Source organism: Pristiophorus japonicus, chromosome 17 (genome assembly GCF_044704955.1).
Source record: "Pristiophorus japonicus isolate sPriJap1 chromosome 17, sPriJap1.hap1, whole genome shotgun sequence".
Lineage (NCBI taxonomy): Eukaryota > Metazoa > Chordata > Chondrichthyes > Pristiophoridae > Pristiophorus > Pristiophorus japonicus.
This window is the reverse complement of record NC_091993.1, coordinates 76,087,325-76,231,503: the sequence shown is the minus strand read 5'-3', so window position 1 is coordinate 76,231,503 and position 144,179 is coordinate 76,087,325. Positions and strand designations below refer to the sequence as shown.

General features: G+C 46.4%; 1 protein-coding gene across 4 annotated transcripts; it reads left to right on the top strand.

Annotated features, from left to right (window-relative positions):
• The first annotated feature begins 33,615 nt into the window (after window positions 1–33,615).
• ap4b1 (adaptor related protein complex 4 subunit beta 1) lies at window positions 33,616–129,021 on the top strand. 4 transcript variants are annotated; one of them, XM_070858857.1, is made up of 10 exons: window positions 33,616–33,683; window positions 36,188–36,271; window positions 113,025–113,155; window positions 116,341–116,488; window positions 117,261–117,757; window positions 120,382–120,465; window positions 120,544–120,647; window positions 121,073–121,280; window positions 123,292–123,570; window positions 125,011–129,021. In XM_070858857.1, exons 2-10 carry the CDS (start codon window positions 36,204–36,206, stop codon window positions 125,424–125,426), a joined length of 1,935 nt encoding a protein of 644 aa, XP_070714958.1. In that variant the 5' UTR covers window positions 33,616–33,683; window positions 36,188–36,203; the 3' UTR covers window positions 125,427–129,021. The 4 variants fall into 4 exon arrangements, with proteins under 4 accessions (XP_070714958.1, XP_070714959.1, XP_070714957.1 ...); XM_070858856.1 differs by lacking the exon at window positions 33,616–33,683 and adding an exon at window positions 35,093–35,343; XM_070858858.1 differs by lacking the exon at window positions 36,188–36,271 and having other exon boundaries at window positions 33,662–33,683.
• The last annotated feature ends 15,158 nt before the right edge of the window (window positions 129,022–144,179 follow it).

The window sequence follows — 144,179 nt, the reverse complement described above, 5'->3', positions numbered from 1 at the left end:
AAACCCAAGGCAAAGAACAAAAAGGGCCACTGTACAGCAAAATTCTAAAAGGACAAAGGGTGTTAAAAAAACAAGCCTGAAGGCTTTGTGTCTTCATGCAAGGAGTATCCGCAATAAGGGGGATGAATTAACTGTGCAAATAGATGTTAACAAATATGATGTGATTGGGATTACGGAGACGTGGCTCCAGGATGATCAGGGCTGGGAACTCAACATCCAGGGGTATTCAACATTCAGGAAAGATAGAATAAAAGGAAAAGGAGGTGGGGTAGCATTGCTGGTTAAGGAGCAAATTAAGGCAATAGTTCGGAAGGACATTAGCTTGGATGATGTGGAATCTATATGGGTAGAGCTGCAGAATACCAAAGGGCAAAAAACGTTAGTGGGAGTTGTGTACAGACCTCCAAACAGTAGTAGTGATGTTGGGGAGGGCATCAAACATGAAATTAGGGGTGCGTGCAATAAAGGTGCAGCAGTTATAATGGGTGACTTTAATATGCACATAGATTGGGTTAACCAAACTGGAAGCAAAACGGTGGAGGAGGATTTCCTGGAGTGCATAAGGGATGGTTTTTTAGACCAATATGTCGAGGAACCAACTAGGGGGGAGGCCATCTTAGACTGGGTGTTGTGTAATGAGAGAGGATTAATTAGCAATCTCGTTGTGCGAGGCCCCTTGGGGAAGAGTGACCATAATATGGTGGAATTCTGCATTAGGATGGAGAATGAAACAGTTAATTCAGAGACCATGGTCCAGAACTTAAAGAAGGGTAACTTTGAAGGTATGAGGCATGAATTGGCTAAGATAGATTGGCTAATGATACTGAAGGGGTTGACTGTGGATGGGCAATGGCAGACATTTAGAGACCGCATGGATGAACTACAACAATTGTACATTCCTGTCTGGCGTAAAAATAAAAAAGGGAAGGTGGCTCAACCGTGGCTATCAAGGGAAATCAGGGATAGCATTAAAGCCAAGGAAGTGGCATACAAATTGGCCAGAAATAGCAGCGAACCCGGGGACTGGGAGAAATTTAGAACTCAGCAGAGGAGGACAAAGGGTTTGATTAGGGCAGTGAAAATGGAGTACGAGAAGAAGCTTGCAGGGAACATTAAGACGGATTGCAAAAGTTTCTATAGATATGTAAAGAGAAAAAGGTTAGTAAAGACAAACGTAGGTCCCCTGCAGTCAGAATCAGGGGAAGTCATAACGGGGAACAAAGAAATGGCGGACCAACTGAACAAGTACTTTGGTTCGGTATTCACTGAGGAGGACACAAACAACCTTCCGGATATAAAAGGGGTCAGAGGGTCTAGTAAGGAGGAGGAACTGAGGGAAATCCTTATTAGTCGGGAAATTGTGTTGGGGAAATTGATGGGATTGAAGGCCGATAAATCCCCAGGGCCTGATGGACTGCATCCCAGAGTACTTAAGGAGGTGGCCTTGGAAATAGTGGATGCATTGACAGTCATTTTCCAACATTCCATTGACTCTACATCAGTTCCTATGGAGTGGAGGGTAGCCAATGTAACCCCACTTTTTAAAAAAGGAGGGAGAGAGAAAACAGGGAATTATAGACCGGTCAGCCTGACATCAGTAGTGGGTAAAATGATGGAATCAATTATTAAGGATGTCACAGCAGTGCATTTGGAAAGAGGTAATATGATAGGTCCAAGTCAGCATGGATTTGTGAAAGGGAAATCATGCTTGACAAATCTTCTGGAATTTTTTGAGGATGTTTCCAGTAGAGTGGACAAGGGAGAACCAGTTGATGTGGTATATTTGGACTTTCAGAAGGCTTTCGACAAGGTCCCACACAAGAGATTAATGTGCAAAGTTAAAGCACATGGGATTGGGGGTAGTGTGCTGACATGGATTGAGAACTGCTTATCAGACAGGAAGCAAAGAGTAGGAGTAAATGGGGACTTTTCAGAATGGCAGGCAGTGACTAGTGGGGTACCGCAAGGTTCTGTGCTGGGGCCCCAGCTGTTTACACTGTACATTAATGATTTAGACGAGGGGATTAAATGTAGTATCTCCAAATTTGCGGATGACACTAAGTTGGGTGGCAGTGTGAGCTGCGAGGAGGATGCTATGAGACTGCAGAGCGACTTGGATAGGTTAGGTGAGTGGGCAAATGCATGGCAGATGAAGTATAATGTGGATAAATGTGAGGTTATCCACTTTGGTAGTAAAAACAGAGAGACAGACTATTATCTGAATGGTGACAGATTAGGAAAAGGGGAGGTGCAAAGAGACCTGGGTGTCATGGTACATCAGTCATTGAAGGTTGGCATGCAGGTACAGCAGGCGGTTAAGAAAGCAAATGGCATGTTGGCCTTCATAGCGAGGGGATTTGAGTACAGGGGCAGGGAGGTGTTGCTACAATTGTACAGGGCCTTGGTGAGGCCACACCTGGAGTATTGTGTACAGTTTAGGTCTCCTAACCTGAGAAAGGACATTCTTGCTATTGAGGGAGTGCAGCGAAGGTTCACCAGACTGATTCCCGGGATGGCGGGACTGACCTATCAAGAAAGACTGGATCAACTGGGCTGTATTCACTGGAGTTCAGAAGAATGAGAGGGGACCTCATGGAAACGTTTAAAATTCTGACGGGGTTAGACAGGTTAGATGCAGGAAGAATGTTCCCAATGTTGGGGAAGTCCAGAACCAGGGGACACAGTCTAAGGATAAGGGGTAAGCCATTTAGGACCGAGATGAGGAGGAATTTCTTCACCCAGAGAGTGGTGAACCTGTGGAATTCTCTACCACAGAAAGTTGTTGAGGCCAATTCACTAAATATATTCAAAAAGGAGTTAGATGAAGTCCTTACTACTAGGGGGATCAAGGGGTATGGTGAGAAAGCAGGAATGGGGTACTGAAGTTGCATGTTCAGCCATGTCCTCATTGAATGGCGGTGCAGGCTAGAAGGGCCGAATGGCCTACTCCTGCACCTATTTTCTATGTTTCTATGAGGAGAAACTTCACTCAGAATTGTGAACCTGTCGAATTCTCTACCACAAAGTTGTTGAGGCCAGTTCATTAGATATATTCAAAAGGGAGTTGAATGTGGCCCTTACGGCTAAAGTGATCAAAGGATATGAAGAGAAAGCAGGAATGGGGTCCTGAAGTTGCATGATCAGCCATGATCATATTGAATGGTGTTGCAGGCTCGAAGGGCTGAATGACCTACTCCTGCATCTATTTTCTATGGTTTCTATTCTGTCCCCTTCCATTTGGATCATACTGTATCTATTTGGCACCCCTTCTTCCTCATTTCCCTGGAGAGGACGAATCCAGCTCCCCATGTTCATAACCGTTTCTTCTTGTCTTGGTACCTGCTGCTGAATGGGGGGGAAAAAAACTTAATCTAGTTGATATAAAACCATTTAATTCTCCTAGGTAACCGGGCTGCATAAACCATGGGACTAGCTTTATCTACGATATTATACGGTCCCTTGTACCGGAGTTCAAAACTTCCACCCTCGCATAGTTTTGTTCCATTACCTGGCCCCCCCACCTCTCACTCCTGAGAATTATTTGGGGCCCGATGTAGTTAGTTACGGTGGTGTGCCCTCCTGATCCCTCGGGCACAATTCACTAACCCCTTTTTAAACAACATCACCTACTTCAAACAAAAGAAACTGAGAATCTCTGATGATTTGCTTCAAATTAAGAAAATGTCCAATATTCAAAATGCAGCGGCCACTGAATTAAACAGTTTTCAGCTGCCTGTGAAAGAGTTAACTTCCTTTGTTTCGAAAGTCGACAAACAGACACCATCAATCAATGTCGACTTCCGTCCCACAGCTTGCAGCCTTTTCAGTTTAACTCTCCAGTTAAAATTCTTTTACTTTTGTAAAGTCCCTGTTTATTTTAACGGTAAAAGCACATTCAGAAAAACAACTTTGCACAAAATAGCATTTTGTACTTTTCTCCCCAAAATCCCTCACCGCTTTTAAGAGATAGTTGAATGGGCACTTAAAGTGCCGTAACCTGCAGGGTTACAGACCTAGAGTTGGTAATTGAGATTAGACTGGATGACCTTTTGTTGGTCAGTGCAGATATAATGGCAAGTACTGCAGAGAATAGAATACGGCGAGGGTGATCTCCTGGACTAGTTTCGATTGAATCGATGAGTCGGAGAGGAATTTTCCCAGATTTTGTTCTCCCTAAATTGGCCTGGATTTTTTATCTGGTTTTTGCCTCTCCCAGGAAATCACATGGCTCCAGTTGGGGTGGAGTGTAAATCTTTAGTATAAGGGGTGTTGCAGTGGTGTGGGTGGGCTGGGTGCTCTTTGCCTTTCCCTTATTGTTCATGGGTTTGTATGTAACCTTTAGGGCTGTTGACGAAGGGCCATGTGGCTTTTTGTTGGCCGGCGCAGACACAATGGAATGGCCTCCTTCTGCGCTATAAATCTCTTTCTATTTCTATGTTTCTTACCAATTGGTCAGAATTTTTAAAAAACCATACAAATTATTGATGTGAAATGCCTTGTGTCTGGAAATAAAGGCTCGCCACACAATTTACACCAACCAGAATTTTATCATGGCCATAATAAAAGTCCGGGTTTTAATGGGTTAATTAACCTCCATAATTCCAATCTTAAACTTCCCAATGCCACTTGGGGAAAGTGGGAGGAGTCATAGCCACACAAAGGAATATGCTTTCCCAAAAACTTTAAACACCAAAGAAAAACACCAGTTCAGTAAGAAAGAAACATGATCTTCCCTTTTCTTTAATTGAGTCATAACTATCCATTATTCCTTAATCCAGTTTCAATTGCAGTTGTTTCTCAGAGGGGTGCGGTATGTCCCACCTGTGATCTTGGTTGTACTCAACTGCCTTTCTGCCCAAGACTACCACCCCCCGCCCCCCCCGCAGTCTATATCGTCGTCATGACGGATGCTATTGCCATCGCAACTACTGTTGTTTTAACGCTATTTTTCCGCTTTTCAGTCTAGTCTAGTCCATCTAATTAATTCATAATACATGCGAGTAACTAAAATGAGGGCTTTCTCTTTTTTATTCTCTTCCGACTCCTATCATTTTCTTTGTTCAGCGGGTGGGTCGTCTAGTTTCCAATTTTATTTAATCATTATTTCAGTTAGTTTTTGATTTGTGTCTGCTAGGTACCATGTCGGAGATAACTCTGGTCCCCACTCGAGTTTCTCATTTCCCATGGCTATTGGTTGTCAGCGGTGTGTTCTTTTACTTACTCTTCACGAGTGAGACCGTCACTTGCACCGCTATTGGTTGTCAGCGGTGCGTCCTTACTTACTCGCCCTGAGTGAGACGGATACTTGCAACCTATACCAATTATCAATCTCAACGTTACAGACACACTTCTATATAGCCAGCCACAATTATTTCACCTGGGATCTTCCGCTGACTATTTGAACTCTCAGCCAGATCTGCAGATTCGGATCTCTCGGGCAGCTGACACTTGATGGATTTCTGACATTGTCCTAACTCTGCGTGGTAATTAAAACGTACTCATGCCTGTGACAAGGCTTCCATCTGCCGTTGTCTGCCGCACGCTTGAGATCCTGCCGACTACGCCAATTGTACTGGTGTATTTAAAATAAACACTAGACACCAAGTCTGTGTTCGAAGATTCATGCAGTCTTTATTCACATCGGTGGGGAGGTGACCTGCTATGAGACTAGCCAAGTCACTGTCCGATGATATAGTTTCAAACAACCTTTTATACACTTAAACGTACATGCTCAACCTCATGCATGATCGTTTGGCATAATTTGATTAGTTTAAAGCCCGCATGCACAGTGACTGGTTAATTTCCTTCCTCGTCACATAATCACTCGCCTCTTTTCTGCCTAGCCTGCGTAACATTAAAGTACTGCCTTCACAACCGAAGAAGCACATGACTGATATGACCACAATCTATTGTTGTTAGCCTGACCTTGGCTCAGGCCAGGTGGTATCCTGTTAACAGTTCAATCCGGCCCCATTGTTCCACTTTCCTAACCTCCTAGGCCCCTTGTGGTTTCATTTTTAAGTCATGCAGCTTACCTCAGATAATTATTGCAAAGTTAACATGTTATTCTCAGCATTAGCTCCATTGCCTTTTAAGAGAACTAGAAGCTGACCACCGCAAAAGCCTTTTTACCTCGTATATTGAGTCCCGAGACCCATTCATAACGCTTTAATTATAGCAGAGCTCGAAAGCCCCACTTCAGGTGGGCAAACATGGCAGCCGATTGTGGAGAGCTTCGGTGTGGCGATGACTCGGTGCAGGGCCTGAGCCAAGTTAGGCGTTGGGCATGATTCGAATGCCGCAATGGGTGCCGCGCTGCTGCTCGCTGTTTGGGGAGGACGGGAAATCATTCGGCTCCTTTGCTGAGCTGGCTGCGGGAGGGATTGGGGTGGCGGTCATCCCGAGGGAAGCCGGAGGGTCTTTGTGGGGCCCAGGAGGAGAGCTCCTGGGTCCACAGAATGAGAAGCTAACAATATCTTGGGTGTTTTTTTTGTGAGGGGCCTCCAACGATTCCTTTTAAGGATCACTGGTAAGGCCTCTCGAGGCCTGGTGCAATTGGGCAGAGCTTGCACAGCAGATGATCGACTGACACTTGTACCTGAATTGTGCACTTGGGGGTCCTACAACTGGTGTGGGATCTTGCTGTACTCACATTGGCTGCCACATTTCTCTACATTCTGACAGTGACTGCACTTCAAGTGAGTCGTTCATTGGCTGTAAAGCTCTTTGGTCGTCCTGAGGATGTGATAGGCACCATATAAATGCAGGTCGTTCCTTCTATTTTCTTTGAGAAGCTGCAAAGTGAAGGTTTATTGAATGTTTCATTTACTGGTTTGTGATATTCACGCATGTATTGCATATGTATCATCTCATTTTGCAGGACATATGCTGAATGTGGTGTTGTACAAAGTCCACCTCCGCCCACTATACAGAAGGAAAAGAAAGGAACTTGTGTGTTCATCAAGACCCCATTCTCGCTCTACGGGTCTGTTGGGGTCCTCAGCTACAACTTTGGCAGTCAGCAGATCTCCCTTCTGTTTTCCAACCCGCTTGACTGCATCAAATACGACACCGAGTTTGCTCTGCACATTCCTGAGGCAAAAACAATGACTGATCAAAATTTGTATAATAAGATGTACTCACAGCTCCATGAATCTGATTGCTTCACCAAAACTGCTATCGGCAGAGGAAATGCAGCCCTGGAACTCAGCAAAGAGGGAATGAATGTTTCAGCTACAATGTCAAATGTGCACCACAAAGCTGTAATCAAACTGGAGGTTCGAGATCATTCCTCTTCTCCATACAGGCCTAATAATTAAAAATATCTCCAGTGGAAAAATATCTCAATTCAGTCATTTAGTTCAGTTGAACATCTTTTCATATTTTCTAGCACTATGAAATTCATACCGAGACGAATCAGTTGTTGAAACACGTGCACCGTAACTTGTTCTTTCTCTATACAGCAAAAACATGGTACTCTGATCTCCCTCTGTCCACCCTCCCTTCCTTCTGCAATCTAAAGGCTTCTAAAAGGCTAGCATTGTATTACTTGAACTTGCCTGTGGGGTAATTGTGACTTTGGGCAGTTGTGTAAAATGCACAATATCAAATCAGCTGCTTGTTGTACAGCTCTCCCAAATGGAAATCGGGAGATTGATCTGATATTGTCTATTTTACTCTCTTGCCCAATACCCCCTCCTTGTCTCTTCTCTTGCAACAGTGGGAGTGTCCTACACCCCGGCTCTTGGCCACTCACCTTGTTTCATTATTTCATTTCTTTTACATGCTGCAAAATTCTAACTTCAGAACTCTTCAGCTATGTAGCAAAGTTGGGAGAGTGTTTAAAAAAAAACTGACTGCTCATAGCTCAGTGAATGGGTCTCAGGATCAGATGTGAGTAGTATCTAAGAAGGCTTTACCCCCTGATTCCTTCATTATTACCTAAAAATATTGTTCTAGCTGATTTACTAAGAGACATTGGGGAGTGAATTCACGATGGTAGTCTTAACCTGCAGTTTATAAGGTCACTTGTGTGTTGATGGGGCAGTTTTGGGGGTGCACATGTGAAAGCAACAATGTGACTCACCAGTTAGGTTTTGATCGGACTCCTGGCTGCACTAAAGGCAGGTGATGAGAGTCCCTCTGGCAGCCTCACAGCTTTGAGTGCATTGGATGCAAAGTAACTCCGACTGGGGGTGAAAACACATTTCTGTCTGTTCTTCTGGGGCCATCCATAAATGTACTTTTCTCTGTTTGGAAAAAGTGGACACTTCACCTGCACTGGACTAACATTGAAAACAAGAAGTGCCTGTGGGGCAGGCTCCGAGAAACTGACAGGCGGTAACTCCATTCTACCCGCTGCACCGTCTGTGACACGGAGCTGCCATATTAACTGTAAGCATAATGGAGAAGTTCAAATTACACCATGGACCACAGGAGTCAAACTAGAGTAATACTCCAACCCAAAGAATGAAACAGCTGCCTGCCAAGGCTGAGAGTCAGATATACTCCAGGGGTCATTTTCTGCTGTTGTGGTTCTGAGAGGAAGTGCTGCCCAGCGGGAGCATGTATCGGGAATGTAGATGTGTGCTGAGCCCCGCTTCCTGACCAGAATGGCTGGAATATCGTGCACAGAGGACTCAGTTTCCCATATACACTCCGTGCAGGCAAAGCTCCCCGCTCTGAGAGCGCACTTGTGTGGGTATTGTAGTGAGGGTCCAGGTTTACATACTGAGACCAACCTGTGAGGGACCATTTCCTACAGAGAGCCTCGTCAGATGGGAGAACAGGTTGTAGAATCGGGGTTCAGTGCTGCCACCCATCTTCTGACCTGTCTCACAACACGCTGGCAATGGAGCCTGGCACCTTCAGCACAACATCATTGTTTTAAACTTACAGCAACTAAAGAAATGAGTAGAATGCTTTGATGCAGAGCCTGGTGAATGTGAATTAGGCGAACAACGAAAAGAGATCAATCAATATGGAATTAAAAGCGATGTTGCTGGAGGATTTCACTTGGTTAGGCACCAAGCTCTGGATTTCCCTCCCTAAATCTCTCCGCCTCTCTACCTCTCTTTCCTCCTTTAAGATGCTGCTTAAAACCTACCTCTTTGACCAAGCTTTTGGTGATCTGCCATAATTTCTTATCTGCCTCTGTCAAATTTATTTGTTTTGTCTTATAACACTCCTGTGAAGCACCTTGGGATGTTTTACTACATTAACATAGACAGGCTAAATGAGTGTACTCCATCTGCCAAATTTTTGCCCAATGTTGGAAAGTGTGAGGCAGAAAAAAACAAAGAGCAAGTTATTATTTAAATGGAGAAAAATTGCAAAGTGCTGCAGTACAGTGGGACCTGGGGGTACTTATGCATGAAACACAAAAGGATAATGTAATGTCTGTAAACTTGTAATGTTTGTAGTTCCACACTGTGGATGTGGACGTATTGTGTACTTCAAGTGCAGGGTTAATAATAAACAGAACCAGGCAGATTTCCGGAGGCTTCCGAGAGAGCTGCCTGCCATGTTGGAAGCTGTGTGCTTGTGCTCTGTGAAGATATCACATTTGGCGGCGAGATGGGATTTTTCGGATGATTTAAAGCTTAAATTTTGTTGAAGGATTCAGCCAGCTGACAGAGAGACTTTGGAAATTTCTGTCTTTGGAAAAAGCTACAAAATCTGAGGTAAAATACAGCACACGGTGTGAACTGCTTGAGATTAAAATGGCAGGTGTAATCGGACATTTGGGGGAATATAGACACGACCGGGAATGTTTTAAAGCATATCTGGATCGGCTATAAATGTATTTCACTGCAAATAACATAATTGAAGTTCTAGACAATGCAGTCCAGAACCGGGCAGTGTTGGAACGTAAGAAAGCGATTTTCTTATCGGTGACTGGTCTGACATTGTACGAAACTCTTGTAAATCTGCTTGTGCCTGACGAGCCAAAGGACACAACACTTAGAGATTTTAACGAAGCTGGAGCAGCACTATAACCCCAAACCGTTGGAAATTGCTGAAAGCTATCATTTTGAGATTCGGAATCAAAAGGCTGATGAATGTATCAGCGATTACATCGTAGCATTAAAAAAGCTATCGATGCACTAATTTTGGAAACTTTCAAAACCGAGCATTATGGGATCGTTTTGTTTGTGGGGTGAAAAATGATGCGATCAGAAGGAAGTTATTGACGACGGATGACTTGACTTTTGAGATTGCTTGTCAGACAGCGAGGTCGATGGGCATGGCCAAACAATATTCCCGAGAATTAAATAATAATTACAGTCATCAGTCAACCGAGGCAAATCACCTGCAGGTTCAAAGTAAAAGATAGTGGGGCCCAAAGTCTCAGAAACTGGAAATTCTAACAGAGCGTCGAAGTCGTGCTTTTGGTGCCTGGGACAACATATTGCTCAAATTGTCCATACGTGAAGGCAGAGTGTTTCTTCTGCAGGAAGACTGGGCATCTTGCGAAGGCTTGCTGACTGAAGGGTAAACCAGCATTCAAAGCTATGAGTAGAAATCTCAAGAGATTACATAGCATGGAAGAACAACAAGAGGAGGAGGAGATGTTAGAGTTACACGTCATCAGGACCACGAGGTTAACGGACAGTGATTCAGAAAGCATCAAAATCCACATAGATGTCGTGGGATTCAAGATACCAATGGAAATTGACACGGGTGCATCCGTGAGTGTAGTATACTGCGACAAGTGTAGTACACTATACTGCAACAAATTGCGTGATTTCCAACTGGAGAAATCCAAGATAGAGCTGCGAGGCTACTCGGGAGAGAAAATTCCTGTGGTAGGTCGTATCACCGTACCGGTGAAATATAAAGATCAATTTCAGAACTTGCCTCTAATAGTAGTGAAAGGAGACAAGCTTGCCTTACTAGGAAGAAATTGAGTTGAGCTCACTGAAGCTGGATTGGAGTAAGATTTTCTGTGTGGAAGCGAGATTTACATCAACGGATGAGGCTATCAAGAAGCATCCGAAGGTGTTCTGCGAATTGGGCAGTCTGATTCAAGGCGAGTGTCAGGGTAGAGAAGGACGCTAGATCGGTTTACTACAAGCCACGTTCTGTACCATATGCACTCAAGGAGAAAGTTGAGCAAGAACTCAAAAGATTAGAGACTGAGATCATTATTTGTAAGATAGATTGATGTAATTGGGCTACATCCATTGTTGTTGTACCATTGCCGTCGGCGAGAGGTGCGTGGAGAGGCGTCGGGAGTTCGTTGGTGAGGCCTATAAAAGGCACAGCAGGGAGTCCGAGACCCAGCGTCGGCGAGAGGTGCGTGGAGAGGTGTCGGGAGTTCGTTGGTGAGGCCTATAAAAGGCGCACTTGTGCAGCTACAGGGAGAAGGCAAAAATGAAGTAGAAGGAAACAGAGGTGACGTCACAGCCAAGGGGGTAAGTGATTGGTGAGTAGTTTTTCTTTGTTCTCTTCTATAACAGTGAGTAAACTTTAGCATTGCTGCCTATCTCAGGGTTAAATCATGGCAGGACAGCTCGGTCACGTGTTATGCTCCTCCTGTACCATGTGGGAACTCAGGGACGACTCCAGTGTCCCTGACGACTACGTGTGCGGGAAGTGTATCCGCCTCCAGCTCCTGACGGACTGCGTTGCGGAGTTGGAGCTGAGGGTGGATTCACTCTGGAGCATCCATGATGCTGAGAATGACGTGAGTAGCACGTGTAGCGAGTTGGTCATACCGCAGGTGAAGGGTCCACAGCCAGCTAGGGAATGGAAGACCAGCAGGAAGAGCAGTGCAAGGAAGGTAGTGCAGGGGTCCCCTGTGGTCATCCCCCAACAAAACAAAACAGATATACTTTGAGTACTGTTGAGGGGGATGACTCATCAGGGGAGGGCAGCAGCAGCCAAGTTCATGGCACGGTGGCTGGCTCTGTTGCACAGGAGGGCAGGAAAAAGAGTGGGAGAGCGATAGTGATAGGGGATTCAATTGTAAGGGGAATAGATAGGCGTTTCTGTGGCCGCAACCGAGACTCCAGGATGATATGTTGCCTCCCTGGTGCAAGGGTCAAGGATGTCTCGGAGCGGGTGCAGGACATTCTAAAAAGGGAGGGAGAACAGCCAGTTGTCGTGGTGCACATTGGTACCAACGACATACCGTATATACTCGCGTATCCTGCGATCTCGCGTATCATGCGACCCCTAAATTTTCGTCCCCAAAACATGATTTGACCATATATCTCATGTATCATGCGAGTCACTTTTTTGAGATCGAATACAGACCTTAACATGAAACATCGAGTAGATTCTGCTCTCTCTCCGTGCTCTCTCTCCGTGCTCTCTCTCCGTACTCTCCCCCGCCGACCTCCGCGACTCTCTCCCCCCCCCGACCTCCGCGACTCTCTCCCCCCCCCGACCTCCGCGACTCTCTCTCCCCCCCCGACCTCCGCGACTCTCTCTCCCCCCCCTGACCTCTGCGACTCTCTCCACCCCGACCTCCGCGACTCTCTCTGCCCCCCCGACCTCCGCGACTCTCTCCCCCCCCGACCTCCGCGACTCTCTCTCCCCCCCCGACCTCCGCGACTGTCTCTCCCCCCCCGACCTCCGCGACTCTCTCTCCCCCCCCGACCTCCGCGACTCTCTCTCCCCCTGAAGAGAAGAATTTCAGCAGGAGTCAAATGGATTTTTTTTGCATAGGGAGGATGTAGTTAGTGGTGTGCTGCAGGAACTTGACTTGTTTTCCACATAAACTAATGATTTGGTCATGAGTATCGAGGAACTAATATCAACCAGGGATATTCGATTTACAACCATCATGGAGAGTGAGAGGAGAAACCAAGAGAAATGTCTTTACATGGAGGATTGTTGGAGCATGCCGAGATTCAGCAAATTTTGTATCTCGCGTATCATGCGACCCCCCCAAATTTAGGTTACAATTTAGGTCTTCAAAAGTCGCATGATACGCGAGTATATACGGTAGGTTAAAAAAGGGGATGAGGTCCTACGAAATGAATTTAAGGAGCTAGGAGCTAAATTTAAAAAGTAGGACCTCAAAAGTAGTAATCTCGGGATTGCTACCAGTGCCACGTGCTAGTCAGAGTAGGAATCGCAGGATAGTGCAGATGAATACGTGGCTTCAGCAGTGGTGCAGCAGGGAAGGATTCAAATTCCTGGGGCATTGGGACCAGTTCTGGGGGAGGTGGGACCAGTACAAACCGGACGGTCTGCACCTGGGCAGGACCGGAACCAATGTCCTAGGGGGAGTGTTTGCTAGTGCTGTTGGGGAGGAGTTAAACTAATATGGCAGGGGGATGGGAATCAATGCAGGGAGACAGAGGGAAACAAAAAAGAGACAAAAGCAAACGACAGAAAGGAGATGAGGAAAACTGGAGGGCAGAGAAGCCCAAGGCAAAGAACAACAAGGGCCACTCAACAGCAAAATTCTAAAAGGACAAAGGGTGTTAAAAAAACAAGCCTGAAGGCTTTGTGTCTTAATGCAAGGAGTATCCGTAATAAGGTGGATGAATTAACTGTGCAAATAGATGTTAACAAATATGATGTGATTGGGTTTACAGAGACGTGGCTCCAGGATGATCAGGGCTGGGAACTCAACATCCAGGGGTATTCAACATTCAGGAAGGATAGAATAAAAGGAAAAGGAGGTGGGGTAGCATTGATGGTTAAGGAGGAGATTTATGCAATAGTTAGGAAGGACATTAGCTTGGATGATGTGGAATCTATATGGGTAGAGCTGCAGAACACCAAAGGGCAAAAAACGTTAGTGGGAGTTGTGTACAGACCTCCAAACAGTAGTAGTGATGTTGGGGAGGGTATCAAACAGGAAATTAGGGGTGCATGCAATAAGGGTGCAGCAGTTATAATGGGTGACTTTAAAATGCACATAGATTTGGCTAACCAACCTGGAAGCAATACGGTGGAGGAGGATTTCCTGGAGTGCATAAGGGATGGTTTTCTAGACAAATATGTCGAGGAACCAACCAGGGGGGAGGCCATCTTAGACTGGGTGTTGTGTAATGAGAGAGGATTAATTAGCAATCTCGTTGTGCGAGGCCCCTTGGGGAAGAGTGACCATAATATGGTGGAATTCTGCATTAGGCTGGAGAATGAAACAGTTAATTCAGAGACCATGGTCCAGAACGTAAAGAAGGGTAACTTTGAAGGTATGAGGTGTGAATTGGCTAGTATAGATTGGCAAATGATACTTAAGGGGTTGACTGTGGATGGGCAATGGCAGACATTTAGAGACCGCATGGATGAACTACAACAATTGTACATTCCTGTCTGGCGTAAAAATAGAAAAGGGAAGGTGGCTCAACCGTGGCTATCAAGGGAAATCAGGGATAGTATTAAAGCCAAGGAAGTGGCATACAAATTGGCCAGAAATAGCAGCGAACCCGGAGACTGGGAGAAATTTAGAACTCAGCAGAGGAGGACAAAGGGTTTGATTAGGGCAGTGAAAATGGAGTACGAGAAGAAGCTTGCAGGGAACATTAAGACGGATTGCAAAAGTTTCTATAGATATGTAAAGAGAAAAAGGTTAGTAAAGACAAACGTAGGTCCCCTGCAGTCAGAATCAGGGGAAGTCATAACGGGGAACAAAGAAATGGCGGACCAATTGAACAAGTACTTTGGTTCGGTATTCACTAAGGAGGACACTAACAACCTTCCGGATATAAAAGGGCTCAGAGGGTCTAGTAAGGAGGAGGAACTGAGGGAAATCCTTATTAGTCAGGAAATTGTGTTGGGGAAATTGATGGGATTGAAGGCCGATAAATTCCCAGGGCCTGATGGACTGCATCCCAGAGTACTTAAGGAGGTGGCCTTGGAAATAGCGGATGCATTGACAGTCATTTTCCAACATTCCATTGACTCTGGATTAGTTCCTATCGAGTGGAGGATAGCTAATGTAACCCCATTTTTTAAAAAAGGAGGGAGAGAGAAAACAGGGAATTATAGACCGGTCAGCCTGACCTCAGTCGTGGGTAAAATGATGGAATCAATTATTAAGGATGTCATAGCAGCGCATTTGGAAAGGGGTGATATGATAGGTCCAAGTCAGCATGGATTTGTGAAAGGGAAATCATGCTTGACAAATCTTCTGAAATTTTTTGAGGATGTTTCCAGCAGAGTGGACAAGGGAGAATCAGTTGATGTGGTATATTTGGACTTTCAGAAGGCTTTCGACAAGATCCCATACAAGAGATTAATGTGCAAAGTTAAAGCACATGGAATTGGGGGTAGTGTGCTGACATGGATTGAAAACTGGTTGTCAGACAGGAGGCAAAGAGTAGGAGTAAATGGGTACTTTTCAGAATGGCAGGCGGTGACTCGTGGGGTATCGCAAGGTTCTGTGCTGGGGCCCCAGCTGTTTACACTGTACATTAATGATTTAGACGAGGGGATTAAATGTAGTATCTCCAAATTTGCGGATGACACTAAGTTGGGTGGCAGTGTGAGCTGCGAGGAGGATGCTATGAGGCTGCAGAGCGACTTGGATAGGTTAGGTGAGTGGGCAAATGCATGGCAGATGAAGTATAATGTGGATAAATGTGAGGTTATCCACTTTGGTGGTAAAAACAGAGAGACAGACTATTATCTGAATGGTGACAGATTAGGAAAAGGGGAGGTGCAACGAGACCTGGGTGTCATGGTACATCAGTCATTGAAGGTTGGCATGCAGGTACAGCAGGCGGTTAAGAAAGCAAATGGCATGTTGGCCTTCATAGCGAGGGGATTTGAGTACAGGGGCAGGGAGGTGTTGCTACAGTTGTACAGGGCCTTGGTGAAGCCACACCTGGAGTATTGTGTACAGTTTTGGTCTCCTAACCTGAGGAAGGACAGTCTTGCTATTGAGGGAGTGCAGCGAAGGTTCACCAGACTGATTCCCGGGATGGCGGGACTGACCTATCAAGAAAGACTGGATCAACTGGGCTTGTATTCACTGGAGTTCAGAAGAATGAGAGGGGACCTCATAGAAACGTTTAAAATTCTGATGGGTTTAGACAGGTTAGATGCAGGAAGAATGTTCCCAATGTTGGGGAAGTCCAGAACCAGGGGTCACAGTCTAAGGATAAGGGGTAAGCCATTTAGGACCGAGATGAGGAGAAACTTCTTCACCCAGAGAGTGGTGAACCTGTGGAATTTTCTACCACAGAAAGTTGTTGAGGCCAATTCACTAAATATATTCAAAAAGGAGTTAGATGTAGTCCTTACTACTAGGGGGAATCAAGGGGTATGGCGAGAAAGCAGGAATGGGGTACTGAAGTTGCATGTTCAGCCATGAACTCATTGAATGGCGGTGCAGGCTAGAAGGGCCGAATGGCCTACTCCTGCACCTATTTTCTATGTTTCTATGTTTCTAAGTCCGATGGTAAGGTAAGATTGTGTGGTGATTATAAAGTAACTGTAAACCAGGTTCTAGAGGGTAATGTCCCCAATACATTGCCGAATATAGAAGATTTGTTCACAACACTGACAGATGGTCAGATCTTCTCAAAACTGGATCTTACGAATGCCTACTTACAGCTTGAACTGGATGAGGAGTCCAAGTCATGTTTGACTATAAATACTCATCTCGGCCTATATCAATTTAATAGGCTATCGTTTGGAGTGTCTTCCGCCCCTGCCATATTCCAAGGGGTGATTAACCAGATTTTGCAAGGTATTGAAGGGGTAGTATGTTATTTGGATGACATACTAATTTCCGCACCAAATAGGCGATCCATAATCACATTTTGAATGAAGTCCTCAAATGGCTCGAGAAGCACAGAATACGAGTGTCTGCTCATAAGTGTGAGTTATTTAAAAACTCAGTGGAGTATTTATAGTACAGAGTAGACAAAAATGGTTTACATCCAACCATGGAAAAATTGGATGCGATCAGAAATGCACCCACTCCCAGGAATGTCATTGAACTTCATTCATTCTTGGGTCTTTTGAACTATTATGGGAAGTTCCCACCAAATTTGGCTACAGTATTACAACCATTGAATGAACTTTTGAAAAAACAAGTCCATTGGAAGTGGTCAAAAGAATGCGATACAGCATTCAAGGAGTGTAAAAGCAAATTGGTAGAGAGCATCATGTTAGTTCACTGACGTATCTAAGGAGATTAAGCTAGCATGTGATGCCTCTCTGTATGGAGTTGGGGCAGTAATCTCATGTATTAAGTAGTGGGGAGGAGAGACCAATTGCTTTTGCTTAACGCACTCTCAGTTCCAGTGAGAGTAATTATGTGCAAATTGAAAGGGAAGCTTTGGCATTAATTTTTGGGGTCAAGAATTTTCACAAATACTTGTATGGTCGTAAGTTTACCATCGTTAGGGGCTTATGGTCCATAACAGCAATCCCCCATCCAAAGTCCCCAGTTCCAACATTAGCTGCAGCCCGAATGCAGAGATGGGCTTTGATTTTGTCAGCATATACATATGATATTGAATACAGATGATCAGCTGATCACAGTAATGCTGATGTAATGTCTAGATTGCCTTCCCTATCACAAGTTACACCCAATAGGGAAGAAGTGTTTTATTTTTCATACATTGTTGAACTGCCAGTCACAGCTGAAGAGATTGGTAGAGCAACCAAACGTGACCCAGTGATGTCAAAGGTGTATGAGTATATTGCAAATGGATGGCCAAACCAGGGAACAGACAAAGATACACATCCATTCTTCATTCATAGGAATGAATTATCAGTACATAAAGATTGTATCATGTGGGGTGCAAGAGTGGTTATACCAAATAAATTCCGGTCCAAATTATTGGGAGACCTCCATGACCAGCACCTGGGAATGTGCTTGACCAGGAGTTTTGCACGCAGTTATTTATGGTGGCCAGGTCTTGAGTACATCATGAGTCAGTGTACGACATATCAATCGGTAAGCAAGCAAGCAACCACCACCAGTACCATTACAGCTATGGAAATGGCCTCCCAGGGTGTGGCAAAGGCTATATATTGATTTTGCTGATTTAGAAGGACAACAATTGTTCATTGTGATTGATAGCCATTTGAAGTGGATTGAGGTGTTTCCAAAGTGGAAAATAACAACATAAAACATTGGACATTTTATGAAAATTATTTTCTTCATTTGGCCTCCCTGAAGAAATTGTTTCAGATAATGGACCACAATTTCGTTCAGAAGAATTTGCACAATTCACGAGCAAAAATGGCGTGAAACATACCAAGGTTCCACCATACCATCTTGCTTCGAATGGTGCAGCAGAGCGCAATGTTCAAATTGTAAAACGTGCCCTCATAAAACAAATGTTAGATCCAAATCCAAGGAAACGACAGTTGTCATTGGATCACAAGTTGGCTAATTTTTTGATTACATATCGAAATACTGCTCATACAACTACTGGTAGAACACCAGCAGAGTTGTTTCTCAAATGACAGCCACGAACCAGATTCTTGTTGTTAAAGCCAAATTTGGCATAGTCCGTAGAAGAGACACAATTAAGACAGAAAGAGAATCATGATAGAGGTAGAGTAAAAGAGAGAAGTGTGAAATTAAACCAAAAAGTGAGTGAAGAACCATCACCATAAATGGTTAAAGTGGTTACCAGGAAGAGTGGTGAAGATATGTGGTCCTCGCACATATTTGGTCAAGATGTTTGATAATGGACAGGTTATGTTTGTTCATATTGATCATATTTTACCTACAGACATGGAAGGAGTTGAAGGTGGGAATGATTCAATTATTTCTGACTCATCAGATAGTTTCGATATACCAGTAGCAAATCCTAAATCCAATGTACTGGAAACAAATCCAGGAGAGAATCAGGAATGAAGGCCTGAGTCTGAGTCAGGAAAACAAAGAGCCTGAAGTTAGTGAGTTCAAATGAAAATCAAGGAAATTTCGTGGAGGAAAATGTTCCTCAGGGTGAGCCTCGAATGAGTTTAGATTCGACACCATGTTTGGAAGGTTCTGTTCGAGAGCGAAGGTATCCTCTTCGAAACAGAAAACAAGTGGTGAAGTTAAATTTTTAAATATGGAGAAAAAAAAGTAAGTTTATATCCTGTTATGTATAAACAGGAAAGTTATGTATGATGTTTGTTATGATGGCTTCTTCATTAATGACGGAGAAGTGTAATGTCTGTAAGCTTGTAATGTTTGTAGCTCCACACTGTGGATGTGGACGTATTGTGTACCGCAAGTGCAGGGTTAATAATAAACAGAACCAGGCAGATTTTCGGAGGCTTCTGAGAGGGCTGCCTGCCATGTTGGAAGCTGTGTGTGCTTGTGCTCTTTGAATATATCACCGATAGTATGCAGGTACAGCAGGTGATCAGGAAGGCCAATGGAATCTTGGCCTTTATTACAAAGGGGATGGAGTATAAAAACAGGGAAGTCTTGCTAGAGCTATACAGGGTATATTGCATGCAGTTTTTGTCTCCATATTTATGAAAGGATATACTTGCTTTGGAGGCAGTTCAGGGAAGGTTCACGAGGTTGATTCTGGAGATGAGGGCGTTGACTTTTGAGGATAGGTTGAGTAGGTTGGGCCTCTACTCATTGGAATTCAGAAGAATGAGAGGTGATCTTATCGAAACATATAAGATTATGAGGGGGCTTGACAAGGTGGATGCAGAGAGGATGTTTCCACTGATGGGGAGACTATAACTAGAGGGCATGGTCTTACAATAAGGGGCCACCCCTTTTAAAACAGAGATGAGGAGAAATTTCTTCTCTTGAGGGTTGTAAATCTGTGGAATTCGCTGCCTCAGAGAGCTGTGGAAGCTGGGACATTGAATAAATTTAAGAGAGAAATAGACAGTTTCTTAAACGATAAGGGGTTATGGGGAGCGGGCGGGGAAGTGGAGCTGAGTCCATAATCAGATCAGCCATGATCTTATTGAATGGCGGAGCAGGCTCGAGGGGCCCTGTGGCCTACTCCTGCTCCTATTTCTTATGTTAAAGGCACTAAATAAATGCAAGCAGTTGTAGCAATCTAACGACTAGTTTGATTATAGATACCATTTAAAGGTGATTAAACTCTTTTTAGATAAAGTTCTCTACTTTTCCTCTGCCTGTTCCTGTTCCTTTCAGCTGAAGAGACAAAATAAATTCAAATCATGTCCTCTTTGAGTTCCCTGACATTGGTGCCTGATTTTTACAGATGATTCTGTTGAATTCCTGCAATCATTTATTAGGAACTTGGCTACAAAATTTAGCTTATGTAACTCAATCATCGACTATGTCTGCAACACTGCTGCGTCACTTTTTGTAAAAGAAGAAATGCTGGAAATCGGGAATAAAATCAGCCGTTGATTGGTGTAAGGAAAGAAGATGATATAGGGGAACATTTCGAGATGTGCCTTTTAATTAGCGTTCTGTACTCTTCAGCTGGGGTACAGTCTCAACCTGAAACAGTTTAATATGGCCTGCTATGTACTTCCAACAATTTTGTTTTAATATTTTAGCAATACAAGCATTTATAGTGAAGATGGTATGTTTTTATTGTCTATAATAGAACCGTCCAGGCTGGTTATTATTAAGCGCTCACACTGTCATTTTTGTGACTCGTTATCTTGTATGTACAGCGAGTAAAATGATTCGTGTTGGTTCAGGACTGACTACGTGGACCAATTAAGAGCTCTTCAAAACCTAAAACCAACAATTGTAATGTATGCACCTGTGAGTATGCTCATAGGTTTGTGGGACTGTTGAGTTCAGCCCGACTGCCTGCCTCTCTTCCGTGGTTATGTTCGAGCCTGGGTGTCCCTGGAGATGGAGCATGCGGTATCCATCGGTACGCTCGTGGACTTCCGCGAGAGGTGGGCGCCGGAGGAACAGGGTGCATCATCACCCCCAGCAACCAAAGTTTAATTTGATTTTATATGTTTTAAAGTTTAATTTGTTTCTATTTCTGGTTTTAGTGCCCCCCCCCCCCAAGTCAGGGGGCACTTGTATAATTTGCCTCTCTGTGCCCAAAAAAACCCATAACCCCCCCCCAAAAAAAGGCTCCTGAAAAGTGTTTGTTGGAGTGCCCTCCCACCCCAACACCGCCCCCCCCCCTTTAATAAGGGGGCATTTGATTTAACATTTATTTTGTTTTGCAACAAAAGAGTTGTGGGGCTGTTGAGTTCAGCCCGACTGCCTGTCTCTCTTCCGTGGTTATGTTTGAGCCAGGGTGTCCCTGGAGATGGAAGCATGCGTTGTCCACTGGTACGCTCGTCCCCTTCCACGCGAGGTGGGCGCCGGAGGGACTGGAGTGCATCATTACCCCCGGTAACCAAATTTTAATTTGATCCAATAATGTAAAATGTTTAATTGGTTTAATTTGACGGTTTTAGTGTCCCTTTTTAAGGGGGGGCACTTGATTTATAGTTTTCACTCAAATCGTGTAGAGCTGTTGAGTTGTGAGTGGCTTAGCCAGTCACGTGATGTTCACAAATCTCAATAAAACTCCAGTTAGTTGGGTTTAGGAGATCCACAACGAGACATGTGGTTGTGAGCCTGCTGGATGAACTGGTAATGTGTAGTGTGCTTGTTAAACTTTTGCTAATAAATCAACTAGTTCTTAATAGCAATGTGTTGCTATGAATTCTGAAGCAAGGAGCCCATGAAAATCACGATGAGTTTGGGACTTTCTTCATGAAGACATTTTTGGTGGAATTTCCTTTTTATGAGAAGGCAAATGCAAGTGGAGCACGGCAGGTAGATATACCGGCAGCGTGATTCCCGAATGAGGATAGGAGGACCACTTTTTTTTTGAGAGTACTGAACAGTGATGAACTGACTAAATGGCTTCCCACAAGCTCTCTTTGTCATTGAAAAGCAATTTGAAATTATTAAGTGTGATTAACGGCTATTAAGCTAAGAAGGCAATATGGATGTGACAACGATTTATGTCAGTACTTTGGGAGCCTTTGACAAGAATAAGGAATTGTTTAGATCCTACTGTGAAAGATTACAAATGTTTTTTTTAGAGCTAATGATGTCAATGAAGTCCCAGCAGGTGTGCAAAGTCACACATAAGGAATCAAGCAGTGCACGAGAAGATGAAAACTATTCTGTTAGTCATGATTGGTGCAGAGAATTATAGTTTCTTAGTGAAATTGTTAACCCCGAGAAAAGTTAAGGATGCTACATTCCCAGATATACTACAGAGATTGGAAAATCATTTTGGTCCACCAGGTTAGAAATAGCGGAGAGCTATATGTTCGCAATGAGAAACCAAAGACCTGATGAAACCATCAGTGAATACATTGTTACCATTAGAAAATTATCTCTAAACTGCAATTTTGGAGGATTCCTAGATAGGGCTCTGAGATAAATTTGTCTTTGAACTAACGGATGAATGCATCCAATTAAAATTGTGAGGTATGAATGATTTCTCTTTTGAGAAAGCTTGCAAGATAATCACCTCCATGGAGATGGCAGAGAAAAATATTAAGGAATTTCACCCATTACCGACTGTAGTAGCAGTTCAGTCATCGGGCTATAGAAACACACAACAGGGTGAGCCCTAGTCAGAGGGAGAGTTATGAAACCATAACAATAGATGTCATAGGTGTAATGGCAACCATACTGCACAACAGTGTCAGTACAAGTGGGCAAGATGCTACTGGTGCCAAGTAAGGGGATACATTGCAACCATATGTAAATCCAAGGACGGGCCCAATGATAATCAAAGACTTCATTGGGTGGAAACTGATCAGAACTGTGTTTTGGTGTATATGCAGTGAAGGGCAATGCAGTACATTTCTTATGTCAGCATTTCAGAACAGTAGTACTGATAATTGATGGATTAATATGACAATAGGTACAGTAGCTGATTGCTCAATAATGAGTCAGGATGTATAGTGCAAGAATTTCAGGGGCATACCACTAAAGTCGAGCTCAGCATAGCTGAAAACATATTCCGGGGAAAAACTGCAGATGCTTGGACAAATGAAGTGTATAGTACAATACCAGGGCCAACAAGCAAGATTACCTATTATTATAGTGAAATACATCAATCAGCGGACACTTATGGGCAAAGATTGGTAAGAGTGCTTTGTTTGGATTGGTACTGCATCTGTAGGACAGAAATGGTTACGTCTTAGCATATTTCTCCAGAATATCTAGCTAGCATATTTCTCCAGCAGAATATCTAGCCAACATGTTTGAGGACTCGTAAGAGGGCATCAAGGGATACAATGCACATATTCGGATTAGGTCGGATGTCAAAGCTATTTTTTGTAGACCAAGGCTGGTGCCATATGCATTAAAATCGCAGGTTAAGTTGGAGAAAAACGGAGTTTTATTAAAGAATGACAGAAGTGACTGGGCCACCCTGTTAGTTGTAGTTCCAAAGGCAGACAACATGGTATGGCTCTGTGGGGATTATAAAATTACCCTGAATCAAGCAGTTGATGATTAACAGTATCCTTTACCCACATCACAGGACCTGTATGCAGAACTGGCGGGAGCCAAGGTCTTCAAAAACTGGATCTTTCCCACTTCTATGCTCAACTCAACGTTGATAAGGATAGCCAACACAATCTGACAGTCAACACACACAAAGGTTTATATTCATTCACTAAGTTGCCCTATTGTATCAAGTCCTCACCAAAGATATTTTAAAGGGAATGAATTACTGTTTGTGCAATCGAGATGATGTGTTGGCAGCCACTGACATAGAGAAAGAAAACCTGGAAATCTTAGAAGTATTCAGATGATTCAATGACCATAATCTGAAGCTGCATTCATACAGTATGAGCTGGTTTATCCAGGATTGCGGTTTGATGAAAATGGTCCCCGACCAGTTAAGGAGAAATTGCAAGCCATCATGATTGCTCTGGAACCGAAAAACGTTACTCAATTACGATCCTGTTTAGGCATGGGCTAATATTATGCTCGTTTTCTTCCTGGACTAGCAATGGTGCTCGCACCACTCCATTATTTATTTAAAAAAGGTGTGCGTTGGATATGGGACAAAGAGCAACAGGATGCATATGACACATGCAAGCGACGCTTGAGCTGTAGTGCTCTTCTTGTCCATTATACTCTGACTCGTGAACTAAGACTAGCATGTGATGCCTCTGGGTATGGTGTGGGAGCAATGATCAACCATGTTATGAATGATGGGCAGGAGAAATCAGCTGCCTTTGCATCACGTATGCTCAACAAAAGCGAGCAAAATTATGCCTAGATTGAGAAAGAGTATTTAGAAACGTAGAAAATAGGTGCAGGAGTGAGCCATTCGGCCCTTCGAGCCTGCACCACTATTCAATAAGATCATGGCTGATCATTGCCTCCATACCCCTTTCCTGCTTACTCTCCATACCCCTTGATCCCCTTAGCTATAAGGGCCATATCTAACTCCCTCTTGAATATATCCAATGAACTGGCATCAACAACTCTCTGCGGCAGAGAATTCCACAGGTTAACAACTCTGAGTGAAGAAGTTTCTCCTCATCTCAGTCCTAAATGGCCTACCCCTTATCCTAAGCCTGTGTCCCCTGGTTCTGGACTTCCCCAACATCGGGAACATTATACCCACATCTAACCTGTCCCGTCCCATCAGAATTTTATATGTTTCTATGGGATCCCCTCTCATCCTTCTAAACTCCAATGTATAAAGGCCCAGTTGATCCACTCTCTCCTCATATGTCAGTCCTGCCATCCCGGGAATCAGTCTGGTGAACCTTCGCTGCACTTTCTCAATAGCAAGAACGTCCTTCCTCAGATTAGGAGACCAAAACTGAACACAATATTCCAGGTGAGGCCTCACCAAGGCCCTGTACAACTGCAGCAAGACCTCCCTGCTCCTATACTCAAATGCCCTAGCTATGAAGGCCAACATACCATTTGTCTTCTTCAACGCCTGCTGTACTTGTGTGCCAACTTTCAATGACTGATGAACCATAACACCAAGGTCTCGTTGCACCTCCCCTTTTACTAATCTGCCGCCATTCAGATAACATTCTGTCTTCGCGTTTTTGTCCCCAAAATGGATAACCTCACATTTATCCACATTATACTGCATCTGCCATGCATTTGCCCACTCACCTAACCTGTCCAAATCACTCTGCAGCCTCTGAGCATCCCCCTCACAGCTCACACCGCCACCCAGTTTAGTGTCATCTGCAAATTTGGAGATATTGTACTCAATTCCTTCATCCAAATCATTGATGTATATTGTAAAGAGCTGGGGTCCCAACACTGAGCCCTGCGGCACTCCACTAGTCACTGCCTGTCATTCTGAAAAGGACCCGTTTTCCCGACTCTCTGCCTCCTGTCTGCCAACCAGTTCTCTATCCATGTCAGTATATTACCCCCAATACCATGTGCTTTGATTTTGCACACCAATCTGTTGTGTGGGACCTTGTCAAAAGCCTTTTGAAAGTCCAAATACACCACATCCACTGGTTCTCCCTTATCCACTCTGCTAGTTACATCCTCAAAAAATTCCAGAAGATTTGTAAAGCATGTTTCCCCCTTCATAAATCCATGCTGACTTGGACTGATCCTGTCACTGCTTTCCAAATGCGCTGCTATTTCATCCTTAATAATTGATTCCAACATTTTCCCCACTACTGATGTTAGGCTAACCGGTCTATAATTACCCACTTTCTCTCTCCCTCCCTTTTTAAAAAGTGATGTTACATTAGCTACCCTCCAGTCCATAGGAACTGATCCAGAGTCAATAGACTGTTGGAAAATGATCCCCAATGCATCCACTATTACTAGGGCCATTTCCTTAAGTACTCTGGGATGCAGACTATCAGGCCCCGGGGATTTATCGGCCTTCAATCCCATCAATTTCCCTAACACAATTTCCCACCTAATAAGGATATCCTTCAGTTCCTGCTTCTCACTAGACCCTCGGTCGCCTAGTACTTCCGGAAGGTTATTTGTGTCTTCCTTCGTGAAGACAGAACCAAAGTACCTGTTCAATTGTTCCGCCATTTCTTTGTTCCCCATTATAAATTCACCTGAATCCGACTGCAAGGGACCTACGTTTGTCTTCACTAATCTTTTTCTCTTCAGATATCTATAGAAGCTTTTGCAGTCAGTTTTTATGTTCCCGGCAAGCTTCTTCTCGTACACTATTTTCCCCCTCTTAATTCAACCCTTTTTCCTCCTTTGCTGAATTCTAAATTTCTCCCAGTCCTCAGGTTTGCTGCTTTTTCTGGCCAATTTATATACCTCTTCCTTGGATTTAACTCTATCCTTAATTTTCCTTGTTAACCACGGTTGAGCCACCTTCCCCGTTTTATTTCTACTCCAGATAGGGACGTACAATTGTTGAAGTTCATCCATGTGATCTTTAAATGTTTGCCATTGCCTATCCACCGTCAACCCTTTAAGTGTCATTTGTCAGTCTATTCTAGCCAATTCACGCTTCAAATCATCGAAGTTACCTTTCCTTAAGTTCAGGACCCTAGTTTCTGAATTAACTGTGTCACTCTCCATCTTAATAAAGAATTCTACCATGTTATGGTCATTGTTCCCCAAGGGGCCTCGCACAACAAGATTGCTAATTAGTCCTTTCTCATTACACATCACCCAGTCTAGGATGGCCAGCTCCCTAGTTGGTTCCTCGACATATTGGTCTAGAAAACCATCCCGAATACACTCCAGGAAATCTTCCTCCACCACATTGCTACCAGTTTGGTTAGCCCAATCAATATGTAGATTAAAGTCACCCATGATAACTGCTGTACCTTTATTGCATGCATCCGTAATTTCTTGTTTGATTCTGTCCCCAACCTCACTACTACTGTTTGGTGGTCTGTACACAACTCCCACTAGCGTTTTCTGCCCCTTGGCTCCACCCATACCAGATCCACATCATCCAAGCTAATGTCCTTTCTTACTATTGCATCAATTTCCTCTTTAACCAGCCATTTTATTTAAGAACATAACATAAGAAATAGGAGCAGGAGTCGGCCATTTGGCCCCTCGTGCCTGCTCCGCCATTTAATAAGACCATGGCTGATTTGATCTTAGGCTCAGCTCCACTTCCCTGTTCATCCCCATAACCCTTGACTCTCCTATCATTCAAAATTCTGTCTATCTCCACATTAACTATATTCAGTGACCTATCCTCTACAGCTCTCTGAGGCAGGGGATTCCACCCATTTATGACCCTCTGAGAGAAATTCTTCCTCATCTCAGTTATTCCCCTTATTCTGAAACTATGCCTCCTAGTTCTAGATTCGCCCACGAGTGGAAACATCCTCTCTGCATCTACCCTGTCAAGCCCCCTCAGTATCTTATATGCTTCAATAAGATCACCTCCTATTCTTCTAAACTTCAACAAAAATAGGTCCAACCTGCTTAATCTTTCTTCATAAGTCAACCCCTTCATCTCAGGAATCAAACTAGTGAACCTTCTCTGAACTGCCTCTAATGCAAGTTTATCCCTCCTTAAATAAAGAGACCAAAACTGTATGCAGTACTCTAGGTGTGGCCTTACCAATAACCTGTACAGTTGTAGCAGGAATTCTCTGCTTTTATACTCTATCCCCCTTGGAATAAAGGCCAACATTCCATTTGTCTTCCTGATTACTTGCTGTACCTGCATACTAATTTTTATTGTTTCATGCATAAGAACCCCCAGTTCCCTCTGTACTGCAGCATTTTGTTATCTGTCTCCATTTAAATAATAATTAGCTTTTTTATTTTTCCTGCCAAAGTGGATAACCTCACACTTTCTCACATCTGCGAAATGTTTGCCCACTCATTTAGCCGGTCTATATTCCTTTGCAGATTCTTTATGTCCTCCTCACAATTGCTTTCCCACCCATCTTTGTATCATCAGCAAACTTGGTTACATTACACTCAGTCCCTTCATCCAAGTCATTAATATGGATTGTAAATAGTTGAAGCCCCAGCACCGATCCCTGTGGCACCCTTTTGCCAACCGGCAAATGATCCATTTATCCCGTCTCTCTGTTTGCTTTTAGTTAGCCAATCCTCTATCCATGCTAATATATTACCTCCAATCCCGTGAGCTCTTAGCTTATGCAGTAACCTTTTATGTGGCACCTTATCGAATACCTTCTGGAAATCCAGATACACCACACTCACTGGTTCCCCCTTATCCACCCTGCTCATTACATCCTCAAAGAACTCCAGCAAATTTGTCAAACATGATTTCCCTTTCATAAAACCATGCTGATTCTGCTTGATTGAATTATGCTTTTCCAAATGTACTGCTACTGCTTCCTTAATAATGGACTCCAGCATTTTCCCAACGACAGATGTTAGGCTAACTGGTCTATAGTTTCCTGCTTTCTGTCTGCTTCCTTTTTTTAAATAGGGGCATTACATTTGCGGTTTTCCAATCAGACAGACATATTAGCAGAATAGGCAGACGGGTGGCAGATTGAATTTAATGTGTGAGGTAATAATACATCATGGGAGAGAAACAATCAAAGAATGGGAGTGAACACTCAATGGAAAGGCACTGTAGGCTGTGGATGAGGAGAGAGACCTAGGTGTTCAAATCGTAACTTCCTCAAAATGCAAGTGCAGGTGAATAAAGCCATAAAAAGATCTAATAGAATTTGCGGTTTTACAATTGGAGGCATAATGTACAAGGGTAAATAGTCAATGATACATTTGTACAAGGAGTCATCAATTAAAGATTGCTGAGCATGAGCAGAGAGTTTAGGAGAAATCCATTTATACAGAGTTGTTAGAGGATAGAATGCATTTTTGCAGAGAATAGTTGGGTCAGAGACCATTGCATTTTTTAAGAGAAAAGTAAATACATATTTGAAGCAGATGAAGATACAGGACTGTGAGGCGAGAGTAGGACTGTGCAATTTGTTCTGAATTGGTCCAGCACAGACACGATGTGAACTTCTATAGTTCTGTGAAATGAGGGGAGTCTGACCAGGGTATATCCACCTTGTGGCCAAATCTAGAAACTGCACCATCGACTCGAAAACTATCTCACTGTCTACTTAAACGTAATGTATCAACAATATTGAATTCTCCTTCCTGAGCCTTATGCCACCGCTTGCGAACAAGGCCCTTGCCATCCATGAGCTTATCGTAGATAATTGCATCGACATCATGGCCCTGACCGAAACTTGGCTGAGGGGTGATGACATCTTACCCTTAAATGAAGCTTCCCTGCCTGGCTATACCTTCCACCACTTGCCCTGCCCAGACCCCCGTGGTGGCAGTGTGGCTCTCATCGTCAAATCACACCTACGTCTGTCCCCCTACTCCTCCAGCACTTCCTCCTCCTTTGAACATCTCACCATATTCCACCCCCTCACCTCTCATTTAAAATTCTTCTTCTCTGCCGCCCATCCATGTACGACAACATTTTTATCACCAAGATATCTTCACTGCTTTCCTCCCTCAGCCTCTGTACCGAGCGACTTCTCATCCTCGGTGATTTCAACCTCCATCTCAATTCATCGTGCTCTCTCTCTTCTGAGTTCGCTACCCTCCTACTCTCCTTAATCTCATCCTCCATGCGAATTCCTTAACCCATATTCACAGCTTCCCCCTTGACCTTGTCATCTCTCATGGCCTCACTATTCCCACCATGTCAATTGCAGATAAGGCCATCTCTGACTAATTCCTTGTATCGCTTTCCACCCACATCCCCTTCCCCAATTCAACCCTACTTCCTTCCGTGTCCACCCCTAGAAAAAAACTCTCTCCAAACTCTCTCACAACTGCACTTATCTACTTCAAACTGTCCAGCCTTTGGCCCTCCATTGACCAACATTTTCTGCAACCACCGATCTGCTCAACCACCATCTTTGATGCCCTAGTCCCTATTTAAAACCATTGCTCTCTCTCACCCTGGCCGTTCCCCCAGGTACGCCCCTCATCTTCACTCCCACAAGTCCAAAAGGCACAGACTTGAACAGATGTGGTGGACAGCTGGTTTAGCCAATCACTGCCAGATCTGGCTGGCCCACATAAAGCATTTTCAGTTGCTACACTTGTCTGCCAAAACTGCTCACTATTCCAGGATCATTCTGGAATGCAAAGATAATCCCCAACTACTATTCTCTACTGCTAACCGTCTTCTTAAACTCCTCTTCCCTGTCTCCACCACACTCTCCTCCAACAACAAGTGTGAGGACCTCATGGACTTCTTTGTCTCTAAGATTGAGACCATCTGATCAGCTGCCTCTGCCACTTCCCTTCCTTCCCCTAGCCCACTGGGCCAAACTTCCTCTGAGCTTCTCCGCTGCCCTGGTCCTGAACTCGCATCCTTCTCCAGTTTCTCTCCGATCTCGCCTCTTGAACTTTTCACCCTCATCTTGTCCATGAGACCCACTTCCTGCTCCCTTGAATCTATTCCCACTAAACTGCTGACCACCCAACTTCCTTTTTTGGCTCCCATGTTAGCTGACATTGTTAACGGTTCTCTCTCTCCTCAGGTACTGTCCCCCTCTCCTTCCAATCTGTCATCATCACCACTCTCCTCAAAATCACAACCCTTGACCCCACTGTGCTTGCAAGCTACCACCCCATCTCCAGCCTCCCTTTCCTCTCCAAAGTCCTTGAATGTGTTGTCGCCTCCCAAATCCATGTACATGTTTCCCGGAACTCCATGTTTGAATCCCTCCAATCCGGTTTCCGCCCCTGCCACAGTACCGAAACGGTTCTCATCAAAGTCACAAATGATATCCTTTGTGACTGTGACAAAGGTAAACTATCCATCCTCATCCTCCTTGACATGTCTGCAGCCTTTGACATGATTGACCACTCCATCCTCCTCCAACACCTCTCCACCATTGTCGAGCTGGGTGGGACTGCACTCGCCTGGTTCCATTCTTATCTATCTAATCGTAGCCAGAGAATCACCTGCAATGGCTTCTCTTCTCGCCGCCGCATCGTTACCTCTGGTGTCCCCCAAGGATCTATCCTTGGCCCCCTCCTATTTCTCATCTACATGGTGCCCCTTGGTGACATCATCCGAAAACACAGCGTCAGTTTCCACATGTACGCTGATGACACCCAGCTCTACCTCACCATCACTTCTCTCGACCCCTCCATGGTATCTAAATTGTCAGACTGCTTGTCCGACATCCACTGGATGAGCAGAAATTTTCTCCAATTAAATATTGGGAAGACCAAAGTCATTGTCTTGTTCCCTGCCACAAACTCCGTTCTCTACTGACTCCATCCCTCTCCTTAGCATCTGTCTGAGGCTGTTCGCAACCTTGGGGGTCCCTGAAATAAGCTTCTGACCACATATCCGTGGTATAACTAAAACCGTCTATTTCCACCTCTGTAACATCACCTGTCTCAGCTCATCTGCTGCTGAAACCCTCATCCATACCTTTGTTACCTCTAGACTCGGCTACTCCAACACACTCCTGGCTGGCCTCCCACATTCTACTCTACATAAACTTGAGGTCATCCAAAACTCGGCAGCCTGTATCCTAACTCGCACCAAGTCCCACTCACCTATCGCCCCTGTTCTCGCTGACCTACATTGGCTCCCGATTAAGCAACGCCTCGATTTCAAAATTCTCATCCTTGTTTACAAATCCCTTCATGGCCTTGCCCCTCCCCACCTCTGTAATCTCCTTCAGCCTCACATCCCCCCGATGCTCCTCTAATTCTGCCCTCTTGAGCATCCCTGATTATAATCGCTCAACCAAGCTCTGGAACTCCCTAAACCTTTCCGCCTCTCTAACTCTCTTTCCTCCTTTATGACACTCCTTAAAACCTACCTCTTCGACTGATCCTTCTTATGTGGCTCAGTTTCAAATGTTTGTCTTATAATCATCCTGTGAAGCGCCTTGGGATGTTTTTTTACATTAAAGGTGCTATATAAATACAAGTTGTTTTTGTAATAAGCACACAGTCTCTACAATAATATCACTGCACAATTCTGTATAAAGGCAGCTTACTGCTGGAAGTGTGCATGAGTGCAAATTGATGAGGATAGAATGATTTCATGGTGATCCAACCAAGCTCCCCCTTGATGATGTAGAATTCACATTCTGGGCTTATTTCATGAAGAAGGAAGCCATTTTCTGAATTACTAGAGGATGGATAGCTCTGTTAAACCACACCTAGCGTTAGCACACAGAGGAATAAAATAAAATCGCTCACTCATTAGCCTGATCTAACACTAGGTTATTTGGGATTTGTTGGTTTTCCTGATTCACAGGTTCTTAATGTGATGCCTGTTTTATCGCAGAAAATGAAGGTAATATTGTGGGTAGAAATAAACTCAGCAAATATACATTACGATAACCTTCAGTAAAATCAAGCAATAGAACTGATTATAACACAGAGCGTTGGAGCTGAACTTCTAAAGAGAATTGACTGGGGAGTGAAACTTAAACCAGTCCTCAAACTTCACACAGTTTGGCTTCAAGATATGGGTGTTGCTGGCAAGGCCATCATTTATTGCCCATCCCTAGTTGCCCGTGAGAAGATTGTTTTGACGTTTTGTCTTGAACCACTGCAGTCCGTGTGGTGAAGGTGCTCCCACAGTGCTGTTAGGGAGGGAGTTCCAGGATTTTGACTCAGCGACCATGAAGAAACGGCGAGTTATGTTCGAGTCGAGATGGTGTGTGACTTTGAGGGTAAATTGGAGGCGATGGCATCCCCATGCACCTCCTGCCCTTGTCCTTCTAGGTGATGGGGGTCACAGGTTTGGGAGAAACCTTGGCGAGTTGATGCAGTGCATCCTGTCGATAGTACACACTGCAGCCACGGTGTGCTGGTGGTGGATGGGGTGGATGCTTAAGCCAACGGTTGGGGTGCCAATCAAGCGGGCTGCTTTGTCCTAGATGGTGTCGAGCTTCTTGAGTGTTGTTGGAGCTGCACCCAGCCAGGCAAGTGGCGTGTATTCCATCACACTCCTGTGAAGTGCCTTGTAGATGGTGGAAAGCTTTGAAGAGTCAGGAAATGAGCCATCCAATGCAATAGTGATAAAGTGTCTGCTGTCTTGCATTGGTAACAAGCCGCAGAAGAAGAAAAAAATCATGCACCTTTTCAAAGAAAAACAGCATTGATGCAACACTGGGGGTGGTGGAATGGGGAAGGAGGAGAGAGGGTGCCTAATCTTTTTGCCCCTACTCTAAATAGTTGAATTGCCCCTGTTGACTCCTGCAGCCCTTTTTCGCTGATTGAAACGTCATAAGTTTTACAGATGATATAAATCCAACATTAGTTTAGAGTGGACTTGTCTTGCTTTATACTTCCAGTGGCTACTCTCACTAACATTAGCAGAGGAAAATATACCCTACAAGTTGTTTTAATAAAAAAATACGAGAGAGTACCATATTTGAATGAGCATAACCCCTAGCCTATCTCTGAAACACTACAGGTGAGTGTAGTCCACATACACATGGAGTGCTGTTCTACTGCAGAAGCAGCACATGGTCTGGCAGTCTGTGTACCTGTAGACCACTACTGTGCCAATGACACAGAGCAGACACACAGGATTCCTTGCTGAACTGGAAAGGGCCTCAAAAATAGGAATGACATTGGAAAGTCAGAACCAATAGTGTGTGGCTTCTCAGGCCTCTTTAGTAGCAATAGACCACAAGCTTTTTTTTGGGGGGGTGACAGAAAATAGCAAATCGCCACTGCACAATGAACCAATCATAACTGCTGTGGCTACCAGTAAAGCAGGAGGGGCGTTAGGACCTGGGGAATCCTTCACTGCAAAGCAGGAGTCGAGCCTGGGCCTTCCCTCCACAAGACATCCTGCTTTGAGTGTCTGAGATAGCCGGCTCTGCAGGTAATGTGAGGGAGGCAGGGAGAGAACATCAACGTGAATTAAATGGGAGGATGATTGCAAACAACTGTGTGACTGGGGAGGGCTCACACTGCTGTCTGACCTCACCATGGCCCGTAATACATATATAGTGAGGGAGGGAGGGAGGGAGAGAGAGAGAGAGAGAGAGAGAGGGAGGGGAGTGAGAGAGAGAGAGAGAAGGGAGAGAGGGGGAGTGTGAGAGAGAGAGAGAGAGAGGTGGGGGGGGGGAGTGAGAGAGAGAGGTGGGAGTGAGAGAGAGAGAGAGAGAGGGGAGGGGGGGGAAGTAGGAGAGGAGAGGGGCGGGGGGAAGTGGAGGAGAGAGAGAGGGGGGAGAGAGAGAGGGGGGAGTGGGGGAGAGGGAGTGGAGGAGAGAGAGAGAGAGAGAGAGAGAGAGGTAGGAAGGAAGGAAGGAGAGAGAGGGGTGGTAGTAGTGGGAGAGAGTAGGGAGGGGGAGAGAGAGGAGAGAGAGGGGAGTGGGAATGGGAGAGAGAGGTGGGAATGGGAGAGAGAGAGAGAGAGAGAGAGAGGGGGGGGAGTGGGAGAGAAGGGGGATCGAGAGCAGGAGGGGGGGAGCGAGGGCGAGAGAGCGAGAGGGAGGGGGTAGCGAGAGGGAGTGGGGGAGCGAGGGCGAGAGGGAGCGAGAGTGGGAGGGTGGAGCGGGGGCGAGAGATGGAGAGGGGAGTGGGGGAGAGAGAGAGGGGAGAGAGAGAGAGAGGGGAATGGGAATGGGAGAGAGAGGTGGGAATGGGAGAGAGGTGGGAATGGGAGAGAGGTGGGAATGGGAGAGAGAGGTGGGAATGGGAGAGAGAGAGAGAGAGAGAGGGGGGAGTGGGAGAGAAGGGGGATCGAGAGCAGGAGGGGGGAGCGAGAGCGAGAGGGAGGGGGTAGCGAGAGGGAGTGGGGGAGCGAGAGTGGGAGGGGGGAGCGGGGGCGAGAGAGGGAGTGGGGGAGCGAGAGTGGGAGGGGGGAGCGGGGGCGAGGGAGCAAGCGAGAGGGAGGGGAGGGCGAGGGAGGAACGTGGGTGTGAGAGGGAGAGGGAGGGGGAGCGTGAGGGAGAGGAGGGTGAAGAGGGGGAGGGTGAGTGAGAGCGTGGGAGGAGCGGGGAGTGGGAGCAGGAGGTGGGTGGAGAGGGCAGGAGAGAATGAGTGGAGGGGAAAGTGAGAGATGGAGAGGGGAGGGGGCGAGAGAGGAGAAGGGGGGAGAGAGAGAAAGAGAGAGGGTATTGTTCAGTGGAGATTCCCCGAGAGATATCGGGGAAAGAGCAGAGGGGTAGAAGCAGGACAAAGAGCATTTGGTGGGGCTAGGAGCGGGGAGAGAGCGGCTCGGGTCGGGAATAGGTGCAGGGGATGTGAATGGAGTAGAGGATGGGGATGGGGCAAAGGAAGGGGAACAAAGGGTTACGTAGGTTATTCCATTCACAGTCAAGAAACTTGGGTATTTTTTGAGAAAAAATCTACTAGGCATGTGCCAGAAACACTGAAAATATTGCTTTAGCAAACAAAAGATATGTCCCAGCAGCAATCGAAACGTTCACTGTGAAACCTTGAATACCGAGGTGGGGAGCGAGTGAGTCAAAGTTCTGTTCGCCTGAAGTTTTGGCGGCTGTAAGACACGAGTCTAGACTTGTTTGGATGAGAATAAGGTGAACAGCTGATGATTTGTGAAATAAAAGTTTAATTGTTGTGTATGAAAGCATAGAAAATGCGTTCTACTCTTTTATATGATTTGCTGAATTCCTGCTCCATTTTCTCCCTCCCTTCTGACTGGACACGCTTGCTGGAGTACAGCTTGCAGCCATCTTCATGGCTGTTCTTCATGTTAGAGCCGAGAGAGTGAACGCTGGCGGGCTTTTCGACCATGGTGAGATCACAGCCGGTGCAATCCTGGTGTTTGTACACAGGGAGATTCCAGCAGGAGTCACTGGATAACATTGCACCGAATCTCAACGTCCTGATGTACTGTGCTGACAGGATGTGGGATTCTGACTCTTATCTGGGGGCGGTACCGAGCACGGCTTGTGTGCAGATGAGATAAGGTAGAGTTTGAAAAGATAGAAACTCAAAGTTGTGGAAACATAGGAAAATGGTGACGGTAAAAGACCATATCATCATGGTGCGACTGAGCATCATGACCACCTGCATCCCTCGCCCATTAGCTGCTACATTTTCTACTGGGAGTGGCAAAGAAACAGGGGGAAAAATAATTTCTCTGTCGTTCCCCCTGAGCTGTGAATACACTATGCTATGAGCTCTTCTGCATCCTCTGTGTTGAAATCCAGACTCACTCATTTATGCCCAGGAACCCAAAAGTACAGAACTCTTCAACTGCCTCAGTTACCCTCGCCTCCGACAGTCCATACACTTTTGAAGCTTGGTGTTTCCTAAACAGCGCTTGTTTTTTTTTAACCTTCTTTCCAACCTTGCTGTTGTCCTACATTCTTGTGTAGATCAGGAACTGAGTGAAATGTGTCTGCTTGTTTTATTCAGAGTTTGGAATTTCAGGATGCCTGTCAGACTCCTGACACTGACCTTGAGCAATCGATCAGAAGTATTTGATCTGAAATATTGCGAGTAAGTACAACAAATTGAAGAAAGAACTTGCATTTATATAGTACCTTTTACATCCTCCGGACATCCCAAAGCGCTTTACAGTCAATAAAGGAGTTGTGAAGTGATATATTTTGGTAGAAAGAATGAGGAGAGGAAATATAAACAAAGAGTACAATCCTTAAGGAAGTGCATGATCAGAGAGACCTGGGGGTATGTGTGCGCAAATCATTGAAGGTGGCAGGTTGAGAAAGTAGTTAAAAAAGCTTACGGGATCCTGAGCTTCATGTACAGAGTACAAAAATGTGGAAATTATGATGAACCTGTATAAAACACTGGTTCGGCCTCAACTGAGATTGTGTCCAATTCTGGACACCGTACTTTAGGAGGGATGTGAAGGCCTTAAAGAGAGTGCAGAAAAGATTTAGGAGAATGATTCCAGGGATGGACTTCAGTACGTGGATAAACTGGAGAAGCTGGGGTTGTTCTCCTTAGAGCTGAGAAGATTGAGAGATTTGATAGAGGTGTTCAAAACCATGACAGAGTAGATAGGGATGAACTGTTCCCATTGGCAGAAGGGTCAAGAACCAGAGGACTCAGATTTGAGATGATTGGCAAAAAATCAAAGGCGACATAAGGAACAACTTTTTTACACAGCGAGTGGTTAGGATCTGGAATACACGGCCTGAAAGGGTGGTGGAGGCAGACTCAATCACGGCTTTCAAAAGACAGTTGGATAAGTACCTGAAAGGAAAATAAATTGCAGGGCTGCGGGGAAAGGGCGGGGGAGTGCGACTAGCTGGGGTGCTCTTGCAGAAAGCCGGCACAGGCTCGACGGGCCGAATGGCCGCCTTCCGTGCTGTAACCATTCTATGATTCTGTGAAGTACTTTTTGAAGTGTAGTCACTGTTGTAAGGTAGGAAACGCGGCAAGCAGTTTGTGTGCAGCAAGATCCCAGAAACAGAAATGAGATAATGACCCCAGATAATCTGTTTTTCAGTTGTGTTCATTTAAGGATAAATGTTGTCTTTCTTCTGCTGTGGCATCTTTTATGCCCACTTGAGCGGGCAGACACATTATTTTTGACAGTTAACAAAATGTGCCAGTTCCAAGACATAAGAAATAGGAGCAGGAGTAGGCCATTTGGCCCCTCGAGCCTGCTCCGCCATTTAATAAGATCATGGCTGATCTGATCCTGAACTCGGCTTCACTTCCCTGCCCGCTCCCCATAACCCTTTACTCCCTTATCGCTCAAAAATCTGTCTTTCTCCGCCTCTCCACAGCTCTCAGGGGCAGAGAATTCCATAGATTTACAATCCTCAGAGAAGAAATTTCTCATCTCAGTTTTAAAGGGCGACACCTTATTCTGAAACTGTGCCCTCTAGTTTTAGTTTCCCCTATCACTGGAAATATCCTCTCTGCATCCCTTGTTGAGCCCCCTCATTATCTTATATGTTTCAATAAGATCACCTCTCATTCTTCTGAATTCCAATGTGTTTAGGCTCAACCTATCCTCATAAGACATTCAGTACTCAAAAGGGTCACTCTGCGCCGTTTCATTTCAGTGATGTGTGCCAATGGCAAAACACTTACTTTGGTTTAACAGCTCATCTAAAAGATGGAACCTCTGACACTGCAGCACTCCATCAGTACTGCACTGAAGTGTCAGCCTAGATTATGGGCTCAAGTCTCTGGAGTGGGTTTGAACTCATGACCTTCTGACGACTCCGAGATGATATCTTTGAGCCAAGGCTAACACCTGATAGTCACTGGTGAGATATTCAACTGGGGAAAGCATCTCACCCATGCCGGATCTGTTGGAATTCTTAAGGATTTGGACTTGATACCTATTGGTTACAGTGAGTCTTTTACTGACCGCAGAGATCAATACATTTCCCTGTATGATGGCAGTAATTTACAGTTCTGAGTGGTTATTACCCATTCAGTCGCTGGACAGAGTAGTGTGTGTCAGCTTCTTTAGCTCGGTAAGCATCATGTCCACCTACACACGCTCAACATCCCTCGTGGATCTTTTGTCTCCGTGCTTGAATGTTTGCAAACCTTCTCTTATCCCCAAAAGTTCTGATCACATGATTGTGTTTGTCCACTTAATGTTTAATCTGTTTTTAAATTGCTTATTAAGCAGTTTCTGCACACCTTGAGTTGTGTTGGAGCAGACCTCCCTAACTGTCCATCATCTTTGTGCAGATATTAGTTTCAGTCAACGACAGGATGCATTCAAGGCCGAAGCTCATCCTTGCACACACGTACTGCTGGTTCAACAAATAGCTATCAACTCTTTAAATTCTTACAGATCCCAATCCTGTCTGTACCCAACTATCAGTGGATCGCTCAATTGTCCCCGATCGCCATCCGAAACGTACTGAAGCCAAAGTAGCATCAGAATTGTTCACAACTGAGATAAGCTAACTCAGCAGAGACCAGGGATTGAACCTGGTGCCTTCATAGTTAGATAGCTCAGTAACATACTGGATGGTGTATTTATCCTCAGAGCCACGGGAAGGATGACCTGACAACTTTTATCAAACTATTTTAGGGTCAGTAACACTCTGCCAATTCTTGAGCAGTATGTTTATTTTCTTTGCAGTTTATATATGAAGGAGGGTGCACCCGGAAATCCATTCATAAAGCCACAGGACTTGCCTCATGGAAAAGATGCAACGCTGGAGTTTTCCAATTCCCCAAACCCTAACCTCGGCATCACTGGGATCTTGACTTACCGTTACGGGGAAACAGATGCTGGCTTTGCCGTTTCTTTCCTAGTTCCCGTCTATAATCAGGACATTCCTGAAATCTCAGTCTTCTGTTACGGTTCCTGTCCACACTCCGGAAGCCAGATTTTCATTCGGATTCTTTCAAGCATCCGGATGCCGACCTTTACTCGGATATGATCAAGCATCCGACCCATTCCGCTGGTGGGAACGGTCTCCGTGTTACTGGCGGTTCAATGACACCCATTCCGGACAGCAGACTTACAGTAACCATCACCGATGTCTAGTCGCTAGGCCGCCCCCCCCCCCATAAAGTTCCACTGCCCTGTGGTCCAATGCCAAATAGCAAAACCTAATGCCTTACAGTTACTCCAGCTATGCATGGATTGGACTGCTACTTGTTGCCAAGTCCAACACCAGGCAGGATGGAGGTGGTGGTGGGGGGGCAGAATCAAGCCTTGAGTTTGTTGTGCTCCTGATGGGAATGATTGAAAACATTAATTAATTCACGTTACCAGGCACAGATTAACTGGGTGAAAGTGGATTTCTATATTTCTTTTAAAACACAGACTTTTGGTGTCCAGTTTACATTTAAACAGTGGCCCAAAAAGCAGACTGTTGGAGACAAGCCACCTACAGGGAGAAGCTCTAAGCGTGACCTGGGTCTTCCATGCAGCGCTTCATTGATTGGCTTCTGTGTAGTGTGAGATTTTACTGCAGGCGTCAGCTTCAGGTGCATGTGGTTTATGAACTTTCACCACTAACTCCTGGGTCATTTACCCTCCCACTCCTGCACCGCTCCCCAGTGGTACTTCAAAACCGCCGGCGGACTCAGCCGGGCAATCTCTCGCCGACCTGGTTATTGCCCAAAATGGCAAATACCGCCGAGAAACCGGGCAGTGAAGTACTGGAAATTGTAGCCCAAAATCTTTTTAATTTTCAAGGCTTGCTTTACCTAATGACTTTGGGCGGGGCGGGGGGGGGGGATGACTAATCGAGTTACATTGTTGACAAATCACATCCACTAAAACTGATAAATGTTTTTGCTCGGTTTACGACAATTGAATTCTTTCAAAAGAAGAGTTAGCAAACGGTAATGTTCTTTAATTGATTTAAATCACACGGGCACAGGTTTATGTTGAGGGAAGATGTGACCTTTGACTTGTGGGAAATGGATGTCACCCTTTTGGGTCATCTTCCTTTATCGCCTTCCTTGGCATGAGACGGGAGCCTGTGTGCCTTCATTGAAGCTAATTGGTTAAAGGCCTGATTCCCCCACTCTATGGTGCCAATCTGACACATCTGAACGCTTTAGAGATGTGGCTGCAGCTAAAACTGGAACCCATTTCCAAAACGGGGCCTACCAGAGTGGATGTGACTTGCTGTACTCATCTGAATCGGGTACTCTGAAAATTCTGGGCACTGTAATCTTCCGATACAAGATGGTTCTGACACAAAGAGGAATGATCACACACGTCCTCAGTGAGCTGTTGAAAATATTGTATTGTACAAGGTAGAATTTTAATTAACGTTCCAGTGTGCAGATGTGTGGGCTGGGTTTTCCAAGTCCAGTACTGGACAAGGCCACCCGTGAGGAGGTGGTGAGGTGGCTTGTGCTCCGAGAGGTTTGGTTTGGTTTGCTGTTGAGGAAAATTAATTGCACACTTTTAATAACATCCATAATTAATACAACTGTAGCATGAGATAAGGAAAATTATTTTTTATTTAAAAAAAAAAGAATATTTGTATCTGGTTCACATTGGAGATATTTCTGGACAACCTGCTGCAAAACTGGACTGTCCAGGAGATGGTAACCTGGTGTGCACTGTGACTGTGAGGAGATGGTTACCCTGGTGTGCACTGTGACTGTGAGGAGATGGTAACCTGGTGTGGACCGTGACTGTGAGGAGATGGTTACCCTGGTGTGCACTGTGACTGAGGTGATGGTAACCTGGTGTGCATTGTGACTGTGAGGAGATGGTAACCTGGTGTGCACTGTGACTGTGAGGAGATGGTAACCTGGTGTGCACTGTGACTGTGAGGAGATGGTTACCCTGGTGTGCACTGTGACTGTGAGGAGATGGTTACCCTGGTGTGCACTGTGACTGTGAGGAGATGGTTACCCTGGTGTGCACTGTGACTGTGAGGAGATGGTTACCCTGGTGTGCACTGTGACTGTGAGGAGATGGTAACCTGGTGTGGACCGTGACTGTGAGGAGGAGATGGTAACCTGGTGTGCACTGTGACTGTGAGGAGATGGTTACCTGGTGTGCATTGTGATTGTGAGGAGATGGTAACCTGGTGTGGATCGTGACTGTGAGGAGATGGTACCCTGGTGTGGATCGTGACTGTGAGGAGATGGTAACTTGGTGTGCTTTGTGACTATCTAGGAAATAGTAACCTAGTGTGGACTGTGATTTATTGACAACATGGATTCCATTGAACAGAGGAAAGTTGAGATTGGTCTTGGCGCCTTTGCACTAAATTATTTAAAATTCCATAGTCCTTCTGCTGTGCTGCTTTTTTATATTCCTAATTGAATTAATATGGAATTTGTCTGAAATTACAGCTGCTTGGGAGTGCGCCATAAACTGTCATTTATTCCAGTGATTCATGCATCTTAAGGTCCAAGAGTAAAGCTCGAGTGGTTTCCAAATATCGTCTCAATGTTGACAGCGTAAGAGAGTGCTTTCGTGGCATGTGAAATTTTCATGGCTGCATTGGCGTGAACTGTGAAAACTCCCAATAGCACATTTCCAATCTAGCTGTGTCTGGAGAGCTGTACAACACTCGAGTGAAGTAATGGTGGACACAGATCTGATATTACCAGTTGTGATCATTGAGGAGCCTTTAAAGGTGAAGTGGATGGTACAGTGTTAAAGAGTTGGTTTTCGTGTGATGTATTTTTTCCCCGATAGTGTGTTGGTACCAGTGCACTAAACAGGCTGCCTGACAGCACTGCCTGGCATTAAGTGGCAGACTTACACTGAAGTTTTGTCAGGTACGTGAGGGCTACCAGCACCTGCAAAGTCAGACCCCTGTGTCTTAAGGAGAGAGGAGAAGGGGAGATTGTATAAGGGAGTGAATGAAATAACAGGTTTGAATTCTGTACTTGGATTCCGTGTGTGCTTATGTAATGTGGAAATGGACGTAATGTGGAAATGGACTCAAATCAGACGTTGAGAAATACAGAAATCAGGGTTTTTTGATTTGTGATTGGGAACTGATTTGTGCAGACTGGATGCATTAATTGAATAAAGAAAAGCTTTATGATTTATTTTTTCCCCTGCCTAACAAACCTGGAAGCAATGAGAAAAATTGTTTTAAAACCAATCACAAATTCTAAAGCATGACATTGTTTGTTTTGGGCCTATTCCCAAATTTAACCAACTTGGATGCAGAAGTTAAAGCAGAGGAACTGGATCATGCGTTTTCCTCAGCGTTAGATGTCTGTCTCCTTGGGTCAGACAGTTTGTAAGTTCTCAGTTCCGACACGAACAGTGAAACACTAACAATACAGGAAAACCTTTATTACTGGAATATTAACTCGACTGCAAAATAACATCCAATGCATAAATTTTAATTAAAGGTAGGGCTTCTCAAATCCTCCTGCTCACCCAGTCTTTCTTATCCTTTCCTCCTGCTCACCCTGTCCTCCTAGTTGCTCTTTCCCTCTTTCTTATTTTTATTTATTTGACATTTTATTATTTGTGTTTAATCTCTTCTGGCTTTTTTTAACCTTTAACTTTCTTGCCCTTGGCTTGCCCTGTCCATTTTGGCAGGAGTGCTGCACTGCCGGAGGTGCCATCTTTCTGTTGAGACATTAAACCGAGGCCCTCAGATGGGTTAAATAAGATCCAATGGCATTATTTTGAAGAAGCGCAGGGGATTTCTCACCGGTGGCCTGGCCAATATTTATCCCTCATCCAACACCTAAGAACAGATTATCTGGTCATGTATTTCATTGCTCTTTGTGGGACCTTGCTGTGTGCAATATTGGCATTTCCTACACTTCTAAAAATACTTCATTGGCTGTAAAGCACTTTGCGATGTCCTGAGGTTGTGATGTATAAATACAAGTTTTTTTTTTTGCTTTTGCATTCAATAATCTGTGGGCTAGCATCAGAAAATAACCACGAATGCTGCCGGATTGTCATAAAATACCAACTGGATCACTCCTGTCAGAAACGCTGAGCAGGACAGGCAGCATCCGCGGGGAGAGAAAAACAGTTAACGTTTCAGGTCGATGACTAGGTCATTGGATCTTTCCTCTGATGAAAGGTGCCCGACCTCTGACCTGCTGAGTGTTTTCAGCATATTCTGTTTTTATTTCAGATTTCCAGCATCGGCAGTATTTTGTTTTTGGGTCACTATTGTCCCAGGTCTGGCCTCCACCTCCCTCCACCCCACACGAGGTGGTTGACTCTCAATACTCTGAGGGATGGACAATAAGAGCATCACCCACATCCCAAGATTTTTAGCTTGTGTTGAACTGAGCGCATCCAAGGTTTACCTGGAACGCTGCAAAACCTGAAACCCTGAGCTGCCTATTACTGGAGTGAGAGCCTGCAGCAAGCTACCTTAAATACACAGGGGCCGAAATTCAGGGTCCGGATCAGGCCCGTTACCATCATTTTGTGGCGGCCATGCGGCGGAATCGAGTGGCCGCCACATTGCAGTCGATTGGCCGTCACGATCCAAATTTAGCGTGGGGATTTATTGGGCGGGCCCCACTTCCACCCCAAGCGCATCATTAAAGTGTGCACCGCTGATCTCCCGCACCTCCATCCCACTCCGCGCAAAGTTTACCTGAAATAAAACGACGATTTTTTTTGCCAGCCGACTTCCCGCTTGGCCGGAGAATTATGGCCCCGGGTTCGACCGGGCCTCCAACAGGCAGCCTCCTGGGTGCCAGGCCACTGGCCTGGCCGAAACCTTCCCTGCTGGCCCAGTGGCTGAACCTAAAAATTTGCTGCTTCTCTCCCCTTCAAATGAGGGGAGCGACGTGGTGACGCACTGACATCACCACCGCTTGGCGGAGACTCGGTCCTGCCCCAACTTCCGCCCCTCACCAGCACTTACCGCCGCACTTCGGCCCCCATTATGACCAACTTCCGGTCTGCTCGAAAAGACAAAGACCTGAATATCAGTCAAGAGTCGGCCTCTTCCGAGATGGTGGGAAAAACACTAAAAAAAATCAGAAGTGCGGCAGTTTTCTGGTGGGCCTGAATTTCAGCCTCACTGATTCTTATCGTTCAATGGGTACCTACTGAGCCTAACCAAAGGGGCCATTCTTCATGCATAAGCACAGACACAGCCAATAGGCTATCTGGGAGCATCACAGGAAAGCACAATCGAGTCATCTCCCGATGTCTGCAGTCTCACCGAGCAACAGAGCTTACTGGATGGATAGACATCAGAAGCAGGAAGCCTGGCTGATTGCCTGGTCTCTGTCTATTCAATGAGGTAGTTGTGGCACTTCTACCAACAACAGCTTGCATTTATACATCATGTTTTTCACAGAGGCATAATCAAAGCACTCGAGCAAAAAAAAGGGAGGTTTTCAGAGGGGTGGTCAAAAGCTTGTCAATGAGATGGATATTGAGGGTCTTGAAGGAGGTGGCTCAGAGGGTTTTAGGGAATAATTCCTGGGCACGTGGCCTAGATGGCCAATGGTGGGGCAACGGGACAGGGGGGAGTTCATAGAATCATGGAAATTTACAGCACGGGAGGAGGCCATGCAGCCTATCATGTCCATGCTGACCGACAAAAAGCCATCCAACCTAATCCCATTTTCCCTGCAGGTTACGGCACTTCACGTGTATGTCCAAGTACTTTTTGAATGTGGTGTTGGTTTCTGCCTCTACCACCCTGTCAGGCAGTGAGTTCCAGACCCCCACCACCCTCTGCGTGAATAAATAATTCTTCTACTTTAAATCTATGCCCCTGGTTATTGTCCCCTCTGCTAAGGGAAACAGGTCCTTCCTATCCACTCTACCTCATAATTTTATTGATGTAACTATTTGTACTGCACTTTTTTTGACAGACAAGCGCCTGTCAAACCCCGCCCCTCCCATGCCCGTGCTGCACTTTTTTTGGCAGACAGGCGACAAGCCCCGCCCCGGTCAAGCTCCCCCCCCCCCCCCCCCCCCCCCCGGCCAGAATCATTCCATCCACATGGTGCCAAGAAGCAGGACACGAGGCTCTGACTCTCTCTCTCTTTCCACCTCCGCCCCCCCCCCCCTCTCCTTGCCTGGCGTGGGCCCGAGAGCGAGGCTGGGGGGGGAGGAAGAGAGGCTGGTTGGTGAGCAGAAGGAGCATGCGGCAAACCAGGCTCCCCACGCACCCGTTCCTTCAACCACTGTCTGCCCCACCTGTGACGGAGACTATAATTCCCGTATTGGACTGTACAGTCATCTGAGAACTCACTTAGAGTGGAAGCAAGTCTTCCTCGATTTTGTGGGACTGCCTATGATGATGATGGTTGGTGAGAGAGAGAGGCTGCCGGGTTGGATTGGGGGGAAAAGAGTGAGAGGCTGGGGGGAGAGAGAGACATGGGGGGGGGGGGGGAGGGGAGGAGATACGGGTGGGGGGAAGACTGATCATATTCTTCCAACCCCCTACAAGGGACATCATTGGAGTGGATGATATCCAGAAGTCACGACACTGTCACTATTCACTTCATACGCAATAAACCTTTTAACAATCCATACACAATGCCTGCCACAGCTATGGTGGGGTTGGGGGAAGGATGCACGGACTGGGGTAAGGCACTTCGGCTGGGAGAGGCATGCACTTAGACTGGGGTAAGGCACTTTGGCTGGCCCTTGCTGTCTGCTGGGGAGCTCTGTCCTCTGTCGCTTTAGAAAGTCACAGTGGATCGAGTTACAATTTACAGTGAGACCTTGGGATGGGCGGTTCCAGTTGCACATTCCTGTGAAACTTCAGGGTGTGGCTTATCTTCCAAGGGGACCAATCAGAAACAAAGGGTGGAGCATGGTGGCCATTTTTGCAGTACAAATAAGCACATCCCAATTTTATACACCTAAATTAGGTCTCCCCTCAGCTTCCTGTGTCCCCCAAAAAAACCCAGGCAAGTTGGATCCAAAATTGACTTGGAGATAGGAAGCAAAGGGTAATGGTTGATGGATGTTTTTGTGACTGGAAGGATGTTTCCAGTGGGGTTCCGCAGAGCTCAGTACTGGGTCCCTTGCTTTTTGTGGTATATATCAACCATTTAGATTTGAATATAGGGAGTATGATTAAGAAGTTTGCAGATGATACTAAAATTGGCTGTGTGGTTGATAATGAAGAAGAAAGTCATGGGCTGCAGGAGGATATCAATCTACTGGTCAGGTGGGCAGAGCAGTGGCAAATGGAATTTAATTCAGAGAAGTGTGAGGTGATGTACTTTAGGAGGGTTAATAAGGAAAGGGTATACACATTAAGCGGCAGGCCACTTAATAGTGTAGATGAACAAAGGGACCTTGGAATGCTTGTCCACAGATTCCTGAAAGTAGCAGGCCAGGTGATAAAGGTGGTTCAGAAGACATACGGAATGCTTGCCTTTATTGGCCGAGGCATGGATATAAGAGCAGGGAAGTTATGCTTAAATTGTATAATTCTTTGGTTAGGCCACAGCTGGAGTACTGTGTGCAGTTCTGGTCGGCATCTTATAGAAATTATGTGATTGCACTGGAGAGGGTGCAGAGGAGATTGACTAGGATGCTGCCTGGAATGGAGAATCTTAGTTATGAGGACAGATTGGATAGGCTGGGTTGGTTCTCATTGGAACAGGAGGTTGAGAGGAGACCTCATTGAGGTGTACAAAATATTGAGGGGCCTGGACATAGTGGATAGTAAGGGCCTATTTCCATTGGTGGAGGGGTCCATTACGAGGGAGCATAGTTTTAAGGTGTGTGGTGGAAGGTTTAGAGGGGATTTGAGGGGAGGCTTCTTTACGCAGATGGTTGTGGGGATCTGGAACTCGCTGCCTGGAAGAGTGGTGGATGCAGAAACTCTCACCCAGTGATGGTTGGATGGGCACTTAAAGTGCAGCAACCTGCAGGGTTACGGACCTAGAGCTAGTAATTGGGATTAGACTGGATGACCTTTTGTTGGCCGGCGCAGATATAATGGTAAGTACTGCAGGGAATCGAATACGGCCAGGATGATCTCCTGGACTAGTTTCGATTGCCTGGATGGGTTGGAGAGGAATTTTCCCAGATTTTTTTCTCCCTAAATTGGCCTGGGTTTTTATCTGGTTTTTGCCTCTCCCAGGAGATCACATGGCTCTGGTTGGGGTGATGTGTAGACTGTTTCAGTATAAGGGGTGTCGCAGTTGTGTGAGGCGGATTGGTTGGGCTGGGTACTCTTTGCCTTTCCGTCATTGTTCATAGGTTTATATGTAACCTTCAGGGCTGCTGACCAAGGGCCGTGCGGCTCTTTATCGGCTGGCGTAGACACGATAGGCTGAAATGGCCTCCTTCTGCGCTGTAAATTTCTATGTTTCGATCCAATCTTTCCTCATTGCTAAAATTCTTCAATCCAGGCAACATCCTCGTAAATCTCTGTACCCTCTCTCGTGCAATCACATCTTTCCTTTAATGTGGTGACCAAAACTGCACGCAATACTCTAGCTGTGGCCTAACTAGTGTTTCATACAATTCAAGCATAACCTCCCTGCTATTATAGTCTATGTCTCGGCTAATAAAGGCAAGTATCCCGTATGCCTTCTTAACCACCTTATCTACCTGGCCTGCTACCTTCAGAGATCTGTGGACCTGCACTCCAAGGTCCCTCTGTTCCTCTACACTTCTCAGTGTCCCACCATTTATTGTGTATTCCTTTGGCTTCTTAGCTCTCCCCAAATGCATTACCTCACATTTCTCCGGTTTGAATTCCATTTGCCACTGTTCTGCCCACCTGACCAATCCATTGATAACTTCTTGCAGTCTAGCTTTTTTCTTCATTACCAACCACACCGCCAATTTTTATATCATCTGCAAACTTCTTAGTGTAGCATTCTTGCCTCTGAATCTTTATCATACTCCCTATATTCAAATCTTAATCATTGATATATACCACAAAAAGCAAGGGTCCTAGTACTGAGACCTGCAGAACCCCAGTGGAAACAGCTTTCCAGTCACAAAAGCACCCATTAACCATTACCCTTTGATTCCTGCCTCTGAGTCAATTTTGGATCCAACTTGCCGCTTTGGATTGGATCCCATGGGCTTTTACTTTTGTGACCTGTCTACCATGTGGGATCTTCTCAAAAGCCTTGCAAAAGTCCATATACACTACATCGTACACACTGCCCTCATCGACCCTCTTTTGGTTATTTTTGCTCTCGTTGCTCTCAGACCCTCGCTGCTCCTTATACGCTCGCTGCTCTTGTGCCCCCGCTGCTCTGCAAAAGAGGCCAGAGTCGGAGGAACAGATAGGTTGGTGGAGGGACTTTGTAGGGCTGTTGGAGACTACAGAGATAGGGAGGGGTCAGGCCATGAAATAATTTAAACTGGTGGAGGAGAATTCTTAAGTGGTGATAATTAAGTGTTAACCATGGCTCAGCGCGTCGCACTCCCGCCTCTGAATCAGAAGGTTGTGGGTTCAAGTCCTACTCCAGAGATTTGAACACAGAAATCTGGGCTGCCACTCCAGAGCTGTACTGAGGGAGTGCTGCACTGACGGAGGTGCCATCTTTCAGATGAGACATTACAACAAGTCCCCATTTCCTCTCTCAGGTAGACGTAAAAGATCGCATGGCACTATTTCGAAGAAAAGCAGGGGAGTTCTCCTGGTGTCCTGGCCAATATTTATCCCTCGATCAACTTAATAAAAACAGGTTATCTGGTCATTATCACATTGCTGTTTATGGGAGCATGCTATGCACAATTTGTTGCTGCGTTACCTACAGTATAACAGTGACTTCACTTCAAAAAGGACTTCATTGGCTGTAAAGCAGTTTAGGACGCCTGAGGTCGTGAAAGGCGCTATATAAATGCAAGTCTTTCTTTTGGTATTGGGGGACTGGGTGCTAATGTAGGGGTGATTAGTGAGCATAGTTTGATGTGGGACAGGATATAGGCAGCAGAATTTTGAATGCGTTGAAATTTGCAGAGTGGGAGGAATGGAGGCTGGCTGGGAGAGTATTATAACAGTTGAGTCTGGAGCTGACAACTGTCTGGATGTGGGTATCAGGAGCAAATGGGATAAGACAGGTGCAGGAATGGGTGATGTTATGCAGGTGGAAGTATATGGTATTTGTGATAGAGCGGATATGGGATTGGAAGCTTACCTCAGGGTTGAATAGGATACTGACGTTGCAAGCAGTCTGCTTCAACTTGAGTCAGTGGCTGGGGAGTGGGCCGAAATCGGTGGCAAAGATATGCAGTTTGTGGCAATGGCATCAGTCTTCCAAGACTGAATGTTGGACAAGCCATCTGACAACACGAAGGCAGTGGAGGGATCGAGAGAGGAGGGAGAGCTGGGCATTGTCAGTGTACATGTGGAAACTGACCCCATGTTTTCAGACGATGTTGCCAATGACAGCATGTAGATGAGGAAAAGTAGAGGGCCAGGTATAGATCCTTGGGGGACTGCAGAAGTTACGATGGGAAGAGAACAACCCATTTCTGGAGATGCTCTGAGTATAATTGGATTGATGAGTGGGTCTGGACAACGGAGGAGAGATGTTGGACGAGGAGGATGATGTGGTTAACCGTGTCAAAGGCAGCCGAGAGGAATGATGTACCACAGTACCAGTCACAAGAATGTCATTTATGATTTGACTAGGGCAGTCTCAGTGCTGTGGCAGAAGTGGAAACCTGATTGGAGGGGTTCAAACATGGATTGCGGGAAAGTTGGGCATGCATTTGGAAGCCACAACACGTTCAACGACTTTGGAGAGGAAAGGCAGGTTGGAGAGGGGGCGGTAGTTTGCAAGGACAGAGGGGTCAAGGGTGGGTTTTTTGAGGAGTGAGTGATGGCAGTGGATTTGAAAGGGATGGGGGTAGTTCCTAAGGAGAGGGAACGATCTACAATGTCAGCAAGCATGGGGGAGAGAGGGGGGGTGCAGCAGGATCTTCTGTCGTTCTGCCTCTTGTAAATAAATCTGGTCAAGTAGTTTCACCCTGTACAAATCAGAGTTATTTTTCTACTTTTGAAGGTAATGGGAGAATGTTGTGGACGATGCAGGTTTTCTCCAGAAAGCGGTTTACCGTGATTAGGATAGGGAGAGACGGATCAGTGAAGCGGGCTACCTTTTAATCACCAACTACTGACCCCTGCTGGGAAACACATGGATGTGGCTTCACCGGTGAAATAGTCTGTCGGCACTCGCTGTATAAACTCACACATGGAGAGTGGCCCCTTCGGCCAGGTTGTACTATCCTCAGCAAACGTACCTTCAGGATAGAGGTGGGAAAACCGGAAAAAATTACAGGATGAGCTCAACCATTTTCAGAATTTACTTTCAATAATAGTACTTGTTTTAGTTTCTAGAAGTTCTAATTTCCAAGAATAAATTCATGAATAATTATTTTGGTTGGGTAACTTTGAAGGCTCCAGGAGGTGGCGCTCTTGTGTAAGATTTCTGCCTAGCAACCATCCCATTATCACAGAGTTCCTAAGGCAGTACCATGAGGCCCCAGGAGGTGATGCTATTGTTTTATTCTCCACACATACAGTTTAATTGTCGAATTACAGGTCCTGAAATTACAGGAGGGGCAGGGTACGGGGGCATTCTACCAATAATATGGAACAATCTTCTACCTGTCAGCCGTGGCTCGGTGGGTAGCACTCTCACTTCTGAGTCAGAAGATTGTGGGTTCAAGTCCCACTCCAGATGCTTGAGCACAAAATCTAAGCTGACACTTCAGTACAGCACTGAGGGAGCGCTGCACTGTCAGAGGTGCCGCCTTTGAGGCGAGATGCTATACCGAGGCCCCGTCTGCTCTCTCAGGTGGATGTAAAAGATCCCATGGCACTATTTCGAAGAAGAGCAGGGGAATTCTTCCTGGTGCTCTGGCTAATATTTACCCCTCAACCAACTAAAGCAGATTGTTTGGTCATGACCAGATTGCTATTTATGGGCCATGGCTCAGAGCTGAACACAGGTGCTTACTGCTCGAGTTCTGTCCAGCGCTGCTCACATAGTCTGGTGCTGTCAAACTATATCAATGAGGTGACATTGTGGTGGAAAACAGTGGTAATCGCAGCACCAAAGTGCTCAGTGGAACCGGTGGAAGTTGTCAGGATTGATGTAAATGGGATCTGAGCACTGTTGGGTCAATGTTATAATTGGGCGCTCCTGATGCAGAACTTTATGCACCGACAGTGCTCATCAGGGATTGGTGTCAGAGGTCAGCGTGCTCGAGCAATGAAGAATTGTACGGGTTGTGAATTGGGAATGCTGACCTTTGTATCTGAATTCCTGATTCTGCGAAGCTCTGCAGGTGCAATAAATTAAAAAGATATCCCTTTATTTGCCTGATCCATTGTATTGCTAATCCTGTCAGATTTCTCATCTATACATCAGGATACAAACATCTGCTGCTTTCCTTTTCCCGTCTGTAACCAATTCCATCGATCATACCAGGTCAATGTCGGTCAAATGACAGGGGTCCCTAAATTGGGCAAAAAGGCTCATTCTTCACAGACCTCCCCCTCCCCCTCCCCTCCCTTCCCCTCAGACCGAGAGAGGATGGCAGTGACTGTTCGGGCTTCAGTCAGCCCGGTACATCCCAGGCCTTTCCTTTGCCCTCCTTCTCACCCTTACCCTAGCCCTCTCCATTGCCCCCACCCTTACCCTAGCCCTCTCCATCTCCCCCACCCTTACCCTAGCCCTCTCCATCTCCCCCACCCTTACCCTAGCCTTCTCCATTGCTCCCACCCTTACCCTAGCCCTCTCCATCTCCCCCACCCTTACCCTAGCCCTCTCCATTGCCCCCACCCTTTCCCAGCAACACTGAAGCGTTGTGCTGAAAGATGTGTTTTGAATAATTCTGAATTTCAGGTCAGAGAAAGTTGACTTATTTTCACTCCACCCTCCCCTTTTTATGTCTAGTTAGTTCTATTAATTGAACGGACGCAGGTCTAGAAATAGAGCAGCTCAGTTCTATCATTAACTACTACAATAAAATACACCCCTCGGTATCAGTGATGACGGGACCTGTTGTTCACCAGAACCCCAACATTTGATGGCTGAAGAACAGTAAGTAGCAGAGAATAGCACCCATTTATCAACTGCACATTCCACTCAACAGGTTCATGGAAACAATACCATTTGATGCAAGGCAATAAAGTGTGGCACAGATTCAGTTGCCTTCTAAAAATGTAAAAGAAAACAAAGGTTAGTATTTATGTCTTTTAATTAGGCCATGTCAGTCACATATTAAAGTAAGCTTCCTGAATGATAATCCTGCTGGATAATCTGCCTCTTTTAAATACCACTACCATTTCATCCCCTTTCCTATCTGTTGTCTTCATCTTTTCCCACTTAGCAATTCTAAGACCAAGCATAAAGTTCCCTCTTTATCGCGAGAGTGCAGTGCACAGGCCGTGGCAGACCAAGGTTTGTGACAGCTGCCGCCATCTATTGGATCAAATCGTTGACTGACATTACAAAGATAAACGCACTTCAGGAGCAGATGTGCCGACAGCAGGGGCCACAGATACCCGACCTCTGTACTGTCAGAGCCCCTTCCCCCATCTCTTTCATTCATCGCTCCAGAAAGATGAACGGCATAATTAAATGGTCCAAAAAGCAAAAGTGCTGGGAAATTGCTTTCTGACTTTTCTAGAGGAAGATTTCCCCACGTTGTCAGTCTAGCATTGAAAGCTAAAAGGTACAGACCCATCAGGTTGCATTCCAGACGCAAAAGAACTGGAACTAGACCGTTTCCTGAGGCGCCCTTCATCATTAGCTTGTTAATTTGGGTAACTAAACTGCAAGCCTAGATTTTACGATGCTAACTAATGTAAAATAAATGGGTTAACTCTGGTGTTAAAATAACACTGATTGGATGATCCAGGCTACGTTGGCCGTACCATTCGGCATGTCAAAGGCCGAGGTCTTCTTGAATATTGAAGACTCTGAGTAGCCAAGAAATTCCTTGGGGATCCCATTGCAGGAACCTCCACAGTTAGGTTGGGTTTCCGCACTACACACAAAGAGACTTGCATTTATATAGCACCTTTCACGACCACCGGACGTCTCAATCGCCAATTAAGTACTTTTGAATTTTAGTCACTGTTGTAATGTAAGAAACGCAGCAGCCAACCTGCACACAGCAAGTTCCCACAAACAGCAACGTGATAATGACCAGATAATCTGTTTTTGTTTTGTTGATTGAGGGATAAATATTGGCTAGGAAACCAAGGATAACTCCCCTGCTCTTCTTCGAAATAGTGCCATGGGATCTTTTACATCCACCTGAGAGAGCAGACAGAGCCTCGATTTAACATCTCATCTAAAAGACAGCACCTCTGACAGTGCAGCACTCCCTCAGCACTGCACTGGCATGTCAGCCTAGATTTACGTGCTCAAGTTCCTGGAGTGGGACTTCAACCCACAACCTTCCAACGCAAAGGTGAGTGCGCTACCCACTGAGCCACAGCTAACTAGGCAAACACTGGGCTGGGATCAGTGATTGCCTAAGCCAGAAATTCCTGCTCCTGAACCTCAGTTGGGAGCCAACAGTGGCTGCCAGTCTGCCCAGTAAGGTGAGGTGGCACAGCGATAGAAAGTCTGAGGGAATTCACAACCACGGGCTTACCAATGACTAACACTGGGTTAACAAAAAACTTGTTTTGATTTATAATCAAATGTCCTTGAGGTACATCCCAGAATTTAATTAGCCCTGTCGATAACAGCTTCAGATTGACCCTATACCTTAGTGGGATTCATGTTATTCGGGAGACGCATTGTATCATGCCTCACAAATTTAATAAGATGCTTTGAGGGGATAACTATATTAGTGGACCGGGGCGGAGTGGTGGTGGGGGGTTGCTAGCCTGTGGATGTAACATACTTGGATTAATTGAAGGTATTTGATAATGTTTCACACCTGAGGCTTTTATGAAAGATTAAAGCTCATGAAATTAATTGCCAATTAGATTTCAGATTGAATTGGCAATAGAAAGCAGAGGGTGATGGTAAATGGACTGTGTCCTGCCGGGGTTGGGGGCACTGGCCAGTGACGATCATCAGGGAAGTTGCAGAGTTTGTCTATATTAACAAATTTACCGATAAGGCCAACCTATGTGGCTGGTTGGCTGGTGCTGGGGTGACATGGGCAAATTAAGTCGGTAGCCTAAGAAGCAATCGATTAAATGGAATGTGGGAAATATAAGGTAAAACACATTGGTCCGGAAACCTGAAATGTGGGTGCAATGGAAAAGGATTTGGCTGCTATGAGCAATCATTGACTGAAGTGTAATTCCACGGCCCCTTGTTCCATGGGCTTTGAAGGTGAAAGGAAAGTTTTGTAGTTCATAGTAATTGAGAGCAAGTGAGTTTTGGATTTGGCAAAGTGGAATGTTGTTCTGGCAATTCTTTTTCTGAAGGAGGACAACATATTGTGTAGAGAGAACAGACAGCTTTTTGTAAATGTCACAATATCTTGCTTGAGGGCTGCTTTCAGGAATACTACAGTATGCTGCACCCTGCAGTGATGGAATGTCAAACAGTACTTGTAACATCCAAACCTTATTATGATATGAGATCCCTGTCAAAGTGTTAGTCTCCGCTAATCAAGTCCTTCCTATGTACAGGATGATCATTGTGTCTTTGAACCTGATCGGTTGGGAACCCTTTATTAAGAGGCCCATATATCTGGAATTATATACTGCAGACTTCCCTCTTTATCTCCCAGTTTAACTTCAGTTGTATTTCAGGAATTTACATTGTAGGCTCTTTGCAGTGAATAGGAAATCACCGTACACAAGTAAAACCGTCGTATTGTGTAGTATGCGAAAACTGATTTCTCCAAAAGTCTTGCACTTTTTCGGACTTTGTGAGAAATATGTTTTGAAGAAGATACTTTAACTTCTTGTGATTGATTCAATCTTAATTGTTTTCTATATATTTTTAACATTGGTATCTTGCTGTACATTTTTAGTTCTTTGCAATTAGCTTGCTTGTAAGCAAATCTACAAACTAATCAGTTTCAGCTTGGATGCGACCATCTGGTATTTACAGTCTTCAGGAGCAGACAGCAGAGTGTAGGCATTCCATGTGGTCTCCTCCAGTGATGCATCGTAACTAAAATGGCGTGTTATCTTATTCACAGCACACCAAGGGGACAGGTTTGGCTTCCTGGGAGGCTGGTTATGGAAACTTGCCTTTTTGCCGAGAACACAAGTAAATCATCATCATCATCATAGGCGGTCCCTCGAACGAGGATGACTTGCTTCCACGAGTTCGCAGATGTTTCAATGCAGGACCCGATATTCCAGTCCTGAACTCCAGGGGTGGAAGATGCCTGTGCATGGATTTTTTTCATGTGTGGTGACCGTTGCACACCAGCCACCACATGGGTTCGACAGAGCAAGGTCTTTATCCAGTGGCAAGGGTTAGCCAGGATGACTGGAGACCTGCTCTGCTGCACAGACCTAGAGTGCACACATATCGCAGTGTGGTCTGGCCCGTGCTGCCCCTGGGCCCTCAGCTCTTCTAGGCCCTGTACCCTCATTTGCCGCACCTCCGCCACAAACTCTCGCTGCTCCTCCGCCACAAAACACTCGCCACATCTGTTATATATGTCAACTTGTATTTACTCTGTACAGCCACCAGAGGGCTCATTCCGTGGAGTCCAAAGGGATCCCATAATCCCTTGGGAGCACAGGTATTTAAGAAGGCTTCACAGGTTGGAGAGGCACTCTGGAGACCCAATAAAAGACTGAGGTCACGCTTTATTTTGAGCTCACAGTGTTCAGTCTGACTCTTTCTCCATACACAACAACTGGCGACGAGATACAGATAGCGAACCCAAAGATGCAGAGAACAGTGGGCATCCTGGAGAAATTTTCGGAGGGAGACGATTGGGAAACTTGTGGAGCAACTCGACCAATATTTCGTGGCCAACGAGCTAGATGGGGAAGAAAGCGCTGCCAAACATACAGCGATCCTCCTCACCGTCTATGGGGCACCAACGTATGGCCTCATGAAGAATCTGCTCACTCCAGTGAAACCCACGGTGAAATCGTACGATGATTTGTGCACACCGGTCCGAGAGCATTTGAATCCGAAGGAAAGCGTTCTGATGGCGAGGTATCAGTTCTACACCTACAAAAGGTCTGAAGGCCAGGAAGTGGCGAGATATGTCGCCAAGCTGAGACATCTTGCAGGACATTGCGAATTTGAAGGATATTTAGAGCACATGCTCAGAGACTTTTTCGTACTTGGCATTGGCCACGAAACCATACTTCGCAAGCTTTTGACTGTAGAGACCCCAACCTTGAGTAAGGCCATAGCGATAGCCCAGGCGTTCATTGCCACCAGTGACGATATGAAGCAAATCTCTCAGCACACAAGTGCTGCTACAAGTACTGTGAACAAAGTGATGTTGTTTTCGAATTGTAACTTACAGGGCAGGTCACACATACCTGCAGCTACACGTCCACAGATGTCTCAGAGTCCACCATCAAGGGTGATGAATGCAAGGCCATTAACACCTTGATCATCGTTTCCATTCATGCCGATTCAAAGGATACATTTGCAAGGACTGTGGAACAATGGGACACCTCCAAGGAGTGTGCAGGCGAGCTGCTAAACCTGTTAAACCTGCAAACTACCACGTTGCAGAGGAGGACATTCCACGGAGGATCACTACGAACCAGAGCCTCAGATAGAGGAGGCAGAGACACATGGGGTGCACACATTAACCATGAATTGTCCCCCGATAATGCTGAATGTTGAACTAAATGGACTCCCGGTGTCAATGGAGCTGGACACTGGCGCGAGCCAGTCCATCATGGGCAAAAAGACTTTTGAAAGGTTGTGGCGCAACAAGGCCTCAAGGTCAGTCTTAACTCCAGTTCGCACGACACTAAGATAGAGAGCAGGCGGCTTCAACAAAGTGCTTACCATGATAGCGCAAATGTGTCACGCGAGATTGAAATCAATGATCTTGTATTTGTATTAAATTATGGACAAGGTCCCAAGTGGTTCCTGGCACTGTCATGGCCGAAGAGGGGAGCAGGGTGTTTCGGGTCAAACTTTCAAATGGACTCATTCACCGGAAACACTTGGACCAAATCAAATTCAGACTCACGGACTACCCTGAGCAACCCACCTTGGCCCCTATCTTTTTTGATCCCCCAACACACACACCAGTGGCAACCGACACCACGGTTGACCACGAAGCAGAACCCATCATCCACAGCAGCCCAGCAGGGCCCAACACACCAGGCAGCCCAGCAAGGCCAGCTGCACAGCAGCCCAGTGAGGGCCCAACAAATGATTCAACAACACCAGCTTTCACACCGAGACGATCAACCAGGGCAAGAAGGGCCCCAGATCGAATCACATTGTAAATAGTTACACTATTGACTTTGAGGGGGAATGTTGTTATATATGTTGACTTGTATTTATTCTGTACAGCCACCAGAGGACTCATTCCCCGGAGTCCCAAGTGATCCCATAATCCACTGGGAGCACAGGTATTTAAGAAGGCTTCACAGGTTGGAGAGGCACTCTGGAGACCTGCAATAAAAGATTGAGGTCACACTTTACTTTGAGCTCACAGTGTTCAGTCTGACTCTTTCTCCATACACAACAGCACCTTTGCCACGATCTCCCACCATACCTCCGCACCAAACATTCGCCGAACCTCCGTCATGATCACCCACCAAATCTCAGCCATGATCCCTTCCCGCTCTTTTGCTGTACCCAAGCCCCGCTGATGCTCCTGCCCACGCTCCAAACAGTGACCTAGGAGACAAGCTTGACGGTAACATGACCATGGCCACTTCGAGCTGAACTGACACTGTCCAAACTCATTCCAGATAGGACCATAACAGCCAACACACACAGGAGATTTTCACCCACTTTGTCTGATGAATTTGAACCCAGTTCTGGTGTGCCACTCCACCCCCAATTGATGACTATTGTAAACTTTGTTTCACTATTGCCACCAGCGCATCGTGGCTGCTGTGTGTACCATCTACAAGATGCGCTGCAGCAACTCGCCAAGGCTTCTTCAACAGCACCTCCCAAACCCACAGCCTCTACCACCTAGGGCAGCAGGCGCATGGGAAAACCACCGCCTCCAAGTTCCCCTACAACTCACACACCATCCTGACTGGGAAATATACCGCTGTTCCTTCATCGTCGCTGGGTCAAAATCCTGGAACTCCCTCCCTAACAGCACTGTGGTAGCACCTCACCACACGGACTGCAGCGGTGCAAGGCAGCGGCTTAAAACATTCTGAAGGGTAATTCGGGATGGCCAATACAAGCTGGCCATGCCAGTGACACCCACATGCCAAGGGACTCGTGCTGCCAGTGTACCATCTTGTAATTGCTGTAAAAAGCAAACAAAGCCCCAACATTCAATCCAGTTTAAAATTCAGAATGTTTGTTGAAACCTGCCCTGGTTGCCAAAATCCTGCTTTTGTGAGAACGTTAAGATAAAAAATGTTCTCAGTCTAATTCTACTTTTTTTGGCAACATTTGGGCCTTGATTCCTACTATTGGTATTTGACCCACCTTGCCCACACTTTGGGCCCAAGTTTCGAGCCGCGTCTAGAACGGCGCAGTCCCGACCTGGACGCCCGTTTTTCGCGCCACAAAGTGCGCCTAAAATAACCCTCCAGATTCTCCAGCTTCCTGCAGGTCCTCTGGCCCTCGGCGCAGTGCAGCACGAGCTGTAGGGGGCGGAGCTAGGTCCCTGCGCTGAAAACAGTGCCGGCACCTCTGCACATGCGCTACAGTGGGCGCGCAAGTGCAGTAGCTCCAGGCGCCCAAAACTGTGTGGGAGGGGCCCGAAGCACGCAGCCCCTAGCCCTGGCCGAATGGCCTCACTGGGGCTGTGTGAATAAGGCTCCTCCCACGGCCAGCTCCTGCTTCCTCCTGACCCGACCCGACTCGACTCCCGCTTCCCGCTCCCCGCCTCCAGACCGGACCCGACTCCCGCTTCCCCCCACCCCCGCCTGCCCCCGGATCCGACTCCCGCTTCCCCCCGCCCCCGGACCTGACCCGACTCCCGCTTCCCCCCCCCCGCCCCCAGACCGGACCCGACCCGACTCCCGCTTCCCCGCCCCACCCCAGACTGGATCCAACCTGACCTCCCTCCTCCCAACCTGACCTCCCTCTCCCTCCCTCCCCCCGACCCGAACCGAACCGAACCGAACCGACCTCCCTCCCACCACCCCCCCCCGACCCGCGCTCCCCCCGACCCGACCCGACCCAACGCCACCTACCTGTAAATCTGGTGCTGGGGACGAGCCCTGCCCGAAGTCTCGGGCCCGGCCCATTCAGCCTCCCTCCCCCTTCTCCTTTCCCCCCCCCTTCCCATCTCCTTCCCCTCCCCATCTCCTTCCCTCCCCCATCTCTTTCCCTCCCCCATCTCCTTCCCTCCCCCATCTCCTTCCCTCCCCCATCTCCTTCCTCCCTCTCCTTCCCTCCCCCATCTCCTTCCCCCCCCATCTCCTTCCCCCCCATCTCTTTCCCTCCCCCATCTCCTTCCCTCCCCCATCTCCTTCCTTCCCCCCCATCTCCTTCCCCTCCCCATCTCTTTCCCTCCCCCATCTCCTTCCCTCCCCCATCTCCTTCCCCCCCCATCTCCTTCCCCCCCCCATCTCCTTCCCTCCCCCATCTCCTTCCTTCCCCCCCATCTCCTTCCCCTCCCCATCTCTTTCCCTCCCCCATCTCCTTCCCTCCCCCATCTCCTTCCCTCCCCCATCTCCTTCCCCCCCCATCTCCTTCCCCCCCATCTCCTTCTCCCCCCCCATCTCCTTCTCCCCCCCATCTCCTTCTCCCCCCCCATCTCCTTCTCCCCCCCCATCTCCTTCCCCCCCCATCTCCTTCCCCCCCATCTCCTTCCCCCCCCATCTCCTTCCCCCCCCATCTCCTTCCCCCCCATCTCCTTCCCCCCCATCTCCTTCTCCCCATCTCCATCTCCCCCATCTCCTTTCCCCCCCATCTCCTTTTCCCCCCCATCTCCTTTTCCCCCCCATCTCCTTTTCCCCCCATCTCCTTTTCCCCTCCCATCTCCTTTCCCCTCCCATCTCCTTTCCCCTCCCATCTCCTTTCCCCCCATCTCCTTTCCCCCCATCTCCTTTTCCCCCCATCTCCTTTTCCCCCCCATCTCCTTTCCCCCCCATCTACTTTCTCCCCTTTATCCCCTTCTCCCCCATTCCTCCCCCATCCCTCCCTCTGCTCCCCCCCCTCCCTCTACCCCCTCCTCCCCCTCCCCTCGCTGTCAGAAACACAGACAGAGAATGAGAGACACACACACACAGACAGACAGAGAGATAGAGACACTGACAGAGACACACTGGGGGGGGGGGGGGGGGGCATCCCAGCACGCTGTTGGAGGGCTCCCGCTGCTGCAGTCGGTAAGTAGAAAATGTTTTATTTATTGATTTTTAAAAAAAATTATTTCTTATTAATTTTTTTTGATTGATTTATTGGTTGATTTATTGATGTATTTATCATTTATTATTGATGATGACTCTTTATTTGTAAAACTGAAGTGTTTAATGTTTGTAAACTTCCCTTTAAATGCCCCCCCCCCATTCCCTGCGCCTGATTTGTAACCTACGCCTGATTTGTAACCTACGCCTGATTTTCTAAAGTGCAGACAAGATTTTTTCGAGCGTACAAAAATCTTCACTTACTCCATTCTAAGTTAGTTTGGAGTAAGTTTTTACTGACGAAACTTTGAAAACAGCGTAAATGGCCGGACACGCGCCCTTTTGAAAAAAAAATTCTGTTCCAAAGTGAAACTGTTCTAACTGACTAGAACTGGAGCAAACTAAATGACGAGAATTCCGATTTCTAAGATACTCCGTTCTACACCAGTTGCTCCTAAAAATCAGGAGCAAATCATGTGGAAACTTGGGGCCTTTGCTGGCACGGATGAAGATATAGACAGCTGACTTATGCCCGATAGGATGGTGTGCAATAATCAGGGAAAAGGCAAATCCGGCTTGTGCCAACACATTACTTATGGCATTTTTAAACAATCTTATACCTTCGCCATGGGCACAGGCTGGCCCCCAGCTCTTGGCAACCAGGACAGGTTTCAACAAACATTCTGAATTTTAAACTGGATTGAATGTTGGGGCTTTGTTTTGCTTTTTACAGCAATTACAAGATGGTACATTGGCAGCACGAGTCCCTTGGCAGAGTGGTCTTCACTGGTGGAGTAATGTCACAGTCTCCGAGGTCAGGGCACAGGCTAACTCCTTACCCTTATTACCCTCAGCACAGGGGTCAACAATCAGGGGGCATAGATTTAAAGTGATTGGTAGGTGGTGAGGGTCTGGCACTCACTGCCTGAAAGGGTGATAGAGGCAGAAACCCTCACCACATTTAAAAAGTACCTGGATAGGAACTTGAAGTGCCGTAACCTACAGGGCTACGGACCAAGAGCTAGAAAATGGGATTAAGCTGGATAGCTCTTTGTCGGCCGGCACGGACACGATCGGCCGAAATGGCCTCCTTCCGTGCTGTAAATTCTGTGATTCTAACTGTGGGAGATCATTATTCTTGTGTTGGTTGCTGATGACGCCCATCTTTTTCCCCTTTCGTTATGGAGTTTCTTGGGGCTTGTGGAGGGATGGGGGCGGGGGCGGGGGGGGGGGGGGAGGTGCAGTTGCACAGACCTTCTTGAAGGGGGTCCCGACCACTTGCTTACCTTCCAGCCCGAGGCTGAATTGACTCTCTAACTGACGCACATCCCACAGATGTGCAAGTCCACATGGTGTGCTTTCCTGCTGAGCTCATACATCACTTCACCTGAAGCTTTCTACCTGCTCGTTAATCTGGAAACAAACACTATACGAGGTGTTGACACAGCTGACTCCTGCCAGCAGAATTCTGAATGTGAATATAATAAGCTTACTGTCTGATAGTGTGACTGAGGGCGGTAATTATTTTTTCAGGGGTAATTCCACACTACCCACACACAACTAGTCTCTGTCATACAGGTTTGTTGCACAAAAGTGGCCTTTACTGTTTACAAAATCACTCCCAACAGTTTCTGCATAGGGAATGGTATAATTAAAAAACACTGACTGCAGACCAGAAAGGAGTCACGAAAAATAACCGGCGGCGGAGAAACCACGGGGCACTTTTAGGAGATTGCGGTACCAGCAGAACATTGCACCTATCGGGGAATTGGGTGTGGAGGTCGGCGAGCCCGAAGATCCCGGCAGGACCGAGAACGCGGAGTTGCTGCCGATCTTAATGACAGCACCACATCATCATTTGCTGGATACCATTTGCGGGCAGCCGGCCAAATGGATAGCCTGGCCAGCGGCCCAGAGCGAAAACCAGTAGCAGGGGAACCTTGGGGACGGTCCATGGCAATCGGGAATGAGGACGGTCAGACATCGTGATCGCGGGGGAGAGAGAGAGGAGATCGCGGGGGAGAGAGAGGAGATCGCAGCGGAGAGCGGGGCCGGGGGAGAGAGAGCGAGACAGAGAAAGAGGAGATCGGGGCGGCGAGAAAGAGAGAGATCTGGGAGGGGAGAGCGGAGATAGGGGCGAGGAGAGAGAGAGAGGAGCTCGGGGTGGGACGGGGTAGGGAGAGAGAGAGAGCAATTTGGGATGGGCAGAGAGAGAGAGAGGAGATCGGGGAGAGAGAGAGAGAGGAGATCGGGGAGAGGGAGAGAGATAGGGGCAAGGAGAGGGAGAGAGAGGAGATCGGGGAGAGGGAGAGAGAGGAGATCGGGGCGGGGAGAGGGAGAGAGATAGGGGCAAGGAGAGGGAGAGAGAGGAGATCGGGGAGAGGGAGAGAGGAGATCGGGGCGGGGAGAGGGAGAGAGATAGGGGCAAGGAGAGGGAGAGAGAGGAGATCGGGGCGAGAAGAGGGAGAGGAGATCGGGGCGGGGAGAGGGAGAGAGAGGAGATCAAGGCGAGGAGAGGGAGAGAGAGAGAGGAGATCGGGGCGGGGAGAGAGACAGAGGACATCGGGGCGGGGAGAGGGAGAGAGAGGAGATGGGGCGGGGAGAGAGAGAGAGAGAGGAGATGGGGCGGGGAGAGAGAGAGAGAGGAGATGGGGCGGGGGGAGAGAGAGAGAGAGGAGATCAGGGCGGGGAGAGGGAGAGAGAGAGAGAGAGAGGAGATCGGGGTGGGGAGAGGGAGAGAGAGAAGATGGGGCGGGGAGAGAGAGGAGATGGGGCGGGGAGAGGGAGAGAGAGGAGATGGGGCGGGGTGAGGGAGAGAGAGGAGATGGGGCGGGGGGAGAGAGAGAGAGAGGAGATCAGGGCGGGGAGAGGGAGAGAGAGAGAGAGAGAGGAGATCGGGGTGGGGAGAGGGAGAGAGAGGAGATGGGGCGGGGAGAGAGAGAGAGGAGATCAGGGCGGGGAGAGGGAGAGAGAGAGAGAAGATGGGGCGGGGAGAGAGAGGAGATTGAGGCGGGGAGAGGGAGAGAGAGGAGATGGGGCGGGGAGAGGGAGAGAGAGGAGATGGGGCGGGGTGAGGGAGAGAGAGGAGATGGGGCGGGGGGAGAGAGAGAGAGAGGAGATCAGGGCGGGGAGAGAGAGAGAGAGAGAGGAGATCGGGGTGGGGAGAGGGAGAGAGAGAAGATGGGGCGGGGAGAGAGAGAGGAGATTGAGGCGGGGAGAGGGAGAGAGAGGAGATGGGGCGGGGAGAGAGAGAGAGGAGATTGGGGCGGGGAGAGAGAGAGAGAGAGAGGAGATCAGGGCGGGGAGAGAGAGAGAGAGAGAGAGAGGAGATCGGGGTGGGGAGAGGGAGAGAGAGGAGATGGGGCGGGGAGAGAGAGAGAGGAGATCGGGGTGGGGAGAGGGAGAGAGAGGAGATGGGGCGGGGAGAGAGAGTGTGAAAGCTGGTGCTGTTGAATCATTTGTTGGGCCCTCGCTGGACTGCTGTGCAGCTGGCCTTGCTGGGCTGCCTGGTATGTTGGGCCCTGCAAGGCTGCTGTGGATGATGGGTTCTGCTTCATGGTCAACCGTGGTGGTGGTTGCCACTGGTGTGTGTGTTGGTGGATCAAAAAAGGTAGGGTCCAAGGTGGGTTGCTCAGGATAGTCCGTGAATCTGAGTTTGATTTGGTCCAAGTGTTTCCGGTGAATGAGTCCATTTGAAAGTTTGACCCAAAACACCCTGCTCCCCTCTTTGGCCACGACAGTGCCGGGAAGCTACTTGGTACCTTGTCCATAATTTAATACAAATACAGGATCATTGATTTCAATCTCGCCTGACACATTTGTGCTATCATGGTATGCACTTTGTTGAAGCCGCCTACTCTCTACCTGTTCATGTAGATCAGGGTGAACTAACGAGAGCCTTGTCTTAAGTGCTCTTTTCATGAGCAGTTCAGCAGGTGGGATCCCAGTGAGTGAGTGGGGTCTTGTGCGGAAGCTAAGCAGGACTCAGGATAGGCGAGTCTGCAGTGAACCTTCAGTTACCCTCTTCAAGCCTTGCTTGATGGTTTACACTGCTCTCTCTGCCTGACCATTTGATGCTGGTTTAAACATAGAAACATAGAAACATAGAAAATAGGTGCAGGAGTAGGCCGTTCGGCCCTTCTAGCCTGCACCGCCATTCAATGAGTTCATGGCTGAACATGCAACTTCAGTACCCCATTCCTGCTTTCTCACCATACCCCTTGATTCCCCTAGTAGTAGGGACTTCATCTAACTCCTTTTTGAATATATTTAGTGAATTGGCCTCAACAATTTCTGTGGTAGAGAATTCCACAGGTTCACCACTCTCTGGGTGAAGAAATTCCTCCTCATCTCGGTCCTAAATGGCTTCCCCCTTATCCTTAGACTGTGTCCCCTGGTTCTGGACTTCCCCAACATTGGGAACATTCTTCCTGCATCTAACCTGTCTAACCCCGTCAGAATTTTAAACGTTTCTATGAGGTCCCCTCTCATTCTTCTGAACTCCAGTGAATACAAGCCCAGTTGATCCAGTCTTTCTTGATAGGTCAGTCCCGCCATCCCGGGAATCAGTCTGGTGAACCTTCGCTGCAATCCCTCAATAGCAAGAATGTCCTTCCTCAGATTAGGAGACCAAAACTGTACACAATACTCCAGGTGTGGCCTCACCAAGGCCCTGTACAATTGTAGCAACACCTCCCTGCCCTTGTACTCAAATCCCCTCACTATGAAGGCCAACATGCCATTTGCTTTCTTAACCGCCTGCTGTACCTGCATGCTAACCTTCAATGACTGATGTACCATGACACCCAGGTCTCTTTGCACCTCCCCTTTTCCTAATCTGTCACCATTCAGATAATAGTCTGTCTCTCTGTTTTTACCACCAAAGTGGATAACCTCACATTTATCCACATTATACTTCATCTGCCATGCATTTGCCCACTCACCTAACCTATCCAAGTCACTCTGCAGCCTCATAGAATCCTCCTTGCAGCTCACACTGCCACCCAACTTAGTGTCATCCGCAAATTTGGAGATACTACATTTAATCCCCTCGTCAAAATCATTAATGCACAGTGTAAACAGCTGGGGCCCCAGCACAGAACCTTGTGGTACCCCACTAGTCACTGCCTGCCATTCTGAAAAGTCCCCATTTACTCCTACTCTTTGCTTCCTGTCTGACAACCAGTTCTCAATCCATGTCAGCACACTACCCCCAATACCATGTGCTTTAACTTTGCACATTAATCTCTTGTGTGGGACCTTGTCGAAAGCCTTCTGAAAGTCCAAATATACCACATCAACTGGTTCTCCCTTGTCCACTCTACTGGAAACATCCTCAAAAAATTCCAGAAGATTTGTCAAGCATGATTTCCCTTTCACAAATCCATGCTGACTTGGACCTATCATATTACCTCTTTCCAAATGCACTGCGATGACATACTTAATAATTGATTCCATCATTTTACCCACTACCGATGTCAGGCTGACCGGTCTGTAATTCCCTGTTTTCTCTCTCCCTCCTTTTTTAAAAAGTGGGGTTACATTGGCTACCCTCCACTCCATAGGAACTGATCCAGAGTCAATGGAATGTTGGAAAATGACTGTCAATGCATCCAGTATTTCCAAGGCCACCTCCTTAAGTACTCTGGGATGCAGTCCATCAGGCCCTGGGGATTTATCGGCCTTCAATCCCATCAATTTCCCCAACACAATTTCCCGACTAATAAGGATTTCCCTCAGTTCCTCCTCCTTACTAGACCCTCCGACCCCTTTTATATCCGGGGCAGATGTGACATGTTTGATCCCATTACCGGTCATGAATTCTTTGAACTCAGCACTGGTAAAACATGGCCTGTTGTCGCTCACCAGGACATCGGATAAGCCGTGTGTGGCAAACATGGCCCACAGGCTTTCAGTAGTGGCAACGGACGTGTTAGCCGACATTATCTCACATTCAATCCACTTGGAGTATGCGTCTACAACCACAAGGAACGTTTTACCCAAGAACGGGCCTGCATAGTCGACGTGTACCCTAGACTATGGTTTGGAGGGCCAAGACCATAAACTTAGCGGTGCCTCCCTGGGTACATTGCTTAACTGCGAGCATGTAGTACATCTGTGAACGCAGGACTCTAAGTCCGCATCGATACCGGGCCACCACACGTGGGATCTGGCTATTGCTTGCATCATTACGATGCCTGGGTGGGTACTGTGGAGGTCATTGATGAAGGTGTCTCTGCCCTTCTTGGGGACCACTACTCGATTGCCCCACAGAAAGCAATCTGCCTATATAGACATTTCATCTTTGCGCCGCTGGAACGATTTTATCTCTTCCTGCATTTCCACTGGGACACTGGACCAGCTCCCGTGAAACACACAGCTTTTGACTAGAGATAATAAGGGGTCCTGGCTTGTCCAGGTTTTGATCTGCCGGGCAGTGATGGGTGATTGCTCACTCTCAAATGCTTCCATAACCATGGCTAGATCTGCAGGCTGCGCCATTTCCACCCCCGTGGTGGGCAATGGCAGCCGACTGAGAGCATCGGCACAGTTTTCTGTGCCTGGCCTGGGGTGGATGGCGTAGTTGTATGCGGACAACGTGAGCGCCCATCTCTGGATGCGGGCTGATGCGTTGGTATTTATCCCTTTACTCTCGGAAAACAGGGATATAAGTGGCTTATGGTCAGTTTCCAATTCGAATTTTAGCCCAAACATGTATTGATGCATTCTCTTTACCCTATATGTTAACGCTTCTTTTTAAGTCATGCTGTAGGCTCTCTCAGCCTTAGACAGACTCCTGGATGCATAAGCAACTGGTTGCAGTTTCCTGAAATCATTAGCTTGTTGCAATACACACCCGACGCCATATGACGACGCATCACATGCTCGTGACAAATGCTTACATGGATCATACAACACAAGCAATTTGTTTGAGCATAACAATTTTCTCACTTTTACAAAGGCATTTTCTTGGCTTTTGCCCCAAACCCATTCACCCCCTTTTCGTAGTAAGACATGTAGTGTTCTAGCAGGGTGCTGAGACCCGGTAAGAAGTTACCAAAGTAGTTCAAGAATCCCAGAAACGACTACAGCTCCGTCACGTTCTGTGGCCTCGGTGCGTTCTCGATTGCCTCCGTCTTCGCTTTGGTGGGCCTGATGTCATCCGCTGCAATCCTCCTTCCCAAGAACGCCACTTCAGGTGCCAGGAAAATGCACTTCGAGCATTTTAACCTGAGCCCCATGCGGTTGAGTTGACTAAGAACCCCCTCCAGGTTCTGCAGATGCTCGACTATGACTTGGTCCGACCTGTGACCAAGATGTTGTCCTGAAAGACCATGGTGTGCAGGACTGACGTCAGTAAACTTTCTATGTTTCTCTGGAATATCGCCACCGCCGATCGGATTCCAAACAGGCATCTGTTATAAACAAAAAGACCTTTGTGCATGCTGATGCAGGTGAGGGCCTTCGATGATTCCTCCAGTTCCTGCGTCATGTAGGCTGAAGTCAGATCCAGCTTCGTGAACGTCTTTCCTCCCGCCAGCATTGCAAAGAGGTCGTCGGCCTTTCGTAGTGGGTATTGGTCCTACAGGGAGAAACGATTGATAGTTACTTTGTAATCGCCACAGATTCTGACAGTACCGTCTCCCTTGAGGACTGGGACAATAGGACTGGCCCACTTGCTCAACTCGATCGGTGAAATAATGCCCTCTTGTTGCAGCCGGTCTAGCTCGATCTCTACCCTTTCTCTCATCATGTACGGTACTGCTCTCACCTTGTGATGGATGGGTCGCGCCCCCGGAATTAGGTGAATCTGCACTTTTGCTCCTTGGAATTTCCCGATGCCTGGTTCGAACAGCGAAAGAAATTTGTTTAAGACCTGGGCACACGAAGTGTCGTCAGTGGTCGATAACGCTTGGACGTCGTCCCAGTTCCAGCATATCTTTCCCAGCCAGCTCCTGCCTAGCAGCGTGGGACCATCGCCCGGTACCACCCAGAGTGGTAGCTTGTGCACCGCTCCATCGTAGGAGACCTTTACGGTAGCACTGCCCATTACAGGAATCAGTTCTTTCATGTAAGTTCTTAGTTGCCTGCGAACTGGAGTTCAGATTGGCCTTGAGGCCTTATTGCACCACAAACTTTCGAAAGTCTTTTTGCCCATGATGGACTGCCTCGCGCCCGTGTCCAGCTCCATTGACCCGGGGAGTCCATTTAGTTCAACATTCAGCATTATCGGGGACAATTCGTGGTGAATAAGTGCACCCCACATACCTCTGCCTCCTCTATCTGAAGCTGTCATGATCCTGCACAGATCTGTCCTCCTCTGCAACATGGCGCTTTGCAGGTTTAACAGGCTTAGCAGCTCGCCGGCACATTTGTTGGAGGTGTCCCATTGTTCCACAGCAAATGTACTCTTTGTATCAGCATGAATGTAAACGATGATCACCCCCGCAGCACCAACAAGGTATTAATGGCCTTGCATTCATCACCCTTGATGGTGGACTCTGAGACATCTGCGGACGTGTAGCTGCAGGTATGTGCGACCTGCCCTGTACGTTACGATTTGAAAACAATATCATTTTGTTCACAGTACTTGTAGCAGCACTTGGGTGCTGAGAGATTTGCTTCGTATTGTCACTGGTGGCAATGAACGCCTGGGCTATCGCAATGGCCTTACTCAAGGTTGGGGTCTCTACAGTCAAATAAGAACATAAGAACATAAGAATTAGGAACAGGAGTAGACCATCTCGCCCCTTGAGCCTGCTCCGCCATTCAAAAAGATCATGGCTGATCTGGCCGTGGACTCAGCTCCACTTACCCGCCCGCTCCCCATACCCCTTAATTCCATTATTGATTAAAAATTTATTATCTGTGATTTGAATACATTCAATGAGCTAGCCTCAACTGCTTCCCTGGGCAGAGAATTCCACAGATTCACAACCCTCTGGGAGAAGAAATTCCTTCTCAACTCGGTTTTAAATTGGCTCCCCCGTATTTTGAGGCTGTGCCCCCTAGTTCTAGTCTCCCCGACCAGTGGAAACAACCTCTCTGCCTCTATCTTGTCTATCCCTTTCATTATTTTAAATGTTTCTATAAGATCACCCCTCATCCTTCTGAACTCCAACGAGTAAAGACCCAGTCTACTCAATCTATCATCATAAGGTAACCCCCTCATCTCCGGAATCAGCCGAGTGAATCGTCTCTGTACCCCCTCCAAAACTAGTATATCCTTAAGTAAGGTGACCAAAACTGCACGCAGTACTCCAGGTGCGGTCTCAACAATACCCAATACAGTTGCAGCAGGACCTCCCTACCTTTGTACTCCATCCCTCTCGCAATGAAGGCCAACATTCCATTTGCCTTCCTGATTACCTGCTGCACCTGCAAACTAACTTTTTGGGATTCATGCACAAGGACCCCCAGGTCCCTCTGCACCGCAGCATGTTGTAATTTCTCCCCATTCAAATAATATTCCCTTTTACTGTTTTTTTTCCAAGGTGGATGAGCTCACATTTTCCGACATTGTATTCCATCTGCCAAACCTTAGCCCATTCGCTTAACCGATCTAAATCTCTTTGCAGCCTCTCTGTGTCCTCTACACAACCCGCTTCCCCACTAATCTTTGTGTCATCTGCAAATTTTGACCTTTCCAGTAACATAGATGTGCCAGTCTGGATCTGAATCGCTTCTCACACTTAAGTTATTTGTCAACTCGCGATTATACTTATGGTGTCTCACTTGCCGAGTGAAACGCAGAAGCCGTCAGGTCAGGCACCAAAGGGTGCTATACGCTCCTTGACCGAACTTGGGAATCGTGCAGGGAGGGGTGACACCATACTACCATGTTTAACTTGTGTTTGATTTTACCTGCTGTAAACCGCAACATTGCGAGTGTTGTAAGAGTGTTACTTAAATGTTTTGACTATGTACCTTTATTTTACTGAACATAAAACGTGTTTGACTATGGACCTTTATACTATTTGAGAATGTGTTACTATGTTTTTTTATTTTACTTTATTTAAAGTTGTGTATGACTGTATACCGTCATTTTACTGTGAAAACTGAGTAAAAGAGGGACATCATACCCCCTCTATGCTATAACTGAACTGTAACGACTGAATTCGCCTGTATATTGCATTGCATTTCAACAGGGGATGCAGGGTAATGTTTAGCTGGTATAAATGCAGGGAAGGTTGATTCTCGGGAGCAGGAATTTTGCTTACCTTGTTTGACACTCAAGAAGCGTAGAGTGTCAACAGTGGGGGACTGCAGAGAGCAAAATTCACCAGAACCCCCCCCTGTGTTTGGGCTCATTCAAAAGGAAATTTAATTTGGGTCTATCTTCCGAAAAGTTTGGAACTCTAAAGTGCTTATGGAAGAAACTACGAACTTTAATAGAATTATGAACTTTTACAAGACAAATTCAAGCCTGTGGGCGGACCTTGGGAATAAAAGAAGCCCACTTGATTATTGTAACTGTCTGGGTGTGAGGACTGAGTTAACCTGTCTGGAAGAATGAATATTTGGAAATCTTCCTCCACAAGAGACTTTACCATCACAAAATCACCCAGAGATAGCTCCCCATCAACATGGGTCTGGACAAACCTTTTCAGCATATACATCACAAAGAGGCCCAATCCAGCCTGTATGCGAAAGATTAAGCACAAAAGGACATTGCAATTACCAAACTAATATTTCCATCAGAAAACAGTTTTCGAACATCAACCCACCCAAGACATATCGACTTTAACGAGCCCAACAAAATATTTCAAAGAAGAACCAAGCCCGCCAAAATTATACAAAGGGTTGTGAAAAGATTGGGCGGCAAGATTAGAACACTGAAATCGTATAACTGGCCACTGTTTTCAACAGAGGTTAGAAAGAGGAGAGAGAAGTGAGAGAGTGGAGAGAGGTGGTTGCTACTACCTCATCAAGACAAGGAGAGAAACCAATGCGACATTTGTAAAACGAACTTCTCCAGCCTCGAAATCTTGAAGTCCTGAAGGAAGGAGGAACATCACCATCGACCATTAACTATCAAAAGGATTGGTAAGCATAAGTTCCTGCCTGCCCTGGAGTCTAACCTAGCTAGAATTAGGTATTGGGAGGTGGGAGGTATAATTTTACTGCAACCCCTTTTGAATGTGTAGTGCATGGTACTTTATTTATGGACCTTGTACCTTTCCTTGTACTGTCCTTTTTAAGAGTGATTGTAAGATTGGCTGTGTATTTTCTTACTAGAGTAATAAACTTGTATTACTTTGACTGTAATAAAAACAAAGTTCTTTGCATCAAACCAGCGTCCTGTGCACTTTTGTCACACCCCCGAAATATTCGATTCAAAACCGCTCAAGTTGGTCAGAAGGGAACCTGACCCCCTCATAGAGAAAACAAACATACCCCCCTCCCACCCCCCTCCTTATAACTCTATGAACTCTTCCTCAAAGCTACCCTGGCCAATTTGCTTTGTCCAATCAATATGAAGGTTAAAGTCGTCCATGATTATTGCCGTTACTTTTTTACAAGCCTCCATTATTTCTTGACTTATTCTCCATCCAACCAGCGACTTTTTCCCCTTATTATTTCTTACCTCCACCCAAACTGATTCAACATCTTGATCTTTTGAGCCAATATCATGTCACTAACGCACTGATCTCATCCTTTAGTGAGAAACGATATTGGCGTAACTTGATTTACTTAACTTGTTCCAGTGAACCGATATGGCTGTTACATGCTGTACTAAGTCACTCTTTCCCCCGCCCCCACCCCCCACCACTTCACCCCTGCAACAACACCATAAAGCATCCCTACAATGACCATCCCTTTCTCTAACCCAAACCCTCATTGCTCGCGGTTACGTAATGTCTCACCATCCTCTCAAGTTAGCTGCCAACAATGGACCAGACCGGAAGGTGGTGCAAAGAAATACATTTATCTGTCTCATAAAAATAACTGAGACTTAACATTAACATTTGTTCGTACTCCCATGTGCATACCGTGGTGCATCTAGGATTGTGTCTTTTTTGTTTTCCGCGTGCTTCTACAAGGTGCAACCATTGTGACTTCAGCAGAGGTAGAGGCAGGCTGCTCACTTCCCGGCTGCGACTCGTTAGACACTTTTGGCAGATGTCCTCTGGGTTTAGGAGCCTGTGAGGGCCCTGTAACAACGACTCCTCCTGCAACTGTGCAGGGGCAGTCTTGGGCATCGTGATCCGAGGAAGCATGAAGGGCTCTGACGGAGTAGGAGGCCACGGGTGAGAAGTGTGAGTGCTTGGCGAATAGCCCCACTTCCAAGTCCCCTCTCACCATCCCCATGGGCCACCTGCACTTCCCTGTTAGCAAGGAGCTGGAGAGCACCTTGCTACACAGCATCATCATCATCATCATCACCATAGGCAGTCCCTCGGAATCGAGGAAGACTTGCTTCCACTCCTGAAGTGAGTTCTTTGGTGGCTGAACAGTCCAATACGAGAGCCACAGACCCTGTCACAGGTGGGACAGATAGTCATTGAGGGAAGGGGTGGGTAGGACTGGTTTGCCGCACGCTCTTTCCACTGCCTGCACTTGATTTCTGTGCATTGAGACTCGAGGTGCTCAGCGCCCTCTCAGATGCACTTCCTCCATTTAGGGCGGTCTTGGGCCAGGGACTCCCAGGTGTCAGTGGGGCTGTCGCACTTTATCAGGGAGGCTTTGAGAGTGTCCTTGTAGTGTTTCCGCTGCCCACCTTTGGCTTGTTTGTCGTGAAGGAGCTCCGAGTAGAGTACTTTGGGAGTCTCGTGTCTGGCATGCGAACTATGTGGCCTGCCCAGCGGAGTTAATCGAGTGTGGTCAGTGCTTCAATGCTGTGGATGTTTGCCTGGATGAGGACGCTGATGTTGGTTCGCCTGTCCTCCCAGGGGATTTGTAGGATCTTGCGGAGACATTGTTGGTGATATTTCTCCAGCAACTTGAGGTGTCTACTGTACATGGTCTATGTCTCTGAGCCATACAGGAGGGTGGGTATTACTACAGCCCAGTAGACCATGAGCATGGTGGCAGTTTTGAGGACCTGGGTCTTTAAACACTCTTTTCCTCAGGTGATCGAAGGCTGCACTGGCGCACTGGAGGCGGTGTTGGATCTCGTCGTCGATGCCTGCTCTTGTTGATAGGAGACTCCCAAGATATGGGAAGTGGTCCACGGTGTCCAGGGCCGCGCCGTGGATCTTGATGACTGGGGGGCAGTGCTGTGTGGTGAGGACAGGCTGGTGGAGGACCTTTGTCTTACGAATGTTTAGCGTAAGGCCCATGCTTTCGTATGCCTCAGTAAATACGTCGACTATGTCCTGGAGTTCAGCCTCTGTATATGCGCAGATGCAGGTGTCGTCTCCGTACTGTAGCTTGACGACAGAGATTGGGGTGATCTTGGATCTGGCCTGGAGACGGCATAGGTTGAACAGGCTCCCATTGGTTCTGTAGTTTAGATCCACTCCAGCAGGGAGCTTGTTGACTGTGAGGTGAAGCATGGTAACGAGAAAGATTGAGAAGAGGGTTGGGGCTATGACGCAGCCCTATTTGACACCGGTCTGGATGTGGATTGGGTCTGTGATGGATACGTTGGTAAGGATCATGGCCTGCATGTCATCGTGGAGCAGGCGGAGGATGGTGCCGAACTTTTGGGGGCATCCGAAACAGAGGAGGACGCTGTATAGAAAGTCAAAGAAGGCCATGTATAAGGGCTGGCGCTGTTCCCTGCGGTGAGGACAGGCTGGTGGAGGACCTTTGTCTTATGGATGTTTAGCGTAAGGCCCATGCTTTCGTATGCCTCAGTAAATACGTCGACTATGTCCTGCAGTTGTCGTGGGGCGATGAAGGCCCAAGTCTAAGTTTATATCCCTCCTTGAGGTGAGGTCTATGGGCATCTGCCATCTGTTGGCAAAGCTAGCATGTGGTTGTGTGACTGACGCATTTGCTGCTCTATCGTCGCCATCGCCTGTAGCATGGTGCTCCTGTTGGAGATGGACTCGTCCATTGCCTGCACATTTGCTGCAAAAGCTGCCAAAACCTCATGCAATTGTTGCTGCCTCTCCAAGAGCACCCTCTTTCTCGATGGTGCCCGAGGCTCAGCGATTGCATGCAGTTCAGCAGAGATTGGAGTGTCCTGCATCCTCCGATGAGGTGTCTCCACTGCTGTCCCTGTCAACACCATCTGTTCTTGCTCACTTGTGACACCAGGTGCCAACACCACTCTATCTCCCATGGGACCTACCAAGGTGTGTGTATTTGCACTGGTGCTGGGTGTGCGTGGGTCTGCCGACGCTGCACCCTCAGAGGATTCGTATTCCTACCCGCTGGACAGTGGCGATTTGGTGGGGGCTGCTGTGGGTGCTTGATGGACCTGTGGGAGAGTAAAGAGATGATTTAGATGTGATATATTAGGAATGTGTTTCATTACTATTATACACATATCAGAGACTGCTGTATGCCATGTGGCTGTATGAGATGTACTTCTGTCACGAGGTTGCTTGGATGTCCCCCTCTCTGTCTCCCACCGCCAGCAGCTTTGCAACGCGAGATATCTCCGAGGCATGAATTGTGTAAATATTGGAGGACCACCTCCGGTTCTCTGTCTACCTCTGTTGTTCTGGGCTCTCTTGTTCTGCAAGGAGGGAAAGAAATAACTTTGAGTGAGTGTGATAGAATTAGTCTAAGGAATGAATGGGTTACATCTGTAGAAGGTGACTATGAGGGAGTGACTTTACATTGCCAAATGGCCTCCTTCTGTGGTATTACTTGCTACGATTGCATTAGGATGAAGGTGAGTGTCGATGGTGGTTCGTCAGATGAGGATGTGAATATTTACAAAGACAGAGAGGCATGGGTGGATGTGCAAGGTAGTAAGGAATGTTGTGTCGGTTTGGGAAGGCAGAGTGATGGGGATGTGGTGACCGATACATAAGGATGAAGGTAAGTGCGGCATTACGTTCACCTTTGCTGATCTAATCAGATCATTGAATCTTTTCCTGCACTGGATTCACATCGTCCTGACAACACCCCTGCTGCTGACCTCTGTTATCTCCAACCATGTTCTTTTGATTTCTTTGGGTGGTCTTTTATACCTATCAGCAGGGAAGAGGACCTCCCTGCATGCTCTCTCTGCCTGCACCAGAACATCGAGAAATGCATCGCCAAATCTTTAGCCAAAAGTGCTGAGAGGATGATCCATGTCGGTCTCCTCCTGAGGTCCCCACCATCACAGAAGCCTGTCTTCAGTCAATTCGATTCACTCCATGTGATATTAAGAAACGACTGAGCGCACTGGATACAGCAAAGGCTATGGTCTCCGAGAACATCCCAGCTGTCGTGCTGAAGACTTATCCAGAATTAGCCGCACCTCCAGCCAAGCTGTTTCCTGTACAGCTACAACACTGGAATCTATCCGACAACTTGGTGTCTCGTTAGGAGTGTCTCGCCTCCTAACTCCCCAAAGGCTTTCCACTATCTACAAGGCGCAAGTGAGGAGTGTGATCGAATCCTCACCACTTGCCTGGATGAGTGCAGCTTCAACAACACTTAAGAAGCTCGACACCATCTAGGACAGAGCAGCCTGCTTGATTTTGACCCCTTGCACCACCTTAAACATTCACTCGCTCCATCACCAGCTCATTGGCTGCAGTGTGTACCATTTCCAAGGTGAACTGCAGCAACTCGCCAAGGCTTCTTTGACAGAACCACCCAAACCCATGACCTCTACCACCTAGAAGGACAATGGTAGTAGGCAAATGATAACACCATCACCTGCAAGTTGCTCTCCACGTTACACACCACCCTGACTTGTCAGTATATTCCTTTATTGTTGTTGGGTCAAAATCCTGGAACTCACTCCCTAACAGCACTGTGGGAGTACATTCACCATATGGACTGCAAGTAGGCAGCTCACCACAATCTTCGTGCAGACCTCTACGTTTGTGTATCCATGCATGACACTGTTATCACCTTTGTAATAGTAGCCAGACCTCTGGAAATTACTTTGCCCATTCCTTCATAAACTTTCAAATGAGATGTGTGCAAGGATGCTTTAAATATCGGCGCTGAAAACGGGTTATCGATGCCGTTATCAGACCCGCTCCATTTAATTGGGCTGGGACTGGTTTAATTGGGGTCATTATTGCTGAGCAACGTGCTGCTCACAACATCGCGTTCCTGCCCCGCTAAACAACCCACAGGCACAAACCCCGACTACAACGTAATTGGTTATGCTGTTCTCTGGCTTTTGCAGTTTATCTATTGGGGGATTTGTCTGTGGCTTGGAAAAAGGAAAAGGAAAAGGAGTTGCTCTGTTTCACAGGTGATCAACCAGAAGCGAGAACATCAGCACGGCCAGCATGGTGGCAAGGGATACAGCAGCAACAGCAGAGCTGATGGGAGTGATATCAAAGTTGGTGTCACAAAACATAACCCTTACTGTTACAGATTCTGTCATGTATGTGACCACAATGTAACACCACTGTATTACTGTACACACTCAACCTAGATGCACACCTTGACCACAAGGGGTGAACTTGCGGGAGACTGCCTATACCTGATCATCCAGGTATATAAAAGGAGGTCCCACGCAGGGTCATCACTTTTGGAATCCTGTGAATAAAGAGCAGGTCATAGACCTTGTCCCCAGAATGTGCCTCGTGTGGTTTCACACTGTAGAGTAAGGACTTTACAGATTTCCCCTTGCCTCCTCCTTTTGAACTTAGTGAATCAGCTGCCGCTCTGGATTGTCCCGGGCAAAGGTCCCGCACTGTTGGGGAGGAGCTGGTTAGCCGAGTTGAACTGGAAATGGGGGGATGTTCACGCAATGTCGTCTGTGGAGCGAAGTTCGTGCTCACAAGTCCTACAACAATTCGATTCACTATTCCAACCCGGCGTCGGGACTTTCATAGGCACTAAAGTAGTGATACACATCACCCCGGACGCCAGGCCAGTGCACCACAAAGCCAGAGCGGTGCCGTATGTGATGCGGGAAAAAATCTAGAGCGAATTAGACCGGCTGTTGAGAGAGGGCATAATCTCGCCCGTTGAATTCAGTGACTGGGCGAGCCCCATCGTTCCCAAAGCGGATGGCTCTGTCAGGATCTGTGGCGACTACAAGGCCACCATCAATCGGGTGTCCCTACAAGATCAATATCCGCTCCCGAGAGCGGAGGACCTCTTCACCACGCTGGCAGGCGGCAAGCTGTTCACCAAGTTGGACCTCACGTCAGCCTATATGACCACCATCACCACACACAAGGGACTGTTCGTTTATAACAGGTGCCCGTTTGGCATTCGATCAGCAGCCGCGATTTTTCAATGAAACATGGAAAGCCTGCTCAAATCCACTCCTGGAACAATCGTATTCCAGGACGACATCCTCATCACGGGTCGAGACACCGAGGAACACCTCCACAACCTGGAGGAGGTGCTACGCCGACTGGATCGTGTAGGCATGCGACTCAAGAAGTCTAAATGTGTGTTCTTAGCTCCTGAGGTTGAGTTTCTGGGCAGGAGGGTTGCTGCAGATGGGATTCGGCCCACCGAATCCAAAACAGAGGCGATTCGACGAGCACCCAGGCCCTGCAACACATCGGAGTTGCGTTCATTCCTGGGACTGTTGAACTATTTCGGGAACTTTCTGCCGAATTTGAGCACGTCGTTGGAGCCACTACAGGTGCTCCTGCGTAAGGGTTGTGATTGGTTTTGGGGGGACTGTCAGGAACGGGCTTTCGATCCGGCGCGAAACCTACTTTGTTCTAACAAGCTGTTGACCCTGTACGACCCCTGTAAAAAAATTGGTTCTGACATGTGATGCATCGTCCTATGGGGTTGGGTGCATGTTGCAGCAGGGCAATGCTGACGGTCAACTACAACCTGTGGCTTATGTCTCCAGCTCGCTCTCTCAAGCAGAACGGGGATATGGGATGGTCGAGAAGGAAGCGCTTGCATGTGTCTATGGTGTAAAAAAAATGCATCAGTACCTCTTTGGTAGGAAGTTTGAATTAGAGACGGACCACAAGCCATTAAAATCCCTGTTGTCAGACAGTAAGGCTGTCAATGCCAACGCATCAGCTCGCATAGAGCGATGGGCTCTCACGCTGGCTGCTTATGACTACTCCATCCGGCACTGGCCCGGCAATGAAAATTGTGCAGACGCGCTCAGCACGCTCCCACTGGCCACCACTGAGGGGGCAGCGGAGCAAAGCGCCGAGATGGTTATGACTGTCGATGCCTTTGACAGCGCAGGCTCCCCCATCACAGCCCGCCAGATCAAAATCTGGACAAACAGAGATCCCCTCCTATCCCTGATTAAGAAATGTGTCCTGACTGGGGATTGGGCGCCCGCACACGGAGCATGCCCTGAGGAGGTCAGACCGTTCCACAGACAGATGGATGAGCTCTCCATCCAAGTCGACTGCCTACTATGGGGCAGCCGGGTAGTTATGCCCCAGAAGGGCAGGGAGGCATTCATCAGGGAACTCCACAGCAAGCACCCAGGTATTGTGCTGATGAAGGCCATTGCCTGGTCACACGTTTGGTGGCCTGGAATTGATTCAGACCTGGAACACTGTGTTCGCAGGTGCACGACGTGTGCCCAACTGGGTAATGCTCCCAGGGAGGCCCCGCTCAGCCCGTGACCCTGGCCCACCAGGCCATGGTCACGCATTCATGTAGACTACGCGGGCCCGTTCATGGGAAAGATGTTCCTCATTGTGGTAGATGCGTACTCGAAATGGATCGAGTGCATCATTCTGAATTCATGCATGACATCTATCACTGTGGAAAGCCTACGTGTGATCTTTGCAACCCATGGCTTGCCAGACATCCTGGTCAGTGATAATGGCCCATGTTTCACAAGCTACGAATTCCGGGAGTTTATGTCGGGCAATGGCATCAACCACGTCAGGACAGCACCGTTCAAGCCGGCCTCCAATAGCTAGGCGGAACGTGCGGTCCAAATCATCAAGCAAGGTATGCTCAGGATTCAAGGACCCTCCCTACAATGCCGCCTATCGCGTCTCCTGCTGGCCTATAGATCCCGACCGCACTCGCTCACGGGGGTCCCGCCCACAGAGCTACTAATGAAACGGACACTCAAAACTCGGTTGTCCCTCATTCACGCAGTCCTGACCGACATAGTTGAGGGCAAGCGCTAGTCCCAAAACGAGTACCATGACCGTAATTCGAGGGGGAGATGTATAGAAATAAATTATCCTGTATTCGTCCTCAATCGCGCCATGGGGCCCAAATGGCTTGAGGGTACTGTAATTGACAAAATAGGGTCATCGTGGTAAAACTCAACAATGGTCAGATATGCCGTAAGCACCTGGACCAAGTAAAAAAAAGGTTCAGCATCGACACGGAGGAACCTGAAGAAGACCATGAGATGGAGCTCACAACACCACCAGTGAACGAGCAACAAGAGCAATCAGAAGAATGCACAGTCCCTGCGGTCAGCCCGGACAGGCCGGAATCACCACAGGTGACAGACACTCACGTCAGTGTCCAACAACCAGAGCCCCAACTGCGGCGCTCCATGAGGGAGCGTAGACCACCTGATAGACTAAACCTATAATCCTAATAAGACTTTGGGGGGAGGTGATGTCATGTATGTAACCACAATGTAACACCACTGTATTACTGTACACACTCAACCTAGATGCACACCTTGACCACAAGGGGTGAACTTGTGGGAGACTGCCTATACCTGATCATCCAGGTATATAAAAGGAGGTCCCACGCAGGGTCATCACTTTTGGAATCCTGTGAATAAAGAGCAGGTCATAGACCTTGTCCCCAGAATGTGCCTCGTGTGGTTTCACACTGTAGAGTAAGGACTTTACATATTTCCCCTTACCTTGTTAACTCTGTCCAATGCACAGCCTCCTCCTTTTGAACTGAGCAAAAGGTGCCTCAAAATAAAGTTGCCCCTCAAACTAATTCATCTTTATTCTAAGAATGTGCCCAAACTTAACCTTTAATCCTCAGCTCAAACCTAGTCATAAGTCGAACCATAGTGCTCAAACCAACCCCAAACCTTAGCAGAAACCCCGCCCATCATAAACCCAAGACCAAGGTCGCTTCAACTCTGGGAAGTAAATTTTATTCTGTGAGCTGATTACAAAGTCGCAAAAAGTGGTGGCAGGGCAGTAAGGAGTGGCAGCAGGGCTGCTCGGAGGAGGGAGAAGTAGTGAAACAGGACTAATGGCCAGGCATGGCAAGATGTGTTGAGAACAATATCGAGGCGGAAAAAGCCAAAACCTTCTGAAAGATACATTTAGCTGCACTGTAATGGAATGTGTACAGAAATTCAAACCCATGATCTGTACAGATTGTGACCTGCAATGCAATATAACAACCCAGTCACTTAAAGATATAAATAAGTGCAAGAGAAAGTATACTCTTTAGAGTCTACCAAGTTACAGCATGTAAAACAGAAACTGAATCCATACCAGTTCATGTGTATTGGTCCAGTAAGTTGGTGGGGTTGCTTGTAGAAGACCTTTTTCTGTGATTTGTAATCACAGACTTAAAGCACACAGCAAAACCTTGAAACGATCGATTTTATTCCTGCCAAATTGACCCCAGCATTATTTGGACAATGTATGTTTGTCATATGCCTAAGTTGAACTCTGCTGGGCCCACCTCTGGTTTTGAGTTAAGCTCATTGGAGAGCACCCTCAGAGAATAACGCCTCAGATTAGGTGCTCACTCAATAGGGAGCACTGTTTAGGGCACTGCTGACCTTGAATGTATTATCTCCTCCTCGCCCATGCCTTTCTCCGTCAACTCTGTTTGAATTTCTCCCATTTGGTTTCTGCCCCTCTCACAACACAGAAATGACCCTAACCTAAGGAATGATTGTATTCAAGGTGCAATATTGCCCTTCTTCCTCTCTGCAGCCTTTAGTGATATCGACAACACCATTCTCCTCCAACACCTTCTTTGTCCAGCTCCGTATTTCTGCCTTCATTTTAGGCCAATCTCAGAGCATCTGCTCAACAATGGATTTTCCTCCCACCCCTGCTATGTCACTTCCGGTGTTTCCTAAGGTTACATCCTTGTCCCTTCCTGATAGTTTTTAGGTCAGTGTAAGAATCAGAAAGCTTAGTGGGAGGTGGCTGAAGAAATCAATGCAGTGACACAATGCAGAGGATGAGGGTTCAGAAAGCCAGAAAACATTCAATGGCATGGTTATGTATGTATGTAAACCTCACCAATATGTAAGACTAGCCACTCGGGGGCACATCTGTGGGAGACCTAAAGGTCACCTGTGCACCCTGGGCAAGCAGGTATAAAAGGTAATTCACTATGCTGCTTCCTCACTCTGGGGTGTCTGAATAAAGAGACCAAGGTCACAACAGTTTGAGCTTACAATACAGTCTTATGGAGTTATTCTGAACATAACAAATTGGCGACGAGTAACAAATCACCGACTTTAACGCGGTAATGGCTGCCATTGGTATTCTTGAGAGATTTGTTGAGGGTGATGATTGGGAACCCTTCATTGAGCGTCTCGACCAGTACTTCATGGTCAACGAACTGGACAAGGCTGAGATGGCGGCCAAGTACAGGGCAATTCTCCTCACCGTATATGGGTCTTTGATATCTGCTGGCACCGGACAAACCAACAGACAAGACTTACACAGAGCTGCGTACACTGGTTCGGGAACTCCTCAAGCCGAAGGAGAGCATCTTAATGGCCAGGTATCGCTTTTAAACGCACCATCGCTCTGAGGTCAGGACGTGGCGAGCTATGTCGCCGACCTAAGATCCTTGCGTGACAGTGCGAATTTGCAGGATCTTTTGGGGAAATGTTGCGGGACTTTTTCGTGCTTGGAATCGGCCACGAGGCCATTCTTCGCAAACTGCTGTCTGCCAAATCCCTAGATCTGAGCAAGGCCAACACGATAGCCCAGGCTTTCATATCTACGAGCGACAACATGAAACAGATATTTTCACAGAATCGAAGCTCACCGGCAAGTACTGTGCATAAAATAATGTTTTCAGCAGCCAGAATTGTACAGGGCAGGGCCCACATGACCGCAGAGGCCAGACCTAGGCCTAGGGTGACTCAGAGTCCGCCGTGGAGCGTGAATGCATATCCATTAACACCATGTTGGTGCTGCGGGGGCAGTCATAGAGCCCATCAATGTCGATTCAAGCACTATGTGTGCAAGAGCTGTGGAACAATGGGGCACCTCCAGCGAATGTGCAAACGACCTGTGACTCACCACGTGGCAGAGTCAGGAGAGGACGACCGATCCAGCGAGGATCACGCTGAACGAGCAGGAGAGGCAACTCAACCTGAGGATGAAGAGGAAATATATGGGATACACACCTTCACCACCAAAAGCCCTCCGATAATGTTAAAAGTTAAACTCAATGGCACTCCAGTCTCCATGGAATTGGACACGGGGGTCGAGTCAATCAGTAATGAGCCAGAAGGCATTAGAGAGGCCGTGGGGCGACAGAGCACAACGACCCAAGCTGATCCCAATTCAGGCAAAGCTGCACACCTACACCAAGGAACTGATATCAGTTATTGGTTGTGCGGACATAAGAGTATCCCATGAGGGAGCAGTGCACGATTTACCACTGTGGATTGTTTCAGGTGATGGGCCAATGCTGCTTGGCAGAAGGTGGATGGGGAAGATTCGATGGAACTGGGAAGACCTCTGTGTACCTTCTCCGGCGAACAACGTCTCCCTTGCTCAAGGGCTGAGCAAGTCCTCACCTTCAGCTGAACCAAGCATCGAAGTGCTGATCCATTTGCAGAACCCTGAGGCACAGGCCACTCATCACGACGACGAGGAGGTTAAAGTTCAACCGAGCAGCGGTACAAGGGTGGTACCCACCTCCCAAAGCCGACGACCTCTTCGCGACGATGAAAGAGGCTCCAGGTCGACCAAGCAGAGAGGGTCTCCGGCCGAAACGATCCAAACGCGCCTTCCCGACGCCAGAGGCAAATCGCAGCAGTCGGCATCACGGACACGGACGAGAGTGCATCCAGATCACGGAACGAAAGAGCATCCAGACCACGGGACGAGAGAGCATCCAGACCACGGAATGAAAGTACGTCCAGACCACGGGGACGAGAGAGCGTACAGACCACGGGATGTCGCCGCAACGAAACAGAGGCATGTGTTGCCCAGCAAGGAAGACGACTAGGTTTGGGGCAAAGGTAAAGGGACAGCCGCTGTGAAGGCCAGGAACCCACCACGTTCCAATAAGTTGTTTGCACTATGTAACCCATGTGAGCACTCTTTCGCGGCCAATGATGTATTATCATATGGGGTCGGGGGCACCTTACAACAAGCCAAAGTAGCAGGCGAACACCAACCGGTCGTATATGTATCTGACAAAGTACTTGTAGCAAGTGATGTGTTGTCACACGGGGTCGGGCGTGTTGTGCAGCAAGCCAAAGTAGTGGGCGAGCCCCAACCGGTTGTACATATATCCAATAAATTACCCAAGGCAGTAGCCTGTGTTCACAGGACAAAAGAGACCTACCAAAGAGTGTCCCAATATTTGCTCGAGTCAGACAAGCTGCCTATCTTCCAGTTCTGGGAGAGCAGAGGCACCATTATCAATGCTTTGTTTTGAATATGTCTAACACTGTCTGTGCACTGTAACATGATCCGCCACGGGCCAGGCACTGAGCACGGTGCTAAAGCCCTCAGTTAGCTACTGTTGTCCACCACCACAGACCGGCTCATTGTCATGGAAGTGCTAGAAAGTGAGGAGCTAACCTTAACGGCTCCCCAGTTTAGGACCTGGTCCAATCAGGATCCCACATTACCGCCTGCTAACAGCGAACCGCTAGACGGGATGTTGCAGCTTATCTGTCGCAAAGACGAATTGCTCATCCCATCAGATTGACCCCTGTGGGGCAACCCTGCAACGTTGCAAAGAAAGACAGGGAAGCTACACAGTCGGTGGTCCGGGGCCTCCATACCATGGCCCAAGATCCAAGGGGACCACGCGGCCTCCCACCACTACTGAAAGTCTCAAGGCCACATTGGCCACCCTTGGCTTGACAGACCTTGAGGTCAGCGACAATAGTCCAGAGCGGGCAGCCCAAATCATAAAGCCAAGCACCACACGTGACGGTAGACTCCCTACAGACCCGGCTATCGCGGGTGCTACGCAGTCACCAGACAGAATCACTCAGAACTGAGCCTTCCGTATGCTATCAGCAGAGAATGTACCATGATCGCACGGCTCCTCCACTTGACATCAGAATAAATGATGTAGACCATGTTCAGGCCTCAGATGGGTTGCTAGCATGGTATTAGCCAAAGAGGGGAATGGAGTGTTTGTGATGAAAATGGAACGTTTGTTGTGAAACCATGTACTGGGCAAATGCACAGAGCATTTGGACCAGGACAAACTGCGAACCACAGATAACCAGGAACCACTGTGCAAGGACCTGGCCCCCAGCGACCCACTAACACAAGTGACCTTGCTGTCAACCACGAGGATGAACCCACTATGCCCGTTTGTCCAATCAGACCAGCCGTGCGGCCCTGCAGCAACGATCAGACCAACTCACCCATGCCAGGACTTCAACTCAGGCGATCGACCTGGGGACGCAGGGTGCTAGATCGCCTCAACTTGCAAATAACTTGTACATAAGACTTTGGGGAGGAGTGATTTTATGTATGTATGTAAACCTCACCAATATGTCAGACTTGCCACCAGGGGGCACACCTGTGGAAGACCTAAGGGTCACCTGTGCACTCTGGGCAAGCAGGTATAAAAGGCAATCCACCATGCTGCTTCCTCACTCTGGAGTCTGAATAAAGAGACCAAGGTCACAACAGTTTGAGCTTACAATACAGTCTTGTGGAGTTATTCTGAACATAACAGGTGTCATCAAGAGTGGCAAGGTAAGGGATTGTACTATAAGCTCATTTATCCACCGCAGCAATTGTCATCTGTTCCCTCCTATCCCAGTGCTCGTTTATTATTTCTCCTGCTTTTCATGATTGTCCATGAGGCTGTACTGTATATTTCCTTGCTCCTCGCTTGCCCAGCACCATCTTTCAGGAGGAGCTGGCACTGGGTAACCGCTTATCAACACATTCAATGAACAGCACTTGCATGTTTTCTCTACACCTAGATGGAACCTGACACACAGCTTTTGGGATATGTCATACTGCCTTGTAGGATAAAGCACAGCATCACAAGAGGGAGAGGATGACTATGGGAGCGGCAATGACTGAACTGTAACCGTTCTCCACTCTTGATGGAAGGACCTCCAGAGACAGATGTGACTTGGAAGAGGAAGATGGAGATGAGAAAGGAGAAGGCTTTGCACAATGTGTCCAGCCTTTAATATAATCATACACTTATTGACATTGCAATTTCCAAGGAGCAGCAGGTCCATGCCAGTGTTTTGCAGAAGGCAGCGTGGCGTTATGCTGTGATGCGGATCCCTTGATATATTTTTACTGCAGATTTGGCACAAGAAGCCATGCAACTCTTACAACATCCTATCACTCAATCTCACAACACAGATGCAATCACTGGGGAATTTAACAAGTAAGTTTGAGGACAGCACGCTCTGAAACACAGCACACGTGGGCCGTGTGTAGAGCTGGCAGGAAACTGACTGGAGGGTCATCTTATCATGAACATTATCATGATCAGGGCCCAGCTTTTAAAAGAAGGATGAAAGGTCATCGATTTGAAACAACGGTTTCTCTCTCCACAAATGCTGCCTGACCTGCTGAGCGTTGCCAGCATTTTCTGCTTTTATTTTGAAAGAAGGATGCTTTCTGAGCATGACAGATTGTTAATGACATTGTGTACTGTGCCTTTATCCCACGGTAGGTAGCTACTGTTTCCATAACTCACATGTGTGCAATCTGATGCCCAAATAGAAACTCTGCAGTTCACCTTAGGACACTTGTCTGCTCCAGACATACCTGCAGCTGTGGGAAGGACCTGCAGTGAAGAGGAATGGAATAGCTGACAGAAAAGTAGTATGGCAGTGGAAACGCTGAGGAAGATGATTTATCGCATGGCATGGGGGAAATGCAGGAAAGGCTGGTGATGTGAAAGATACGTAGATGATTAAAATAAACCGTTCTCTGTCAGTGCCTGCCGAATGACTCTTGCAAACGCCAAAGCTGCTTATGCTGCTGCTTCCTCAGCTCTCAGTAACATCCTCCAGCTGCTGTTCAGAGGGCTTGTGCTCCGGCTGCCCCCTTGTGGATATCTCTTTGAATTGTAAATTCATGGAGAATGCAACAGACCATGATTATCCTGGAAATGTTGGTTGGGCTCTACTGAATGTTTGTTCGTCTGTCAAGGCGTGAGAATCATTGTTTAACCATGGCTCTGGTGTACTTGCTAATAGATCTGGTGGAGACATGTACTTCATTATACCTATGCTCCATTGCATGTCCGTGGATACAGGTACCAAAGAAGGGACATGAGGTCGGTATCCCCAGGATCCAGCCGTTGACTTAATCGTTGTAAGGGATATAAATTGTAGCAGGCAAACAGCAGACAGATAGGTGGACAGAACACAATGTTGAAGGTAGTGAACTAATCAGTATTAGGTGGATCTGAGAAATTGCCTATGTATGAGGAATTGCCTAGGGAGACAGAGGAAAGTAGAAACATAGAAACATAGAAAATAGGTGCAGGAGTAGGCCATTCGGCCCTTCTAGCCTGCACCGCCATTCAATGAGTTCATGGTTGAACATGCAACTTCAGTACCCCATTCCATGGGGGCAGAAGCAAAAGATAGAAAGAAGAAAAATAAAAGTGGAGGGCAGAGAAACCCAAGGCAAAAATCAAAAATGGCCACATTACAGAAAAATTCCAAAAGGGCAAAGTGTGTTAAAAAGACAAGCCTGAAGGCTCTGAGCCTCAATGCGAGGAGTATTCGTAATAAGGTGGACGAATTAACTGCACAGGCAGCAATTAATCAATGTGATATAATTCACATCATGGAGACATGGCTCCAGGGTGACCAAGGCTGGGAACTCAACATCCAGGGGTATTCAACATTCAGGAGGGATAGACAGAAAGGAAAAGGAGGTGGGATAACTTTGCTGGTTAAAGAGGAAATTAATGCAATTGTAAGGAAGGACATTAGCTTGGATGATGTGGAATCGGTATGGGTGGAGCTGTGGAATACCAAAGGGCAGAAAACGCTGGTGGGAGTTGTGTACAGATCACCAAACAGTAGTAGTGAGGTTGGGGATGGCATCAAACAAGAAATTAGGGACGCATGCAATAAAGGTACAGCAGTTATCATGGGCGACTTTAATCTACATATAGATTGGGCTAACCAAACTGGTAGCAATACGGTGGAGGAGGGTTTCCTGGAGTGTATTAGGGATGGTTTTCTAGACCAATATGTCGAGGAACCAACTAGGCTGGCCATCCTAGACTGGGTGATGTGTAATGAGAAAGGCCTAATTAGCAATCTTGTTGTGTGAGGCCCCTTGGGGAAGAGTGACCATAATATGTAAAATTCTTTATTAAGATGGAGAGTGACACAGTTAATTCAGAGACTAGGGTCCTGAACTTAAGGAAAGGTAACTTCAATGGTATGAGGCGTGAATTGGCTAGAATAGACTGGCAAATGATACTTAAAGGGTTGACGGTGGATAGGCAAACATTTAAAGATCACATGGATGAACTTCAACAATTGTACATCCCTGTCTGGAGTAAAAATAAAACGGAGAAGGTGGCTCAACCGTGGCTAACAAGGGAAATTAAGGATAATGTTAAATCCAAGGAAGAGGCATATAAATTGGCCAGAAAAAGCAGCCAACCTGAGGACTGGGAGAAATTTAGAATTCAGCAGAGGAGGCCAAAGGGTTTAATTAGGAGGGGGAAAATAGAGTATGAGAGGAAGCTTGCCAGGAACATAAAAACTGACTGCAAAAGCTTCTATAGATATGTGAAGAGAAAAAGATTAGTGAAGACAAACGTAGGTCCCTTGCAGTCAGATTCAGGTGAATTTATAATGGGGAACAAAGAAATGGCAGATCAATGAACAAATACTTTGGTTCTGTCTTCACGAAGGTAGACACAAATAAACTTCCGAAAGTACTAGGGGAACGAGGGTCTAGTGAGAAGGAGGAACTGAAGGATATCCTTATTAGGCGGGAAATTGTGTTAGGGAAATTGATGGGATTGAAGGCCGATAAATCCCCGGGGTCTGATCGTCTGCATCCCAGAGTGCTCAAGGAAGTGGCCCTAGAAATAGTGGATGCATTGGTGATCATTTTCCAACAGTCTGGATCAGTTCCTATGGACTGGAAGGTAGCTAATGTAACACCACTTTTTTAAAAAGGAGGGAGAGAGAAAACGGGTAATTATAGACCAGTTAGCCTAACATCAGTAGTGGGGAAAATGTTGGAATCAATTATTAAAGATGAAATAGCAGCGCACTTGGAAAGCAGTGACAGGATCGGTCCAAGTCAGCATGGATTTATGAAAGGGAAATCATGCTTGACAAATCTTCTGGAATTTTTTGAGGATGTTACTAATTGAGTGGACAAGGGAGAACCAGTGGATGTGGTGTATTTGGATTTTCAAAAGGCTTTTGACAAGGTCCCACACAAGAGATTGGTTGCAAAATTAAAGCACATGGTATTGGGGGTAATGTACTGACATGGATAGAGAACTGGTTGGCAAACAGGAAGCAGAGAGTCGGGATAAATGGGTCCTTTTCAGAATAGCAGGCAGTGACTAGTGGGGTGCTGCAGGGCTCAGTGCTGGGACCCCAGCTCTTTACAATATACATTAATGATTTAGATAAAGGAATTGAGTATAATATCTCCAAGTTTGCAGATGACACTAAACTGGGTGGCGGTGTGAGCTGTGAGGAGGACGCTAAGAGGCTGCAGGGTGACTTGGACAGGTTAGGTGAGTGGGCAAATGCATGGCAGATGCAGTATAATGTGGATAAATATGAGGTTATCCGCTTTGTTGGCAAAAACACGAAGGCAGAATATTATATGAATGGCGGCAGATTAGGAAAAGGGGAGGTGCAATGAGACCTGGGTGTCATGGTTCATCAGTCATTGAAAGTTGGCATGCAGGTACAGCAGGCGGTGAAGAAGGCAAATGGTATGTTGGCCTTCATAGCTAGGGGTTTGAGTATAGGAGCAGGGCGGTCTTACTTCAGTTGTACAGAGCCTTGGTGAGGCCTCACCTGGAATATTGTGTTCAGTTTTGCTCTCCTAATCTGAGGAAGGGCGTTCTTGCTATTGAGGGAGTGCAGCGAAGGTTCTCCAGACTGATTCCCAGGATGGCTGGACTGACATATGAGTAGAGACTGGATCAACTGGGCCTTTATGCACTGGAGTTAAGAAGGATGAGAGGGGATCTCATAGAAACATATAAGATTCTGATGGGACTGGACAGGTTAGATGCGGGAAGAATGTTCCTGATGTTGGGGAAGTCCAGAACCAGGGGACACCGTCTTAGGATAAGTGGTAGGCCATTTAGGACTGAGATGAGGAGAAACTTCTTCATTCAGAGAGTTGTTAACCTGTAGAATTCCCTACCGCAGAGAGTTGTTGATGCCAGTTCATTGGATGTATTCAAGAGGGAGTTAGATATGGCCCTTACGGATAAAGGGATCAAGGGGTATGGAGAGAAAGCAGGAAAGGGGTACTGAGGGAATGATCAGCCATGATATTGAATGGTGGTGCAGGCTCGAAGGGCCGAATGACCTACTCCTGCACCTATTTTCTATGTTTCTATGTAACACTTGCTTATGTAGGTATAGCGCACTTAAGATTGACATGCATCAACATGCACAAAGGACTGTTTATATAACACAGGTGCCCTTTTGGGGTTCGCTCGGCTGCTGCTATCTTCCAGAGGAACATGGAGAGTCTGCTGAAATCGGTTCCGCGCACCGTTGTGTTTCAAGACGACTTCCTGATCACCAGTCGTGACACCACCGAACACCTGCACAACCTGGAAGAGGTTCGAAGTTGACTAGACAGAGTGGGACTCAGGCTGAAACGCTCCAAGTGTTTTTTCCTGGCGCCAGAGGTCAAATTTTTGGAGAGAAAGATTGTGGCAGACGGCATCAGACCCACGGACTCAAAGGCAGAGGCCATCAAGAATGCAACCAGACCACAGAATGTGATCGAGCTGCGTTCGTTCCTGGGACTCCTCAACTATTTTGGTAACTTTCTAGCCGGGTTAAGCACTTTGCTGGAACCGTTGCACATGTTGCTACGTAAGGGTGACGACTGGGTTTTAGGTAAATCTCAAGAGACAGTCTTTGAGAAGGCCAGAAACCTACTTTGTTCTAATATGTTACTTGTACTGTATGACCCGTGTAAACGATTAGTGCTAGCTTGTGATGCATCTTCGTACGGGGTCGGCTGTGTGTTACAACAAACCAATGTATCGGGCAAACGTCATACGCGTCTAGAAGTCTGCCTAAGGCTGAAAGAACCTACAGTATGGTCGAGAAAGGCGTTAGTATGTGTATATGGGGTTAAGAAAATGCACCAGTACCTATTTGGACTTCGATTTGAGCTTGAAACCGAACACAAACTGCACATTTCGCTGTTTTCAGAAAGCAAAGGTATAAACACCAATGCTTCGTCCCGCATCCAAAGATGGGCACTAACATTGTCCGCCTATGACTATGTTATCCACCACAGACCAGGCACAGAGAACTGTGCTGATGCCCTCAGTTGGCTACCATTGCCCACTACCGGGGTGGAAATGGCGCAGCCAGCAGACTTGCTCTGGTCATGGATGCTCGCCAGATCAGGACCTGGACCAGCCAGGATCCTGTGCTATTACTTGTAAAAAGTTGCGTCCTCAATGGGAGCTGGTCAGCCGTTCCCGGGGAAATGCAAGATGAAATTAAGCTGCTTCACCGACACAAAGATGAAATGTCCATCCAGTCGGATTGTCTCTTATGGGGTAATCGCGTGGTTTTGCCTAAAAAAGGCAGGGGATCATTTATACGTGACCTACACAATACCCATCCAGGCATAGTCATGATATAGCCAGGTCGCATGTTTGGTGGCCCGGCATTGACTCGGACTTGGAGTCATGCGTACACCAGTGCAACACGTGCTCACAATTGAGCAATGCACCAAGGGAGGCTCCATTGAGTCTGTGGTCATGGCCTTCCAAACCGTGGTCCAGGATCCATGTAGATTTTCTCGGAAAAATGTTTTTAGTTGTAGTGAACGCTTACTCTAAATGGATTGAATGCGTAATCATGTCATCCAGCACATCCACTGCCACCATTGAAAGCCTCCGGGCTATGTTCGCCACCCATGGCTTACCCGACGTCCTTGTCAGTGACAATGGACCATGTTTCACCAGCTCGGAATTCAACGAGTTTATGACCTGCAGTGGCATCAAGCATGTCAGGTCTGTCCCGTAAAAAATGGGATGAGGTTCTACGAGGCGAATTTAGGGAGCTAGGAGCTAAATTAAAAAGTAGGACCTCAAAAGTAGTAATTTCAAAAGTAGCCATGTGCTAGTCAGAGTAGGAATCGCAGGATAGCTCAGATGAATACGTGGCTTGAGGAGTGATGCAGAAGGGAGGGATTCAAATTCCTGGGACATTGGAACCGGTTCTGGGGGAGGTGGGACCAGTACAAACCGGACGGTCTGCACCTGGGCACGACCGGAACCAATGTTCTAGGTGGAGTGTTTGGGAGGAGTTAAACTATTATGGCAGGGGGATGGGAACCTATGCAGGGAGACAGAGGGAAATAAAAAGGAGGCAGAAGCAAAATATAGAAAGGTGAATAGTAAAAGTGGAGGGCAGAGAAACCCAAGGCAAAAAACAAAAAGGGCCACATTACAACAAAATTCTAAAGGGGCAAAGTGTGTTAAAAAAAAACAAGCCTGAAGGCTCTGTGCCTCAATGCGAGGAGTATTCGTAATAAGGTGGACAAATTAACTGCGTAGATAGCAGTTAACGGGTACAATGTGATTGGCATCACGGAGACATGGCTCCAGGGGGACCAAGGCTGGGAACTCAACATCCAAGGGTATTCAGCATTTAGGAAGAATAGACAGAAAGGAAAAGGAGGTGGGGTGGCATTGCTGGTTAAAGATGAAATCAATGCAATTGTAAGGAAGGACATTAGCCTGGAAGATGTGGAATCGGTATGGGTGGAGCTGTGGAATTCCAAAGGGCAGAAAACACTAGTGGGTGTTGTGTATAGACCACCAAATATAGTAGTGAGGTTGGGGACAGCATCAAACAAGAAATAAGGGATGTGTGCAATAAAGATACAGCAGTAATCATGGGCGACTTTAATCTACACATTGATTGGGCTAACCTAACTGGTAGCAATGCAGTGGAGGAGGATTTCCTGGAGTGTATTAAGGATAGTTTTCTGGACCAATATGTCGAGGAACCAACCAGGGAGCTGGCCATCCTAGACTGGGTGATGTGTAATGAGAAGGAACTAATTAGCAATCTTGTTGTGCGAGGCCTCTTGGGGAAAAGTGACCATAATATGGTAGAATTCCTTATTAAGATGGAAAGTGACAAAGTTAATTTGGAAACTAGGTTCCTGAACTTAAGGAAAGGTAACTTCAGAAGGCTTTCGACAAGGTCCCACACAAGAGATTAATGTGCAAAGTTAAAGCACATGGGATTGGGGGTAGTGTGCTGACATGGATTGAGAACTGGTTGTCAGACAGGAAGCAAAGAGTAGGAGTAAATGGGGACTTTTCAGAATGGCAGGCAGTGACTAGTGGGGTACCGCAAGGTTCTGTGCTGGGGCCCCAGCTGTTTACATTGTACATTAATGATTTAGACGAGGGGATTAAATGTAGTATCTCCAAATTTGCGGATGACACTAAGTTGGGTGGCAGTGTGAGCTGCAAGGAGGATGCTATGAGGCTGCAGAGCGACTTGGATAGGTTAGGTGAGTGGGCAAATGCATGGCAGATGAAGTATAATGTGGATAAATGTGAGGTTATCCACTTTGGTGGTAAAAACAGAGAGACTGACTATTATCTGAATGGTGACAGATTAGGAAAAGGGGAGGTGCAAAGAGACCTGGGTGTCATGGTACATCAGTCATTGAAGGTTGGCATGCAGGTACAGCAGGCGGTTAAGAAAGCAAATGGCATGTTGGCCTTCATAGCGAGGGGATTTGAGTACAGGGGCAGGGAGGTGTTGCTACAGTTGTACAGGGCCTTGGTGAGGCCACACCTGGAGTATTGTGTACAGTTTTGGTCTCCTAACCTGAGGAAGGACATTCTTGCTATTGAGGGAGTGCAGCGAAGGTTCACCAGACTGATTCCCGGGATAGCTGGACTGACCTATCAAGAAAGACTGGATTAACTGGGCTTGTATTCACTGGAGTTCAGAAGAATGAGAGGGGACCTCATAGAAATGTTTAAAATTCTGACGGGGTTAGACAGGTTAGATGCAGGAAGAATGTTCCCAATGTTGGGGAAGTCCAGAACCAGGGGACACAGTCTAAGGATAAGGGGTAAGCCATTTAGGACCGAGATGAGGAGGAATTTCTTCACCCAGAGAGTGGTGAACCTGTGGAATTCTCTACCACAGAAAGTTGTTGAGGCCAATTCACTAAATATATTCAAAAAGGAGTTAGATGAAGTCCTTACTACTAGGGGGATCAAGGGGTATGGTGAGAAATCAGGAATGGGGTACTGAAGTTGCATGTTTAGCCATGAACTCATTGAATGGTGGTGCAGGCTAGAAGGGCTGAATGGCCTACTCCTGCACCTATTTTCTATGTTTCTATGACAGTATGAGGCGTGAATTAGCTAGAATAGACTGGCAAACGAACCTCAAAGAGTTGACGGTGGATAAGCAATAGCAAACATTTAAAGATCACATGGATGAACTTCAGCAAATGTACATCCCTGTCTGGAGTAAAAATAAAACTGGGAAGGTGGCTCAACCATGGTTAACAAAGGAAATTAAGGTTAGTGTTAAAGCCAAGGAAGAGGCATATAAATTGTCTAGAAAAAGCAACAAACCTGAGGACTGGGAGAAATTTAGAATTCAACAGAGGAGGAATAAGGGTTTAATTAAGAGGGGGAAAATAGAGTACGAGAGGAAGCTTGCAGGTAATATAAAAACTGACTGCAAAAGCTTCTACAAATATGTGAAGAGAAAAAGATTAGTAAAGACAAGCGTAGGTCCCTTGCAGTCGGATTCAGTTGAAATTATAATGGGGAACAAAGAAATGGCAGACCAATTGAACCAATACTTCGGTTCTGTCTTCACGAAGGAAAATACAAATAACCTTCCGAAGGTACTAGGGGACAGTGGGTCTAGTGAAAAGGAGGAACTGAAGGATATCCTTATTAGGCGGGAAATTGTGTTAGGGAAATTGATGGGATTGAAGGCCGATAAATCCCCGGGGTCTGATCGTCTGCATCCCAGAGTGCTCAAGGAAGTGGCCCTAGAAATAGTGGATGCATTGGTGATCATTTTCCAACAGTCTATCGACTCTGGATCAGTTCCCATGGACTGGAGGGTAGCTAATGTAACACCACTTTTTAAAAAAGGAGGGAGAGAGAAAACGGGTAATTATAGACCGGTTAGCTTGACATCCGGAGAGGGGAAAATGTTGGAATCGATCATGAAGGACAAAATAGCAGCGCATTTGGAAAGCGGTGACAGGATCGGACCAAGTCAGCATGGATTTATGAAAGGGAAATCATGCTTGACGAATCTTCTGGAATTTTTTGAGGATGTAACTAGCAGAGTGGACAAGGGAGAACCAGTGGATGTGGTGTATTTGGACTTTCAGAAGGCTTTTGACAAGGTCCCGCATAAGAGATTGTTGTGCAAAATCAAAGCACATGATATTGGGGGTAATATACTGACGTGGATAGGGAACTGGTTGGCAGACAGGAAGCAGAGAGTCAGGATAAACGGGTCCTTTTCAGAATGGCAGGCAGTAACTGGTGGAGTGCCGCAGGGCTCAGTGCTGGGACCCCAGCTCTTTACAATATACATTAACGATTTGGATGAAGGAATAGAGTGTAATATCTCCAAGTTTGCCGATGACACTAAACTGGGTGGCAGTGTGAGCTGTGAGGAGGACGCTAAGAGGCTGCAGGGTGACTTGGACAGGTTAGGTGAGTGGGAAAATGCATGGCAGATGCAGTATAATGTGGATAAATGTGAGGTTATCCATTTTGGGGGCAAAAACGCAAAGGCAGAATATTATCTGAATGGCGGCAGATTAGGAAAAGGGGAGGTGCAATGAGACCTGGGTATTATGGTTCATCAGTCACTGAAAGTGGGCACGCAGGTAGAGCAGGCGGTAAAGTAGGCAAATGGTATGTTGGCCTTCATAGCTAGGGGATTTGAATATAGAAGCACGGAGGTCTTACTGCAGTTGTACAGGGCCTTATTGAGGCCTCACCTGGATTATTGTGTTCAGTTTTGGTCTCCTAGTCTGAGGAAGGACGTTCTTGCTATTGAGGGAGTGCAGCGAAGGTTCACCAGACTGATTCCAGGGATGACTGGGCTGTCATATGAGGAGTGACTGGATCAACTGGGCCTTTATTCACTGGAGTTTCGAAGGATGAGAGGGGATCTCATAGAAACATGTAACATTCTGACGGGACTGGACAGGTTAGATGCGGGAAGAATGTTCCCAATGTTGGGGAAGTCCAGAACCAGGGGACATAGTCTAAGGATAAGGGGTAAGCCATTTAGGGCTGAGATGAGGAGAAACTTCTTCACTCAGAAAGTTGTTAACCTGTGGAATTCCCTGCCACAGAGAGTTGTTGATGCCAGTTCATTGGATATATTCAAGAGGGAGTTAGATATGGCTTTTACGGTTAACATAGAAACATAGAAAATAGGTGCAGGAGTAGGCCATTCAGCCCTTCTAGCCTGCACCGCCATTCAATGAGTTCATGGCTGAACATGCAACTTCAGTACCCCCTTCCTGCTTTCTCGCCATACCCCTTGATCCCCCTAGTAGTAAGGACTTCATCTAACTCCCTTTTGAATATATTTAGTGAATTGGCCTCAACTACTTTCTGTGGTAGAGAATTCCACAGGTTCACCACTCTCTGGGTGAAGAAGTTTCTCCTCATCTCGGTGTTAAATGGCTTACTCCTTATCCTTAGACTGTGATCCCTGGTTCTGGACTTCTCCAACAGGGGATCAAGGGGTATGGAGAGAAAGCAGGAAAGGAGTACTGAAGGAATGATCAGCCATGATCTTGTTGAATGGCGGTGCAGGCTCGAAGGGCCGGATGGCCTACTCCTGCACCTATTTTTCTATGTTTCTATGTTTAAGCCCGCATCCAACGGTCAAGCAGAACGGGCAGTCCAAACTATCAAGCAGAGCTTGAAACGCGTGACGGAAGGCTCCTTGTAGACCCGCTTATCTCGTGTTCTGCTCAGCTCCTGGACGCAACCCCACTCATTCACTGGGGTTCCCCCTGCAGAATTGTTAATGAAGATAGCACTCAAAACCAGGCTCTCCCTAATCCACCTGGATCTAAATGATCATGTGGATATCCGGCGTCACCGGCAAAATATGTACCACGACCGCGCAGCTGCATCGTGTGACATTGATGTTAACACGACCCTGTGTTTGTCCTTAATTACAGTCATGGTCCTAAATGGGTCGCTGGCACTGTCTTTGTTATGTACTTAACCCTTGGCAACCTGATTCACACCACCACCAGAGAGCCTACACTGTAAATAAGCAGGCCACCCACACGGCACCTGCACTCTGGAGTCTAATTAAAGGAGCTAAGGTCACACTTACTCATTGCTTACAGTACTCAGTTTCATCCTTTATTAAGAGCATAACAGTCCTGGCCAAGGAGGGGAATAGAGTGTTTATCGTCAAACTAACGAATGGACAAACGTTCAGAAAGCATTTGGATCAGACCAAACTGCGGTTCACCGACAACCAGGAACAACCTGAAGAGGACATCACCATCATCGATCCACCAACATACACCCAACCAGCAATCGACGTCGCTGTCAATCAAGAGGATGAACCCACTATTCCCAACAGTCCGGTCAGACCAGCCGCGACGCAGTGCAGCAATGGTCCAACCAACTCACCCATGCCAGAGTTTGAACTCAGACGATCAACCAGGGAGCATAGGGTCTTGGATCATCTCAACTTGTAAATAATTTGTATCAAAGACTTGGGGGATGGGGGGGGGGGGGGAGTGATGTTATGTATGTAAACATTGTAACAGAGGGCGCAACTGTTGGAGGCCCAAGGGTCACCTGCACACCTCGTGCAAGGGAGTATAAAAGGTTGTCTGCCATGCTGCTTAGGCACAAAGGAGTTGTATTAAAGAGACTAAGGTCACATCAGTTTTAGCTCACAGTACTCAAGTCTTGTGGACTTCTTCCATACTTAACAGATTTATTGTATCAACATTTTACTTAAAGGGTACCAAACTATTAAGACACTGTTGACTAACTCTTTCATAACCATTGATGAAGTTAAAGGGAACATACATTGAGCCCCTCGAGCCTGTTCCTCCATTAAATGAGATCATGGGTGATCTGTGACTTTATTCATTTGGCCCATATCCCTTAATACCTTTGGTTAACAAGAATCTATCAATCTTAGATTTAATATTAACAATTCACATAGCATCAATTGCTGTTTGCGGAAGAGAGTTCCAAACTTCTAACCTTTGTGTGTAGAAGTGTTTCCTAACTTCACTTCTGAATGGTCTGGCTCTAATTTTGAGACTGTACTCTCTAGTCCTAGAATCCCCAACTAACAGAAATAGTTTCTCTCTATCTACCCTATCAGTTCCCTGTAATATCCTGAAAACTTCGATCAAATCACTCCTAAACCTTCTAAACTCTAGTTTATGTAATCTCGCCTCATAATTTAACCTTTGAAGCTAGATAAGTACTTGAGGGAGAAAGGACTAGAAGGATATGTTGCTAGTGTTAGATGAAATAGGGTGGGAGGAAGCATTTGTGGAGCTTAAACACAGATATAGTGCAGTTAAGCCAAATGGCTTGTTTCTTTGCTGTAAAATTCTATGATCCTTTCTAATTCTTCCAATAATTGGTCTTATTTTCAATAACAAAACTAATCAGACCACCATCCCTAAGCAACAGCCTATACACGTGTAAAATGTAATAGGTGAGATCTTAAAAGAGCTGTTTTTCCACTCCTAATTCGGCCTGATTCCAGGTGGTCATGTGGTCCATTTCCCCATCAGTCACTTTCTCTTCTGGGATCTTCTGCCGGACTGCCCTGGCTTCAAGTCATGGGAGTTTCTTGTCAATTTGGCACTGTTTCCTGTCAGTAAGAATCAACGGCATGGTTAATGGAGTATGCCCACGGAACAAAGGGAGAGTGACAGAGATTTGGAGGGAGAAAGGGGAGTAATAGAGGTATAGGGAGAGAAGAACAGATACAGGCAGAGAGAATCACAGGATAGGGCAGAGTAACAGAGACATACATCTCTTGATTGCACAGAAACTAGGATTAAGGTCTATCCCTAATTGATTTATTTGATTTTGGCCTTTGCTGCCGAGTAGTAAAGCTTCTAAAGGCATGGGAGTATACTGGACTGAGGAAGCATTGGAAAAATACCACATGCCTTAGTCCATCCCACTGATGGATACAACAGATTATTTTTCCTGTGCATTCTACAGTGCATGAGTCATCCAGAACAGTAGTTGTGTGTGCAGTAGCTGTTAGACTGAGTACTGTTTAACTCCAAGAGATATAACCTTGGCTCTGCTTTATTAAGGCCCAAAGTGACTAATATACAAATTGGCTGGCCTCTTATACTTGGGCTGCACACACTAGCCACTAGATGGCCTACAACAGTAATGCCATCTAGTGGCTAGTGATCCCAAAAGTACATACATGTCAAAACCCCCTCTGAGTTATCAACACAGTCTTTTACAAATTGAGATGGTTTGGTGTTTTACGCTCCCGGGTTGACCACCCCAGTTCAACTCCAGTCTTGGGTGAGTGTTCAGAATCTGTTGTGACTGGTGGCTGGGTAGCTGACCTAGTAGGAGTGGCAATGGCCATGTCAGGGATTGAAAGTCCATTTTCATTGAACATGTCAGTGATTGAAAGTCCCGATTCACTGATGACCACTGGTCCTCTGATGACTGGGGGTAGGTTGGTTTCTCGTCCATTGTCTATTCCTCCGACTGTTCCGGTTCGTCTGTGTGCCGCAGCTTTGTCTGATCCATATGTTTCCTGCATGTTTGTCCATTTTTGAGCTTGACAATAAATACACTGTTGCCCTCCTTGGCTATGACAGTACCAGCGATCTACTTGGGACCCTGACCATAATTCTGAACATATACAGGATAATTTACAGAAATATCGCATGACACAGCTGCGCGATCGTGATACCCTTGTTGACTTTGTCTTCTATATTCAACATGATTATTCAAGTCAGGGTGTACAAGAGATAGCTTGGTCTTAAGACCTCTCTTCATCATTAGTTCGGCAGGCAAGACCCCGGTAAGCGTGTGTGGTCTTGTCCTGTAACTAAGCAGTATGCATGACAGGCGGGTCTGCAGTGACCCTTGGGTTACTCGCTTCATACTCTGCTTTATGATGTGGACAGCACGTTCTGCTTGCCCATTGGATGCAGGTTTGAATGGTGCTGACCTTGAGTTTCATGACCTCTTGAAACTCCTGACTGGTGAAGCACGATCCGTTGTCGCTAACAGCGATGTCAGGCAGACCATGTGCCGCGAACATGATACTCAGATTCTCAATGGTAGTTGTGGATGTGCTGGATGACATGATTATACACTCTATCCACTTCGAATATGCATTCACCACATCTAAAAACACCTTCCCCAGGAGGGGACCTGCCAGTCTATATGGATCCTGGACCGTGGTTTAGATGACCACGACCACAGACTCAGCGGCGATTCCGCTGGTGCTTTGCTGAGCTGCATGCAAGTGTTGCACTGATGCACATATGATTCCAGCTCAGAGTCAATTCCCGGCCATGAGACCTGGCGAGGGCTTTCATCATTACAATGCCGCGATGTGTGCTATGTAGCTCACGTACAAATTTCTCTCTCCCTTTCTTGGGCATAACGACACGATTGCCCCACAGTATACAATCCGACTGAATAGACAGTTCGTCTTTGCGATGAATATAAGGTTTGGTCTCCTCGTTCATTTGCTTGGGTATGGCAGACCAATCACCTTTGAGGATGCAACTCTTCACCACCGATAAAATTGGGTCCTGGCTGGTCCAGGTCTTAACTTGTTGAGCCGTGACAGGGGCTCCTTCACTCTCAAAAGTATCCATAACTAACAATAGGTCCGCCGGTTGTGGCATTTCCACTTCCGGTGTGGGCAATGGCAGATGGCTCAAAGCATTGGCACAATTCTCGGTGCCAGGTCTATGGCGAATGACATAATCATAAGCGGATAATGTCAGCGTCCACCTCTGGATGCGTGATGAAGTATTGGTATTGATACCTTTGTTTTCGGAGAACAGTGAAATGAGCGGCTTGTGATCTGTCTCCAGTTTAAACCAAAGAACGAACAGGTACTGATGCATCTTTTTAACCCCATACACACAGGCGAGTGCTTCTTTCTCTAACATGCTGCAGGCTTTTTCTGCTTTAGACAAACTTTTTGAAGCATACGCGACTGGTTGAAGTTTACCCGACTCATTAGCTTGTTGGAGTACACAACCAATTCCATATGATGAAGCATCACAGGCCAATACTAAACGTTTACATGGGTCATAATGTACCAGCAGCTTGTTAGAGCAAAGCAGATTAGTGGCTTTCTCTGTCTTGAGATGCACCCCACACCCAGTTGTTGCCTTTTCTTAGCAAGATGTGCAGTGGTTCTAAGAAGGTGCTCAATTTAGATAGGAAGTTACCGAAGTAGTTGAGTAGACCCAGGAACGAACGCAGCTCCGTCACATTCTGCGGCTTGGGTGCATTCTTGATGGGCTTGGCTTTCGCGTCCATGGGCCTGATGCCGTCAGCAGCAATTTTCCTCCCCAGGAATTCGACCTCTGGTGCCATGAAGATGCACTTCGAGTGTTTCAGTCTGAGTCCCACTTTGTCCAGCCGATGTAGGACCTCTTCCAGGTTGTTCAGATGTTCCTCGGAGTCACGACCTGTGATCAGGATGTCAACTTGGAACACGACGGTTCTAGGAACAGACTTCAGTAGACTCTCCATGTTCCTCTGAAATATTGCTGCAGCCGAGCGAATTCTAAAAGGGCACTTGTGATAAATAAACAGTCCTTTATGCATGTTAATGCATGTAAGTCTCTTCGACGTCTCGACCAGCTCCTGTGTCATATAGACCAACGTCAAGTCCAGTTTGGTGAACGACTTCCCCCCGGCTAGCATTGCAAACAAGTCATCAGCCTTCGGTAAAGGGTACTGATCCTGTTTCGAAACCCTGTTGATCGTAGCCTTGTAGTCTCCACAGATTCTGACTGTGCCATCACTTTTCAGCACAGGAACAATGGGGCTGGCCCATTCATTAAATTCAACCGGTGATATGATCACTTCACGCTGGAGTCTGTCCAGTTTGATTTTGACCTTCTCCCTCATGATATACGGAACTGCCCGAACTTTATGATGGATGGATCTTGCATCCGAGTCCATGTGGATCTGCACCTTGGCTCCCATGAAGTTGCCGATGCCTGGTTCGAACAGCAAGGGGAACTTGCCCAGATTTTGGGCATATGTATCTTTCTCTGACGGTAACGCCTTGATGTCATTCCAATTGCATCTGATTTTTTTCAAGCCAGTTCCTGGTGAACAGTGTTGAGCCATTACCTGGGACAATCCATAGCGGTAACTCGTGAACCACACATTCATACGACACTTGAATTGTGGTACTGCCAATCAATGTTATGAGTTCTTTGGTGTACGTGCACAACTTGGCATTGACTGGACTCAGCCTGGGCCTCACAGCCTTAGTATCCCACAGCTTGTCCAAAGCCCTCTGGCTCATTATTGATTGACTTGCCCCCGTGTCCAGTTCCATCGATACCGGCACCCCATTAAATTTCACATTGATCATTATCGGTTTGCTCTTAGTTAGGAACGAGTACAGTCCATACACTTCCTCCTCTGGTATCTCGGATTGCGTATCTGGATCCGCGCTAGTCTGACCATTATCCTCCACGTGATGTATCGCAGCACGCTTGCTCATCTGCAGACACTTGCGCTGGAGATGCCCCACTCTCAGACAGCCCTTGCAACTATATTGCTTAAATCAGCACTGCTGGTGCCGGTGATTTCCGCCACAACACCAACACAGAGAAATCGGATGCATTCCCGCTGGCGGACTTTGGACAGCCACAGATTTTGCGTACGCAGTCGGATTGGCCCTGCCCTGTGCCGCTCTGCCAAACGCCGAATCAATCATATTTACAGTACTTGCCGAGTTTTGATTTTTCACTGATATCTGCTTTAGACTTCTATCTGTCGTCATGTATGACTGAGCGATCGCGATGGCCCTGTTCAACTTCAACGTCTCCACCGCCGGTAGTTTACGCAGGATCACCTCATGGTTGATGCCGATTACAAAGATGTCCCGCAGCATGTCTGCCAACACTGCCCTGAATGAGCGAACGTGCGTATAAAATCTGTATCTCGAGATGGTGATGCCTTCGTCTGGCTTAAGGTGGTCCTGTACAAGTGTACACAATTCTTCACACGTCTTCTCTGTTGGACGCACAGGAATGAGTAGATTCTTTATCAGACCATACATTTTTGGACCGCAAACCGTGAGTAACACCGCCCGGCGCCGATCTCCTCCATTTTGTTGGCCACGAAGAACGGCTCACAAAGTCTGCCCAATCTTCTCCTTCCACAAATCGCTCCAACAATCCAATTGTGCTCATTTTTGCATACAAAGGTTCTTGTTGCCTCATCGTCAAATGTTGTGTATGCAATAACTGTTAGACTGAGTACTGTTTAACTCCAAGAGGTATAACCTTAGCTCTGCTTTATTAAAGCCCAAAATGACTAATATACAAAATGGCTGGCCTTTTATACTTGGGCTGCACACACATGCGTGCAGCCCAATGGCCTCCAACAGTGACACCATCTAGTGGCTAATGATCCCAAAAGTACATACATAGAAACATAGAAAAATAGGTGCAGGAGTACGCCATGCGACCTTTCGAGTCTGCACCACCATTCAATAAGATCATGGCTGATCATTCCCTCAGTTCCCCTTTCCTGCTTTCTCTTCATACCCCTTGATCCCTTTAGCCATAAGGGCCATATCTAACTCCCTCTTGAATATATCGAACTGGCATCAACAACCCTCTGCAGTAGAGAATTCCACAGGTTCACAACTCTCTGAGTGAAGAAGTTTCTCCTCATCTCGGCCCTAAATGGCTTACTCCTTATCCTTAGACTGTGACCCCTGGTTCTGGACTTCCCCAACATTGGGAACATTCTTCCTGCATCCAACCTGTCCAATCCCGTCAGAAATTTGTATGTTTCTATGAGATCCCCTCTCATTCTTCTAAACTCCAGTGAATACAGACTCAATCGATCCAGTCTCTCCTCATATGTCAGTCCTGTCATCCCGGGAATCAGTCTGGTGAACCTTCGCTGCACTCCCTCAATAGAAAGAACATCCTTCCCCAGATTAGGAGACCAAAACTGAACACAATATTCCAGGTGAGGCCTCACCAAGGCCCTGTACAACTGCAGTAAGACCTCCCTGCTCCTATACTCAAATCCCCTAGCTATGAAGGCCAACAGGCCATTTGCCTTCTTCACCGCCTGCTATACCTGCATGCCAACTTTCAATGACTGATGTACCATGACACCCAGGTCTCGTTGCACTCCCCTTTTCCTAATCTGGCACCATTCAGATAATATTCTGCCTTCACGTTTTTGCCACCAAAGTGGATAACCTCACATTTAACCACATTATACTGCATCTCTCATGCATTTGCCCAATCACCTAACCTGTCCAAGTCTCTTGCAGCCTCTTAGCATCCTCCTCACAGCTCACACTACCACCCAGCTTAGTGTCATCTGTAAACTTGGATATATTACACTCAATTCCTTCATCTAAATCATTGATATATATTGTAAATAGCTGGGTCCCAGCACTGAACTCTGCGGCACCCCACTAGTCACTGCCTGCCATTCTGAAAAGGACCCGTTTATCCCGACTCTCTGCTTCCTGTCTGCCAACCAGTTCTCTATCCACGTCAATACATTACCCCCAATACCATGTGCTTTAATTTTGCACAACAATCTCTTGTGTGGGACCATGTCAAAAGCTTTTTGAAAGTCCAAATACACCACATCAACTGGTTCTCCCTTGTCCACTCTACTAGGTACATCCTCAAAAAATGCTAGAAGATTTGTCAAGCATGATTTCCCTTTCATAAATCCATGCTGACTTGGACCAATCCTGTCACTGCTTTCCAAATGCTCTGCTATTTCATCTTTAATAATTGATTCCAACATTTTCCCCAACATTTACAATATATATCAATGATTTAGATGAAGGAATTGAGTGTAATATATCCAAGTTTACAGATGACACTAAGCTGGGTGGCAGTGTGAGCTGTGAGGAGGAAATTAAGAGGCTGCAAGAGACTTGGACAGGTTAGGTGATTGGGCAAATGCATGAGAGATGCAGTATAATGTGGTTAAATGTGAGGTTATCCACTTTGGTGGCAAAAACGTGAAGGCAGAATATTATCAGGCTAACCGGTCTATAATTCCCTGTTTTCTCTCTCCCTCCTTTTTTTGAAAAGTGTTGTTACATTAGCTGCCCTCCAGTACATAGGAACTGATCCAGAGTCAATAGAATGTTGGAAAATGATCACCAATGCATCCACTATTTCTAGGGCCACTTCCTTAAGTACTCTGGGATGCAGACTATCAGACCCTGGGGATTTTATCGGCCTTCAATCCCATCAATTTCCCTAACACAATTTCCTGACTAATAAGGATTTCCTTCATTTCAAACTTCTCGCTAGATCCTCTGTCCCCTAGTATTTCTGGAAGGTTATTCGTGTCTTCCTTCGTGAAGACAAGACATAGGGAAAGAGTAACAGAAACACAGAGAGGGGCAGGTTGAGCACCAGGAAATGGTCTAACATCAGAAAGGTGAGGTTGATTAACCTGCTAGGTATTTCCAGCTTTATGATTTCCAGCACTTGCCGGTTCTTTCTTATCCGACTAAGAGACATAGGGAGCAAGGAGAATAACAGTGATATAGGGAGAAAAGAATAAAAACAGGGTGAGAGAGAATTACAGAAACGGGGAGCGTAACAGAGTCAGAGACATCTATTGGTTGCACAGAAACGATGGTTACGGTTATGTTGGGACCTCAGTTAGATCGATGAATGAGGTAAGTACACCTTGTATGAATATAAATGGGACGTCTGCTTTATGTATTATGGTATGTCTCTGGTACAAATATAAATAAATCAGTAGAGCAGCAAATTGCCCTGGAATGAGCAGTAAATTTCTGGAATTTTCAAGGAGTTGAAAGGCCAGGAGCCTTTAGAATAATAGCAACCACCTTGAGTGCTTGATGAGGCATGGGGGAGCTACAGCAGTTTTTGGCAAGGCCTTAAACCTCTTGTAAACACCCTACCTTAAATCTCTCGTTGAGTATGTTCAAGACTGAAATCAATAGATTTTTGGACACTGAGGGAATCAAGGGATTTAAGGAGTGGGCGGGAAGCTGGAGTTGAGGCAGAAGGTCAGCCATGATCTTATTGAATGGTGGAGCAGGCTCGAGGAGCCGAATGGCCTACTCCTGCTCCTATTTCTTATGTTCTTATGAATAAAACACAGTGTATGCCTCTTATCCATGCATGTGTGGTTTGGACGGGTATGTCCTATGCAACTGGACAAATCAGGTTGGCGATGTAGCAGGAAGTATAGACATGATTGGGAAATAGCTGTCAGTGGACAGTCCAGCCCTTCGACACCGCACTTTCCCAACCTCCCCAACTCAGTGCTGTCCAGCCCTCCCAACGCTATGATCTCCAACTCTCCTATTCTAGCCCTCTATGACTCAATTCTACTTACCAGTCCATCTGATTCTGCATTGTGCTCTCCAACCATCCCCAGCTCCTCATTCCCCACTCCACTGGTATTGGCAGGGGCACACACTCTATATGAATGCCTATGTTTATTTTCGCCTGGGGGTGCAAAGGGAACGGTCAGTGATTTCCCAAACAATACTCATCTCCCGGGATGCCAGCTTCTGATTTTTTTTACCTTTGCCTGAATCGGGATCAGCTCGGGTCTCTTGGCTTTGTCGCTCCACAGCCTCTCGAAAGCCTTCTGGCTCATGACTGATTGACTCGCCCTCGTGTTTAGTTCCATGGAGACTGGAGTGCCGTTAAGTTCAACTTTTAACATTATCAGAGGGCTTTTGGTGGTGAAGGTGTGTATCCCATATACTTCCTCTTCATCCTCAGGTTGAGTTGCCTCTTCTGCTTGTTCATCGTGATCCTCGATGGATCGGTCGTTCTCTCCTGACTCTGCCACATGGTGAGTCAGAGATCGTTTGCACATTCGCTGGAGGTGCCCCATTGTTCCACAGCCCTTGCACACATAGGGCTTGAATCTACATTGATGAGCTCTGTGGCTGCCCTCCCAGCACCAACATGGTGCTAATGGATACGCATTCACGCCCCACGGCGGACTCTGAGTCACTCTAGGCCTAGGTCTGGCCTCTGCAACCATGTGGGCCCTGCCCTGTGCTGTTCTGCCTGCAAAACATTATTTTATGCACCGTGCTCGCCGGTCAGCTTCAATTCTGTGAAGATATCTATTTCGGGTTATCACTCGTGGATATGAAGGATTGGGCTATCGTGATGGCCTTGCTCAGATCTAGGGATTCGGCAGACAGCAGTTTGCAAAAGATGACCTCGTGGCCAATTCCAAGCACGAAAAAGTCCCGCAACAGTTCCCCCAAGGATCCTGCAAAGTCGCACTGCCCCGCAAGGCGTCTTAGGCCGGCAACAAAACTCGCCACGTTCTGGCCCTCGGAGTGATGGTGCATGTAAAAGCGATACCTGGCCATCAGGATGCTCTCCTTTGGCTTGAGATGTTCCTTAGTCAGCGTACACAGTCTGTGTAAGATTTGTCCGTTATTTTGACTGATGCCAGCAAGTTTTTTAGGAGGCCATATACCGATGACCCTGTGAGGAGAATCTCCCTGCGCTTGGCTTCCGTTTCAGCCTTGTCCAATTCATTGGCCACAAAGTACTGGTTGAAGTGCTCAACGAAGGCTTCCCAATCATCACCCTCAACAAATCTCTCAAGAATATCAACGGCAGCCATTACCGCGTGAAAGTTCGTGATCCGTTACTCGTCGTCAATTTGTTATGTTCAGAATAAATCCACAGGACTATATCGCAAGCTCAAACTGTTGTGACCTTGGTCTCTTTATTTCAGACTCTAGGGGAAGCAGCATGGTGAGTCACCTTTTATACCTGCTTGCCCAGGGTGTACAGGTGTGCCGCCTGGTGGCAAGTCTTACATTTGGGTAAGATCTACATACATACATAACAACATGAACTTTTATTGTTTCAACAACAATAAAAACTTGCATTTATATAGCGTCTTTACAAGCAAAAAGCCCCAAGGCGCTTTACAGGAGTGTTATCAAACAAAATTTGACATTAATTCACTTAAGGAGATATTAGGCAGATGGAAAGTGGTGGGTTTTAAGGATCATCGTAAAGGAGGAAAGGGAGGTAGAGAGGCAGAGAAGTTTAGGGAGGGAATTCCAGGATTTATGGCCTTGGCAGCTGAAGGCACGGCTGAAAATGGTAGGGCGATTGTAATCGGGGATGTTCAAAAGGCCAGAATTGGCGAAGTGCAGAGTTCTAGGGGAATTGTAGGGCTGGAGGAGATTACAGAGATAGGGAGAGACAAGGCCAAGGAGGGATTTGAAAACAAGGATGAGAATTTTAATATCGAGGCGTTGCTTAACCGGGATCCAATGTAGGTCAACATGCACACAGGAGATGAGCGAGTGGGACTTGGTGCGAGTTAGGACACGGGCATCGGAGTTTTGGATGGCCTCCAGTTTACAGAGGATTCAGTGGATTGCGTCCATTGTGTAGGTTTTGAAATATGAAGACATTAAACAGAATCTAGAAAGACTTGCATTTATGCACTAACTTTCATGACCTCAGGACGCCTTATAGCCAATGAAGAACTTTTGAAGTGTAGTCACTGTTGTAATGTAAGAAACCCAGCAGCCAATTTGCGCACAGCAAGGTCCCACAAACAGCAATGTGATAATGACCAGATAATCTGTGGTTTTTTGTGATGTTGATTGAAGGATAAATATTGACAAGAACATGGGGGAGAAGTTCCCTGCTCTTCTTCAAATAATGCCTTGGGATCTTTTATGTCTACCTAAGAGAACAGACAAGGCCTCAGTTTAACGTCTCATCTGAAAGACGGCACCTCCAACAGTGCAGCACTTCAGTGTTAACCTAGTTTTTTGTGCTCAAGTCTCTTGACTGGGGCTTGAAACCCACAACCATCTGACTCAGAGGTGAGAGTGCTACCCACTGAACCACAGCTACAGAAGAGTAATGTAGGAAATATAATCTAATTGTAATGCAATCTGCAGCACAGAAACCATTTGATGGTGTTTATACTTTTGTCAATTTGGTGTCTATTTGAACAAACAGCTTAACCTCCACTGGGATTTTGCTGTTACTGAGACCAAAGCAGTTTCCCCCTTTCTCGGGGTAAACCCAAAAAACTGACAAAAAGCAAAATACTGCAGATGTTGGAAATCTGAAGCAAATGCTTGAAACAGGCAGGTCAGGCAGCATCTGTGGAGAGAAATTGTTAACTTTTCAGGAATCGGCCTTTCACAATGAAGGGTCCCCACCTGAAAAGTTAACTTGTCTGTTTCTTTTTCTGCCGATACTACCTGACCTGCTGAGTGTTTCAAGCATTTCTTGTTTTTGGGTCCAAGCAAAAGTTGCCGCCCATGCTAGGCTTGACAACTCTCCAGGATTGCCCTGGAGTTTCCAGGAATTAAAGATTAATTCCCTGGATGCTGCTGCGAGCAACTCAGGTGAAAAATTATATGGGCATTAAAAAATTGTGTGTTTTTTTCAGAAGGGGGAAAAGGCTGTTTGACTGGGTGGAAGGTCATGCAATGAAACCTCCAGAATCCTGGCAACCCACACTGTTCAGAACTGCCTCTAGGCACCTGGAAGAATCAACAGTTGGGACAGACTCCAGCATGTGCCCATCAACAGCTTCAAGGTGGGGGGTGGGGCGCACTTAGCTCGAAGGTTAACCCATTGTTAAAATTGGTAAATAGAGTGCTGGAGTTAACAAGCGTGCAAATATCATAAAAGCAAAATACTGCAGATGCTGGAAATCTGAAATAAAAACAGGAAATGATGGAAAACAGTCAGTGGGTCAGACAGAGTCTCTGGAGAGAGAAGCAAGGTTAACGTTTCAGGTGGATGACCTTTCATCAGAACACAGATAGCATAGGTCTTTGAATGTTAGCTGTAGCTCAGTTGGTAGCACTCTTGCCTTGTGAGTCAAATCCCACTTCAGAGACATGAGTGCAAGAATCCAGGCTAACACTCCATTGTTAGTACTGAGGGAGGTGCTGTTTCTTGGGTGAGATGTTAAACTGAGGTCCCGTCAGCCCCCTCAGGTGGATGTTAAAGATTCTATGGTACTAGTTCAAAGAAGAGCAGTGGAGTTCTTCCTGGTGTCCTGACCAATATTTATCCCTCAATCAACATCACTTAAACAGATCATCTAGTCATTATCACATTACTGTTTGTGGGAGCTTGCTGTGTGCAAATTGGCTGTTGTTTTTTTTACATTACAACAGTGACTACACTTCAAAAAGGACTTAATTGGCTGTAAAACGCTTTGGGACATCCTATGGTGCTGAAAGACGCTACATAAATGGAAATTATTTTTTGTAAATCATGCCCATCCAGCAGGGGGCAGAAGAATCGCAGTAACGGCACTGGGTGCACTCTTGGCTGCGCGTTGATTTCATTTTGAAGACCAATGGCGGCGGATTTTACTGATGGAGTGGGCCAATGAGATGGCAGGAGTGTGCGGTGTGCGTTGCTGGGGCCGGAGAGTGAAGAGGCGGTGGAGCGGTGGCCCGGAGCCGCCCGTCAGTCTGACGGTGGGAAGGGGTCGCAGCCTTGGCCTGTTCACTGTGAGTGAGGCCCCCATCGGGACCCGGTCTACAAGCCGGCCGCGACATGCCGTATTGCGGCTCCGAGGACACGGTGAAGGAGCTGCGGCGGGCGCTGTCCAACCCCAGTGTCCAGGCCGACAGGCTGCGGTACAGGAACGCGGTGCTCAAGGTGATCCGCTTCATGACCCAGGGGCTGGACGTGTCGCCGCTCTTCATGGAGATGCTGAAGGCCGGCGCCACGGCCGACATGGTGCAGAAGAAGCTGGTCTACCTCTACATGTGCACGTACGCCGCGCTCAAACCTAACCTGGCGCTCCTGGCCATCAACACCCTGCGGAAAGACTGCACTGACCCCAACCCCATGGTCCGGGGCCTGGCTCTCCGGAGCATGTGCAGCCTCAGGTTTGTGGGCAGCTGTTCTGCTTTGGGGCAAGTGTGTTTGGACAGCGGCTTTTCACTCGGGTGTCTGCGTTGCACATCAAACAGGGAAAGATTTCTGGCGAGATTGCAAACATATTCTTTATACGTGGGGCCAACATCCCCAGTATCGAAGTACTGACCATACTTGATCGGCCCCGTTGGGTGGGCCACATAGTTCGCACGCCAGGCAGGAGACTCCCAAAGCAAGCGCTCTACTTCGGAACTCCTACACAGCAAGCGAGCCCCAGGTGGGCAGAGGAAACGTTACAGGGACGCCCTCAAAGCCGCCTTGATAAAATGCAACATCCCCACCAACACCTGGGAGTCCCTGGCCAAAGACCACCCATAGTGGAGGAAGAGCATCCAGGAGCGCGCTGAGCACCTCCAAGTCTCGTCGCTGAGAGCATGCAGAAATCAAGCACAGGCAGCGGAAGGAGCGTGCGGCAAACCAGTCCCACCCAATCTTTCCTTCAATGACTGTCCCACCTGTGACAGAGATTGTAATTCCTGGATTGGACTGTTCAGTCACCTAAGAACTCACTTTGAGTGGAAGCAAGTCTTCCTCGATTTCGAGGGACTGCCTATGATCTTTATAGGTGCTTTTTCTAAAATCATTTTGCTATGAAAAATCCAGAGATGAATTATGGTTAAAAGCAAAGTAAATTGAGTCGAGATACAGATGAGCCATGATCCAATTGAACAGCAGAATAGGCTCGAGGGGCTGAATGGTCCTCTCCTGTTCCTATGAAATCTTCCCACTAAATTAAGACAGATGGGTTTGGCTTCATGGGGGGTGGGGGGGAAGAAGAGAGAAATTCGATGGGTTGATTTAAAAGCGTTTGAATTCTCCTATCAACCTGCTGCTACTTCTACAGTGCAGTAAGAATGGTGTCTAATGTAATTGTTGTCTTGAATTGTAGCCTCCAATGTTCTGTGCTACATTAAAATCAATATACAGGATGATGGTGATGGAAGCCCTTTCCATTTCATGTGTCCAGTGTCGGCATCAAGCAGTCTCAGCTCTGGTAATATGATTAAATGCAAAGTAAAGCTTTTATTCTGCTCCAACAATGTGTCTTTATTCCAGCCACACAAGAAAACCCCCTCTTTGTACCAACATAACATGTTTCTATGTTCCTCAGTAGCCATTCTTGGGTCTCTGAGTGCTGATGCCAAATTAGGTGCAGTTTTGCATTGGGGCCAATGCTTGCTATATTCGTTTATAAGTCTGTCCAAACTCATTCTGTGGAGGACCCTTGCAGCCAAGAAACATCAATCCCATCAGTCTGTGTTTGACATATATATGTCCAGAATCACCGAATGGATGATGGTCAGAGCTGCCACAGCCCAAAGCACTGCAAGAGTCTGCTTTTTCAGGAGAGGACAGACTTCATATCATTGCATATTGTATCAGTAACCATTAGTAGAATCATGTTTGCAAATAACAGATCGATATCTTTGTTTTTTCACAACTTTAATGTATATAAAAATGTTAGAATATGTAGTTACATTCCTCATAGTTCTGTCTCAGTTGAGGATCCTGCTGATAAACACAACATAAAGAATGACCATTTGAGAGCAATCTGGAGATGGCTGGCTCTGTAGCTCAGCAAGAGTCAACATCTTCAGGGAAAATGAGAACTTTGGTGGGTGGGGGGAGAAATTCAGTATGGCAGTATCTGCCCTCGTGATGTATAATGCCATGCGTAACTTGCAGAGGGGGGTGAATGCATCTACCAGACTGATGGTAACAGTAGGCAATACTTTACAAACTGGGTAACCTCATGGACCTTGTGTAGGTATTTGAGGCACTGCGTCACTTGATAACAAAAGCACTGGTTAATTCATCATGCTTGTAAAAATAACTAGATTGTGTTTTGTTTAGAATGCCTGGTATAAGCGAGTACATTCAGCAGCCAGTATTGACTGGATTAAGAGATAAAGCTTCCTACGTCAGGCGAGCAGCAGTCCTGGGATGTGCTAAAATGCAGTCTCTTCAGGGAGACCCAGAAGTTGGTAAATACAAAAGCAATCTTTTCTATTAAGAATGTATTTCACAGATTTATGGAATTTTTGGGGGAAGGTGCTTTATGCTCCAGGAGATCACTTAAAACTCAAAAGAATCAGATCTATCTGATCATGGTCTTGCTACTTGTTTTTTTTAAATGTTTACATGGGGACAGCTCAACTTAGCTGCAAGTTCCTGTAGAGTGTTCGTTTTCCACTCCACTTTGATTCATAGACCTCAGGAATTATAGGAAGGACTCTGTAACACAAAGTTTAGGCTTAAACCCAACTGTTTGTTTGTTTACGCAAAAAACAACTAAAAATTACAGAACAAGACTTCTTAGAAATTGATCGAAGACATACAATCACCCATCCAGCTAGTTGCTGTAGGTCTGTGGAACTAGGGAAGATGGTGGGTTCGAGCTTGCCTCTTGGCTCCGTGTATATTTCATATATATATCATTTGATTATACAAGACTAACCCAGCATGAATGTGTTTAGATGAGTTCGATGGCTGTAATGATGGGTTTGGATGGCCACAATTCGCAGCTCATTATCTGTTGCTTTCACCACTAACCTGTGCACGGAGTCAGCAGGGCAAAATATACTCCTTGTCCTTTGCCTCGCTATCCAAAAATGCACATCTCATGGGATCCTTTGTGGTCCTGGGTTTACACAGACTTGTAGTCTGCTGTGCCCTGATCACGAAACGTGTAAATCCTTGCATCCTTTCGGTGAGATCAGGATGTGCCTGATGACTTGGTAATCTATAAACAGCTCTCCGGTCAGAAGGGTTTTAAGTATGATCCCTGATTTGTGTCCAGTTAATTGATAGCCAAGGTGGCAGCAAGAGGAGATGGAAACTGGATTAGGCCATTTTGATCCTTGAGCCGATTCTGCCATTTAATTTGATCATGTTTGATCTGTATCTTAATTCCCTACCAATTTTTCCTTTAAGCTGTAAGGCCACACAGTGCTCTGGAGCTCCCGCACAGCCGGTTCACCGACTTTTAAATAGCGACAAACAGCCCATGCACAGTATTTTAAATGAGGTACATGGCCATTTAAAGGGGCCACGCACCCCCCCCCCCCAAAAAAAAATAAGGGAACATTGCTCCCTACCTGCCTTGGTTCCGTAACTCTTCAAACCCTTAGCTAACAAAATCTATCGATCTCCGTTTTGAAATTTTCAATTGACCTAGCCTGACGTTGCCTCCAATTCCGTGTGCTCTTATTTTTGTTAACAATCTTGTGTGGAGCCTTGTTGAATATTTATATAAGTCCATATAAATAACTCCCATAGACACTCCTTTATCTACCACGTTTGTTAACTCAAAAAAAAGTCAACCAAGTTAGTTAAACGTGACTTTCCTGTTACAAGTCCATGTTGGCTCTCTGATCAGCTCTTAGTTGTCCAAAGCTCAGTCACTATGTCCCCAATAACAGACTCTAGTAACTTTCCCACAACTGTCATTGGACTAATAGGCCTATAATTTCCTAGTTTACCTCTCCCACCCTAAATATTGCAATTTCCAATCCAAGGGGACAATTTCTGAATGGAGAGTTTTGAAGATCATGACTGACATCAACAATGTCCTCGTCTTAACACCCTGAGGTTGAAACCATCGGATCCTGAAGATTTGTCCATCTTTAATCTCATTAGTTTCTCCATCATCATTTGTTTTTACTTGTATTGGATCTAGTTAGTTCCTCCCCCTGATTTATTTGTAGTTTTCCTTGTATCTCTGGTACTTTATCCTCATCCTCTACTGTGAAGACTGATGCAAAGTAACAATTTAGTAAGTCTGCCGTTTCCTGATTTCCAATGACTATCACCCATGTCTGTCATTAAGGGATCCACATTACTCTTGGCCATTCTCTTTCTCAACATATTTGTAAAAATCCTTTAATGCTGTCCTTGATATATCCCTTGCAAGCTTTTTCTCATTCCCTTCTTGCAGATCCTTACCACTTTATTTGTATTCCTTTGCTGTACTTTATATCATTCCCAGTCTGCAGCACCTACACTGTTCTTTGCTTTGTATAAAACTAAAGGACTTATACAATCTCTCACTTCCCTTGTTGACCTGTTATTTCATTACACACACAGCTCTTGCCATTTAGGGGTATGTACAGGACTTATATTCTACCAAATACTTTTTGAACAACTCCCACTGTTCATCCTTAGTTTTGAGATGAGCTTTTGGTCACATATAGGTGCCATAATTAAGATTGCCTATTTCCACCTCCGTAACATCGCCTGTCTCCACCCCCTGCCTCAGCTCATCTACTGAAACCTTCATCCATGCCTTTGTTACCTCTAGGCTTGACTATTCCAATGCGCTCCTGGCCAGCCTCTTTTGTTCCACCCTCTGTAAACTTGAGATTATCCAAAACCCGCGCCAAGTTCTGCTCACTCATTGGATCCTGGTAAAGCAATGCCTCGATTTTAAAATTCTCATCCTTGTTTTCAAATCTCTCCCTTGGTCTCGCCCCCCCCCCCTATCTCTGTAATCTCCTCCAACCTTGCAACCCTTCGAGATATCTGCGTCCTCCAATTCTGGCCTCTTGAGCATTCCTGATTTTAATCACTCCACCATCGGTGGCTGTGCCTTCAGCTGCCAATGCCCTAAGCCCTGGAATTCCCTCTCTAAACCTCTCCATCTCATTCCTCCTTTAAGACGCTCCTTAAATCCTACCTCGTCATCTGCTTGTGTGGCTCCGGTGTCAGAATTTGTATTATAACGCTCCTCTGAGGTGCCTTGTGCTGTTTTACTGGGATAAATGTGTTTCAAATGCATGTTGTTCACTAACAGTTCAGCCCAGTCTACTGTGGTCAATTTCTGCCTCGTCCTCAAGTCATTACCTAAATTTAAAACCTTGGTTTGTGACTCACCCTTGTCCCCCTCCAACCTAGTAAAGTTCTGTCATATTGTCACTGTTAGGTAGGTGTTTATACCGTTGGATTATTGACTAACTCAGGTTCATTACTCCTCAATAATGGGAGAGAGAGTGTGGGGGGTCTTCGAAATAGGAGGGTGGAAGCAGTCAGAGAGAAAGAGGAATCCCATTCACAGCCTGGTTTTAACCATAGCATCATTTCTTGCTAAGTTAGTTGTTTGTTAGGAGTCATAAAAGTCTGAAGAGTTAAAAGATTTGGGATTGTTCTGTAATGTGTGTGTTAATTCCCACAGACGGGGCAGTGGTAAATGAGCTGTACGCTATGCTGCGGGACTTGGACCCCATTGTTATGGTGAACTGCTTGAGAGCATTGGAGGAAATCCTGAAACATGAAGGGGGTGTGGTCATCAACAAGCCAATAGCGCATCACCTTTTAAACAGGTTGGTTACATTCTGCTGAATTGACATGATTTAAATGTTACGTGTGAGAATGCACCTGCAAATAAAATGTTTTGCTAGCCTTAGTGCTGTCCGGTATTCTCTTTCTGGAGCAATGCACTAGATTTTATCTGTCAAAATGGTGGAAAAGAAGAGCTTCAGAATTGCTTCACAGGTCCTGGTGTCGATTTACGGGCTACTTTCTAAGGTGATTGGGAGGTGACTTGTTTTCCCATCCCATTATCTGTCCTGTAATGAAGGCACAGGTTTTATGCTGCACTGGTTACCCTCTATTGCTTTGCTCACGTGCCCATTCTTCATGTCTGAGCCAAAGCATTGAAACCGCGGGGTGGGGTGGCGGCGGGGGCATATAGCAGAACCTGATCATCCATACTATCCAGCGCGATTCACTGGGTAGTTATCAGGAGTGGGCACCCTGACTGCCTAACCTAGTTGACCTTTCTGGGCAGAAGGTTTCTAATCCAGATTGCCATCAAGCGACTGCTGCTGGAAAGGGCATGTGCAGGAGGACAAGATTAGGCTCGCCTGTAATGCCACCTATGGCCAAATAGCTTGCCAGCACTCATTATTTAGATAACTTTGGGTGAAGTACTGAAGAGTGGCTTGTCTGTAAGACCTGCTCCAGCAGAAGTTCATGCTTTCGGGCAAGAAGGCAATGTTTCGGGATTGTGGGATGAGTGGGAAATGGAATATGATACTGAGGGATGGATCATTTTTATTGCAGCATTTTACTTCGCTTTCTTTATTTATTTAGAATGAAAGACTTGGATTATTGGGGGCAGAGTGAAGTGCTGGCTTTCCTGGTTCGCTACAAGACCCGAGCTGAAGACGAAGTGTTCGCGATTCTGAACATACTCGATGGCTGTCTCAAGAGCAATCAACCCAGTGTTGTCATGGCGACCACCAAACTTTTCCTCCTCCTGGCCGAAGATTTCCCCAATGTGCAGGTGGACGTTCTGGAACGGGTTAAAGGGCCGTTGCTGACTATCTGCACCTCTGAATGCCACGAGCTGTGTTTCCTGGGCCTGTGCCATGCGCGGGAGATCCTCCGTAGCTTGCCTGGACACTTCAGTGGCCACTACAAGAAGTTCTTCTGCACGTACTCTGAACCGAATTACATCAAATACCAGAAGATGGAGATCCTGCGGGACCTGGTGAACGATGAGAATGTCCAGCAGATACTTGAGGAGCTTCAGACCTACTGTACCGACATTTCTGTGGAGCTGGCTCAGATGGCCATTTTAAATATAGGTGAAAGAAACCATCCATTTTGCATGTTCAACTCGGTCCTGGATAGTTACCTAACAAAACATTCAGCTATTACCGCTAATATATACTGAGGTAAAATACACACCAGTTCATCTGAAGGCTGCACTATGTATTTTTTTGTTAAGCTAAGAATGGGGAAAAAGCTGAGTCCCACTGTATTGACCAGCATCTTTTCATGGTGCACTGAACAGCAGTGGTGTGGGGCGGCCTTGACCTGCTCTGTTTCTAATCTGGACTGGTTCACTCATCCTTTAGCAGACCTAGTGGCCCTAGGTTCTTCTGGGAAACAATAACTTTTATTTATATAGCGCCTTTAACGTAGTAAAACGTCCCAAGGTGCTTTACAGCAGTGTTTTAAGATGAGATAAAACAAATACTTTTGACACCGAGCCACATAAAGAAACTCCAGCAGATGATCAAAAGCTTGGTCAAAGAGGTAGGTTTTAAGGAGCGTCTTAAAGGAGGAAAGAGAGGCGGAGAGGTTTAGGGGGCGAGTTCCAGAGCTTACAGCCCAAGCAGCTGAAGGCATGGCCACCGATGGTTGAGCAGTTATAATCAAGGATGTTCAAGAGGCCAGAATTTGAGGAACAATAGACATCTTGTGGGGTAGTGAGGCTGAAGGAGATTAGAGATAGGGAGAGGCAAGGCCATGGAGGGAATTTGTAAACCAGGTTGAGAATTTTGAAAGCGAGGCGTTGCTGAACCGGTTAAGCAATGTAGATCAACTAGCATGGGACTTGGTGCGAGTTAGGACACAGGCTGCCAAGTTTTGGATGAGCTCAAGTTTATATAAGGTAGAATGTGGGAGGCCAGCCAGGTGGCGTTGGAATAGTCACGTCTAGTGTTTACAAAGGCATGGATGAGGGTTTCAGCAGCAGATGAGCTCAGGCAGGGGCGGAGATGGCCAATGTTACGGAGGTGGAACTAGGCGATTTTAGTTATGTCATGGATATGTGGCCAGAAGCTCATTTCAGGGTCAAGTATGACACCTAGGTTGCAACAGTCTGGTAGTCTGAAACGTCCTGTCGATAGTGCAGACAGCTGCAGCCCAGAAGTCCTGACCCTGAGCAATCCTGCAACCTCAGCCTCCCAGCATTGGATTGCAGGCCTGTGCCACTGCACCCAGTGAGTTCGCAAATGGTCACAGTCATCACTCACGCATTCCCAGGCCAAAGACGTCCCTTTTTGCTCAATTGCCGGAGAAATCTCGTTCTCCGACCACTGTTTGATTCCATTTCTGTCAGGACCTCCGTCTCAATTTATACCAGTAAATTCCTGTTGGTGGTGCTGTTGAGCTACGTATAGTCACACTCTACAGCAGTGCTACCCACTGGGGTCTGGTACTGCCGCTGTATTGTAAATATAGTGCCGTGATTTATAATCCTTGTATGTCTGCTAACTTGTTACATTCTGAAGTTTTTTTTTGACTGAAATTTGTTAATTTGATAATGAGGTCTCTGAGTTGCACCATGGATTTAGGGAAATGTTTTAAAGCTCTGGAAGCAGTTGAGGAAATTCAATTGGCCCATCAATCGCGAAGGAGCCTACATTTTTCCTCATTGCAGTATCCAATTGCTTCTCAAATGATTCCAGGTTTTTGCTTCCACTACTCTATCTGGGAGTCCGTTCCATGTGATGAGCACGCTAAAGAATTTGCTGACATCGGTCCTAAACTTACCATTGCTGGTTTGAACCTGTGATTTCCCCTGTCCTACTCCTGTAATTTAACTAAAATATTTGCTTTTTCCATGCTGTTAACTACCTTTTAATAAACATCTACAAGATCATCTCTCAGCCATCTCTTTAGGCTGAAAAGCCTAATTCTCCAGTCTTTCCCCACAGCTCTGAGGAACACTAACAATCAGCCTCATGGCTCTCCTTTGCACTGCTTGACTGTCTCATTTCTCATGGACAGGAACTGGATGTAGCACTGTACAATTGATTAGTCCTTCCCCCATCCTTGGTCTACTAAGCTTAGTACCATAACACGTGCAGTAACCACACTGGGCTCCCTTCTCTATTAATGTATTGGAGCTCACGAGGCATGTCTTATTTTCTCTCTCTCTCCCTTCCAATGTTCTGCCCTATCCCTCATCTAAGGGTGCTGATTGCTTGTGGCATCACCCTCTGGTACCCTGTGCAGGTGGGCTGTACTAATGTGAGCCTCAGTAGAAAGTATCAACTGGCAGGTGCATCACCACTGACCCCAGTCCTTTACCTTCCCAACATTTACCCAGTGTCTGCACCGTCACTTCCAACAAGGGTCACTGGACCAGGATCCCTGGCTTTGCTTTATCCACCCCTCTCTGATTTATGGACGCTTAAGCCAGTTTTGGCAGCCCTGTGGATGCTCCTGGGCATAGACGGGGATCAAAGCTGGAGCCTCCTACTTACAGCTCAGCTATTCACTGCCATAACCAGCTGAGCCATTGACCGAGATCGTTTATTTTAGCCCTTATTCTGCCGACTAAAGGAGAACTTCATACAGGTGGCACAAATGCTGTAACTAGTGCTTTTGGGTTGCTGTGTAACAGAAACTATTATGGAAAGTATAGCTTCTGTGAAGGATCGCTGCATTTTTTCTTTAATTGTGTTGTGTTTCCTAGGTCGAATTGCACGGATGTACAGCGAAAAGTGTGTGGTTATTTTGACAGGGCTGCTGGGCCTCAAGCAGGAACATATTACTTCAGGTACAGCACTCCAGCCATCAGCCATTTGCTCGTGTTTATTAGTATTAAACTAAACTGTCTCCCCCTCTCTGTCTTCAGCTGTCATTCAAACATTTCGCGACCTTGTATGGCTGTGTCCCCAGTGTACAGTGACTGTGTGTCAGGCACTGCCAGGCTGCGAGGAGAGCATCCAAGACACCGAGGTAGGTTACTGGCGATGAGGTTTAAGTCGTGTGATGACCTGCGTAGGCATTCACCTTGTGCCTCGGTACTGAACCCCATGCAGACCTGGAAGGTCTCTGGTTCAAAACCTTAGCCAATCTCAGCCAGGTCATTTCATTTAGTCGTGTTGTCCCCAGGCTGAGTGGGTGTGGGGGAGGGAAACAATGAGCCAGGGTTCCCACTGCTGTTCCCTTTCCAATAGCCTCTTGTAATCTATGTGGATGTCAGATAAGCTCAGCTATGATATCCCCATGATCGAATAGCCTGTCAACGCTCACTGTATGGGCTCACAAAATGAATCGTATTTGCACACAAGTCCATACAGGATTAAAAATGTTTCCGGGAATGATTCTGTTCTAAACTAATGAACTTCCTCTTTCTTCCTCCTGCCCCCTCCACCATCCAGGGGAAGCAAGCTCTAATCTGGCTCCTGGGTATGCACGGAGAGCACATTCCCAATGCTCCCTATGTCTTGGAGGAGCTTGTGGATAATGTGAAAATGGAGACCTCTGCGGCAGTGAAGCTGGAGCTGTTGACAGCGATGGTGCGCCTGTTCCTGAGCCGCCCGGCTGAATGTCAAGACGTGCTGGGCAGACTGCTGTATTACGTTATCGGTATGGATCGTGCTAATGACCAAGCCCCTATCATTGGCATTCGCTCAGTGTTTTGTGGGAGGGGATGGGGGAGGAATGACTATTTTCTCCCTTCCTGACTTGTGCTTGGTTTTTGGTCCCATGGCCATTCTTCAATGTGTGAGCCTAGCAGGGGGCTGTCAAAGATGTTGTAGATAATTGCAGCCAGAAATACCCATAGGTGCGTAACTCTGCAGTTATCCCACTTCATTATCCCATGAGTGTCGGATTACTGTCGCAAATTGGTGTCTTGTTACTTGCAGCCATGTCTCTTTGGGACACAATTGTTCTGGGACATGTACTGGGGGGGAGAAAGGGAAGGTACCGTTTAGAAAGTTTGAGATATTTGATGCAGAGAAGTCGCTGGGAGTTCTGTAGATGGGAGGCTTCACATAGTTTGCAAGTTCTTAATTGGTCAGCGTGGACATTGTTTATTTTGGAAATATATTTTGAGATGTGCAAAGGCAGCAACCGGCCATGAGGCAAAGGATGAAATAATGAGTCGGTTGCCTTTTTTTGTGATTTCAAGCCAAAGTTAAAAGGGCTGAAAAGCTTAAGGAAAGCAGTTGTGTTCACACTCCCCTCGCTGTCGGAGAAACAAGTACATAGCTCTAGAAATCTTCATTACCACTTATTTAACATAGGAGTGGGCCAATTAGCCCCTCGAGCCTGTTCCGCCATTCAATTAGATCATGGCTGATCTGCAACCTAACTCTATATATCCATATCCCTTAATACATTTGGTCAACAAAAATCTATCAATCTCTGATTTAAAAATTAACAATTGATTAACATCAGTTGCCATTTGCGGAAGAGAGTTCCAAACTTCTATCATTCTGTGATTTAAAAACAGTGAATTTCAAGTCTCCTTCCCCCTGACCTGTTTTAGTCACATCACCAACGGAGAACAGTTACCCTGGCCAATCAAAGGCTCCATGCACATTGACCAGATTTGCAACTTTGGCTCAGCCTGGGAGACCATGGAAGCATCCGAGACCAGAAAAACCACCCATCAGTCGGGTAGGCTGCATGCTCACTGGCTGGTCTGGCCTAGAGAGGAAGAAACCCCAAATGGCCAGGCTACATGGGAGCTGGAAGGTTATTCCTTCAATGGTAATGAATATTTTCATGATCATGTAATTCTTAAATAGGCATTGGGTGGAGTACCATGGAAGTGTTCCTCTAGACATTATTTTTATCCCTGAACTTTTCCTGATGTGTTGGAATGTTGTTGAGAATCTACTCTCGGTTCCTAGGAATTTCAGGCTGTGATTTCCTCGATCTTAATTGGTCCCTGTTGACATTTTGTCGCTTTCCAAACTTTGTTTTCTCCCCACCCCCCCACCCCCACCCCACCTTGCCCTGGGCAATTTTCTCCTTTTCCCTCCAGAAGCCATTGCTCATGTCTTTGGTCCAACCGGTACTGGTCACCCTCCAGTTCTTTGTCCAAAGGACGGTTATTCATGTGGGTGTTGATGGCCTGTTCAAACATAGGAGCTGCACAGCCAAGCCTGGTCCTGTTCTCGTGCAAGACGTACTTCCTGGCTGGCGTTTTTGCCCTCCGTAATCCGGAGGTGAATTGTTGCACCTCCATCACTGCTTTGACATCAGAGAACTCTTCACAGTGGGAATTAAATGTGGGATCTTTCTGGTCTTTGTGTATCGGCTACTTGCTGGATAAACTCGAATGAACCTTGGGCTTTACATGACTGAGCTATTTTCCAGCAATTGGTGGCCATTTCTGTGCGAACATTGACAGCAATTAATGACAAGGGATATCGTAGCTGATCCTGATTTCTTCTTGCCAGACTTCCACATGTGTACATTTTCACTGCATGCTTTGGGTCAGCTGTTTTCAGCACAGACCAGTCTAAGACTTCATTAGATTTATAGTTCAATTCCAGTACATGTACTAATCAACCGTGGGCTTTCTAAGATTAATTGTGTCACTTGCTGCTATTCTCAACGCAGACATTTGTTGATTTATTGACAGAGGAGGAGCTGGACATGGCCGTGCGTGATCGAGGGCTGCTGTACTATCGGCTGCTTCAGCAAGGAGTTGAAGAGGCCAAGCGAGTAGTCTGCGGACCGAGATCTGATCCATCCTTGGGCGTGATAAGTGGTCAAGCCAATGAGGCAGTCAGTGCCTGGGCAAAAGACTTTAACACATTGATACCAATCTATGGCAGAGAACATTGGGGTTGCTTAACAGCTCAGAAAGGGAACTCCTTAGAAATGCTACAGGTATCAGCAGTAAAGTCGGATGAGACGGGTGAGTCAACACGGTCTTGTTCAGGCCTAAACATATCACTGCTTTGCCAATCCTTTTCAAATATTATAGCATGGCATCCATGCATTGGAGTAGTTTTGTTTTCCATCTGCCTGTCCATTTCCAACATTGGACTGATGCTGATTCCGCCATCAGCAGCAGCTCCTCCACTCGCAGTGAACTGCCCTTCGGATCTCCCTCCTACCACCTGCCATCAAAAGCTCTTAAAGGTCGATCTCTTGGACTCTGCTTTCAGTCCACCCACTGTCTCCTGCTCGGAACTGAACTTCCCTCTTGTAAAGTGCTTTGAGATATTGTTCACTCGAGGGGTTGTCTGTAAATGTAAGTTGTTAACATTATTGCACTACTGTCTTCAAAAATACATTTTCATTTTTTTTTTAAAAAGTGCTGCACTATGGCATTTGAAATCAGTTTGGCAATACATTTACTGTCACAACAAATAAACCAGTAAGAGGAATCTCGCCAGACAAGCCCACTTAGTTATTCTCTGTCGCCAGCATAAACCCAGTATAAGTGAAAGATATGTTGCTCGAAATCAGCATTAACCTTTACAGAGCTCTGAATCCGTGCTGGTCTGCTACACCGAGGCCAATATGTAGCAAGTGATTGTCCAAGGGGTTGATGAATGAATGTACTTTAGCCTGTGCTCCTGAACACAAGTTTCTGGAGGAGGCCTTTTACGATCGCTTCGCTCTGGCAAACACTTGTGGAGCAGGTGTAGTTTTAGTTTTGCCTACAGTTCTTGTGCAGATGTCGCATGGCTTCAATTTCGTATTTCCTGCCTGAAGTATTGCATTTGTGCAGTTCATGTATGTAGAAGTATGGCACGGCTGTCTGATGTGTTGATCCGAAGGCACTGATTACCTTTTAATGCATCTTGCTGCATTTTAGCATAGCCTATTTAACAGGTGATATTTACAGTAAGAAAATGTGCCTTACTTCACAATGCTTTAAATGTTCTGCTGCCCCCCAGTGGGGAGAGGCTGTATTCATGTGGTATTAAGCTGTATAGACCAGAAGGTCCCTGATTTAATTGGCCTATGCTGAGTTAGCTGGTCTCAGTTGGGCAACATTTGGGATGCTAGAAATTGGCCTAAGAGGGCAAATAAAGTGGTGATCTCTATCCTGCAGTTTCTATTGGAAAAGTGCTTGTATATGGACATCAGGTGAGGATGGGGCTTGGCTGTGATGCCACCCTTCTGACACTTGCTGTCCAGGCTCACGCATAGAGAATGTCTACTTTGGCGAGATATCAAAGGACTCCTAAAACGTTTGGTATGTCGGCATAAGGCGCTGCCTTCAGGAGAGGGCAATTCGTATCCTATAATGTGTTTTGCTTCACATTAGTTTATGTGTTCAGCTGTGTTGGCTTTTTGTAAAAAGTGCCTTGTGTAACACTTTCTGTGCTCTCTTTCTGCAAAGACTCCAACCCAGAGCAAAGTGAAGAGATGGTCCTGGACTCTGGATCGGTCAGTTTGGAGACCAGTGCTCACCTGTCACCGGAGCAGTTTGAGGAGCACTGGGTCCGACTGGAAGCTGCTAAAGTTGTGACTCTGGACTGGCACAGAGATCCACGCCCCGACGCCATCCAGTCTGCCTTTCAGTTTGTTCACATCCACCCCGTTGCGATCAGCCGAGCAGGAGCGCAGCCCTGGAAGGCTTACATGTTTGCCAGGAATGAGACTGGGTCACTGTTTCTAACCGAACTGTTAATTGAAACCAGCAAGAGGGACGTGCAAGTTACCGTTAAACAGGAGAATAGCAGCGAGGGGCTGCTCAACTGTTTCATAGCTGTTGTTAAGTCTGTGATCCAGACCTTGGGCGAGTCTGAAGGTTAAGACCTTGGATACACTTCAGTAGCCGCAAGAAAAGAACACACTCTTCAGAGATTAAACCAAGTTCCACCTTTTTATCTCATCGTTAGAAGTTGGTGGAGCAAAGTAGTGGCTGTGTTTGTCGATGTAAGTGACTGGACTCCCAAAGTCCTCGTTTGAAGCTGTTTTGAGATGTTTCGATGTTGTGAAGCAATTTATAAACCCACCCAAGTATTTTATTTTAGCAATTTCAGGTGCATTGATAGTGAGGCCAGTAAACATTTCATTTGAAATTCTAAATGGACTCCATTCTTGAAACTCCAGTTGTGCAAATGCAGCCAAGGCAAAAAAAAAACACATGTTTCTTGGAAGCTAATTTGAATTTAATCTAAAATTGCTTATTGCAAATCTACATAAGCAGGGAGTGTAAAAGAGATAACTTGCATTTTATAAGCTTTGCACTTGGTGTTCCAATGCACTACGTTTAATTGCAGTCACTGTTTTTATAAAGGAAAACAAGGCATCCAATTTGTCCCATCAAGGTCCCACAAACAGCAAATGGGATGTGTGGCTAGTTAATCTGTCTTGGTGGATAAATGTTGGCCAGGGTACCAGGAGAACTCACCAGCTCTTTGAACAGTATCATGGGACCTACCTAAACAGGCAGACTGTTTAACATCTCATCCGAAATATGGCAACATCAATGCAGCACTCCCTCAGTACTGTACTGGAGTGTCAATCTAGGCTCTGTTTGGGGGCTTGCACCCTTGACCTTCAGACTTGGAGAGGAGAGTGCTACCAATGAGTTAAGCTGACAATAGAGCTTAATTAAGTTACGCAGATGTACATTAAGCTTCTTCGGTAGCTCCTTGGATGGCTTTGTGGCTAAATGCATTGCTCATTGTGGGCCGCACAGATCAGGGATATTCCAGGTTTGATGCTCAGTTTCTGATGTAGGCGGACAACAACTCAACTCGTTGCTCCTGGAGTGGGGAGGGAAAAGTCATGCCTGCCCCTGATTGCCATCCTGCAACCCTTGCTGGAAAGGCTTTGGGTGTTAGGATTGGACTCCGCTGTGATGTCTTTCACAGTTGCCATCCCAACACTCTCTGTGTAAGATAACGCATGGAGAATGGTAACACAGAGCTTCTGAATCGCAGCTTTATGTGAGGGGTATTGAGAACCAGCTTTTTAGCTACATTTATTGCACAGAACCATATTTGAGGTTTCCCCTCCTCCAGCCCAATGGGGATTATTCCCAGTTTGGTCAATACTGAGCTAGCGGTGTTTGCTGGTAGATCAGATTTCTTGCATAGGAGCTGGAGTTTGTTCATTGTGGCTAATCTCTGCATTTTAATTTGATCAGATTTCAGATGTATAGATGGAAATCATATTGACTTTGCACCCTGTATATAAACATGTGCATTTTGTATATATCTACAGTACTGCCAGCTGTGGAGTCCTGTGCCACTTGCATTGTGGAGTCTTTTCCAATGGAAGCAGTTCTGTAATAACGGCAATTTCATTGGATTGTGACCTAGTTAATCTGATTGCTGACCTCTCTGATGTGGAAAGTTGTACAGACAACAGTACTGCAAATGCATTTGCTGGGTGTACCGGCAGACTGAAGGGTGGACCTGTGGTACCGGCAGGCTCGGCCAGAGCCTAGACTGCAAATCCAATGTCTGTCCAGTCAACCAGGAGCCACTTGGCTTCATAGGCCACTGGCACTTTTCATCATCAGAGGCACCCAGTGAAGTCTACACCCAAGGCAGATTTCGATGTCTCCATCAGCACTCCTGGGTCGTTGACTTGCGAACTTGTCTCAAATGGCACTCTTGACCATCTGGGGGGCGAAATTGTCCCGCAGAAGAAGCTTTAAGAGCCAGTCCATTTGATACTGTGCCAAGAGCATATTTGAAGCATGTTCTTGTATCCAGGTACAATCCCAGGAACCATTTTATATAAACATGATTCTGCACTCTGAGCAACTTTGAGGAATGCAGAATTCCTTTCACCCAAAGTTTATATAGGATTTTCCTCAAAAGATGTGTGTGTGATCTTTCAGATACTGTTATTTACATAAAGGAACAGTGCTCTTTGTGTGTGCCTTGCCGCATGTGTTTTTCAGTTGAGGGTGGAAAGTTACTAGTCTAAAAAGAAGTGATTTGCTCAATGCCTCAGTAAGCACATTGTGAGATTTGCGTGCACTTTGTTTTTTTAAATTGTAGAAGCAGGAAGGAACAGACCACAGGAAGAGCTTATTTAAATAAACATGTTCCATACCCCTCTAGTTTCCCATCCCCTTTGGTTTGCACCAGTCACTGGTTAAAAGGAGAACAAGTGACCTGCCCTGACATCCAATTAAACTTTGCAATTAACTGAGAAACTGCACAATCAAACTTCAACAGTCCAACATAAGCCATCAAGATCATAACACTGGGCAAAGCATCCTTTGCTGGGAATGTGAAATAGAAACAGGAAATCCGCAGCAGATCTGTCAACATGTAAAGACAACTTAATGCTTCGTGTCAGCAGTGGGTTGCACTCTCGTCTGAGTCAAAAGGTTGTGTATTCAAAACCACTCCAGGGATTTGAGCACAAAAATCTAGGCTGACAGTGCAGTGCTGAAGGAATGCCGCACTGTCCGAGGTGCCACTTTCGGATGAGATGTTAAACTGAGGCCCCGTCCGTGCTCTCGGATAGGCATAAAAGATCCCATGGCACTATAATCGTAGGGGAGTTATCCCTGGTGTCCTGGCCAATATTTATCCCTCAATCAACGTCACTAAAACAGATGATCTGGTCATTATCACATTACTGTTTGTGGGAGCTTGCTGTGTGCAAATTGGCTGCCACACGTACATTACAACAGCGACTACACTTCAAAAGTACTTCAATGGCTGTAAAGTACTTTGGGACGTCCGATGGTCATTAAAGGCTTTTGGGTATGCGACCTTTCCTCAGAACTGAGAACCAGGAGATTACTGCGCTCCTTTTGTAGGGAAAAGCATTACTGCTTAAAGAAACAATGTTAAATTGTTGTTTGGTCACGGATTCTTGCAGATTGGAATGTGCTTGTCTGTCGCAGACTGCAGGTTAGAAGAACACAGCTGTTTAATTTTGGTTTGCATCAGTGTGATGTCTGGATTGTGACTGGTGCTGCTAACTTACAGTAGAAGCACAGCGAGAGAACATTTGCTACCAACAGATGGCATTAGAGAGTTGTATCAAGTAACCAAGTGTAACTAATGGCCCAGATTTTCCAGGGCCGATGACTGCAGAAGTGCCCCACAAGTTCCGGGTTTCCACATGCACGAAAACACGGAACTTGCGATCTGTCAAGTTTCAGCTTGACCGATCACCCTCGTGCTCAGGAAACGGACATTCACTGGCGGAGAGCTATTTGCCCACCGAATGCCCACCAAACTCTTGCGCTGGTAAAAGCAGGTGTAGGCCTTTGTTTCCCAGCATATGGGTTTAAATAAATATTAAAATAAAATATTAATCATTTAAACATTCAAAAACCTTTAAAATTAGTTTATTTTAAAATTTAAAAATGTTTACATTTTTCAAAATTGTTGTTAAATATTTAATTAAATTGTGTATTAATTTTGAACATGTAATTTTATTTTTATTTCAGTGTTGTGAAAATTAATTTTTTAGGGGATTCCTATTATGCTTATGGAGATTCCGTGCATAAATGGAATCCCCGTAAGCATAATAGGAATCCCCTTTTTTGATTGGTTGGACAGACCCACGTGATCCCAGGGACGCTTGTGAACCGCCTGCGCCCCTTGGATACGTGAGCCATTCTGCAGGTATACACCTGCAGGCCCAGGAGTGAGTCATCATCGGTCCGGGGCCATCAGGTAAGTACGGGTTTTACTAGCGGTTCGGAGGATTTTGCCCGCGGGAGACCTCCGACCAATATGTTTTTAATTTGTCTTTTGAGGTGCTGTTTTTTTTTTAAAGTTGCGTCCAAAATATCACCTAAATGGTAGTACAGGTTTGTGATGTTTTTTAAATTAAATTTTCTGTAGTAACATATATTCCAGTACAGCTCCAGTAATTAGTTGATTTTAGAATTGAACGTCCTGCATTGTTCTGGAGCGGGTGTGAGGAGGGGTCTCGATTGAGAATCTGATCCTTCTGTGAATTGATAGTTTTGAAAATGCATCATTACAGAGGGCATTATTATGGGCCTCAGCACCCCGACCTAAAAATGGGGAGGGGAGAAAGTCCGCATTCCTCTATATGCTGACCTTGCTGCACCTACAATGCACATTTGAAGTCTCGTGCATATAAATAGAATTATAGAGGTTTACAGCACGGAAGGAGGCCGTTCGACCCATGCTGGCCAACAAAGAGCTATCCAGCCTAATCCCACTTTCCAGCTCTTGGTCCGTAGCCTTATAGGTTATGGCACTTTAAGTGCATATCCAAGTACTTTTTAAATGTGCTGAGGGTTTCTGCCTCTACCACCCTTTCAAGCAGTGAAAAATGCCTATGAAAAATTTCTCAACTCTCCTTTTAAACCTTCTACCAATTACTTTAAATCTATGCCCCCAGCTATTGACCTCTCTACTAAAAGGAAATTAATTAATCAGGTCAGATTCTTTTTATTGTAACTTTTTTGTTAAACCTCTTTACCCAGATATGTTCTCCTCCTGTAAGGCATAAACACATGCTGGAATACAATTGTGTGGGAGCCAGCAGTCCTCCAGTACCTCACCCTCATGTCTATTCTTCGTGTAAGAAGCTAGGCACAATGTTCAGCTATTTGACTGTCAAGGGCATTACAGCTGGACCTGATCCTATCAACACAAACTCTAGCATTTTCCAGTAAGGGTCACTGTATCGTGATTAGGAAGAGGAATTTGAACTTTTCCTTCCCCCTTCCTAGCCCATGGGTGCTAAGGCCAATAATAGCACCCTCCACTGCTGCCTACCTGAGATAAAGGGCTTGAGCGCAGATTGTTCCTGGTCTTGCAATTAAACATCACAGCGGATAGAGCATTTATCCATTGAGCCAGCGGGAACGCTAATGATTTGGATAACGTAGGATTGTAGAAAAAAGAAAAACTACAAGTCCTGGGAATCTACAGCAGTTTAGTCAGCATTTGTAATGGAGGCTGGGGAAGTGGCAATATCTGCCTTTTTGCAGATGCTGGCTGTCCTGCTAGGGATTTCCAGCATAGAGAGAATGATTGCAAATCCCACATTAATAATCGCATTACTACCAGTTCAGAATCTCTCATTGTTCTGACCGCTGTTCCTGTGAAGTTGCAACCATCACCATGGTGATTACAGTGACTAACAGACACTGGGTTCATCCCAGAACTGACTGCAATCTGACCTCTGTTAGGATGAATTGTCAACAGCCCAGGCAGCTCTCCGGTAATGGGTTTGATGTCTGCCTATTTAGCTGCATGTCAATATAAATTGGCAGCAGTGTCACAAACCCAGATGTCCCCTCTTTCTCCCTCAGTCCCCATACCACCCATCATCGCCGCCATTCATTCAAAGCGGGTATTGAAAAAGATGGGAGAGGATCCTCTAATTGAGTAGCTGAGCTATATGACATCTTGCATTTATCCATCATCATTAACATAGCAAAACATCCCATGATGCTTCACGGAAGTGTCATCAGATAAAGATGGTACCATGCCAAAGAAGGAGCTATTTGGAGGAGTGATCAAAAACTTGGTTATTAGAGGTAGGTTTTAAAGGGGGGGGGGGGGGGGAAGAGAAGAGAAGAGAGGTGGAGATGTTATGGGAGGGAATTCCAAAGAGCAGGGCCTGAAAATTTGAAGTGAGTAGGGGATGTGGCAGAGGCCAGAATTACAGGAATGCAAAATTCTTGAAGGTGGTAGTGCTGTAAGATAGGGATGAGAATTTTAAATGCATTTGGGAATCTTGTATTCCTGGTATGTGCTGAGGCAGCTGATCCTAGCTGGGGGGTTGAGGGGCGGCACTGCCCAGCCTCTCTCCTTTACGGTTACCATTGAGACTAGATGCTGGAAAGTGGCTGGCCCCTGTACAACTTTATCCCAGTAATGATTCTCAAAAGGAGAAAGCTGAGCACCTTGAGAATTGTCAGCCGTAAAGGGTCTCTCTGTACAATAAATTATTAGCCACTAAGAAACACAAGATCTGCGAGGCTCGAAGTTCACCCTGTAATTTTATCCATCGAGTAGCTGAGCCTCACAGACCAGCTGTTCTTAAACAGCACAAGGGTGACCTTACCCTTGCTATTGAGGGAGTGCAGCGAAGGTTCACCAGACTGATTCCCGGGATGGTTTAAGAAGAAGAAAAATATTCTGCTGTTTCCACTCCTGATCATTATTTAGGGCATCCTGAAGGTTGTGATGGTGAATAAGGACAGGATTGGATTTAACAAATATTGTAATGCTACAACAGGAGCCATACAGCAGGGAGGGGAGAAAATTGGCGTGTAAATGAAAAACTTCCACACTGCCAAACATGGTGAATACAGAAGACAGACTGACACTCTGCATCGGGGTCCCACCTGTCCCAAGTCAGCAATGGAGCATAGAAAATAGGTGCAGGAGTAGGCCATTCGGCCCTTCGAGCCTGCACCACCATTCAATAAGATCATGGCTGATCATTCACCTCAGTACCCCTTTCCTGCTTTCTCTCCACATTCCTTTAGCCGTAAGAGCCATATCTAACTCCCTCTTGAATATAGCCAATGAACTGGCATCAACAACTCTCTGCGGCAGGGAATTCCACAGGTTAACAACTCTGAGTGAAGAAGTTTCTCTTCATCTCAGTCCTAAATGGCTTACCCCTTATCCTTAGACTGTGACCCCTGGTTCTGGACTTCCCCAACATCGGGAACATTCTTCCCGCATCTAACCTGTCCAGTCCCGTCAGAATTTTATATGTTTCTGAGATCCCCTCTCATTCATCTAAACTCCAGTGAATACAGGCCCAGTCAATCCAGTCTCTCCTCATATGTCAGTCCTGCCATCCCGGGAATCAGTCTGGTGAACCTTCGCTGCACTCCCTCAATAGCAAGAACGTCCTTCCTCAGGTTAGGAGACCAACACTGAACACAATATTCCAGGTGAGGCCTCATCAAGGCCCTGTATAACTGCAGTAAGACTTCCCTGCTCCTATACTCAAATCCCCTAGCTATGAAGGTCAACATGCCATTTGCTGCCTTCACTGCCTGCTGCACCCACATGCCAACCTTCAATGACTGATGAACCATGTGACACCCAGGTCTCATTGCACCTCCCCTTTTCCTAATCTGCCGCCATTCAGATAATAGTCTGTCTTTGCATTTTTGCCCCCAAAGTGGATAACCTCACATTTATCCACATTATACTGCATCTGCCATGCATTTGCCCACTCACCTAACCTGTCCAAGTCACCCTGCAGTCTCTTAGCATCCTCCTCACAGCTCACACCACCACCCAGCTTAGTGTCATCTGCAAACTTGGAGATATTACACTCAATTCCCTCATCTAAATCATTGATGTATATTGTAAATAGCTGGGGTCCCAGCACTGAGCCCTGCGGCACCCCACTAGTCACTGCCTGCCATTCTGAAAAGAACCCGTTAATCCCAACTCTCAGCTTCCTGTCTGCCAACCAGTTCTCTATCCACGTCAATACATTACCCCCAATACCATGTGCTTTAATTTTGCGCACTAATCTCTTGTGTGGGACCTTGTCAAAAGCCTTTTGAAAGTCCAAATACACCACATCCACTGGTTCTCCCAGGTCCACTCAACTAGTTACATCTTCCAAAAAAACTCCAGAAGATTTGTCAAGCCTGATTTCCCTTTCATAAATCCATGCTGACTTGGACCGATCCTGTCACTGCTTTCCAAATGCGCTGCCATTTCATCTTTAATAATTGATTCCAACAGGCAGATAGGGAGTGGGCAGCATGGCTACAATTCTGAGGATTGCTGCGCTGCTGCATCATGATAAATTCATTGAAAGGCTCACCAATGTTATTAAGCAATGCTTCCATATGATGAGTAAAGGGCAAAAGCTGGATTTGAAAAGCATATTTTGAAAAGAAACTTGGTATCTCTACCCAAGATTTCCAGCCTGTTGTCAGTTAGTGACCCATGTCTAACAGTATGAACTGGGTGGTTCAACACTATTGAGCTGTGGTTTCAAATGCTGAGCCTGAGCTCGGGCCCCAAGTGTCAACATAAGCAGAGCAATAACTTGGGCTTTACAGAGAGTTGTTGAGGGGAATAGAATTACGTAGTATATACTATACAGAAACAGACCATTTGGCCCAACCAATCCATGTCGGCGTTTATGCTCCACTCGAGCCTCCTCCCCTCTTTCCTCATCTAATTATCAGCATAACCCTGTATTCCCTTCTCCCTCTTATGCTTGTCTAGCCTCCCCTTAAATGCAGTTAGACTATTTACCTCAACCACTCCCCGTGGTAGCGAGTTCCACATTCTCACCACCCCCTGGGTAAATAAGTTTCTTCTGAATTCCCTATTTGATTTCTTGGTGGCTATCTTATATTGATGGCCTCTAGTTATGCTCTTCGCTACAGTGGAAACATTATCAAAACCTTTCATTATTTTAAAGCCCTCTATTAAGTCACCCCTCAGTCTTCTCTTTTGAAAAGAAAGAGACTCTGCCTGTTCATCCTTTCCTGACTGGTATACTCTTGCATTTCTGGTGTATCCTTGTAAATCTTCTCTGCACCCTCTCCAGTGCCTCTATCCTTTTTGTAATATGCCAACCAGAATTGTGCGCAGTACTCAAGTGTGATCTAACCAAGGTTCAATACAAGTTTAGCCTAACTTTGCTACTTTTCAATTCTATCCCTCCAGAAATAAGCCCTCGTGCTTGTTTTTTTTTAACGGCCTTGTTAACCTGTGTCGCTCCTTTTAGCGATTTGTGTATTTGTACGCCGAGATCCCTTTACTACTCTACTCCACCCAGACTCTCACCCTCCAACTAATAAGTTACCTCCTTATGCTTCCAACCAAAATGTAATACCTCACATTTATCTGTGTTGAACTTAATTTGCCAATTATATACCCATTCTGCAAGTTTAATAATGTCCTCTTCCGTCTCTTTTCCCTCCACCCCCCCCCCCCCCCCCCCATTTAGTGTCATCTGCAAATTCAGAAATTGTATTTTTGATTAGAGCGAAATAACTTGCTTTCATATAACTTCTTTTTGTATCTGGAGCAGCCATACCCTTCACAGCCAATGAATTCCTGTTTTGAAGCACAGTCACTGTTATATTAGGCAAATGTGGGAGCTAATGTGCGTATACAGTGAGGTCTCCAAACCAGCAAATGAGACAAATGGTCACTTAAACTGTCTTTGGTTGAGAGGAATGTTTGCCAAAACAGGGGCGCTCTCAGTTCCTCCTTTTACAAAAAAGTGCCATGGGATATTTTCTGTCTGCAAGAACAGGCATATGGGCCCCTCTGTCTACTCATCTGAAATATAACACTTCTGACAATAACTCCCTCAGTGCTGCCCTCCTAAATCAGCCTTGGTTTATGTGCTCAATGCACTGGAGTGTGGCTTGAACCCACAACCTTCTGACTTAGAGGGCGCATGCTATCAAACTGGGAAGAACTGTTTGGTGCAACATTGAAAAAATAAATGTTGCAATTAATGAAAAGATGTTTGAGCACAAACTTAAAAATCTGATTGCAAAAATGAACAGGAAGCCTGTATTAGTCTAGGTTTTCTACACCAGGGTCTTTCTTAACCACTTGCCTGCTTCATGCACGACAAACATGTACCCACTTGTCTAGTGTTGCCCAATAACTGTTGGAGACGCTTACACTGAAGTGTGATGAGAGAAAATGCCTGGTAACATTGAAATACCACAGTCTGTGTTAAATGCAGCTTGCATCTCTTGCTGTAACATATTTCCATCTGCACCAGGCTGCCTTGGGTAGTGCAATGATCTTATCGGGCGTGTTGTGCACTAAGCCGACCTCCCTCCACTCGCTCTTGTGCTGGATTTCCTGTTTTGACGCGGGTTATTTTACTATAGTGATAGGCAAGTTATGTACATTTGAAGCACTTTGGCAATTGTCAACACGTGAAAAAATGACAGCAGCTTTTTAAAAATCTTGTAACTTCTGAAAATGTGGTTCCTAATCAAAGCTACGCAACATCTGAATATCCTCAGTTTGAGCAATTTTTGGATGCAAAACTAATTCTGAAAACTAGTAAACCATATTATTTTGCTTTCTATTTTTGTCTTTTCCTCTGTCAAAACCGTCCACTATTCTAGGGCAAAGTTCCCTCTTTTTTAATGCCTTTAAATTGCTGCATGGCCCATTCAAAATGTGTGCATGCGCACTGTTTACAATGTAAAACCTGGTGAGAGGCCTGCACAGGACCTCACAGGCACTGCACATCCACTTGGCTTTGAGGAAACATTGCTCTCTGAGTCCCCATGGTAAAGACTTCCCTCTCCTCGGGTACTGTTTCCCACCCCCCCCCCCCCACCTTTGAAAACTGCTGTCATCACTGCCACCCCTCCCCCCCCGCCCCCCTCTTTCTATTTGCTGCCACATCCCTTTCCTCTCAAGGTTCTTAAATATTTTGTCACATCCCAGCTCTGCCCATCTCTCCCACAGTTCCATGTTTGAATTCCTCCAATTCTTCTCCCGCATCACCAATTGGCCTCAACCAAAGTTACATGAAGTTCTGTGACTATAACTAAGGTGGACTCTCACTCCAAGCTTTGCTGCCTTTCACACGGTTGAACACACCATCTTCCCCCAACACCCCTCCCGTTACCAGTTCCAAAAGGGCTGCCCTGGTTTGGCTCTGCTCTTGCCTATCCGATTGTAGTACCCTAATTAATATTTATTGCTGAAAATTTGTGGATTTTTTCAGTAACTTTAACAACCACAGTTTTCCTTTACGTCCTTGCATGCTCTTTAAGATGACTCTAGACCATCCGCCAGTTGAGTGACATGGTCCTCGTTTCCTCTGGATTTTTGAGAGCCACCCTCCCCCACTGAAAAGCTGCTCAAATTTCACCATAACCAGGTTACCAGTACACGTGGGGTCTGCCTGTCAATAGACGTTTCTCAGTTCTCACTGAGACATTGGGCTGAAAATTTCGGCCTCGCTAAGTCCGCACGGACCCGCGGGGCCTCACAATAGCCGGTTTCGGGGTGCAATGTGCAAGCGCTGAAAACCAGCTTTTCCAATCTCTCGACAGATTCTCCGCATCCCCGGGAGAAGGACATTCGTGCGGGAGAGATTGGGCTATTTGCCCAACTCTTGCCCAGCGAATGTCCTTCAAATGCTTGCGCCTGGTAAAATATAAAAAATAAAATGTAAACACTCATTTTTATATTTAAAAACCCTTTCCATTAAGGTGAGTTTATTTTTCAGCACTTTAAAACACATTTTTTTTAAATTCCCAAAAATAGATACTTTTTTCTAACATTTAGGGCCCAAGTTTCCACAAGAAAAAAAACGGGCGCCCCTCCGAACTGGGCGCCCGTTTTTCGCGCCACAAAGTGCGCCTAAAAAAAATCCTCGGTATTCTCCACCTACTTGCAGGTCCTCTGGCCCTCGTCGCAGCCAGCACGAGCTGTAGGGGGCGGAGCCAGGTCCCTGCGCTGAAAACAGTGCCGGGACCTCTTCACATGCGCGCTACAGTGGGCACGCAAGTGCAGTAGCTCCAGGCGCCGAACTGTGTGGGAGGGGCCCGAAGCACGCAGCCCCTAGCCCTGGCTGAATGGCCTCACTGGGGCTGCGTGAATAAGGCTCCTCCCACGGCCAGCTCCTGCTCCCCCCCCCCCCCCCCCCCCGACCAGACCCGACACCCGCTCCCCCCTGCCTCCCGACCAGACCCGACACCCGCGGCCCCCCCCCCCCCCTCCCCCCCCGAGATTGACCCGACCGACCCACGCTCCTGTTCCCGCTCCCCGCCCCCCCCGACTGGACCCGACCCGACCCGCGCTCCTGTTCCTGCTCCCTGCCCCCCCGACTGGACCCATCCCTCCCCCCCTCCCCCCCTCCCCCCCCCCCCCCCCCCCACTGGACCCGACCCGACTCCCGCTCCCGGACTAGATCTGACCTGACCCCTCCCCCTCGCTCTCTCTCTCTCTCTCTCCATCCCCCCCTCTCTCTCCTTTTTCCCCCCCCCCCCCACCCGACCCGAACCGACCCAACCCAACGCCACCTACCTGTAAATCTGGTGCTGGAGACGGGCCCTGACACAAGTCTCGGGCCGGCCCGTTCAGCCTTCGGTCCCGAAAGGCCTGCCTGAAGCACTTTCACACAGGTAGGAAGATGGTTTATTTAATCTTTTCTTTGCTTATAAATGTTTATTCAGGTTGGATTTATTTGTATAATATTTGTATAAGTATAAATAAGGATTTATTATAGAATTTAATGACTTCCCTTCCACTCCCCCACCTCGTTCTGGACGCCTAATTTGTAACCTGCGCCTGATTTTTTAATGTATAGAACAGGTTTTTTCAGTTCTACAAAAATCTTCACTTGCTCCATTCTACTTTAGTTTGGAGTACGTTTTCACTGTGGAAACTTTCAAATCAGGCGTCAGTGGCCGGACACGCCCCCTTTTGAAGAGAAAATTCTGTTCCAAAGTAGAACTGTTCTACCTGACTAGAACTGCAGAAAAAAAAATGTGGAGAATTGCGATTTCTAAGATAGTCCGTTCTCCACCAGTTGCTCCTAAAAATCAGGTGCAAATCATGTGGAAACTTGGGCCCTTAATTTCAATTCATTTTAAATGTGAGGTGTTTTATTTATTTATTATGCTGTGTTTCGGTGTTTTAGGGGTTTTTCTCATTGTACGGGCTCCAATTACTATCAAACAGCTCCCATTTTTATCAGTGAGAATACTGCATAGTGATTGGTGGTCCAAGCTCACGTGACTCCAGCTTCTCTCTACGTAGGTACCTCAAAGACAAGTACCCATACGCTGCGCAGCAAATCTAGGCCTCCGACCAGGATCTTGCGTTTCGCTGGGACTAATGGGTAGATTCGTAGATTTTTTTTTTCGGGTCGGAGGTGTTCGTATGAAGGAAACCTCTGACTATGACTTTCCCACCATTATCAACAAAAACTGCACACAACAAACTCTCTCTTTTTCCTGGTTAGCACCCTGAGAATTGTTAAATGACCATCAGTGCAGATTTCTGTTAATACCGCCACCCCCCTCCCCACTAACAATCTCAGCTCAGGAACTGCGTCCCGCCAATTCCTTTACCAGGCTATAAATTAAAATGAAAGATGACCATTTCTCCCCTTTTTTCAAATTTAAAAGAGGAAAATCCAGTCATTTTTTAAGTTGATTGTTTCAAAAACAGGACAGGCTAGATAAACCAGACTGAGCTCAATCGATTTTTGTTAGGTAAAGGTATCGAGGATGGACAAATGGAGTTGAGGTACAGATTAGCCAAAAGCTAATTGAATGGTACAGTAGGCCTGAGGGGCTGAATGACCTACTCCTGTTCATAAGAACATAAGAAATAAGAGCAGGAGTAAGCCATACGGCCCCTCGAGCCTGCTCCGTCATTCAATAAGATCATGGCTGATCTGATCATGGACTCTGCTCCAGTTCCCCGCCCGCTCCCCTTATCCCCTTATCGTTTAAGAATGTCTATTTCTGTCTTAAATTTATTCAATGTCCCAGCTTCCACAGCTCTCTGAGGCAGTGAATTCCATAGATTTACAACCCTCTGAGAAGAAATTTCTTCTCATCTGTTTTAAATGGGCGGTCCCTTTTCTAAGATCATGCCCTCTAGTTCTAGTCCCCCCATCAATGGAAACATCCTCTCTGCATCCACCTCGTCAAGTCCCCTCATAATCTTATACATTTCGATAAGATCACCTCTCATTCTTCTGAATTCTAATAAGTCAACTCCCCTCATCCCCGGGATCAATCTTGTGAACCTTCTCTGAACTGCCTACAAAGCAAGTATATTTTTTGTAAATATGGAAACCAAAACTGCACGCAGTATTCCTTTATATGTTCCTATATCAATGTTCCTAAATGGGATAGGCTGCTTAAGCATTTTCAGAACATCGTTAGAGGCAAGCAGCCTTGAACTTAAGTTTATTAACCAGTTTGGCTCACATTTGTCACTAAACTTCAGTTAAGTGTTGAATAATGTAGCAGATGTTATTGGTCCTTGTTTATGTCACAGTTCCTGGGCCCTTTAAAGATGTCAGTGTAGCGACATATTTAGGGACCAAGTCTTCTCCCTTTTTTAATTTTTGCGATAAAAACCTTATCAGTGATGTATCAAAGTCTCGCAGCATCTGTACATTGTATTTGAGATAGTTCAGGTTACTTTGCGACAGTAGTGGGCAATGAATACATTATTCATCCAAACCCCCCACAGATACCTGGGAGATCGAATTCAGTTCACATCTATTGATCTAGATTAAATTCAGTCTTGACGTTTGTGATATATTTTGCATCACTCAAAGCCCTCTGTGTGGGATGTTCTCATGTTGCACTCTTGGGATAGCTGGACAGAAAGCACGCAGGGATCAGAATGGAAGTATTGTACATGCTGGATCATATACAGCCACACCTGCACTGACCAATGGGATGTTGGAACAAACTTAAATGCCTGCATAAATCTGGAAAGGCTGGATATACACAGCAGTGGGTCAGTGTCTGCGAAGTAAAAAGATAGGCTGACATTTTGGGAATGATGAAGGGCCTTGTATCCAGGTCCCAATCCCTGTCCTGTTCCTTTCGAGCTGCACACTGTCCTGCTGGGTATTTCCTGTACGGTATATTTTCTGTTTTTGCTTCAGATTTCCAGCATCTTCAGTTTTGATTCTATTTATCTCCAATGGGCTGTATTCTGCACCGTAAATTGAACTCTGCATAAAAACAGAGACCACCGCCTTCAATTTTGTTCCTGACCCCCATTTCACAGTGGGATCCATATAAAAAGACTGTAAATTGTCAATGCAAATTTAAGCTGATGAGAGCCTGTAGAAATAGGGCGGTTAATTTTCACCTTCAGTTCTTGGGCAGTACACTGGCGGGGTGGGATTGCGGCCCATTACAGACCCTGCCCGATATTCATCCCATTGAAATCTAACCTGGTCGGATTCTAGAACAACGGCTTAGCCACTTCACCAGTTTACTGTAGAAGTGGTGAAGGTGCCACCTCGCCATGGAAACCATTTTGTGTTGGGTACCTGATACGGACCTATTTCTGATACTGGCACTCCCTGCACAATAGTCAAATTTTAACACCTGCATCCTGGACTTTGAAGCCATTTGTTAAAAGGCAGGGTTTAAATCTGCATTGTTTAACATTTATAGAGTAATGGAAATGAGGCAGGTGGAGCTTTCATCTGCGTAACCACTTCATGAGCACAGGCCTCATTTACATGTAGGTGATAATGGATGTATTTAGAATTTAATCTGCGGTGTTTTGATAAAATACTGAATATCTGCCCTAATGAATAGTGCGAGTCTGCAGTAACGTCGAGCATCTGTACGATCAACGGTTACCATTGGCTGATTCACAGTCGTTCTACCGATGAGCTCTTCCTCATCTAACTGACAAATAAATGTGTTCTCAGAACTATGTAAAAGAGTGCTTTTTCCATGCTTTGTGAATGAACTGCAATATGACACAAACCCAGTACTATTCTCTACTTTAGTCCAATTTAATACCTGCTGAATTACTGGAGGGGTGCAGAGGACCAGAGTGATGTACACGGGGGTGAAAGATGTTACTTATGGTGTGCGAGCGGCAAACCAAGATGTACGCCCATTCCAACAGACTGTTGAGTGAATGCCAGCATGATTCGGATACATGCATAGGCTGGGGGAAGAAAATATCAGTGGAACAGGGCTGCTATTTTATATATTACCATTGTCAAATCCTCCACCATCAACATCGTGGGGGGTCACCATTGACCAAAAACTTAACTGGACCAGCCACATAAATACTGTGGCTACAAGAGAAGGTCAAAGGCTGGGTATTCTGCGGCGAGTGTCTCCCCTCCTGACTCCCCAAAGCCTTTCCACCATCTACAAGGCACAAGTCAGGAGTGTGATGGAATACTCTCCACTTGCCTGGATGAGTGCAGCTCCAACAACACTCAAGAAGCTCGGCACCTGGGCAGGACCGGAACCAATGTCCTAGGGGGAGTGTTTGCTAGTGCTGTTGGGGAGGATTTAAACTAATATGGCAGGGGGATGGGAACCAATGCAGGGAGACAGAGGGAAACAAAAAGGAGGCAAAAGCAAAAGACAGAAAGGAGATGAGGAAAAGTGGAGGGCAGAGAAACCCAAGGCAAAGAACAAAAAGGGCCATTGTACAGCAAAATTCTAAAAGGACAAAGGGTGTTTAAAAAAACAAGCCTGAAGGCTTTGTGTCTTAATGCAAGGAGTATCCGCAATAAGGTGGATGAATTAACTGTGCAAATAGATGTTAACAAATATGATGTGATTGGGATTACGGAGACGTGGCTCCAGGATGATCAGGGCTGGGAACTCAACATCCAGGGGTATTCAACATTCAGGAAAGATAGAATAAAAGGAAAAGGAGGTGGGGTAGCATTGCTGGTTAAGGAGCAAATTAAGGCAATAGTTCGGAAGGACATTAGCTTGGATGATGTGGAATCTATATGGGTAGAGCTGCAGAATACCAAAGGGCAAAAAACGTTAGTGGGAGTTGTGTACAGACCTCCAAACAGTAGTGATGTTGGGGAGGGCATCAAACATGAAATTAGGGGTGTGTGCAATAAAGGTGCAGCAGTTATAATGGGTGACTTTAATATGCACATAGATTGGGTTAACCAAACTGGAAGCAATACGGTGGAGGAGGATTTCCTGGAGTGCATAAGGGATGGTTTTTTGGACCAATATGTCGAGGAACCAACTAGGGGGGAGGCCATCTTAGACTGGGTGTTGTGTAATGAGAGAGGATTAATTAGCAATCTCGTTGTGCGAGGCCCCTTGGGGAAGAGTGACCATAATATGGTGGAATTCTGCATTAGGATGGAGAATGAAACAGTTAATTCAGAGACCATGGTCCAGAACTTAAAGAAGGGTAACTTTGAAGGTATGAGGCGTGAATTGGCTAGGATAGATTGGCGAATGATACTGAAGGGGTTGACTGGATGGGCAATGGCAGACATTTAGAGACTGCATGGAGGAACTACAACAATTGTACATTCCTGTCTGGCGTAAAAATAAAAAAGGGAAGGTGGCTCAACCGTGGCTATCAAGGGAAATCAGGGATAGTATTAAAGCCAAGGAAGTGGCATACAAATTGGCCAGAAATAGCAGCGAACCCGGGGACTGGGAGAAATTTAGAACTCAGCAGAGGAGGACAAAGGGTTTGATTCGGGCAGTGAAAATGGAGTACGAGAAGAAGCTTGCAGGGAACATTAAGACGGATTGCAAAAGTTTCTATAGATATGTAAAGAGAAAAAGGTTAGTAAAGACAAACGTAGGTCCCCTGCAGTCAGAATCAGGGGAAGTCATAACGGGGAACAAAGAAATGGCGGACCAATTGAACAAGTACTTTGGTTCGGTATTCACTGAGGAGGACACAAACAACCTTCCGGATATAAAAGGAGTCGGAGGGTCTAGTAAGGAGGAGGAACTGAGGGAAATCCTTATTAGTCGGGAAATTGTGTTGGTGAAATTGATGGGATTGAAGGCCGATAAATCCCCAGGGCCTGATGGACTGCATTCCAGAGTACTTAAGGAGGTGGCCTTGGAAATAGTGGATGCATTGACAGTCATTTTCCAACATTCCATTGACTCTGGATCAGTTCCTATGGAGTGGAGGGTAGCCAATGTAACCCCACTTTTTAAAAAAGGAGGGAGAGAGAAAACAGGGAATTATAGACCGGTCAGCCTGACATCGGTAGTGGGTAAAATGATGGAATCAATTATTAAGGATGTCATAGCAGTGCATTTGGAAAGAGGTGATATGATAGGTCCAAGTCAGCATGGATTTGTGAAAGGGAAATCATGCTTGACCAATCTTCTGGAATTTTTTGAGGATGTTTTCAGTAGAGTGGACAAGGGAGAACCAGTTGATGTGGTATATTTGGACTTTCAGAAGGCTTTCGACAAGGTCCCACACAAGAGATTAATGTGCAAAGTTAAAGCACATGGGATTGGGGGCAGTGTGCTGACATGGATTGAGAACTGGTTGTCAGACAGGAACCAAAGAGTAGGAGTAAATGGGGACTTTTCAGAATGGCAGGCAGTGACTAGTGGGGTACCGCAAGGTTCTGTGCTGGGGCCCCAGCTGTTTACACTGTACATTAATGATTTAGACGAGGGGATTAAATGTAGTATCTCCAAGTTTGCGGATGACACTAAGTTGGGTGGCAGTGTGAGCTGCGAGGAGGATGCTATGAGGCTGCAGAGTGACTTGGATAGGTAGGTGAGTGGGCAAATGCATGGCAGATGAAGTATAATGTGGATAAATGTGAGGTTATCCACTTTGGTGGTAAAAACAGAGAGACAGACTATTATCTGAATGGTGACACATTAGGAAAAGGGGAGGTGCAAAGAGACCTGGGTGTCATGGTACATCAGTCATTGAAGGTTGGCATGCAGGTACAGCAGGCGGTTAAGAAAGCAAATGGCATGTTGGCCTTCATAGCGAGGGCATTTGAGTACAGGGGCAGGGAGGTGTTGCTACAGTTGTACAGGGCCTTGGTGAGGCCACACCTGGAGTATTGTGTACAGTTTTGGTCTCCTAACCTGAGGAAGGACATTCTTGTATTTGAGGGAGTGCA

Bases quoted from the DNA above. Each gene is read 5' to 3' on its own strand.
- ap4b1 (XM_070858855.1), top strand. From the start codon at position 110,784: ATGCCGTATTGCGGCTCCGAGGACACGGTGAAGGAGCTGCGGCGGGCG. The intron at 111,122-113,024 runs GTTTGTGGGCAG...TGTTTTGTTTAG, and splicing joins CGGAGCATGTGCAGCCTCAG to AATGCCTGGTATAAGCGAGT. The intron at 123,571-125,010 runs GTGAGTCAACAC...CTTTCTGCAAAG, and splicing joins AGTAAAGTCGGATGAGACGG to ACTCCAACCCAGAGCAAAGT.